Source organism: Lissotriton helveticus, chromosome 2_2 (genome assembly GCF_964261635.1).
Source record: "Lissotriton helveticus chromosome 2_2, aLisHel1.1, whole genome shotgun sequence".
Taxonomy (NCBI): Eukaryota; Metazoa; Chordata; class Amphibia; order Caudata; family Salamandridae; genus Lissotriton; species Lissotriton helveticus.
In genome coordinates, this window is record NC_136060.1 from 99,820,971 (window position 1) to 99,965,149 (window position 144,179).

Sequence of the window (144,179 nt, forward strand, 5' to 3'; positions counted from 1 at the left end):
GGCAAAGTGACCAGGAAACCCACGTCAGGGCATACCCTGCCAACTTAGGGCAAACAAAGCAAACACAAGGACATAATGGAGGGAGCGCTGAAACTTTTTTGACACTCACCCAGAGTCAGAGATCTGGGTTGAATCCATCATCATTCTTTAGCTCACTTCGCCACCTCAGTTCAGATCCAGCTATTTGCAAATCAGTCTTGACCCTGTGCCCCATGGGAAGGGCCAGCCCGAACTGCCAAGTCAGGTCTTCCCTGAACCGGAATCAAGCATCCTGGGACTGGTTTCTGGCCAACACCCTTCACCCGCCAGGCTAGTTTGACTCCAGTGGTAAAGTGAGCAAGGTCACCTTCCTACCCCCAGACGTGCTGACTGGCGAGATTCCGCGAACTTGCGGTTTTGGTGCACGTACCACATGGCTAATAGGCCTAGACAGACATAGTGAATTTTGCAACCCACTGTGATTGTATGCAGTACTTACCGAACAGTCAATATTACTGGTTCAGTATTACACTTTTGGATTTTCCCACGTGGTTTAAATTTTCACGTTATGTCACTTTATTTCTTCAGTAGCTGAATTATCTGACCCTGAAGAAGGCCACACCACTATGTAGGTCCTTCTGGCTAAAACATGTTGGTCTCGTGTCCTACACATTTGTCTTAAATGTCAGCAATTGTTTTATTATCTCCTCACTGTTTTTAATCCTGACACCGGGGAGCTGAATAAAGCTACAATATAGCTAACCCGTTCGCCAATTTTTTCAACTCTCACTTCACAGCACTGCACGATTTTTATACACACGCCAAGCTCACATAGTGGTTTAGTACACCCCGCCTGACTCAACAAAAACATCATTGAGCTCCTCCCTCATAGAGTGGGGGTTGTATCCCACAAGAAAGGCTAGACCTTTCGTATGAGGAGGCACCCCTATGATGAAGCATGACACCTCTGGTGTTATAGGGGAACCGTCCTGAAAATCCCCTGACTCGCATGGCGGAGCCTATCCAAACCATTATCTAACCTCCTCTTAATCCGGACACGTGGCTCTTTTTTGGTGGGTTTTTAGTGAGATCTCATTGACAACTCTCCATCATCAAAGACTCATCATCAGACACAGCCTGCTGCCTTTCCCTGCTGAAAAGCTACTTTTTCAAGACGTTTTTCTAAGTCAAAAGGTAAGTCTAGACTGAGCCCAAACCAGACCTTATTTCCTGCCTGCGCTCCATCGCAGTCAGCCTTAACTTTTGACTTTTGGCCACTAGATTTTACTAAAACCATTAAAAATCATATCTGTGGTTCTACTGGTGAGATTTAGTTTGTTTTGGTGTCTGTTTATTTATTAAAATTCACTCTACTTATTAATTGGGTTGGGATTTTTCTTGTGTTGTGTATTCACTTTCTTACTGCTTATGTACTGCATAAATACTTTACCCATTGTCTCTAAGCTGAAACTGACTGCTTTTGAGGGTTCAGTACAGGTTAATTTAGTGACTTTCTGTGGTTCACCCTTACAAGGATTATGGTTATTATTTCAGTGGGACCTCCCCCCTCTACTAATAACCCAATTTCTTACAGACACCACTGATGACTGTGTCATACCACATTCGGGAGGCTGCAGGTAAAGCAGAGATACCGGCTTCATTTGGATAGTTGACAGCGTTTGCCTCTTATGTCCCAGACTCTGTCCTTCTATGGCTCAGCAAACTAGGCCTAGTACAAACCTTTCCACACATGACCATCGGTAGTAGCAATGGTGAACAGTGGCATGGTTCGTAAGGCTGCTGAACTGCACTAGCGCCTTGCTTGTTCTGGGCATTTTAAAACTGTTCTTAAACCATACCACTGTTTATTTGTAGCTGGGTCACACTTCTTTTGTGTTGCTTGTGCATTGCTGACTCCCCGGTCCACCGCAGCAATTCCATGCTGTTTGTGTGGAGGAAGCATTGTTAACCTATCATAGCAGGGGGATTATTCATACTTCCTGACTCGGCATTAGAGCGGCCATTGAGGCAGGGTGATGCTCTAGTGTCTTGTGCTCCCCAGACTATTTCTCCCCAGCATGGCGCCGACGCTCAGTGGACGTGCCAAAGGCACACCTAAGGCAAGCCCGTCTGCGCCCGCCCAGACCCAGACAGCTGCCAGAGACGCTGCCCGTTTTACCACTGCTCGTAGGCATGTCTATAGCCACTTAGATTTGACCTCTCTTAGGCCCCTTCCTTGTCCGCACCCGCCCATTTTGACACTTGGAGACCCCAAGGTAGAATACACATGTTTACATTGTGGGTATTCCTTAAACACGGCTAGTCTTCGCAGAGATAATTCATTTCGCTCTCTACAACCGATCCCTGCCCCTTTTGAAAGTGACCCTAAAAGCCGGGCTGATAAATTGCACTTCTTCGGTTAAACATGCCTTAGATATTTTCGAGTCTATTACATACAACAACTGGGATCTTTTATTTTTCATGGAGACATGGCTTCGTGATGAATCTAATCCTGCTCTGATTCTAGCTATCCCGGGAAGACAATGTGCAAACAGGCAGAAGGGGAAACAGGGAGGTGATGTGGCCATTATTTAAAAAACAAAATGGGGGATCACAGCATCTCACTTTGAGCTGATTGACTCCATTGAGGGGCTGTCCTTTTGTATCAGGCTCTCAGCGTCAACCTCTTGCTCTGGTATTCTGCTTTATATACCTCCGAACTCCAGTCTTAATCATATTTCTACTCTTGCCGACTACATCGCCCAAGCTAGCATACGCTATGCTAATTTCACAATGTTAGGTGACTTGAATTTACATGTGGATGATATCTCATGCTCGCACAGCTCTAATTTTATTGCCACCTTGGCAGGATGCAGCCTAACACAATATGTCTCCCTTCTATGCCTCACTTCTATTCCTTAAAGAATTTAGAAGGGATTGGAGTAAAATCACTTTGGATTTAGTAACGCAACATATGAAGGACTCCAAGCTTGCCCCCTCCAACGATCTTGAGGTTAGCATCTCGAACTTGAATAAGTGGGTCGGTGGCGCGCTTGATGCCCTGGCTCCTTTGAAAGTAGTAGAATCGCCTAGATCTTCCCCTTCCACTCCGTGGTTCTCGGAGGAGCTTAGACAAAAAAAAGTCAGAATGCAAAACACTTCAACGTAGTTGGAGAATGACGTATTCTGCGGCAAGCAAGTTAGGTTATCGGGCGGCTCTTAAAGAATACTGCAGACAGCTCACAAAAAATAAAAGAGATTTCTTAGCAGACAGAATTGATAATGCTGAAAACGCGCCCAAGGAGATTTTTAAAATTGTTAAATCCTTCACCTATCCACTTGTCCTTACTCACACTCACCCCTCCTCACAGAGCTTATGCAACAAACTTTCTGAGTTCTTTGAGGACAAAATCGCTTTGATTTATGCCTGCTTTCCTGAGCCACGGGAAGAACCCCAGACTTCTGATGATGGCTCCTAGCTCAGTGCTGTCAGAGTTTGCGGAATAGCAGAGGAGGTTTCTCTCCTGGAACTGCAGAAGTGCAAATCTGGTTCCCCGAGCGACTCTTGGCCAGCTAAACAATAAAACGCCCTTGGGGGATTCCTCAATCCTCACTTTAACTCCATCTGGAATCTATCACTCAGATTAGGAATCTACCCGACAGCCTGGAAACATGCCTTTCTCCAGCCTATTCTAAAAAAAGCCAATGTAGATCCAGAAACCCCTTTTAACTATAGACCCATCTCTCTCCTACCCACGAAGGTCTTAGAGAAGCTAGCTTATCAACAACTGGCCGGCTTCATTGAGTCTAACGACCTTCTTCATGATTCTCAATCCGGCTTTCGGTCCGGCTATAGTACGGAATCAGCCCTAATTGAAATGGCGTATTCGATTCGCTGGGCGGTAGATGGAGGCTCAAAGGCGGTGTTAGTGCTGATAGACTTGTCTGCAGCATTTGACACCGTCTCCCATTCTATCCTATTGAACCGACTAAAGTCTATAGGAGTTCAGGGCACAGTATTGACCTGGTTAACATCCTTTTCTCTCCGACCGCAAACAACAGGTCCGGACCCAACCTTTCACGTTTCCTGCTAAACCTCTTAAATGGGGTGTGCCACAGGGCTCTGCCCTGAGACTGCTTCTTTTTAATGTTTACTTAACCCAGCTGGCTGAAATGATCTGTAAAACTGGGATCAAAATTACATCTTATGCTGATGATACTCAGCTATTGTTCCCTTTTAATGCTGTATCTGTCGCCACTTTTGATCCCCTTAAAGTGTGTCTTAAGAACATTGTGGCCTTGATGGACCGCAATTTCTTGAAACTCAATGTAGATAAGACCAAGATCCTATTCTTTAACCAGCCCTCTCCTCTCTCCTCTAATTTGTGGTGGCCTGAGGAACTAAACAACACAAAAGTCCCAAAGGGTCTAAACACAGTGTACATTTGTGGTGCAAATAGACAACTGGCACTTCACTTCTAAATATCTACAAAATAATAGTTATCCAAAGAACCTCAGCAGATGGTCAGGGATACCCATCAGTCACCACTCGGAACCGCCCCTCATCATTTGGGATTCCGTTGGAGACCATACGCTCAGTTGCCTTATACTCAGACAAAGGAGGACCCAGATGGTAAAAGGTCCTTTAAACTGAGATAGGAAACGGTATGGTCTTACCACTCTATTGCAAGGGTAAGCTGTGGTCGTCGGGTGACCAAATTGTGCAGTGCAAAAAGGAAAAATAACTAACTCAAAATGAAAAGGGCGCATTTAAAATTGGATGAGGGGGTAAGGAACAACTTTATTCAGGTAATACCCACTCTATCAATGTTAAAAATAGTCAAGACAGTCTACCAAATAACTGTCTAGGTATGGTACAAGGTTGACATGTTTCAGATGTTTCAGCAATATGGGAAGTATTTGTCCTTGCTTTCTTCAGGACCCAAAACGACTATAGCTACTGCAAAAATTGAATAAGTGAGATATATACAGTGAATTTCTAAGAAAACAGGTATTAAGACAAGCACAGAGATCACCTGAAGATTCTAGGTGCCACGTCTAGTCTTTTCTTGCAAGTCGTGTGATTCACTGATAGAATGAAAAGACAGAAGTTAAATGCCAGTGCCTGTAAAACGCATACAAATGTACAATCATCACTAGGTTCCTGCTCATGAACCTTAGTGTAGCCTCACCAAGAAGCTGACATAGTTACTCATTGAAGTAGCATACTGTTATCTCTACTTTGGATATGTCATTATATTCCAAATGAAGAAAAAAGTAATCTTACCAAACTTGTAAGAAGTGAAGACCTCACCCCAGTGGCTCAGGGGTAGAGTGAAGCACCGCTCTATATAAAGGCAAGTAAACATGGAATGAAAACACGCCCCTCTTTGTCAAAGACCCATCCTAATACCATGCAGAGTTATCAGCTAAAAACTGCATTGAAACGCAGATTAAAAACCAAGAGAAAACCTCTTCTCTCTCTCTCTCGCTACATATAAACCCTTATTTGAAAGGGAGAGAACATGCCATGTGTTGTTATCGTCGGCGTGTACTATAGTATATGCAAGCAAAGGCTATCCATGCGGCTCTGACTTATGTAGCAAAACTGAGCCATGCCGCATTCGGGTGCTTAAATCCCACGCTTTGCAAGTGCAGGCGAAATTACAAAACAGGAATGACTTTAAACAGCGAAACGGCACTTGAAGCGCATTAAAGCTCACCTTTCCGTCGGTACTTCTACGCCGGCATCTGTGCCGACTGGGGAGGTACCGGCAACCTGAACTACAGTGTTTAAAAAGGTTTGCCCCTGTTGGCTAGACATACCATGTGACCCGCCTTCACTGCCCCCCATTGGGCAATTTTACTAAAAGATTGTACCTGTAGCGTCTATTGGGAGATGCTCCGTTCGAGGGTCCAATCACCACGAAGCCTACTAAAAAACAGTGGGAGACCGGGCTCACGCTTTCCGCGGGTTTATGTCAATGCGTCAAAGAGATTGATTGTGTATTGAAAACAAGCATATTGTAAATGCTCCATATGAAAATTATTGGTAAAATACATAAAGAGACAACGATCGCACCTAATCTACATGAAAGGCATTGTGCATCTGGAAAAATGGAGCATAGGTTGGTAAAGCATCACTCTGTCCAAAGATAGCACTTATTATGTTTAATGGCATATGAAATGACAGTAGAGTTATAGCGTCCCCATTTTTGTTCATACCAGACCACACCTATTTAAGGATTAGTTAAAAGAGTAAAGGCGGTGTGTCGTGGGGTGCATAGGTTGGTAAAGCGTTGCTCTATCCAGAGGCAACATTGTTATGTCCAGTAGCATATGAACTGGTAATAAAGTCATATCGCCCCCATATCTACTCAGAAGAGTACTAGACATGGCCCCATTCCCAAGGAAACGGTCAAGAATCTGGGCAATAGATGGAGTAAACATCTATACCTCGCTGTTCAGGTGCAAACAGTCTCTGCCGCCTGTTTTGGAAAAATCAAAACTATTAGAAAATTCATTAACTACCTGCCCAACTCTATTTGAAAAACTGTGGTCCATGCTTTGATAACTTCACATCTGGACTAGGCGAATGGATTATATCTGGGTCTTTTTTAGGATTGCTCCGCAGACTTCAGACGGTACAAAATGCTGCGGCCCGTCTAGTCTGCGGCATTCCACTCAGACAACACATCTCCCCCTATATACACAACTACAATGGCAACCTATCGCTAAACAAATAGAATTTAAGGGTCTGACACTAGCCTTTAGGGCAGGCAAATGTCTAGGGCCAGCCTATCTCAGGAGGAGACTTCATCCATACTGTCAGTCCAGATCCCTACGGTCTAACATTCAATGCTTGCTTGCCACCCCCAGGTTCCAAAAAGCCAGATCAGGAGGTAAATCATTCGAGGTGGGCGCCACTCAATGTTGGAATAAACTACCCCTTCACCTGCGCTTGATTCAGTCAGAACCGGAGATTCGCAAGTCTCTCTAAACCTGGCTATTTAGCCACCAGGACTAGTCACTGCTCCTGCCGTGACCTCGCTCTCTGTCTGCTATGGCGCCGGGACACCTCGTTGGTGTAGCTGTGTGCTCAATAAATGCCTTATTATTATTATTATTATTATTATTATGGTTCTCAGGGGGGATGTGTGAGGGTTCTCCAACTCAGATTGAAACAATCATACAACAACACAATAACTGAATGTCCAGGGAAGGGATTAACTCTATAGGATAAAAAAGTATCTTTATTCACACTAGAATTAAATACAACATGCTACCGAATTTAAGGTAGTGTTTCTGGGCACAATACAGAGAGTGCTATGCCTCTACCACTATGTTCCTAACTTCCCCAGATCCAGGTTTTCTCTCCCCATGAGGTCTTGGGCACCCCTCTATGAGGTATAAGGTATTAGCATAATTATTGTTCAGATGTAGTTTTAATCACTCCCAAACATGTGTAATTAGTTCACATTCTTACTTCTTGCAGTGGATTGTTCTCTGATTGATCAATTGAGTCCTCTGGCTCTACAGTGTGCTCACATCCTCTCAAAAGGTTAGTTTGCATGCCAATTAGCTGTGTCTTCTGGTTCCTTCTTTTTCAGCTGGGCACACACTCATTAGTGTGTCTGGCAGAAGCATAGGCAGCAGTCCTGAATCAACGCAGACAAGTCTGACTAACATTGGGGGCTGGATTCACAGAGGTTAACTTACAATTTTATGAAAGTTTACTATTAGTTTGCAATTCACAAATACTGATGTTAATATGGGATAAGTTGATGCTGAAATAATAAATGATACACTCATTTATTTTAATCAAATTGGCCAGGTAAGCACTGACACCTAGGCCTGAGATTATTGATTAATGGGTCAGAGGTGGGATGGCTCGTAGCCAGCAGACAAACATACGGATAACTAACCTTAGATCGGTCCCACAGAAAGCTGCAGCAATACTACAATGGTCCGGGTAGATTGGTTTCAATAAAGCACATATGGCCATGGGGTGGGATATGTGCGAGCATAAAAACACCATAAAGTCAGATGCAACATGAGTTAGGAACACATAGCCAATCAGGACACATCACACGCAGTGATCATGCACTCCTCATGCCAGACATCTGGACATGCTATCCACTGGCCACATTGTGTACACGTGAGGTTGAGATCCACCTGTAATATCCATTAGATATTTAATTTATGTCTCCAAAGGCAGAAAAGTGCATTACTCACCATACAAGGATCGCTGAAAATGTTTATTACCTATGTTGAACTATATATAAAAAGGCCGCAGATCCATTGTAAATTGAGACAGTCCTCTGATCCTGCACCTGTAACTGTTCTCCTGGCCATCATGTTTAACTAAAAAAACTGTTCCTGTTTTTCCAAATACCGCTTGTTTTTCAAGGCATTCCATGTTAAAGGAACATTTTAGAATGCCACCATCAGAGCTGATTAGTACCTGAAACCTGACAGCAGGCAGAGGAAGAAACTACATCAAACCCTAATTTTAAAGCTTCTGGCATATAGTAAACTAGGGGGACGCATACGAAAATAATACAAGCACCCTGCCACTGACAGAACCTGGCATATTACCTATTTATATGTCCTTGCTGAGTAGTCCTAAAACAGCCTCAGGGGTGATCCAGCGGAGGTCACCATTTTTTGATAGTCAGCAAGCTGCAAAAGGTGAATATTTATTTATTTATGATAGCCCATTATCTGTCCCGGGATGCTATTTTTGTGATACCATGAATCTGTATGGACAGAGAGGAAACATTGGTCTCTTATAGTTAAAAGAATTTCTCAGTGCTATTGGTTTCTTAACACCAATAGTATGTGGAAGGAGTAGGAGGTGGACCACTGGGTGTGACACAGATGGTACACTTGGCTCCTGAGTGTGACATAGAGAGTAATTCAGACTCAAGGGAAGCCTGATCCCTGGATACTGGGTGTCATTTGTGTGTTGCCAAGAGGTGCTGGTGATTCCCATAGAACTTTATTTTGGTACCTTTGTCTAGGAGCCGATAGTGGGAGACTATACAGCTCATATAGGAACGTGTTCCATGCTAGTCCTCTCGCTAGAACTCATGCATTGAACTCTTATGCATTTTTTGACAAAGTAATACTTCTGTAGAACACTGATGAAATATATTATTGTATGTGAATGTTATGCATTGATTGGTATTGAAAACTGTATTGTGTAAAAGTCCTTCTTATTAAGGTTTTTGTTCTAAGTCATTGCAAATGTGCCCTTTGTTACAATACTGCATATGCAGTATTATTTGGATAATTTGCATGCTCATTTGAATTGTTCTTTAAAAATTGCAAGTGCTGAGCTCATAGTATGTAAAATGGGAAGAGTGAACCATGAATGTCTGCCCCCACAATGAGGTCATATTTGTCAGCAAACTTCCAAAGCAGTCATGGATTCTTCATTAAAACAGATGGACACTTGATTCTCCACACAGGTAAATAACCTTAATAAATTTTGCAAGGGATTGCACGAAACTCAAAGGCACACACATTTCCCTAGCCTAAGGAGGGAACATTTGAGGCTAACATAATTGAGCAAACCAAACGCATATAAAAACAAAATATGTAGGTCAAAATAAAGATATGAGAGAGCTCAATTTAGAATTGTGGGCCATCTTTAAGGAGGCCACGAGCGATAGCCCCACAATGCTGTTAGCAAACAAGACAACAGCGCCTCCCCCATCACATGTACGAATTCAGGTGCTCACACCAGCTCCCCCTGCATTGGTATATTTCAACCCAACAATAATAGGAGCCGATGAGCCCACCCGCAGAAAGAAGGGCAGTTAAGCCCAAGAACGAGAAGCCAAAAGCCTGGCGAACCCTACCAAGCCTCTTGGTAGGGTCCCGAAAAGCTTGAACCCCTATCCATCATGCCAGACACACAGGTCCTCATTAGCAAGGAGAACACTCACTCTTATGGGTTCAGGTGAACGTACACGAGTGACTGGGAGATTTTTTGAGGTTCTGAACAGTGACTCAGCGAGTAAGGTGAGGAAGGAAATTCCACTCCTCCGGAATTCATGACGGGCGTATGGATACAGAGGTCGCCAATGTTGCAGAGATGACAACAGGGAGCGAATTTGAGGGCAAGGCATGGCTTAGTAGGACAGAGCATATGTTGGAAAGTGCTTCTATTTGCATGGTCAGCCCCCACTTTTTGCCTGATGCCTGGCAGGATTTTGACATGTAAGTGCACTGGGTCTCTCCGAACCAGGTTCGCAGTGCCATATCTCTTTCACAAAAACTTCAGCCACCCGTATAAGGTCCTAGTAAATTGTACCCCTGAGACCTAGTGCATGGGTACTGCAGCGGGTCCTCTGGGGCTTCAGCACTGATTGTGCTATCCCATGGCCCCCTGACCAAGGCTATTCACTGCCATTTCAGGCTGTAAGTCTTGGTGTAGGAAAATCCGAAGACTTGACATGGCACACAGTCCTGTGTGCCATGCCTCTCATGCACTGCATAAGCTAAAGGTAAGCCACCCCTACTGCAAGCCTTCAGCCGTAAGGCAGTGTGCACTACTTCGTAAGTGTGAGCCTATCTGCATGAGTAGGTAGGCCCCTACAATGTCCAGCCTATTCTTTGATGTTGCAAGTGAACAGGGAACCCATAAAGAGTACATGGCAGCGATGTTCCCTCTAATTTTTTTCCTCTGTGTGCGGCAGTGGAAGGTCTCTGTGTGCTGCAGCCATGGCTATGTGCGCCAGGAACCAGACCGCGCGTGTGCGCAGTGCCAAATGTCACTCCAAACGTATACATAAAAAAGTGAAAAGATGGTGCATTACTTGCAGATACGTTTAAACAAAACACAGAACAAGGGACAGTAGGGCGGCCTAATTAAGGGAGTTCCTCAAATACTAAAACAGATACTTTCATCTCATTTTGCCATACAAAATAGTTAAAGAAATGCATTTCTTCGCCCAAGTAGCGTGGTATTGGCAGACCGCAAACCTTTACTATTTCATCTTTTTCATGTAATTCAGATGCAAATTCATTCTGCCTATATTCTCCAGATGGAACTGAAGTGCTGTTTATAGAAATAAGGCCAAAATACTGAAAAACAATAAAGGAATCTGAACTAATACCGTAGGCTTAAAGGCAGAGACTGCTATACTGCAAGAACTTTCGATTACTCACACAGAAAGATTGCAGAGGTGAATCTCGAATGGGGAGAAATCAATTACTCCCTTCAGTGCATCAGATAGTGTGAAGCAATAACTGCCGAATGATGTTTAGCCAGTGATATTTCTGATTTTTATATATTTCCTGCATCTACATTGCTTTGATTTTGTTCACAGGAAAGTGTCACTCTTAGCCTTTGAATGCTAGTCATCATAAGTACATTGAAATTAAGAAAATGTCACACATAAGCAATCTGAAACCTCGGCAGCTATGCTAGCTTTTCTAAGAAAAGAGTGCAGCAGGGTTAAGAACAGGGCATGTGCCTCAGAATAAATTGTAAGTACAAGCTGTGTTTTTAAACTTGCTGTACTCTTTTGTTAGTAAAGCATGGTGCTGGGCAGATGGTGTGCTTTTCTTTAAGTATTCATGTTTATTGCAGTTCTGATTAACATGAACACTTAAACAAAAGCCCACAATCATCCGCAGCCACGCTTGACTAACTAAAGAGCACAGTAAGTTTAAAAACACAGCGTGTACTTTCAGACAGTACACCCTGGGTTTTTAAACTTGCTCTACTCTTTTGTTAGTAATTGACAGGGTTGCCTTGACTCCTACAAATTCTGAAGGAGCATTTTAATCGGAACTCACACTAGTCCACCTGTTAGCTTCTCTTCTGACCTGCCTTGCTAATTTGTGCTGGAGAATGTTGCTGCATTTTGAAGTCCAACGACAGAGTCCTGGGAGCAGACTGCCTGTGGACAAACAGTTTTGTGGGAAAAAGATAAGCCCAGCATAACAGTGTACCAAAAAAACATGCCCTCACTCTAGCATTGATGTTTTACCACCTAACAAAGCTGGTGTGCTTTAAACATGGGCTAAATAACATGGTCAAGCGAAACCGCTTGCCCTCTGCGCACAGTTGCTATTCCTGATTGGATATTTAACAAATAATTAAATGTACATTTATGTATAAAAAACACACAACAACCATGTGAAGTCAAATCTGTACGTGTTTTTTTACTATCTTCGATACATTATTTTAGGTCATAATGTTCATGATTCTACAATACTCATCATATTGAGGACTCAAATGATTATATCATATTAAGAACCCTATCTTGTCTCACAAATTGCCCTTGCCCAATGCATTTCGGGCCTCGCGGCCCTTCGTCAGGGGCGATACCTGAAAAACATAAACATAATATACTTTTCACTCCATTGAAGGACCTTCAACTGTACAGTTTACAATTTCACCACAGTAATCAACGCGGTGTTACAATTTCTTAAGAAAGATGCTTGCCTTAAACATAAGAATGCTGGATAAACAAAATGAAAAAAGTGAGGAACATATGTCCTATACTTTACATGCTGTGTATCAAAAAATGAAATGTGAACATTTAACTCACTTGTGTTAATGTGAAAAGACGACAGGAGAACGAGATGTAATTGCAGGAATTTCCGGGCGTGAAAGAGCTTGAGGCTTTGGTGTGCTAAAATGTGAACAAGCCAAAAGTGACCAGACGTTCATTGTAAATGTAAAATGTATAACCTGTAACATTAAAGCAAAGAACTCACTTTCAATCGGTGATAAACACTAGCTTGATGAAACGGGAGCAAGTTCCAAATCTTTCCTCTCACAGCACAAAGGACTGAACGCCTCGATGTGCTAAAATGTAAACAAACCGAAAATAACCAAGACATTCGGTATGAATATAAAGCTAATATCGTGAGACATTAAAACTACAAACTCACTTAAGATCAATGGTAAACCAAAGCTCGGTGAAGCGGAAACCAGTTCCGAATCCTTCCCCTCGGGGCGCAATGTGGTTGGTCCTGTTAAACCAAAGATGGAAAAAAATAATAAACCAACACACCCGCAATTAGCAGTGCGTTAGAGAATACATATGGAGAAACCTCACTCAAACAATGTTATCTCATATATCTAACGACAAAAAAACTTTAAATCAGAGTGTAGTGAAAAAGTTGTCAGTCACAAAAAACGCATATTTGAGAAGAAAACCGCGAAGATTTAAAAGGACGCATTTTGCTCGAACCAACCTTGAATTTCTAGCCTACATCCATTCCCTTTGGAAAACCGTTCTTCTCTTACACCAAGCTGAGCCCAAAAATCAATGTAGTGATCTGCAAAGATAAAGCGCAGTCAATATACTATCTAAAGTGAATCAACCAGAGTTGACCCTGTGCTAATGACAATGTCTCGTACCTGCTACCACGAGGACGTTTACATAGTAGACCAAGTCTCCCGTCTTATTCAATCTCCCGGTTCCGAACGCCGAACAGTGCACGCCGGCCATATACATAACTCGTGGGTGTCAACAAAATAAAAAACGGACTCGATAACAACGAGGGGTAGTTGAAACGGGTGTATGCGCGGGCGCCATGTTGTAGGATGTAAGGTACACAGAGATGTAGAATATGTTGAAGTAAAAAACCTGCCTTAGAGAAAAAATAAAATAAAATTGCAATCACAATAAAGATATTGTTCACCAGCATGAAATATATACATAGTATTTCCTACAAAAAACGGACAAAGTTCTGAACTTGTAATAAATTTGATAAACCAGTCCTTCTGCGTGCATGTTTTGTGCAGTGATCACAAGAAACAAGCTAAATCCACTCGGTCATTGATCCCTTTGGGATCTTGTGTGTCTAATCTTTTTATCCAGAACACCTCCCTCTGTAACAGAGTCTTGGTTAAACTTTTTCCGGGTGTGTGGGTGACAACTTCAAGGATCTGGAATCGGACCTGGGCTATAGTGTGTCTGTTATTGTCCCAGTGTACTGCCAAGCTGCTGTTGGTATTTTTATTGCGAATCGTACTCTTGTGTTCTGAGATGCGAGTCTTGATCTTACGTTCTGTTTTCCCTACGTACAACAGGCCGCAGGGACACTTGATCGCATAAATGACATTCATAGTGTTGCAATCCGCATTTATCCTGGTCGGAATAGTTTTTCCTGTGTGAGGATGCTTCACAATATCAGTCACCATGACATTATTACATTGAACACAGTTCTGGCATTTCTTCATTCCTTTGTAGATAGTTGTTCTCGAGCCTGGTCTCGGTTTAAGAAGTTCTTTGATGTTTTGGGATCTTTTGTAAGCAAAAATTGGTTTATTTACAAAGAGTTCTTTAAAATCAGTCTCATGCCTCAACAAATCCCAATGACGATTTATGCTCTTTTTTATCTCATTAGAACTTGTGGAATATTTAGTAACAAATACCTGGCGTTGATCCATCTGTTTCACTTTTTTTGACAACAAAGAGTCCCTGGTTTGCCTTTGTGTTTTGTCTTTTGCCGTTTCCAGAACAGTTTCCGGATACTTTTTTGATGCATATTTGGTAATGATAGTATTGAGATTGGTTTTTTTAAGTTTCCTCTTCGGAACAAATTCTTTTGGCACGCAACATTAATGAGTATGGCAGATTGTTGATTAGATTCTTAGAATGAAAGCTACTGTACATGAGTGCAGTGTTCTTATCTGTTGCCTTGTGATAAACTTCCGTGTGAATCACATCATCCTCCAGTTTCACAAGCATATCTAAAAATGGAATAGCTTTATCATCAATGTTGTGGGTAAATTGGATATTCTCGTCAAACAAGTTCAGTTGAGCTATCTTCTGTTCTAACATATCTTTAGAGTTCTGCCATATTAAAAAAATGTCGTCAATGTAGCGACAATATAAAATTATATTGTCAGTCCAATCTCTATCTGTCACCAGAAACATGTCCTCATATCTAGCCATATAGGTATTGGCATATGCCGGGGCCCCAGAAAAGCCCATTGACGTACCTTTGTTCTGTAAATAAAAATCATTGTTCCATTTAAAATAACTGTGATGTAGGCAAAAATGCAAAAGTTCCAACAAAAAAATCTTATTCACAGGTAACTCATCTTATTTCAAGAGGGCCCATTCCACAGCCTCTATGCCTGCAACATGAGGGATAGAGGTGTATAGGGCCTTGACGTCTAAAGTACACATCAACATTCCTGGTTTTACTGCGATATTCGTCAATCTCTGTAAAAAATGTGTGGTGTCTTTGGTATAAGAGTACCATGATTGTACGAAAGGTTGCAAGAAGTGATCAATGTATTGACGCAGAGGCTCAAAGATAGTGCCACACCCGGTGACAATAGGTCTAAAAGGGGGGTTTGAAAAATCCTTGTGGACTTTTGGTAGCATGTATATTCCTGGCTGTTTAGGAAATGAAACTGTCAAAAATTGTCGAGTTTTGTTGGTGATCCATTCCATATTTTCAGCATGGTCCAGTATACTGTCAAGGGTTGTTTTCAATTCTCTGATAGGATCATGATCCAATTTAAGATATGTATTGATGTCAGATATGTGTTCTTCAACCTTGAACTCATAAAATGACTGGTCCTTGACGACGATAGCGCCGCCTTTGTCTGCTTGTTAAATGTGTATTCTGTCATTATCTGCCAATTCTTTAAGAACACGTCTGTCATGTTTTGAAAAGTTCCAATGGCATTTTCTCTTAGTGTTAATCTTTTTTATGTCATTTATTACAAGATTTTCAAATGCATCCAATATTTTGTGTGATGTGGGTGCCTGAAAGGTTGATTTTGGTCTGAACTCCAAATAATCACTGGGATTTGAATCTGTAGTCTGATGAGGAAGGTTTGAGAAAAAATATTTTAGACGTAATGTCCTCATGAATTTAAAAAATTCAATTTCTGTTTCCAATGTATTGGTGTGATAAGTTGGTACAAAATTCAGTCCTTTATTGAGAACCTTGGCTTCTTGAGTAGTCAGTTCGTATGAGGAAATATTGATCACTAGGTCTGTTTGGTGCTCCTCAAATTTGGTTTTGCCACTTCCTTTGCCTCTCCTGGTTTTCCTTTTGTTTTTCCCGGTGGTTGAGTTATATCCACATCCTGGGCGGAAAAAGACGTTTTAGAAGCGGAAGCACCATCAACAGGTGCCGTGGCACTTGTGCTTGTGGTTTTTTCAACTACTCGTGGTGGCGCTCTGCTGACATTGGTATCTCCCTCTGAAGCAATGCTTTCCTGTGACGATGTTGTGGGAGTTCGCTTGACAAAGGTTCTCCTTTGGGCATACACCTCCGCCCATGTGTAGACTTCATTTAATTTGTAGTCCAATGTATCTCGTTTATATTTCCTAAGTTTCCCTTCCTGAATCTCCTTGGTATATTTATCCATTCTAGTGTTCATCTCTTCTAGGAATTTAGACCAATCTTCCGAGTCCATTCTCGACTGTAAATCTGTTTCTATAGGTGTGTTTTCATCTGTTATTTCTTTGATGACCACTGCTAGCTCTTCAACTAACAGTAGTATTAAATCCAAGGAACATTTATTAAGCACTGCATACCAGTGGTCCATAAAGTCTTTCTTCATATGGAAACGAAATAACATTGGTTTGATTGGCATCCTCAAACCTCTTGGAATTCTCTTTGCCCGGTGGTACTGCACGAGAGTGGACGCATGAAGGCGCTGGTTCAATTGCCTTTTTGTCAAAAATTCCAGTTGCTTTAATTGCTGCGGCAAACTGCTCCCTTGCACGTTGAAGGACCTGATGTCATGGATAAGGGAATATATTTCCGTGGCTTGTTCATTCGTGTAGGCTAAGGTACTAGCCCGGTTATCTGTTAGGCCAGTTATGGCATCAAAAGACATTATTTCAAATGGGTGCTCACTCGCTGTGGACAGGGTATAAAACAAAAATTAGTAGTGGGAGAGGCACACCTCGCTAAATCAACAATACTCAATGAAAGATAATGTATTTACTCTACGCGTGCTGCAGAGGTAGAAGCAATGCCCATATTGCGCCAATCACTTAATAAATAACATGGTCAAGCGAAACCACTTGCCCTCTGCGCACAGTTGCTATTCCTGATTGGATATTTAACAAATAATCAAATGTACATTTATGTATAAAAAACACACAACAACCATGTGAAGTCAAATCTGTACGTGTTTTTTTACTATCTTCGATACATTATTTTAGGTCATAATGTTCATGATTCTACAATACTCATCATATTGAGGACTCAAATGATTATATCATATTAAGAACCCTATCTTGTCTCACAAATTGCCCTTGCCCAATGCATTTCGGGCCTCGCGGCCCTTCGTCAGGGGCAATACCTGAAAAACATAAACATAATATACTTTTCAGTCCATTGAAGGACCTTCAACTGTACAGTTTACAATTTCACCACAGTAATCAACGCGGTGTTACAATTTCTTAAGAAAGATGCTTGCCTTAAACATAAGAATGCTGAATAAACAAAATGAAAAAAGTGAGGAACATATGTCCTATACTTTACATGCTGTGTATCAAAAAATGAAATGTGAACATTTAACTCACTTGTGTTAATGTGAAAAGACGACAGGAGAACGAGATGTAATTGCAGGAATTTCCGGGCGTGAAAGAGCTTGAGGCTTTGGTGTGCTAAAATGTGAACAAGCCGAAAGTGACCAGACGTTCATTGTAAATGTAAAATTTATAACCTGTAACATTAAAGCAAAGAACTCACTTTCAATCGGTGATAAACACTAGCTTGATGAAACGGGAGCAAGTTCCAAATCCTTCCTCTCACAGCACAAAGGACTGAACGCCTCGATGTGCTAAAATGTAAACAAACCGAAAATAACCAAGACATTCGGTATGAATATAAAGCTAATATCGTGGGACATTAAAACTACAAACTCACTTAAGATCAATGGTAAACCAAAGCACGGTGAAGCGGAAACCAGTTCCGAATCCTTCCCCTCGGGGCACAATGTGGTTGGTCCTGTTAAACCAAAGATGGAAAAAAATAATAAACCAACACACCCGCAATTAGCAGTGCGTTAGAGAATACATATGGAGAAACCTCACTCAAACAATGTTATCTCATATATCTAACGACAAAAAAACTTTAAATCAGAGTGTAGTGAAAAAGTTGTCAGTCACAAAAAACGCATATTTGAGAAGAAAACCGCGAAGATTTAAATGGACGCATTTTGCTCGAACCAACCTTGAATTTCTAGCCTACATCCATTCCCTTTGGAAAACCGTTCTTCTCTTACACCAAGCTGAGCCCAAAAATCAATGTAGTGATCTGCAAAGATAAAGCGCAGTCAATACACTATCTAAAGTGAATCAACCAGAGTTGACCCTGTGCTAATGACAATGTCTCGTACCTGCTACCACGAGGACGTTTACATAGTAGACCAAGTCTCCCGTCTTATTCAATCTCCCGGTTCCGAACGCCGAACAGTGCACGCCGGCCATATACATAACTCGTGGGTGTCAACAAAATAAAAAACGGACTCAATAACAACGAGGGGTAGTTGAAACGGGTGTATGCGCGGGCGCCATGTTGTAGGATGTAAGGTACACAGAGATGTAGAATATGTTGAAGTAAAAAACCTGCCTTAGAGAAAAAATAAAATAAAATTGCAATCACAATAACGATATTGTTCACCAGCATGAAATATATACATAGTATTTCCTACAAAAAACGGACAAAGTTCTGAACTTGTAATAAATTTGATAAACCAGTCCTTCTGCGTGCATGTTTCGTGCAGTGATCACAAGAAACAAGCTAAATCCACTCGGTCATTGATCCCTTTGAGATCTTGTGTGTCTAATCTTTTTATCCAGAACACCTCCCTCTGTAACAGAGTCTTGGTTAAAAATTTTCCGGGTGTGGGGGTGACAACTTCAAGGATCTGGAATCGGACCTGGGCTATAGTGTGTCTGGTATTGTCCCAGTGTACTGCCAAGCTGCTGTTGGTATTTTTATTGCGAATCGTACTCTTGTGTTCTGAGATGCGAGTCTTGATCTTACGTTCTGTTTTCCCTACGTACAACAGGCCGCAGGGACACTTGATCGCATAAATGACATTCATAGTGTTGCAATCCGCATTTATCCTGGTCGGAATAGTTTCTCCTGTGTGAGGATGCTTCACAATATCAGTCACCATGACATTATTACATTGAACACAGTTCTGGCATTTCTTCATTCCTTTCTAGATAGTTGTTCTCGAGCCTGGTCTCGGTTTAAGAAGTTCTTTGATGTTTTGGGATCTTTTGTAAGCAAAAATTGGTTTATTTACAAAGAGTTCTTTAAAATCAGTCTCATGCCTCAACAAATCCCAATGACGATTTATGCTCTTTTTTATCTCATTAGAACTTGTGGAATATTTAGTAACAAATACGGAATAAGACGGGAGACTTGGTCTACTATGTAAACGTCCTCGTGGTAGCAGGTACGAGACATTGTCATTAGCACAGGGTCAACTCTGGTTGATTCACTTTAGATAGTATATTGACTGCGCTTTATCTTTGCAGATCACTACATTGATTTTTGGGCTCAGCTTGGTGTAAGAGAAGAACGGTTTTCCAAAGGGAATGGATGTAGGCTAGAAATTCAAGGTTGGTTCGAGCAAAATGCGTCCATTTAAATCTTCGCGGTTTTCTTCTCAAATATGCGTTTTTTGTGACTGACAACTTTTTCACTATACTCTGATTTAAAGTTTTTTTGTCGTTAGATATATGAGATAACATTGTTTGAGTGAGGTTTCTCCATATGTATTCTCTAACGCACTGCTAATTGCGGGTGTGTTGGTTTAATTTTTTTTTCCATCTTTGGTTTAACAGGACCAACCACATTGCGCCCCGAGGGGAAGGATTCGGAACTGGTTTCCGCTTCACCGAGCTTTGGTTTACCATTGATCTTAAGTGAGTTTGTAGTTTTAATGTCTCACGATATTAGCTTTATATTCATACCGAATGTCTTGGTTATTTTCGGTTTGTTTACATTTTAGCACATCGAGGCGTTCAGTCCTTTGTGCTGTGAGAGGAAAGATTTGGAACTTGCTCCCGTTTCATCAAGCTAGTGTTTATCACCGATTGAAAGTGAGTTCTTTGCTTTAATGTTACAGGTTATAAATTTTACATTTACAATGAACGTCTGGTCACTTTCGGCTTGTTCACATTTTAGCACACCAAAGCCTCAAGCTCTTTCACGCCCGGAAATTCCTGCAATTACATCTCGTTCTCCTGTCGTCTTTTCACATTAACACAAGTGAGTTAAATGTTCACATTTAATTTTTTGATACACAGCATGTAAAGTATAGGACATATGTTCCTCACTTTTTTCATTTTGTTTATCCAGCATTCTTATGTTTAAGGCAAGCATCTTTCTTAAGAAATTGTAACACCGCGTTGATTACTGTGGTGAAATTGTAGACTGTACAGGTGAAGGTCCTTCAATGGAGTGAAAAGTATATTATGTTTATGTTTTTCAGGTATCGCCCCTGACGAAGGGCCGCGAGGCCCGAAATGCATTGGGCAAGGGCAATTTGTGAGACAAGATAGGGTTCTTAATATGATATAATCATTTGAGTCCTCAATATGATGAGTATTGTAGAATCATGAACATTATGACCTAAAATAATGTATCGAAGATAGTAAAAAAACACGTACAGATTTGACTTCACATGGTTGTTGTGTGTTTTTTATACATAAATGTACATTTGATTATTTGTTAAATATCCAATCAGGAATAGCAACTGTGCGCAGAGGGCAAGCGGTTTCGCTTGACCATGTTATTTATTAAGTGATTGGCGCAATATCGGCATTGCGTCTAACTCTGCAGCACGCGTAGAGTAAATACATTATCTTTCATTGAGTATTGTTGATTTAGCGAGGTGTGCCTCTCCCACTACTAATTTTTGCTTTAAACATGGGCTGCCAATTGGGTCTCCCATAATAATTGAATGCTTGCATGCACTAGACCTCATCCTGCAATCTCACCAACCATTAGTGCAAAAAGGTAAGAGGTATGTTTGCTCTTGAGGTCACACTAATACTCAGCTGGAACATCTCAGGAATAAAAATAATCCCTAAAACAGATGATCTAGTCTAGCAACCTTTCATCAAGCAGAATATCTGCTGCTTCCAAGGAACGTGGGCTATGTCAGAATTCTCAGTGGATGGGTTTGTGGAACAGTACATCCCAGCAGTTAATCAAAAAATACAGGCCCGGAGAATAATCTTGGTCACCACGTAGCTTTATTACACAGCCCAACAACACATTGTGGCAAACACTCCTTTAAATATCCAGTATGTCAGGCTAACTAGGGTCTCGATACTAGCAGAAGAACTAGATGTACTGAAAATCTATGCCCTTTGAGATGTAATGCATATGACAAGTTCGTATTCGCAACCCTCGAAGATACAGTTCTGGCAATCAGAACTGCAGAATTAAAGCCACCCAGCAAGTGGTACTGTGACCTGAGAGAAACTTGGCAGCATTTCCAGCAACCCCAGATGATTTTTCTTTGCTCTCTAATACTGCTGCTCTCTACTGAAAACGGGCTCAACTCAGAAACACGTGTATAGAGATATACAGCAATGTCTGCACCAACTTTGGTGAAAAACTCCAGCTAATTTTGAAGTAAGTTTGAACTGCGTACTGCATTTACCAGGATGCAAAGGTGCGAACTGTGCTGGGACTGTGAGGCAGTGTGCTCCCAACCCCCATTCTGTTCAAAAGGCTCCCTTGAGCCAGCAAGCTGACGAGCTTTGGAGATGCACCTGTGTGCCTGTGAGTGGTACTGTGACCTGAGAGAAACTTGGCAGCATTTCCAGCAACCCCAGATGATTTTTCTTTGCTCTCTAATACTGCTGCTCTCTACTGAAGACGGGCTCAACCCAGAAACACATGTCTAGAGATATACAGCAATGTCTGCACAAACTTTGGTGAAAAACTCCAGCTAATTTTGAAATACGTTTGAACTGTGTACTGCATTTACCAGGATGCAAAGGGGCGAACTGTGCTGGGACTGTGAAGCAGTGTGCTCCCAACCCCCATTCCACCCAGCATACCGTAGTGGTATGTAGCGACTTAAGTACATCCCTTGCCCAATCAAAGAGATTTTAGAAAATGTAACCACTGAGGAAGAACAATGCTTGGCATCTCGGAGGCTGACAATGAGATGGGGCATGAAAACTAGGCAGGGGAAAGGCTTAAATAGGCTGTTGCCTGTATCTCTTTAATGACAGGACTTGTTTAGATGTTTTAGCCAGCAGAATCTATAAATCAGGAAACACGTCAATTCTGATCAACTATTTTCTGGGCAACATCAAAGTCTAGGCTGGGGTCTTGGACATAGGGTTGTGTCATGCCCAAAATTGACCATGATCCATTAGTGGCCACAATTATGCTGACCCTAATGACACCAAGCCCCTCAAGAGAAAAAGGTCTTGTTTGCCATCCAGCAATTCCCTAGTCAAACAATAAGTCACTTAAATGGAGAATGGTGGACTACATAAAGTGGTTCCATTTTTAATGGCAGAATCAGCTTGAGATTCCAAGAACATTCTTTCTTCTCGGGAAAGAAGAAATGGAATGGGACTGACCTGCTATGACTGAGTGAATACAAAGCTGTCTTCTACTGGTCTACCCTCAAACCCCTTGAGGCAAATCATGATCATTGTAATAACAAGTGATTTGATGAGGAGTGCTGGCAAAGAAAGCAAGAGATCTCTTGCATTGCATCAACACTCAAGCAAGGACAAGATTAACTTTGTCAAACTCAGAACAAAATATGAAAAGCTAACAGTGGCAAAAACATCAAACTCATTACAGAATGTAGGAGGAACTCATGCAGGCAGATAGAGGTACACATTAAAAGATATTCTGGGAACTCATATCCCATTGCGTGAGAGGAAATCTCCAGAGGACACATATAGGTGCACACTAATTAGCCAACAATTTGAAACAGCTACACGCAGTGAGCAGAGGGGAACAAACCCCCCCCACCAAACCCTGCTAAGCAAAATAAGAAGATGGCAGGAGCATCAATTTGATCATCCTACTGCTGGAGGTAGAACTAGCTATTGAGAGTCAGAAGGTGAATACAAATTCAGAGTTTTATTTAGCCCCAGCAATCCTGCATCAAGTAGAACCCACAGTATGGTGATAGCCTGATTAAGGTGTTCAGTGCAGCCCTGGCAACCAGCGCCTTACCATGCTTGTGGCAAAAACGTGCTGTTACTAAAGCCATTTTCCTACTCTTGAGGCTAAGGTTTAAAACACAGCGTGTACTTTCTGAAAGTACACACTGTGTTTTTGAACTTGCTGTGCTCTTTAGTTAGTAAGGCGCGGTGCAGGGCAGATTGTGGGTATTCACAGTCCTGCCAAGTGCCATGCATCAGGATTTAGACTAACGCAATTCAGTGTGGTGCTCCGCATCACCGCATTGACATGCATTGTCACGCATATCCGCATATGGCAACTGCCACTGTGAAGCCTGTGGAAGGAACTAGAGTGTGTGGCATTTGGCAGCTCGCATTCTGTAGCTGCGGCATGGTGCGCTGCTCCTGAAGGCTTGGGGCACTGTTGGCAGGCTCAAAGTGCTACATTGTATCAGCAGGTTTGATTCCGCGGCGCGGCTCTGAGTCAGACAACCTGACTTCAGGGCCGGGCCCTGCCTGGTTGTGATCCAATTAGCCAGTGGCGCCACGTGGTGAGGGCATCATGTCATGCTGCCAGAGTGTGTGGGAAGTTTGTGAAGAAGGCACAGGGGCTCACCGGTTTGCGGGCGGCAAATGGCTCTCAGCGTAGCTCTGTGCTGCCTAGGGCTTGTTGCGTCCTCTCCTGGCCTCCCGCTCTGTGGACCTTATGATGGCCGCTGCCCATGGTAACTAATTCAATATTGCTGAGCCCTGTCTAAGGAGAGTCTAGTTCAGTGGATGTCGTCAGAGTTTCGTGATTTATCACTCGCGACCAATAAGATTCATGCAGCAGCTGCCAAGATACACAGGGCTCACAGCAGAGGCAGTCACCCTGGTGGACTAAAGCGGTCAGCGGCATTCCAAACTCAAATGATTGCTGACGGGATGGCCGGCGGTCACATGCCTCCCTGGCCTGCCCTTACATATACCTCAGTCTCTCACGCACTGACTGGGGCTTAAGCTTCCCACCTCTTGTGCCCCCTTGAGAAGAGGCCACAGGTCCTCACAGTCCCGGGCCGAGGACTCACTCATCTCCGGCCCAGTCACCCCTGTGTGCCTAATGGATCGAAGAGAAGGGAAAAAGTGACAAGGAGAGGTCACAGTAAACCAAAAGGGGCATATGTGAAAAAGTGAGAGGAAAAAGGAGAAATAAAAAATAAAAAATGCCAATTTAATTAAAGCACGGATTGCTGATCAAGCAATCCAGAGCAATATTAATAGCAAAATAATTGGCAATGGCAGCGCAGCAATTGCGTGACTGGGGTTAATTATCCCGTGACTGGATCAGACCCCACTGGCGCTGATGGCAGAGTGAATCTGTGGATGAACTTGGAGACCACCGGAGTGTTGCTCAGCAGCCCAGAACACATGCAGCTGAGCCAGAATAATCCACAAGGTGCAGTGACGGACTGCAAATTGCTTCAAGTAATTGACAAGTTGTGTCTCCTAGGCTAGTTAACTTGCTAATACTAATATATAGTTTCTTGATGCTCACAGGAAGCACCCATTCTTTCCATTTATTGATGTGTATTCACAAACATTTTCCCACTTGTGTGCATAAAGCAACCAAAACAGCCATCATCCAGACTTACTCATGAATTCATCACCCAATTGTTTACGTGTCTCTTGGTATAGTCTGTGTATACGGCTGCATACACATATACTTCTGGTTACGTGTCCAGATGTTTCATACAACATAAGATATTTACTAGAAAGAACTTTTGCACGTGAAATAATTAGCCAACTCTTGTGCCTTTTCCAATGCTTGTTTCTGGGATAAGAAGAGATAATGTGTGTGATGGGTACCGTGTTCATATCCACCCACTTCTTTACAGTACTTTTACTTTGTGTCTGTAAGATATACTATTTTATAGTGTACGGCAAAAAATAATGGGTGTAATTTCTGGTATTTATATGTTTCCCTTGTCTTCATTGCTCGATTTTGCGTGCAATAAAGTGTCACTCAGTTGTTGAAATGTCACTCATAATTACACTGAGATTATAAAATGTCACACATGGCATTCTGAAACCTTGGCAGCTATGTATTCATGTTAATCACAGCCCCTTCACGGGCTGTGATTAACATGAGTACTTAAACAAAAACAGACAATCTTCCCCGCTCCGCGCTTTACTTACTAAAGAGCACAGCAACTTTAAAAACGCAGCGTGGACTTTTTGAAAGTACACGCTGTGTTTTTAAACTTGCTCTACTCTTTTGTTAGTAAAGGGCGGTACGGGGAAGATTGTGGGCTTTTGTTTAAGTATTCATGTTAATCACAGCCCCTTCTCAAGCTGTGATTAACATAAATACTTAAACAAAAGCCCACAAGCTCTCTCGCAGCCATGCTTTACTAGCAAAAAAGTAGAGCAAGTTTAAAAACACAGTTTGTACTTTCAGAAAGTACACGCTGTGTTTTTAAACTTGCTCTACTCTTTTGTTAGTAAAGTGCGGTGCTGGGAAGATTGTGGGCCTTTGGTTAAGTATTCATGTAACTCACAGTTCGTGAAGGGGCTGTGATTAGTATGAATACTTAAACAAAAGCCCACAATCTGCCCCACACTTTACAAGGAGGGCCAACAGCCACAGGTCCCCAAACCCCAAAGCCAGCCTTACCTTCTCTCCCGACTCTCCCTACTCTTCCTCCGGCACACCCCATCCAGGCAGTTCTGATTTTTGCGCAGCTCGCTTTTTTAAAGCAGCGGCGTGACTCTCTCGCTGGATGTTCTGAATGTGTGCGTGCTCCACACACGGCAGTGCGCGGTCACGTTGAGAGAGGTGCGCGCACGCGCGCACCTGAAAGTGAACAGTGCATGGTGGGGATACTCATCAACAGTTTTCTAGCTCCATGATGGCTTCCCTATGACTGCGACGGTCTCTGTCTGATGGTATTTACCACTATTGCTTAAAAACCTGTAAGCATTTGTGTCTTGGTTTCTAAGAATATATATAAAGATACAATTATTTTTCTTCTAATTGGCCTCGGATTTATTCTTCAGTGTGTGTCTCATTCATTGTCTCTGTGTGTGAAAATAGATGCTTAGCACTACCCTCTGAAAAGCCTAACTGCTCGCCCATACTACCACAACATGAGCATTAGAATTATCTGCTTTTACCTCTGCACACCTATTGGGGAACCACTAGACTCTCTGCACAGTGTACATTATTTTAGTGCACTATATAGAGAGCCAGCATCCTACAGCTTAGCCGACACTGAAAGAGACAGGCCAGGCAGGGTGAGGAAGAGGGGCATGAGCTAAGGTCAAAAAGAGAAAGAGCACACACCCAAGAAGTGCACCAGAACTCAGGGTAAAGCGCTCTTCAAATGAGGAAAGCAGGGTAGGAGCAAGACAACGCTCTGGGAAGAATCAGTGGGAGATATAAACGAGAGGCTTTTAACATGGATCAGAGACTCACCACTGGCTCGGCAAAGGCGAGGGGCTGATGAAGGAATAGGAGACTAGGCAGCCTACTACTAATCCAACTGAGACCCAGGAAGAATTTTCAGGTGTCCCATGTCAGCTTATTGTTTTTCCCTATTTTAGCATGAGCATGTGGCAGGTTGCTCTCTGCTTTGCGAACGTTACTATACATGTGACTATGCGATAACATCTGTCAGGTTTCAAAATCGGAAAAAAAGGATTCTTCATAGGAGAAACATAAGGTTCAATTACACCCTGATACTCCAGCTGAGTAAGGACATCTTTAACGGATGCTTTAGAATTGTGTTTAATTGGATATTGAGGCTGCGTTGTTGGGTGGAATATATTGGAATAACATGTAATTCAGAATCCGCATCCCAACCAGCTGGTTGTGTTAAAAGGTAGGGGCCACGCTAGGGCCCAGTCAGAAGCATGAGCATGCTTCATCTGATCATGAACCATATGCGAAAGAGAAGGGAGAAATAAATACATCTTTGCCACGTGGACACGCAAGAACAAATGCGGGAGGCCAAACAACAATAAAATGTCATTAGAAGAAGTCAAATGATCCCAGAAAATAGCATTAATGGTGCGTTTAATATCACCTTCAATCTGAATGTCTAAATGATACATGCGATGAGGGGTTGCAACATAGGTGTCTGTGGTCTCTGCCGTAGCAAAGGTGTCAGTTGCTCTCGACTCCAGAAACTGGTGGAGTGTCTGGCGCACTACAGTGACTTCCACTGTTTTGTCAAGGAGAGTCAGTGCCCAACTTCTGTTCAGAGGATGGGTTCTCACCGTCTGTGGCATATTGCGCAGTTAAACCAGCAACCTTCTTCTTTTGGAAGGGGCTCAATATGGAGGCTGTTCCTCCCTCTTGGCTTTTGTGTTAAAAGAGCGCCGCTTGTCCCTCTTGAGCTTCACAGACTGGCCTTATCTGTGACCTTGATGTCCACATCTGGCGTACTGTTGATCAGATGATTCCTGAAAGGAATGGGGAAACCGAGGATCAGGAACCTGAAAACGCTTCAGAGCCTTAATTTTAGTGCAATCACGCAAATCATATCGTCGTTCAGAAGCGCCCAGAGGCGGTGACCTGCCTTGAGACCTAGACTTCTGTTTTTGTTGCTTAGGTTTATCCCAAGACTTCTTAGGAAAAACCAGATGAGCATCTCCTTCAGGAGGAGGTTTGCCCAGAGAGCGCAGATTGTCTGGACCCCAAACTATTACGACCTAAGAATGTATAAACATCAGAAATATTAACTGTCAACTCACACATCCGATCGACAGCGGCCACTGCGAAAAGTCATTGATGTATAATGGGCAACGACGCTCAACATCCAGTGATTCTGGGCAAATCATTTAATCTCCCTGTACCTAACAAAAAAATCAACAAAAAATTGTATGTGTCTGTCTGTAAAGAAACTTGTGTTCATGTAAAGGCCTCTGATACCTGATATCTTCGGGTCTAGTTCAAGCTATATAAAACTCTAAAAAAAAAAAAAAAATTAAAAGTATGCTGCCTCACCTTTAAAATTAGAAAGAATTGGTACAGAAACTACTGACAAATTACCTAGGAAATGACCTGCTCCATGTTCTTTCTGTACATGTTTGAGAACGTTAGGGATAACGCTCATTGAGAGGCTATTACAAAGTGTATACACTGTAAAAAACATTGTCATCCAGGTGTTGCAGTCAGCCAAGGAGAGGACCAGACCACTTGACAAACACATGGCAAGGGTTCTATGCTTTTCTAGAGGACCTGTAAAAGGAAAAACAGCATCAATTTTTTAAGCAATCCAAAATGGAAAGTCTTCATGGTTAAGGCCAATAACTGAGTTGATAATGATAGGGCTAAAAACAAGCCCCAATCTTGTGGAGCCTGCACTGGAGGCATAGTCTCCATTGGAGCTGGCAGAAAGGCACAGTCAACAAACTGAATTAGGTGACTCTATATATAGCCTACATGAGGATACAACAAATGTACATCTGCCACAGAAGCAGTGGGATAATATGGATACAGAGTAAAACAGGCCATGACAGACACTAAGGCCCTTTCAATACTTAATAGGTCCTTTCAAACAGAAGTGCTCCCAAGCCGTAAGAGAAAGCTCAATGACTGGGCGCTAAGCTAAGCTACAGGAACATTGGCCACGGTATAAGAATGAAAGGTATTATAATTTGCATCTATTTTGGAAAAAGGGGGTGGTGATGGACAGAGTTTCTGAATGATGCAGAATACTCTTACCAAGTCAAGAGATCATGGTTTTAATCCATCACCTGTTTTTAGCTCATTGCACCAACCCAGCTCAGAACCTGGCTATATGCAAATTAGTCTGTTCCTGTCCCAGTGCATGATGGGAACAGGGCAAACCAAACTACCAAGCAAATTCTTATACTGGGAAGGAGACAAGCTTCCGGGGACCGGTTTCTGGAATTATAATTTGCATCAACACAGGGAACGTAACTTAGGAGTATTGTGCAGAGTCATATATCTACATTGTATCATGTTCAGACTCAATTCAGATCAGTTATGCAATGTAGCTAGACATTCCAAACACTTAAGAACGGGGACGTTCCTTGGCATTATCTTAATTCTACTGCTTTTTTCTTACCCTTTTATTTAACAAATAAACAGCAATCAATGGCTATAAAAGACGCTAATAATGCCATTTTACACAAAAAGAAACTTGAACAACTTTCCTTCACTATAGTGGAAACACCTTCAGCAGTCTGGTTAATACACTGCGTTATTTCGTTGCCCATCTCAACCTTTCAGTTCACTGCCTGCATGATGCACTTCCCAGTAGGTAGAAACAAACCACTTGGGAGCAGCTACATTCATGCCTTGTTTTCCTTGCTGTTTATGTATTGTTGTTAACGGGCTGAGAGAGAAGTTTTTCTTAGGGGAGAAATGCAACTCCACTGCTAGTTATTACCTTGTTTGTCAACATGTAAAGATTCATGGGACCTGTAATTTGTCTGCCCCTATTTTGGCTTGTTATTCAAAATGAACTCCTGTTCCCGCAATTATTCCCACTCTCACATTGCTTTCAAACGGAAGCTATCTTGTTCTCAATAATTCTGACTGTTGGGGTCTGCGGGCAGGAATCCCTTATATGGTGTCCGTTTCCCAGTTGGTCATTTGCTGCTACAACGTCCTGTTTTCCACCTCCGCACCGCAGTGTAGCTAGTTCATTATGGCCTTCCATTCCAATTTTGAAAGTAGATTTCAATAAGCTAAGCAGACTCATAGTGTTGTTTCAACATGAAGTGGCTCTCACTTCAGCTCATGAAACCTTCAAATTGCAGGTGGCCAGAACTTCCTGTGAAATACAGTCATTGTTAAACGCAAATCTCCCTCTACATTTCAGTGACTTGATACATCAAATATTTAATGCTTCTAATAACATGGGCTAGCAAGCTTTAAAACTATTGGGCTATTTTTGGAGTAATACCAGCTTTTATACATTCTATTTTTTTCCAGCGTGTTCAATGAGTTCCTGCTGTTGCTCATCTTGATTATGGGCATTATACTGCTTTTCTTGCAGCTGTACCATGAGTGCCTGCTACAACTCTTTGGAATAGTGGCTCTGGATGCCAAGTTTTGTTTAATCTTCCGCCATGCTTACTCACCTGTATGCAACATGTGTTTCAGTGCATCTTGTGCCCCTTTCAATGGGACCTGGATGTCTGTCTGGCTGCGCCATCACAAGCTGCTTGGATTTCGAACCAGCTTTATTGCCATTAGCCAAAAATGATCCCTGTGCAACGGCACAGCGTCTTCTGGATCTCAGTTTAATCTAAATCAACACAGGTTGTCCCATGATGGTTTTATCAACAAATGGCAATGAAGAACATGTTTGTTCCTTCTATCTGCTAAATTTGATTTCTTATTCCAATCATTGTCTTTTCACTTGGCATACTATATTGTGGGCTCAAGCGACATGCTTTGATTGATTACCTTGTTGCACTACAAAAATCTTTTTTTTTATATGGCTTTTGTATGTGATATAATGACTGCACTCTATTTCCAATGCTTTGGTTTTGCTTACCTCCTGGTCCTGTCATCACTTTGGTGCTACGTTCCTGACCAAGGGGAGGGTGTCATACATCCCACGCAGGCCCCTTCTCAGTTTTCCCTATGATAGCATGAGTACATTGCAGGCTGCTCTCTGCTGTGCGAAAGTTACTGTACAAACGTATTTTGCTCTGTGCCACAATGTGCTTTCACACAGAACCTGCTGTTGTTTTTGCATTCTGTTCTTTCCTGTGATGTAGTCTGAACACTGTAGACAAGGTCAAACAATAATGCCTCTTGCTATTCTGTTTTGGTCAGGCTCTAGCACCTAGACAAAACACACAAATGCAGCTGTTGTTTGGGAACACGTAGTCTTTCTCATATACATATGCATAGACATGCAAAGACATACTTGAAGAGGTTTTCAGAGAGGAGATTGTGACTACACCTGAGATGTAGAACTTTCATCTGTGCGTGCTAAGGTACGTGGTCCACTAAAAACACCCAGAGATCTTCTGGTATATAATCGCATAGCTTCTGTAGAAAAGAATGGGGGTTTGTTTACCCTGTCTAATACCATGACAGCTCCTTTTATGATTTATTCATTACATAGTATCCTGACTGTATTTGTGTTAGGCATCTTCATACTTATTGTGGCACGTAAACTGCATACTAGAGCACAATAGTTCAAATACATATTTTAAACTTTTCTCCTGTCTCTGTCAGATCTTATTGGGGACAAGTACAAGTGTGAGATCAAAAGGGTGTGTGATGTCACCGCGATTCCTGAGAGGGTCTGGAGTGTTGTGTTCTGGAGTGTATAATCACTTGTTCCTCTGTGAGTGAATATGAGGGCAAGTGAAACACTATAGCTAGACGGTCCAGGGCTCATAGGTACTAAGATGGTAGGAAGACTCAGTCCCTGCCTAATGAGGTTCTATAGTCCCAAGCATAGTTCTGTGATTTTGCAGAATCCCTGCAACAGAATATGATGGCATTTTGCGCGCATACAAGGGGGGAAGCATTGCGGACCCATGCTGCTCTACTTGAGTGCATGACAAAGACAAGTTAACTCCAAGGGAGATAGTAGCAAGACAGGAAGGTGAGATCTTTGTGCACCCTTTCTGCCATCTATTAGCCTACTAGACTGAGGAAAGCGACCTAATTGATAGACCTTGGTTGAAGGAAGGATCATTTGAACCAGAAGGATTTTGCTATTGTGGAGGACTGCATCCAACATGGAGGAGGACATTCCAAATGGAACTTCCTAACATACAGGGATTACTAAAAAGTTGGGAGTGCCATGTTAAGAAGAAACCATAGAGTCACCTGAAATGAAAATGTATCTGTTATTTCAGAGGGGTACGGCAGGGATGATATATGTGCCATTGTCCCAGATGAATAAAGAAGGGTTGAGAACAAAGTTATCATCATTGCTGGATAAGGCAGGGAAACGGATTTCATGCTTTCAAAATAACACTGCAGGTATAAGTGACATCAAGAGACTGCGAAGTAGCCTGACTGGGGAGCAGACTAACATGGTGTGTACCCAAGATCACATTCCAGCAATTACACTAACACACACACAGCATCACAGGGCCGCATTCAGTTCATACTGCCACCAGATATGGACCGCCTGAGGGATATGTTCCCTGACCGCCCAGATGTTGGAGGGTTAATAACAGAGACCATGAAGCTAGGGAAAAGCATTACCATTTTCTTAGACAGAATGAGGGAACAGTGGGGACAAGAGATAAGACAGCTGTGGACCAATACAGGCCCCCTAGTCACCTTTTTCTTCAACATTCTGAAAAAGTCTGCCATAGAGGGGCCACAATATAGCCACAACCATGCAGAGTGACACCAATCTAAGTGGAAGCTCAACTGCACAACCCACAGGGTTCCAGCCCAACTATGGTGGTAGAGGCCAGGGAGGTAGGCAGCCCCTAAACCCTAGGGAGGTAGGAGGCTACTATTGCCAGAGGCCAGGCCACCTGATACACAGATGCTGGTTAAAGGCATTCCATGAATAGAAAGCAATGAGCCAGGGCAGTCACCACAAAACCCCACGAATGTCCATCCACAAAACTTGCACTCCACACCCATCCACAGAGAGGTCCAATATCCAATGCTCCACTGCAGCAGGGATCAGGTAGTTGAACAAACACATCCCAGCAGCCACCACAGACAGGAAATTCAGCCCAACAGGGACTCGAACCACAACCTGGCAGGAGGGCCAACTGTCTGGGGAGGTAGCGCCTTCATGCAGTCACAGAGCAAAAATACACAGTAAGATAAATCCCAGACACAAGTAAGAATAATTAGCATCCACTCACCCTCTACCCCCAAAAAGTGTACCAAACTAAAAGAAGGATAAATAAGACAACCATGAGACTTCAAACTTTACTTGTGTCCAGGAATTTAGAGCAACTGAGGGCTGCTGTATGTGTTCTTTCAACCGGGTATACTCACTAAAGATCGTCATCAATAGCGACACTGTGGAAGCATGGAATAGCCAGGTTAACTAAGCTGCCTCTGGGAGACAAGGACCCACCCTGCTGCTGATCCCTCAGCGTGAGGGTTGGCTGGCCACACTCTGAGGGGGCAGGGTAGCTCCCGGATATGATCTTTAAAAAACAGACACCAAGTACACTGCTTCCAAAAAGTCATAAAGGACGTGTTCAAACAGCAAATTGAAAAGCTGCCATTTGTGTCCATTCGGCACAGGACCAATGTTTCCTTCATGACGTGTAGACCCAACTGCACCTGCAAAAGCTAGAAGCCTCCACCCAATGGAGGCCCCCTTTTAGCTCTATAGCGAAGGTGTCCTCAGTAGCATCAACCACTATTCCCTTGTGTCAAAGATGATAAAAACCCCAAGGTGACCACACATCTAAGAAATGCTGAGGCAGTACCGGTTGTTCATGAGTGCGCGTCAGACTTTGGCAAATGTTTTGGTCAAGGCCCTTTGAGTTTCTCGTTCTTGTATTCTCAAACCTGTTTTTTTCACGATTTTATTATTTCTGAGGTCTTGCCACCATGCTATACCCTTCCAAAAAATAGCAACAGAAAAAGCATGGCAGTCATTATATCCTAGACCCAAGCTATGGGCAGCAGGCCAAAATGTGCAAGGGACAGCGAGCTGTAGTCCAAGGAAGAGGGAAAAGGGAATCCACAATCTCCAGTGTTGCTTCAGATGAAGGAAGGACACCGGATGCACTCAACTCCGTATCAGGCAAGGCAATTAACAAACACTCCAAGACTTGCATGTATCATCCAAGAAAAAAGTAGGTCCGACCACGTACACCACAAGACGGCATAAGTAGAAGTAAGTTTGGGCAACGGCATTTGTCATGAGGCAGTAGTTCACATGAGACTTAGAAAAAGCACCCTAAACCAAAGAAAGCAGCCCAAAGGTAGCCCAAAAAGAAGTTTCCAGAGAAAGGGAGTAGTCAAGATACCTGGCGCCACAAGGGAGGACCACGTTGCAGACCACATGAAGGGAACTGGGAGATACATACACACGTGATCTTGTGGCATGTTGCAACCACCAACAACACTAAATAGTGACACTCCCCATCGTTGCATAATCATGTGCACATGTAGGCTGAAAAAGGCAACCTACCGACAGCACCCCATGCACACAGCAGGCGAGACATGCTCTTGGAAAGTTAACTGCACCCCTGGAGCCCCTGCTAATCATAACACAATCCATCCCTATACTCATGCGACGCCCCACAATTAGATCTTGCATTAATCTAAGCATCCCATCAGGAAGGAACGGGGGGGGGGGTCACCAGTTCATTAAAGAGGTTAATCTGTCTGGTAAAAAATTGTAGTTTCCAAAATTCCCCAAAACGACCAAAAATATACCTTGACTTGGGACCACCTTCTAGTGCCTCCCTAAAATCTCGATTACTTGAGAGGGAGGCCACACTACTAGAGAAAAATACAGGAACTACGAAAACCATTGATTAAGGAAAACTTCTGACTTAACAAATGAATCAAGTTCTTATCCAAACAGATCAACCGCAGAATCGTCAAGTGCACCACCACCCAGTGGCCATATCAAACACCTCCGCATGGACAAAAAGCATATGAGTCTTTTTGAAGTAACACTGCAAACATTTTGTTTTAACTGATAAGGGAAACCGCAGTCAATGGAGCATCACAGACACCTCTTTAGGGAACCCACACCAAGATCTGCAATATCAAATGAGTGATTACGTATTATACCATTGTTCTGTACCCTCTGTTTACTGTGGGTGATACCACACTTATTCACTGCAGAGGAACTGCCTAGACAAAAGTAGTCTATTAAAAAGTTTTCATAGCGTTTGTGTAGGGATCGCTGCCATGTCACCTACAAATACACTAGGCCAAACACTAGCATCCCACACGCACCACACAGCTCCCTTTTGCACAACACATGACTACACCGGGCTCCCAAACATCAGCAAGGTCATGTTACGTCCCTCTGTTGATTCCGCATGCAGTAGGCACAGACAGACTTTACTTATCCTAAGAGGTATCCCCACCCCAAAAAAAATGCCTTCTCCACCTATATTTGTGCAGGATAAGGGCAAGATCTAACACAACAAGGTAGCACCCCACAGGATAGTGGTGAGTTTGACCCAATACAAAACCAACCAAACGTGTTATACCACTTCAGAGAGTCTAATTTTACAAATATTTGGGCAGTTTTATATAGCACTAACTCAACCCGGAGGTATCAGCGTACTTTACATGTGCACAATTTGCATTACAGAGGACACATTCATTTTGGGCATTGGCAAATTAAGTGATTTTCCCAGAATCACAGGATGTTTGAGCCTCCCACAAGACTCAAACCTTTCACCCCAGCTTCAAATTTGGCCATCCTAGCATTAAGCCACACCCTCTCTCCAATAATATCCAAACTGAGCTGGATAGAATGTGTAGAAGGGGCACCATAGGAGAGGATATTGTTTGGCCTGAGTCCTCACAGAGAAGAGATTCTTGAAGGTAGCAAAACCCCAAACTCAATGCACAAACATGTTCACTCCTGCATCCATTTATGGTCCAAGAGTGGCCCTTGGTGTATCTAAAGCACTCTTCTTTTACCCCTTACATGTAATTCCTGTGGAGGGCCATCCAACTCAAGGATTAAAAAGATAATGAGGCACACAGGGAGGGTTGAATGAAAGCATGACCACCCCATGTTAGGAAATCTGGGACACCGAGGTGGGTGAATACACTTGGCTAGAAGGGCAGGGCCAATGCCTAATTGCACAAAAATGTACACTGTGCTCTATATGTTTCAGAGGTAAAGGAATGCTTCCACTGGGCATGAATATTTATTGTTGATTTATTATGTACATACCAGATATGGAATGGAGCACCGCCACACTGATGGATTAATACTGGCAGTGGGGCGAGTTTGCCTATACTCAGCTCATCCCCGTATGGTGCTGACTCTGCTCCCTGGTCACTGACTCTGCTCCCTGGTCACCATACACACCCCATCCCAGTCACTCTTGGAGAAGAACTGTCAGAGTTGTACCAGCACCCATTGAGGAAGAAGATAACGTTGGTGCATCAAGCTTTTGTTAATAGGGCTGCAGACTTTTTTAGTGGGGCTCAGTACAAAAACATCCCGGAAGAATTCAGACTGTACATGGACACACAAGTATCGGTAGGGGGGTCTATGGCCTTCTTTATTCTCCAGACAAAACCTAATGCTCTCTGGATAAAGATAACCGGGTGGGAGGTGCTTATGATGATGAATAGCACTGAGCTTGGTCTTAATTTAATCAAGGAGTAACTCGGAGCAATCCACCTCGTGGTGATGCAGCACCGATATGTGTTAGACTTAATGAGCGTAATGGAGGGAGAGATTGATGCCCTCTGCTGCACGTTCATACCAGGGAATGATATGGAAAACGGAACACTGACTCTTGCCCATCCAAGCACTGCACCTTTTACAAAGAGACGTGCATTTGGAGAGAGGTGCCCCTGATCAGGAATGTTTCTCAAATTGGTTCTACTGGCTCTCCTGGTGGATCACCGGGCTTTGCGCATCACTATTGGCCGTTTTAATTGTGTTTGTTTTTGAGTGTAGGTCTGTACAATTGGGAATTACCTACTGTAAAAAGATAGTCCTCAAACTTGGAAAAATGCAAGTAACTAGGAAGGTTGTGGTTGTCGAAAGCAAGCACAAAGAACAGCAGGCCCCCAATAAAATGAATGTCAAAAAGTATTGGTTAGGGGGTGTGGCTAGCAGCATGGTGGACTAGACGTGTCCTGCCTGAGCTCTGCAAGCCAGCTAGTGATCCTGCTATTATCCTGAGCTCATATTCACTCCACAAGTATGCACGCCCGCTCGGAGTGTCAGGGTACCTAGTGCGAGAGGAGTTTGGGTCGGTGGGGCCCCGTGTGGCACCGCAGTGGCTGGAGAACTGATGAGAGGAGCAGAGCCCGCATGGAGGACAAGAAGACGGCGGAAGGATCGACATAGTCTGAGGAACTGAAACTACCCTACACCCGAGGGTGAGGAGCTGCACTGTGCCCCTTGGGAAGACACAGAGATGCGGGGGACACCCGGGAGACTGACAGAGCTGTGTCTCTCTTCCCCCCTTCCTGCCGCGTGAATGACTGGTCTGCAGAGTTGGTTGCGGGAGATGGTTGTGGTCCAGATGCAGCCATAGCACACGGAGGGCAGATGGGGCTTTGCCTGCCTTCCCCCCATCCCAATGTTTTGGAAGACTGGCTGCCACGTTGAATGCGTGCAGAGCCGGTGGAGAGGGATAGCACCATTCCAGAGGCAGCTATAACACCCGGCCGGTGTACAAAGCGGGGCCTCCCTTCCCTCCCCCCCGGGCCTCCGCGGTGATTATGTGCGGGGCTGGTGGCAAAGACCTGCAACGGTCTGGAGAAGGCCGTATCAATCAAAGGGTGGACGGAGCTGTGCCTCTCTTTTCCCCCCTCCCACCCTTTTGAGCCACCGGGCCGCCGCGTAGATGGTGTGCAGTGCTGACAACAGGGGAGAGCCGCGACCCGGTGCCGGACATTTGTCAGTAGTACAGGTCAAGCACGAGGGGCATTAGCGGAGAGGACGGCAGGCAGGCAACAAGACTGGTATGCTGCGGTCCAGCTGGCATCTGAAGAGAGGCCACTGAGACACTGGAGGTGAGCGTTCGGGCTCCGCGACAAGAAGGCCAAGAGACGGTGGGCAGGTGCACAGTACTGTGCCTGCCTGAGCTCACGGCGTTGGAAATCGAGTGATAGCGTGACCGACAGTGGAATAGGAGTTACATAGAAGACTCGGCAACTTAGAGGCCAGAGCTACGGGATAGATATTACTGGACGAGTCCCATGCACATAGTCATTCAAGGGCACATACTAAGTAGACCAAGTGACGTGTCTACCCCTACTGCCACGTGAGTTAGCAACATCAGTACTTGTTAGCTCCACCTCGGTTTGAACGGTGGAATTGAAAAGTATACACTCAACTGCCCTGGTCCTGATGAGGCCATCAAATATTTTGGCTGAAACACGCCGACAGATTGATTTAGACACCATATGAATATGAAATAGGAATTTAATTGAATAGAGACCGCCTGATGTAATATAGGTTTTGAATTAATTAAACCTTCAGGTGATCCCAAGGATGGTGATCTAATATAGGAATGCGTTTGTCCTAGATTTTGTAAAGCGCATCATGGTAGAAAATAAGGGCAAAGAGAAGAAACAATTCCTTTAAGTTTATATTTGTTTTTGTGTCATATGTACAAATGCAAATATGTGTATATATATATATGTTGTATTAATGTTGTATTAATGTATTTGTGAATATTTTCATCTTTTCAAAAAATTGTTTAGCATTTATTGAAATATAATACAGATGAATCTGAATTCAATACATTGAGTTGTTCCGTGACTACATATATTTTAAAAGTATAAAATTCATTGAGAGTATTTAATACATAGGAAGAGTCAAATTGATTTTCTCTTTATCTTACTGATTAGTTCTACTATTGGTCCCAACGCATTGTTTTTTTCTGTTTGCGTGAGGTAAGTGGGCATGAAGGAGTTGTAGGGCTGACCCACAATACCAGAAGAGTGCTGCCTAGTGCCTGGTATGGCCAATGTGTAGCACTTCATGCTCGACGCCAAAGGAGAGGTTTGGTTCCATCAGCTTGGCCTGATCCCCTGTGCGAGTGGCGAGAGGCTGAGGGAGTGGGCTGCAGGCACTGTGTTTGGCCTGCAGGCCCTCAAGGGACGGCCGGGACGGTCGGAACGGCTCCCGTGAAGGCAAGACAGCATCCCTTGTGGCTGGGCATCCACTACTTTGCAAGGGGCACCGGCAAGAACACAGTCCTGGCTGAGAACCTATGGTGCAAGAGGTGAATAACTCAACTGGCGTAGGACGGCAGATGAGGCCTGCAGCCATAGAGGGCATTAGTGGAAGGGCATAAAACCATAGAGAGACTAGCAGGCGGAAACTGAGGAAACACGCTGGCTGACCCTGCGGTGTAGCATAGCGCCTCATGAGACTTATTACTAGGAAACAGTGAATCCCTAAACATAGACCAGAGGAAACCCAGCAGTGATGTTACGGAACTCATGCACTGGGGAGAAGTACTACCAATGGCACGAGACAAGGACACTAAAACGCAGAAACAAGGGAAACTAGAAAAATTTGCTAAACTCCTGCTGGGGACAGACCCCCCTGCGGTGACCACTATGGATGCACCGGACAACAACATTCTCCTTCAGGCCATCCGCTCCTCTAGGGACGTGCTGGAGGGTAAAATTGACAGCATCAAGATCGATGTTAACTTGCTCCATCAAGATTTACGGAATGTGTCCGAAAAAGTCATGCAGGCAGAGCACAGAATATTAGAGGTGGAAGACACAACACATACCCTCCGGAAGGAGGTAATATAATTGAAGATAGCCATGAAGGATGTACTGTGGAGGTTGGATGATGCTGAAAATAGGGCTAGAAGGAAGTAGAACAACAACCGCTTTATCAGCTTTCTGGAGAACATTGAGGGGCCGGATGTCGGTGCCTTCCAGAAGCAGTGGATACTAGACTCACTGCCCGGCACACACTGCTCGCCGTGCTTCATCATTGTGAGGGCTCACCGCATCCTGTGTGTTAGGCCTCCAGTAAGCACGACACCAAGACAGCTGATAGTGAAATTCCACAACTACCAAGACCGTGACCTCGTCCTTCAAGGTATCCGAAAGAAAGGGGAAATCAAGCTGAGTAACACCAAAAACATGGTGTTCCCCGATTACTCGCGAGAAGTCCAGAAGGAGCGTAAAATGTTTGATTCTGTCAAAGACAAGTTGAGACAGATGCAAATCACCTACATGCTCCGCTTCCGGGCCAAACTGAAGGTGATATATCAGGCCAAGATGATGTTCTTCATGACACCCGAGGAGGCTTGGCACTGGATTGAGGACCGCCAAGTTCTCCTACCCCGGGGGACCCAGTGATCACCCAATGGGAAGGCCCCGATCAGATGCAGTAACAGGCCCGGACGCAGAGGACTGAATGGAGAGACAGAGAGGGGTGCAAAAGAGTTCTTAACAGGATGACTCCATATGACACCAGAGGGGCCACGGGCAGGACTCCGAGAGCATCGGACTCAGAGAGCACTTCACGAAGAGACATCCATCATGAGAGACTAGTAAGAGATGAAGCAGCTCAACAGAAATCGGCAGACTGTACAGACCAAGATATTACCACAGACTTGGAGGGGGGACATCCCCTTATGCAGAACATTAATATCCCTGAAAACCTGAGAGATTCAGCCATGACAGCTGGCGTGGAAACGCAAACTGGACACAAAGGTGTAATCGAATGATGAGTAGTGTTGGGCTCAGAGAACTGAATGGGCAGGAAGCAGACGAAAGGGCTCTCCCACTTTCGTTGGTGTGCGTTTTTTTATGTTTGGTGTATCTGAGAGTGATTTGATACATTCCCCCTTTTGTGTTTTCCTCTGTTTCCCCTCCCCTCCTCTTCCTTCCCTCACCTCTTTTCAGTTGTGTCTCTCACCCTCTGCTTTTGGTTGATTGTTGGTCTCTTCTTTGCGTTTTCTGTATACTTTGTATTTGAGTTAGTGTGAGTTCTCCCCTTGCTTCCCCCCTTTTTATTTTTTATTATTTGTTGTATTGGTTTGCACTGTTTCAACACCCTCTGCCTTGGAAGTAGTCAGGGACGCCGCAACTGAGTTTTTGGTTGTTTGAGAGTGTGAAGGAGGCGTACAGTCATTTCACAGAGGGGGCGGGGGGAAGGGAGGGGAGTTTGAGGGTTTAACAATTGGGATGGTGGGCGACAGACCTCTCCTGAGCCAAGTGTCGAAGTTGGTTACGTTAACCCGAGGGAGAATCCATTGGGTGTGGGTTGACTTGGGTTGGGGGATGGTTGGGGGAGTTTATTGCAGTTTTTTGGAACAAAATAGGAATGTACCAAGCAGGAATGTATCAGTTGCAGCCACTCAGAGAGGGAGGGAGGGGAGGGGGTGCGGCGCAGGGGGGAGGAGCAGGGGAATAAAAGACTTAGCAAGAATAACAGTAACCCCACACTCAGTTCTATCATGGAATGTCAACGGGATGGGGACTACATCAAACGTGGGATGGTGGTGTCGTATTGTAAAAGACTGAAACCAGATGTGATTCTCTCACAGGAAACACACCTAAAGGACACAAGAATCAATTTTTCGGGCCATATGCCTTACATCACACCGGCACATGAAGGATTCTCCTCTGGGGCATAGGGGGTCACCATACTAATTAGGAAAAACCCACCATTTAGCGTAAAACACACTTGGAGTGACCCTCATGGGATGTATGTGGCAGTACATGGGCTTTGGGACAAGAGACAAATCACACTTATTAGCGTATACGTGCCCCCCAGGTTGAAGAAACAGACAATGGACAAAGTGGTGGCAAATTCTTCTTGAAGCAGGTTCCCAGACCCACATAAAAGGAGAGGACCTCAACAATGTGATGGATCACATATGGGATCGCACGACAGTCCATCAAGGGGGCCCCAGGGAAACCCCACTCAAAAATATTTGCAGACACACTGACACTTACTGACTTGTAATGAAGACACCAACCCCAGATAAAAGCATACTCCTTCTACTCAGGGGCCCATAAGGCCTTCTCGGGACTAGACTACATATTCACACTGACAGGAGAAGCAAGGGAAGTACAAAGGATTGAATACCAAGCAAGGGGTCACCCTTATGGTTAACAATTGGAGCCAGTCACAACACCAAACTAGAGAATGGAAATTGAATTTGTGGGAACTACAAGACCCACAGGTGGCCCAAGACATTAGAGTAGACACGGAGTTATACTTCCGGGAAAATGTAGGGTCAGTGGATTCAGCCATTATTATGTGGGAGGCCTCCGGGACAGGGCCCAAAATATTATCGTGCATAAGAAACGCAAAGAGACTGAGGAGGTTGCGAGAATTGAAGCACAGCTCCTAAAGGCTGAATCGCAAGCCAACACAGGAGATGACGATTCCCTGTTGCAAAATCTGAAACTCCTGTAGCAAGAGTATCCCGCGCTAGCCAAGAGGGATGTGCAACATGGAATACAGGCCATGCAAAGACGACTGTATGACACAAGTGATAAAACAGGTAGACAGCTCTCCTGGCTCAGCCGTAAAGAGATGGGAAACAGATGTGAAGCCTAAATACAGATGGACGATGATCAGGGCCACGTGACACCAGAGGCAATGGTGCATGCCTTTGCTGGATACTACGAGGCCTTCTATGCAAAATGACCCCTAGCAGACACGTACAGATCCACACATATCTACAATCTATACTGCTCCCCCGACTAGAGTCCAGAGAATCACAAGCGATAGAGGTAAAGCTGACGAAAGAAGAAATTGTAGAATCTATAGGCCAGATGATAACAGGAAAGTCCGCGGGTCCTAATTGGCTCCCACCAGAATTTTTTAATCAGCATGTGGCACTTTTTAGCACGCATCTACTGCAGATGTACCTGGAGGCGTGGGAAACGGGTGCACTTCCCGAAGACTTGAGGACAGCTACCATTGTGGTGATACCCAAAGAAGGGAGGCCATCACAGAGATGTAGTTCGTATTGACCCATCTCCCTCATAAATATGGAGACTAAGATCTAGACCAGAATTCTGGCTAATAGATTAACTCGGATTCTTACAGGAATTATCCATAGGGACTCAATCTTAGACGAGTCTCTAACTGGTTGGAGAGGGTGCAATATAGGACTGACCCACATCTCATAATGTCCCTAGATGCTGAGAAGGCATTCAACATGGTCAATTGGCCGTTTCTCAGAGCTGTACTGGATAGGCTGGGATTTGGTCCAGAGTTTAGGAGATGGATAGCCCTTCTGTATGAAGGACCGTTAGCACTGGTTAGAGTCAACGGGGTAACATCCCGCAAATTCCCAATAGAAAGGGGCACTAAACAAGGCTGCCCCTTGTCCCCTCTGCTTTTCACGATAGTTCTGGATCCCTTGGCATGTGTCATTAGTGCACATCAGCACATAACTGGCTTTCAAGTAAATGACAATGACGACCTTGATAAACGCATTTCTCTGTATGCGTGACGTTCCCCAATATCATGGCGAGCTGTGAGGACTATGGCAAGTACGCAGGGTATAGAATTAATTGGGAAAAATTATGTGTTTATTCAGCAGGGCAGGAGGTTGAGAACGCTATTTATCCCAGCCAATTACAGGTAGGTTTCTAGGTATTCACATCACGCTGGATAAGCAGCTGGCGTTGGAGCAGAACCTTTATAAGGTACTAGGGGAATTCTGTTTAGACGGGGATTGATGGGCTTCATTAAACCTGGTGAGGGCATGGGGTGCGGGAACCAATCCAACACTGGAAGAATGGCGGAGAGGGATGGACATGTATATGCTGGGGGAGAAAACAACCTATGAAGCAAGGGGATGACCGAAAACAATTCTGGAAAATATGGAAGCCATGGTTAACGTATTATGGCCTTGCACTTACGTATTTGGAGTAGGCTGGGGGGTAAGGGGGACACTTTGGGGGAGGGGAGATGGGAGATCCTGTTGACAGACACTATTTGATACTATTGATTATCTATGTGATAATAATGTTGGACTCTTCTCTGCTTGTACTAAAAACAGAAATGAGGTGCTTTGTGTATCTGATGTGGTTTCCAAAAAAAAAAGTATTGGTTAGATAGTGTAGTTGAAAAATCAACTAAAGGAGGGAATGCTAATATGAAAAATAATACATTCATTTTGCGATGCAGGGCACGGAACGAGATTCTTTTTATTCATTTAAATATTTACTTACCTGCAATCATCCATAATCCGGTGTTTATCACCCCCCACCCTGCCCCTCCCCCGCCCCGCCTGTCTGCCCCACCGCAACTCCCTCCACGGGCCGCGGCTGCGGATTTGATTAACTGAGTTAAGTCTCTGAGTTCATCCTCTGAGGGGGTCTCAAATGTAGAAAGACTGTTTTTATTTTCACAGCCTACAGTTGTGTACTTGTCCTGAAGGTGCACTGCTTTGTTTGCCACAAACTTGTTATAGATGTTGAGCACTTTCTCTTGGAAGAAACTGGCCAGTCTGTTGCAGAATTCTTGATTTATTCCAGTGTTAGTGGCATTAGTAGGAGTTACCAGTTTCTTGATAACTGAGAAAAGGGTTTTATTAGCGTCAAAGGCCTTTTTTATATGTTCTGAAAAACATGAGGTCTTTGCTTTTAGGATGCTCTCGTTATGCTTTGCTAGTTTGGCACTATCAATAGTCTTCTCTCTTGCATCAAAGTTTTTTCGCCATTTCTGTTCCTGCCTGCGGCAATCCTGCCTTGATAGTCTGATACCATGCATGTACCATGGAGGCTACAAACATTAGCACCATTAAATAGGTAAATGTATAGAATCAGATCTTCACGTGAGTTGGTAGAAGGCTTCCCCTCCATTGACAGATAAAAAGGTTTGGTAACACTGGACTTTCAAACCAAGGCTTGCTATCGCCAGTGACCATGTATTGAACCTGTGGCATGGGCAGTAGTCCTCAGTCTGTCAAATAGGGTGCCTTGCTGCACCCCTCCAGCTCATAAAACTAGTCCTTCACCTACTAATGTCATAGCACAGGTGTAGACCCCAGAGTACTCTCTAGATTAATGTGATGGAAGAAACAAAATCAAAAATCATGCATTTAGGCATGTGGGGCCAGATGTAGGAAGGCCTTTACCGGTCGGTAACGGCCGAAAATCGGTATTTTTGGCCGTTACCGACCGGTATTTAGCTTTCGGGATGTAGGAGACCGAAAATCATCCGAATCGGTAAATTTACCGAATCGGTAAAGTTACCAAATCGGTAAAATACCGAATCGGAAATATTACCGAATCGGTAAATTTACTGAATCGCAAAGGTTTGCGACTCTGTAAATTTACCGATTCGGTAAAATACCGATTCGGTAAATAAGAAGTGGTAAAAATGGGTATTGAGATGAAGGGAAGCTCTGAAATACCGAATTTGCTTGAAATTCGGTATTTAAGAGTCGGTATTTACCATGGATTGGAATCAGGTGGTAAACAGGTGCAACCTATAAAAATGGACCCAAAATGCAATTCTTCTTGCACAATGGCGGCATTTTATGTCATTGCAAGACGGCTACAGCTACAGGAGGAAGGAGAGAGGGAATGGCAGAGAGAGGAGCAGGTCTACAGACAGAGGATAACCCTGTTCATGCTCACAGAGCCAGAGATACTCCAGAGGTACAGGTTGGCCCCAGACACCATCACGGAACTCATCAGGGACCTTCACCCACTGTTGGAGCATACTACCCCAAGGGCACACGCCATTCCTCCCCACGTGCAGGTGCTGTGCAGCCTACACCTGCTTGCGTCTGGGAGTTACCAGAGTGTGGTTGCTGCGGTAGGTGGGGTGACCCAGAGCAGCCTGTCAAGGTTTTTCCACAAATTCCTTAACGCCATGTTACAGAGGATGGAGCATTATATATCTTTTCCTGCAACCCATGCGGAACTGGTCTAAACAAAATCAGACTTCTACCAGATGGCACGTTTCCCCAATATCAATGGCTGCATTGATGGCACGCACATTCCCATTTGTTCCCCTGCTGCCACCGAATATATATACAGGAATAGGAAGTCCACCCACACCATCAATGTGCAGCTGATCTGCAATGCAAAGTTCGCCATTATTGACCTTGTGGCAAAGTTCACTGGGAGTACCCATGACTCCTATATATTTCAAAACAGTGGCATCTATGCACGGCTGACAGCAGGTGAATTTGGTGAAGGATACCTCCTAGGTAAGACACAGTGTGCGACCCCTATAACACCTATTGCAGTAAGCAGTACATTTATGCATGTGAGTAAATCATACCCATTTCCTTTTAGGAGACAGTGCATATTCCCTCCGCTCCTTCATACTCCCCCCCTACCCCAACCCCTCAACACCCAGCCAAAAGAGATATAACCGGGCACACAAGAGCACACGCAATGTTGTTGAGAGAACATTTGGTATCTGGAAAAGCAGGTTCAGATGCTTGCACAAGAGCGGAGGTGCAAGGCAGTATACCCCCATCACCTGCTGTAAGATCATTGCTGCCTGTGCCATGTTGCACCATCTTGCTGTGAAGAGGGGGACTGAGGTGGAGTTGTCAGACTATGAGGATCATGACGACGACATTGCTGTGCCTGAAACACAACCTGCTGGAGTGTCAACACCAAGTGATGGCAGATACAGACGTGAGGAAATAACACGCAACTATTTCTGAGTAAGTGATGACACTGAAACCAAAATTGAAAGCACAAGCTTTTGTTTTATTTAGTATGTTTCCAGGTATGTTAAAGAACAAAAGTGCAACAGTAAGCATTTCACAGCAATGCTCACAGTGAGCAAACACACACAGACAGGTGTTGAATCCACCCACCGTAGTTGTATATTGTCACTAGGCAGGTTTAAATGGCACAAATGTGCAACTAAAACTTTTTGATCTATGATTATAATGTCCAATGGCAGAAGGCCATATTATCAACTGTTTATTGTCGGCCACGCTTTGCACTAGCAGGTGTTTGTGGCTCAAGCTGTTCACTGGGCGTTTGGCCTGTAGCCTCACCCTGTCGCCTGCTGCTCCTCCTTGTCTCTACGACATGGGGGCTTGCCGTGCTGCTCCTACTGGTGCTACCTTCAGTGTCCGGCACGTCAATGGCAGCAGTTTGTGCACTTTGGGCATTGAGTACAGCCTCCAGCGCACCGGTCATTCCGGCTATGCCCCTTGTGAGCTGATTGCTGTTATGAGTCAGGACTTCCTGACTATTTATGCTACGTCTGCATAGCAGGGATGTGGCTGTTGCCAGGCGGTGGGTAGATTTCTCAGTTGTCTCTGCACGCTGCTTCTCCCTGCGCCTTGATGTAATTTCAGAGTCCAGTTTTGTGCACAGTTGCTGCATGGATTGGGACATGTCATGTATGCCTGTTGCCATGCTCTTGTTGACTTCCACCAGCTCCCTGATGCCCTTACCAATTTCCTGTATGTTGATGTTAAGGTTTTGCATTTGTCTTTGACAGGCCATGATGCCCTTGCCCTGCATCCTCTGAATCCTGACCATGGATCCCTCCAGGCCTTGGAAGACACTGGACCCCTCCCCACGTGCATCTACACTCCTTCCTTGTACTGTGCGCCGTCTAGTGGTACTTGGTACAGGCTCTGTGCTGGGCTGCAGTGTGACAGAGATGGCAGCTTCAGCCAAGTTGTGTGACTCTTCACCCACCATTTCACCAGCAGCTGTCTCCATTTCCAGCAGTGGGGAAACAACATGCCTCCTGCTAGGGTGTGCAGCAGGTGTTTCTAACTCAAAGGATGCTGGCATTTTGGGTGATGAAAGCAATAGTGGGGACTGTGTTGGTATTGGGGAGCCCTGCATTTCTTCACTGACGTCAGGTTCTTGGGAAGGTGCCTGCCCACTCGGAACACCTGTGTCCTGTGATGCACTGGGACCTGGCTCATGACTGTTATCCCTCTCGGGTGCCGTGCCTTCTGCCTCCTCAGACTGCCTTCTGGATGTGTGACCTGTGGACATATGAGCACATATCAGCTAGGTGCAAATGTCTCACAGCCACTACAATTAAACATATGTAATAGCACTTAGTACATGCTGCCTGCCCTTCATTATGTCTGCATTCATTTGAATAACTTGGTGGTTACAGTGCTGTGTGACACGCTCTTTCATTAACTGACTACGTGTACCATGATACATTGCTACAGTTTGGCACAGACACCCTGGGACTGGGGTAACTTAGCTGCAAGGGGTGAGGGATGGATGAGGGTGTGAGGGGGATTGCTGTGCATGCATCTTACCTTTTTTAGTTGCAGCTTTCGCCGAGCTGTCCACTTCTCCCAGTCCATGGACACTTTCAGGCTCCAGGGTTGTGGCTACCATCTCCTCCAGGTCGGTGAGGGGGGGGTGCAGTGTTCTTTCCACCACCTGTTTGGAAGGCCTGTTTGTGGTGGTCAGCCAATTTCTTTGTTGTGAGGCTCCTTAGGTCATAGAACCTCTTTTTTAAATCTTCAGTGACTCTGGTGGTCACTCCCACTGCATTTACTTTCTCTAGGATTTCCAGCCAAATCTTCCTTTTTGCTGATTCTGGCACAGTAAGGGACTGCTTTCCAAAAAGTCTGTGGTGAACCTTAACCACCTCCTCAACAAGGACCTGTAGCTCCATGCTGCTGAATTTGAGCTTTCTTTTCCTTTCAGCCTGCTCTGTGTCCTTGATGCTTGCCATGTTTAAATTTGAAAAGAGCACAAACTCTGTCTGCTGCTGCTCCCAGTCTCTCTGCTCCAACTGCCTCTCCAGAACCTTTCAGCTGCCTGTGTAGCCCCTTCCTGGCAGGAAGGGGGAGGGTGGTTGCAACTGATTGGCTGTTGTGTTAAGTTTCACTTTTGCTTGCTGTCCGATTCGGTATTTACCGATTCGGTATTTACCGAATCGGTATTTCCAATGCATTCCTATGGGCCAAAAGGCCCACAGGAATGCATTGGGAATACCGATTCGGTAAATACCGGATGGGTAAATACCGATTCGGTAATTTCCGAATGTCTGATACCGAATTTTACCGAATCGGTAAAAAATACTGATTTTTCCCCTACATCTCAGCGGTAAAATTCGGTATTTAAGAATCGGTAAAATCAGATTACCTACATCTAGCCCTTAGAGCAGGGAAACACGACTGTATGAATTGCAGAGGGCCTTCCTGTCTTAACGGGATACTCCCGCCCTAACAAAGCAGAACTGTGGCTCTTCGTTTCTCATAGAATTCAGCCGCGGAACAAAGGAATGCTATAACAATAAGGAATGGACCATGACTCCAACTTCACATCCCGTAAAAACCCTTTTAAGGATAATTTTAGAAACATACATCTGTAAGACAGCAGTATGAATACATAATTCTCATGAAAGAAATCTTTACATTCTACAAGAAAGTCATATATTTGACATTACTTATTAAACAAGACTTTGGTAACACACTGTGCGGTATTTTTTGCCTTGAAAAATGTGTTATTTGTGGATTAAACACTTGTAGTATGAACATTACTACAACTGCCCATTTGTTGTGCTGTGGACTTGGTCATGTGATTACCAGTATGAATAAAATCCCGAGCATGCAACCTCTAACAATTTACAGGTTCCAAACTTTGCCCAATAGTCATCCACCAGAACGCAACTAAACCAGCCTTTCTTTCTGACTCCTTAAATGCTGCTCAGAAAATACATAGGCCCAGATTTACTAACAGTTCACGTGACACAGCACAACCGGCAAAGATGCTGCGCTGGATTGCGTAAACTGAAGAGAGCTGAACTGGTCCATATAGATAAAGAAATGGTGCAGTTCTGGTCTCTCCATACGCTGGTGAACATTGTGAAACACTGCTCTAATGCAGGCACCGTTGCCTCACAGTGTAAGGGTGTTGATCTTGTGTTCTGCATAGTTTTTGTGCAGGAAGTTGTCCCTTTCTACACAAAAACAATGCTTTAAGACTATTTCTTCTATGTATATGTGCAGAATGCAGTCCATGTGCAAAGAGGAAAACACACAGGGAAATAACAATATTTCTCCTCGTTACCCAGCTACAAGTAATTGTAGGATTCTGGTCTAAATCCAAGTCTACAACTCTTTGTAGATATCGGTGTGTTTACAAAATCCATGAGTGGATGCATAGGAATGCCCATGCACCACCCATGAAACATCACCCTGGCATAATGTTACACAAGGCAGCGCATTGCACTGTTCTGCAAAACGTTGTGTTACAAAACAACGCACTGAAGAGTTTTGTAGAAGAATAAAGCCAAGGGCTGAGTTTCTTAATAAGGTCATGCATTTCTGAGGTGAATTCCAAAACCCATTAAATTATGACAGAGGGTATTTTATTCCTGATACTACATACATGGCCATGCCACTACCTTTCTCCCAAAAGTTTAAATACGTGGGCACTTACAGAAAGAGTATGCCTGCAGATAAATGTAGTAAAGCTGGAATCCATAGCAGCAAATTAAACGCCCCATTATACAGCTAGTACTTTTTTGCTAAAACGTACATGATTTAATGTGAGCAACTTTCGAAAACAATATTCAGAATTGTTGTCTAATGAATTATTGCTATGCTAAAAATAAACATGCCTCCATAAATGTCTTCATTCATTCAATAACTGTTCATTTCATGGAAACTGATCAAAAGAGGTGAACATCTCGTTGTCCGGTAGGCAGCAATTTCATATAGTAAATATCAGATTCAGTGCCTCAGAGATACAACTTACCTTCGCCAAAAAATGTTGTCAATTTAGAAATCTCAATATGGAAACTCATTCATGAGGCACTTGTTTCCGCAGATTCCCCACTCTTAGAGTATGGCGCAATAAAGTGGCAGTAAAGAAACAATACCAAAAAAGATATAGCCAGGCAAATAGCAGCCTCTTTGAAAATACATTGAACTGGCTGATAACAGTGTAAAACGCATAATTAACGTTCTTGGACCTGGTGCCCTGACTTATCATCTTCACATATTCTTCACTTTTCGAACTCAATATTTAAATACACCACAGTAAACGAGATACATTGAACAATAAAGTGACAGTCCAATACCAATTTTAACATTTGGCCAACCATCACTAAAGTGACCTGAGCCAGGCAGGTCTCATAATGCCACTTCGTTGCAGAGTAAATAACCGGAATAAAGTGCCAGTGCAAAACATGAAGCATTTTTAAGCAGTCCAGGGGCCCTTGAGTAGAAACAATAGCTTAGAACCAGCATCCCACAGACAATTAATACTTGCCATTGGCAGCATCAAGTAATTAAGAACCCATCCTGCAGGTAAAGTGCAAATGCAGGAAACATACATATCTAAAATATATAAAGATGTCAGTAAGTCTATACAAGGAATCTATGTCAGTTTTCAATCACACAGCCTTGCACATCTTCCTCAGAATACAGCCCCTAAATTCATTTATAACAATGTAACTTTATCAAACAGGCAAAATACCACGGTTCTCTTATACCAATTCTCCTCATTTTCTTTAACCTTTTCTCAAATGTAGGTTTTGATGGGGACTTCCAGTGACTAGTGATAATAGACAGAGCTAACAAAACAGAGTTATAGATACATTTAGGTCCCTGTTCCTCAACCTATCGGAGAATAGTAAGGCCAAGCAGAATGGAACTGGGTGCGGGTTTGACCTCGTAGCCAACCTTGATGAAAAGTAATTAATTTGAAAAATAATTAGTGCTAGGGTCCTGACCAGGAGGCCAAAGCAGCTTAAACCACTCGGTAGCCCTGACATCACTGCCAATGGACAACTAATATCCACTTTCTCGCCTGCACGTGTGACAGTTCAGATTATTCCAGTCCCCCAAAGCTAAAGGAATGGCTGAGGAGGCAGGTATTAGTATTTCTTATGTGTATTATATTCATAAAAAAACATTGTTCTGCTCATCTCTAAATTAGGTGAGTTGCTGCACCATGTGGCAGAGTGTCAGAGGTGTGGCGATGACAAGTGCTGATGGCGACCACCGGAAACCAATTAAGTGCCGGGGCCCAGCACCTGAAACCACTGGCTCAAATTAAGCACTGGATGAAATGTATGAAAAAATCTGTAGACAAAATTTAGAGATGGTTTTACAGGTCATAAACATATGCCCCCAAGCTCCCATTTCTTTACATCTGGAACACCTTCTTTTGGCTGTATGAAACATTCTATTGGGCCTTTTTAGGGTGTAATATAACATCCAGGCATTCAAAGTCATCATCCTATGGAAATTACCCCCTACAACAGCGTAAATCCATAGTCAAATTTCTTTGACCAGATCTCAGCATCGATCTCAATCTGTGCACATTTTCGCCAGATTTTCAGGGGGAAGTTGTCCAAACAAAGCTCCTTATACCAGAAGCTCAAAGAGTCAATTAAATTCTCTGGCCGGAGAACTTTCCCAACCAGTCTCGCTGAGCAGTACACATTGCACACTGGAGGACTATTGAGGACAGAGACCATCTGTCAATAAGGAAAACTCAAGGAAGCTGCTTGTGTGGAGCTACAGGCACACATTTCAGCCAGCGTCTTTCCTCAGTCCAAGGCCACAATATCCCCGAACTTATAAATATGAAGCCTTGCCCACTTCTTGATGACTGCTGACTTAAAACAGGGAGAAAGATGGGAGTAGCAAGACAAAGGGGTAGCAGCATGAGCTATGGGTATCTCACATTTACAAAATAATCTTAACTTCATGGACCTTAAAATCAGGTGGGTAACACTCAGCAAGCTGGCAGTCTTGCAGCCATCTAACATCTGTATCACCAAGGAGTTATCAAACTGTGGGGCATATTATCAAGGGGGTTTATCTCCGCTTTTTTGGCTTTAAAAGCCAAGAAAGCGGAGATAAAATGATCTCCCTATTACCTAGCTGTCGCTAACACCAGTTAGCGACAGCTAGTAGGAGATAGCGACCATCTTGGGCCCCACTTTGCATGTCAGTGATATTTATCACTAATGACATGCAAAGTGGGCGTGCCAAGATGTTAGCGATTGGAAACAGTCGCTAACACCGCTATCTCCTATTACCAACTTTTGGAGATATTCGCGCTAAGCGCGAATATCTCCAAATGCTAACACCTGCCCTGAGCAGTTCTTAGCCATGTTATCCAATGGGAGGTGGATAACATGGCTAAGAGCATTAGCTTGGTAATGCTTGAATATCGCTGACTTTACAGCGATATTCATGCATTGCGGCCGTTTTTTATCGCATTTGCGATAAACCTTGGTAATACCAAGGTTTATCTGCGGTGAAATCGCCACAGCTCAGCGGTTAAATGTTGTCTCTAACCAAGCAATAGCGTACGCTATTGCTTGGTAATATGCCCCTGTGATCCCTGCATAGAAAACCGCTCCAGCTGTGGGGCAATGGATGCAAGATAACAGGTCCTAAGACAGGGAAGAGCTAAGCCCTCCTCTAAAGCAGTTGGAGTGCTTTCAGGCTAACCCTGAGGGATTTATTGCCCCATATACATGACGAAAAATTACTCTCCAATTTAATAAAGAAGCCTCCTGTTATTTTGCAGGGAACATGCAATAAAGGACACAATAAAAGCGGTAAAACTGTCAATTTTATGAGCGATATCTGCACAATCATAGAGATGGGGAGCGATTTCCAGAGAGCGAACATGGAGCGGACCGCAGGCATCAAGGGCACAAAGTTTAACCTATAACTATCCAAAACAGAATCGGAACAAAATTCTCTAAATACATTTTAAGAGTGTAAATTATAGTTTTGCCTGACATCCGAGGGGTAAAACATCACTAGAGGTATTAATCACCAATGACTTAGTTTTAGTTGCATTGATTTTATATCCCCCCAAACTGGTGTATCTCTGGACTGCTTGCAGGCATGCCTCTATGTTCAATCTTTCTTGACGTAAATATAAAGCCACTTCATCTGCATATAGTTTTATTTTTGCTGAACCCAGAAAAGGGGAATGGATGCCACTGTGTGATCATATATATTGAGCCAGCAAGCAAATAAAGTTGGAGAAAGGGGTTAGTCCTGGCACATCCCCCAACTGAGAACAAAGTCCCCACACCAGAGCCATTTATTATTATTTAGAATGACATTTCTTTATATAATCTGGCTATTGGCTGCAAATGTTGGGATGGAAAATTACATTTCCCCAAAAATTTTGAACAAAAAATCCCAGCTTTTGAAGTCAAAAGCCTTCTTTGCGTCTAGCAGAATAATGGGCGCAGGGATGTTATCGCTGGTAACCAGATGAATATATTCTGAACAAAATAAGTATTGGTTTTAAGGCTAAGTCCTATATTGGAAATGCCCATTTGTGTATTCTGTGTATATTTCTCTGAGCAGAAGAAAGCACGAGTGACTGAGCAAAAGTATGACATTTGTCACCACGGTTCCTGAGAGAGCAGAGTAGACATGTTAAGTGGTTGCCAGAACTGTTTGTTCTCTGTTCAGTGGGGCAAACAGTGGTTCCGGGAGCTAGCTGGTCCAAGGGGCAACATATCCTAAGGAGGTGCAGGGAATAAGTCTGGCACCATCCTAAGTTTATGTCGTCTCCAAACATGTAGCCCCCACTGATTGGTGGAAACTACACAACATCATATAATTAATACATTAAAAAAATGAACAGTCTATTTTTGCCCCACCAGAATGACCAGTCAAAATAGATATTTTATTAAGAAACTATGCTTCAAACATTGTCTTTTTAATAAATATACTTTTGTATTCAGAAGCTATGCTTAAAACTGTGCTATTTTAGACCACAGGTACTTTGCCTATACAAAATATTCACCTTCGCTTCACACACGAAAGACATTCTATACATTACATAGCAAGAGCAGGGGTTAGGCGTATTCAACTAATTTCAAGCTTCATAACACAGAGCTCAATGGACAGAGAACATATCTGGTAGATCATTTCTGTAATTCATAAAGGCCTCACAACAGTTTGTGGCTAGAGCATTGAGCATCAACTTTCATTTACTTAAAGCAGAGTCCAGTTTTAAACTCATCAATATTTCTGTAGAGAATGGCTTCTTGAGCAGGATGAGCCCTGATCTAATGTTCCATTAATTCGAAAGTGACAAATCGTGGATTGCTCGAAAAAGTTCATTCAGAGATTAACATATATTGTGAGAAAGACATCAGATTTCTGTACAATAAAACTTCGCCAAAGTATCAGAATTTGAACTGCAGCTTGAGAAATATCATATGTTTAATGGAAAATCTAATGAATGTCACCAGTTATTACAGCTGCTCTAGTCCACATCAATGCCAGGATTGTGTTTATTATGTTGTAAGGGGGTACCTATAATGTAGGAAAATGTTTTTTTGGCATAATAACCCCCATTTTCTGTGGGCTGATGCTGCTGTTTATTTAAAGGTGTGCACTGGGACTCTGTTAACTACGTCCCAATGCATGTGCTCTGACCCTTAAAACATATTGAAATATGGCGATACTGCTAATTGGCATATTTAACTTATCTATAGGTCCCTAGTATATGGTACACAGTTTACCCATGGCCTGTAAGTTAAATGCCACTAGTATACTGAAGCACCCTTTCTGCCACCCACTACAGTGACAGTCCAAACATAACTGTAGGTCTACCACTGTGACCCATCTGTGCAATTTAAAAAATGCGAACGGAAACTGTCAAAATAACTTGATTATACTTTCCTCCTGCCAAGGGCGAACATTGTGACTACCTTTCAACCTGTGGCATCTCGGTAATGACCACAAGGGCAATTCTGGGGCAAACAGGGGTTGGACTCAATCTAGGTGGGATTTAAACATTCCAGAATTATTTTGCTACACTCATAATCATATTTACAGAGAAATCTGCCCTTTCCTTGGCCAACAAATATTCCACAATATTGATGCCTCAGAGACCTAGCAATACATCATCTAACTCAGGACTAGGTATTTCCAACAGCAACCTCACTAGCCATTGAAGCTAGGAAGGCACATATTATAACTAAAACTTAGAGGCCCCAAGTCCTAACTCCACTAGTGGGGCATAACCTTTCAAATAGCAACCCTTTGTTTGCTTGTGCCCCATATCAGGAAACAAGGATAGAATGCAGATCTTCGAAAATGATCTGTTTGTGTACAACTGGGAATGCAACGAAAACATATATGACGATAGGTAATATTAACATTTTGGATACTACAAAATGACCCTTGAATGACAGAGGAAGCAAGCTGCAAAACATTGATTGTCTAGCTACTGACAACACCCAACCCAGGTTACCATTGACCAAATCGCATTCTTCAAGAAACAAACTCAACTCCCAAATACTAAATTGCTTCAACCCACCATTGCAGTCTAATCGTAGATGATAGTTGAGCTTGTGCATTGGAGAGTTCATGAGTGTAAAAATATACAATTTTTCCCAGAAACTCTCCAATGTATCTAACGAGTCTATCCCTAACCACGGACTGCTTGCAGTGTTGTAGAGGTATATCAGGTTATCATCAGAATTTGAGGATATAATATGCCATCTATCTGCTACCCTTATCCCCCATTACGGGTCCCCAGAGTGTACCAAGCATGCCAATAGTTCCATGTCAAGTGAAAACACTTTTGACAATATTGGGCATCTTGCCTGTTGCCCCTATTTAATGATAGCCCATCCACAATCACTGTACTTGTGCACATTCTTCCCACTGACGCAGTGCATGATAGCCTTATCTACCCAAGGAGTTCAGAACCATTCCTATTCTGCACTGCACATGGGACAAGTAAGGCCAGCTTAGGGTATCAAAATCTTCTCGGGATCCACGGATACCACCCAATGTCCAGCCGCTGTGCTTAGCCCTATCCATGATCATGAACAGCCTCCAAATGTTAAGTAAAACATTCCTACCTGGAATTAAGCCATTCTGAGAAAAATTTAGTATGATTGTGATATAGGTATCTATCGATTATCCAGAAAATCACTGTACACTTTACCATCAATACTGATGAGGGAAAGTGAAAAATAGGAGCCCACCGGCAGAGGGTCTGACTCCAAAAATAAGCTACAACAAATTTAGCGAGTTACGGCAATCCCTATTGTAAAGCGGACTAGCGAAGACAGAAGAGAGCCCCAACTCTCCCCGATGGGGACCGATGAAAAGTGCATGCTGACAGCTGTGGAGCAACAAGACAATGATCCAAGTTAGTAAGCTTATTATGTTCAATGGGATATGGGATCTAGGTGCTCCTGATATCCTTCACAAATTTGCTAATCTGGCATCAATTGCACGACCAATTCTAATCACCCCAGTAAGCAAACATTGAGGACAGAAGGAGGGAGTGGGTAGGCTGTCCACACTATGTTCAGCTTCTCCTCATTCAGCATCCAGAGAGGCTTCTACATTAGCCACCAACCTCAAAGTCCAGGTCTGTCCTCACATGAATACACCACGGGGTGACCTTAGGGTCACACATTCCAAGCTCCTCACTAATGTCACACCCCTGGTCCTCTTTCACCCACTTGAGGAATCAGTCAGCAGACTGGGATAAGTGCTGAGGGAAGCGGCCCACTTCACACCCACACTTGCTCACTTCACCCATTTGTTGCTTCGAACGTTCTGCGCCAGTGCTGAACGTTTGAAGAAACGGGTGCAGCCGCGTCCGCCAACGGACATGCGCAGCACTGGCAAGGTAGTGCTCGTGACGACCGTTGGCCGATGGCAGCACTAAAGGGGTTAAATGTTCCTCCTGTGGTCCGCGCCATCCTTTCCTCAGGCATAGTGTGGTTTCCAGCCAGTGCAGCCACTTTAGCCCAGGCCATTTTGCATGCCGTTAGGCCACAGGGTGCAGGCTCCCACCAATGGAACCACTGTGCCTCCTCCTATATTCCACTGGACTCTGCCACCCAACAAGTGGGGGTCCAAGTCCTCTATCTGTGGGCTTCTGAATGGGCTCTTGCCCATCCAGAATCATCTGCTTTGGTCCACCGTAGTTTTCAATCTCCAGTGGCTGACCTGTTTCACACCATCGGGCATGCCACCAGACCACAGGGCCCAGGCACCTCTCACCGGAGCCATCATGTTTTTTCTTTACTTGTACAGGCCAGGATGGGTCCTCAACATGCCTCCTGCCTCATGGAGCTCCTCCACCTTTGTAGATTGGGGCACAGTTAGTCTCACTGCTGTGCCACGCTCTGTGCAGCCACTACAATTCAGGCCATCCTACTCACCATCAGGTCTCATGTGGCATGAACGCCAACCAGAGGGGCTTCCTCTCCTCAACTCCTCCAAATCACATGCCAGCCATCACTAGGGCGGAGCAGGGGGTCAGTACAGTAATTGAAGGTGCCCGTCAGGCTAAAATTTCATACAGGATCATTCAAAGATAACCATCAGGACAAAGGACTCTACAGTGCGACTTGTTTTGTCGCCATCTCAGCTGTGCCCCCATGGCTGAGCTCCTGTTAAAGTTACAATGATACAACAAGCTACAAAATGCCTTTCCCAGCAACTACCCAGCTAACCCATGGCAGCTAAACCTGGACAGGGCCCTCCTGTTGGCTTCTTTCTACTGCCCTGTGAGTATTTAGTGTGACTTACTTATGGTCCTGGAGGCTTTAAGAATGTACTCCTGCAATGGATTAGACTTAAAGGGCTAAAGTTAGAATTTAAAGTCTTTTTTTAAAATTTTGAGTTTATTAAAGAGTAACAAAGAAAAAGAGATATAACAATATAACCATGTAATGAGACGTTATTTAACATAAAGATAAAAAGGTAAGAATAAGGGTACATAATAATATTTGTATCACATTGTATACAAAGCTAAAATGCATTATGTAAAACAATAAGAAAATGGGGAGAAGATTAAGTAAAAAAGGAATGTAATTAATGAGAAACAATTGAGAAACATACTATAGAAAAATATTTAGCCAAGTAAGCATAACAATAAATAAGATTATGAAACAAACAGAGTAACGGAACAATCAATAATAAAAACTAACTAATCATCTAGATTAAGGGGCAAATGGGAAAATTAAGGTGGTTTTCGTACATCGTCTGAACTATTTTTAGAAGCAGCGTTAAAAGAGGCAGATAGGGATAAATAAGTTGTTAAAGGGAGCCATAAAAGATCCCTTTTAATTGCAAGGGAAATGAGGGAGACATAGTTAGTATCCATCAGGATTTGAAATTGACTTCATCAGACCACCATTAGGTCTGTCTTTTTTCAAGGAGGACAAAGCTATACGAGAGCGCTTACCTTTTCACAAGAATTTTACTAAAATTGAAAAAATATGTTTTTTTAAATAATACTCGGGATGTGAATAGAGATCATGGAGAGGGTATATAAGATAAAAAAGAGATAGCATCATCCTAATTGAATCTAAATAACCCCACCAGGAGAGAAAAGGGAGGTGCCAACGTGTGATAGAATCATTACATATTTTAATAGTATTTTCAAAATTTTATTTCAACGTCTCAGATAATAAAGGAGTAAACCATAAACCGAGATATTTGATTTTTAGAGGTTTCCAAGAAACCCGGAATGAACAAAAAGATGTTTTTGGCACAGAACATTTTAAGGTAAAACTTCACATTTGTTCACATTAAGGCGATAACCCGAAACACTAGATAAGGAGGACACCTGTTGAAGAAAAGGAGGAAGGGAAGATTCAGGATTTAAACAAAATAAAAGAATGTCATCTGCATAAACTGACATTTTAACTTGATGGGGACCAAAATGAAATCCAGTAAGATGGTTATCCTGTCTAATTTTAGTTAAAAAGTGTTCCAAAGCAATACCGAATAGTAAAGAGGATGGGGGCATCCTTGTCGTACTCATCTATGCAATGAAACATAATCAGAAGTCATACCGTTGACAAAATTGAGGCTTGGGGACCAGAGTACAATAAAGAAATCAAAGTATTTTTGAAGAAAAACCGTCCCATTTAAGGCATGGAACAAAAAATCCCAACCAATTCTATTGAATGCCTTTTCAGCATCTAAGGATATCACAGCAAGAGGGTGATCCAAAGAAGAGGCTTTACTTACAACATTGAAGAGAATTGGTGAGTTGTCAGAAGCAAGTCGTCCCTTCACAAAACTTGATTGTTCCGGGCCAATAAGATCAGGAAGAATAGGATCCATAAGAAGGGCCAGAATCTTTGCAAAGATTTTATAATCTGTATTGACCAAGGAAATCGGATGGTAGTTCTTACAAAGGGAATGATCTTCATCCTCTTTAGGAATCAAGCAATTCAGCTCTTCTCGAAAAGTACCTCGAGAAGAACCATTGTCAAGGAAAGATTGACATAAAAATAAAAGAATTGGCAAAAGTATGCTCACAAAAGAATTATAAAATTCAATGGTAAAACCATCTGGGCCAGGAGCTTTACCTCAAAGCAATACCGATACAGCATGGGAAATATCCGCATCAAAGGATTCAAAATCCATGTGGCTTGATGGAGGGGGAGGAATGGATTGGAAGTAAGAAAGAAGGTCAGACTGATCTGGCGTGTTTTCAGGAGTGTATAAATTCTTATAAAAAGAGACAAATTCGTTCACAATATTCTTATCTTTGAAGATAGGGGTACCAGCAGGACCTTGCAAAGATTCTATTTTTGTTCTTTCTTTTTGACTTTTATATAGTTTGCCAATAGTTTCCAAATCTTATTCTGACCCCCATAATAACGGGACTTGCTTTTCAATAGGAAATTAGAGGCAGCATCAGTAGAGAGTCTGTTAAGCATCAATTAGATTTTTCAGGGAGGATTCATCATTTGAGTGATAATATGTGTATTCTAATTGTTTAATTTAATTGAGTAATTGAGAGGATTGGGCTTCTATGTTTTTCCTCTTCTGTGAAACAAAATTAATGATACAACCTCTGGCAGCAGCCTTAAAAGAGCACCAAACCATAAAAAAGGGGAGTCAGGAGTATTGTTAATAGCAAAGAATTCAGAGGCGAAGGAGTTAAACTTTTGGCAAAGATTTGGATCAAGGAGAAGGGAAATATTAAAGCGCCAATGGCCTGGGTTAGGGCAAAAAGGGATAAGGTCAATGTCTACAAGGACAGGGGCGTGGTCTGAAATTAAAATAGAAACGATTTCAGAGTGATTGGCAAGTTGGGCTAGGGATTTACTCAGGAAAAGATAATCAATACGGGATTGGGAATGATGTGGGGCTGAATAAAACATTTATTCTCTAAAATCAGAATGACAAAGTCTCCAAAGTCCACCAAAGCTTTACGACTAATAGTTGAAGTAAACTGTGAATGCATTTTAGATGGACAAATCTTAGTTCTAGAATGTCTATCTAGTATGAGGTTGAGGATTTGGTTACAATCACCGCCAATTATAATGTATTCATCAATATAAGCAAAGTAATTTGTCAGATATATTAGTCCAAAAAACCATATCAACCATATTAGGGGAATATACATTAAAATGGTTAGAGGAAACTTATCTATAAGAGGTTTAACAATAACCCAATGACCTTCAGCATCAATTTCTTGATGAACAATTGAAACTTGCAATTTTTTGTGACATAAAATTCAAAACTCAGTTTTTTTACCCAATGTTGGAGAGTTAAACACGTGTCCCACTCAGCATCTTTTCAGTTTTGAAGCTTCATCTTCAGAAATATGAGACTCTTGGAGTAAAGCATTATCAGTTTTCAACTTAAGTAGGTGAGATAACACCAGTTGCCTTCTGATGGGGTTACTTAGTCCTTTATTGTTTCAAATTGTAACCGGAAATGTAACTCAGTGAGAAATGTGTGAACAAGTTTCATGCTTACAAGAATAAGAATTGAAACTGATTGAATGAGATATAGAGAAAGAAGGAAAGAGAAATAGAACACTTGTTGTAGAAAGGAATACAAAGGAAAAGAAAGGGATAAATAAAGATAAAGAAGCAAAAGAGAAGCTGACAAAGAACCCATGGAAAAAGCAAAAGGGAAAAGGAAAAGGTAGAGAACAAAGAGACAGTAAAACTCATATATGAGACGACTGAAAAACATACCTACAGATACAAACCAAATGGGGCAGGACTACACCAAAGATGACGACGTCAGCAGCGAGACTCCACCGACAATCCTGACGGACTACATCAAAGACTTCAACGTAACAGGAAGAGCAAATACGGAACGCAATCAAAGGAATAATACACCTGTGTATAAAAGAAAGAAAAGTTAATACAAGAAGAAGCAATAACACTGAGAAGAAGATGAAAACAATATATAAAGCAAAACACAATATATTAAAGCATGACGAGAATACAGGAGAAATAACATTCAATATGTAACCAAGACAAGGGAACAAGTACACAGCATGAGGCAAATATAATAATCATGCAGGTTTTGAAGTGTCCATAACATCATCTCCATGAAGATGAAGAAATTCTTGTAGTGTTGCGGGATCTTCAAATGTTGTCGTCTTTTCCATATAAGTAACCTTGAAAAGGCAGGGATGAAAAAGACCAAATTTGGCGTTAATAGCACGTAGTTGAGAACAAAGACCATGAAAATTTCTTCCGATGATGCAGTGACTTTAGTAACATCTAGAGAAAGAAATAGACGATGACCTTCCCAAAAAATGTGTTTTTAGATTTGATGGCTGCAGAACTTGAAGGAGATCTGTGTATTGCAGGAAAAGCATGATGACACCACGCGGTTTCACAGAGGTTTTATTACAGAGTCTATGAGCCCTTTGAATATTAAGATAAGGAGTAGCCGGTAAGTCCAAAAGCTTAGATAAAAATGACTGATAAAAGACAGTTGGGTTGGAGCCCTCAACATTTTCAAGGGAGACCATAAAGCCTGAGATTATTCCTGCCATTTCGGTTCTTCAAATCCTCTGCTTGCTTTTTGAGTAGGGATACTTCAGATTCTAAAGAGGAAATGCAGGAGCAAGAAGCTTGGAGGGATTATGTTGTTTGTTCCACAATGAGCACTTGCGAGTCCAGGGAAGACCATTTGTCATAAAGAAACGGTAGAGTTTTATTAGTGTCCTCTACGAAAGGTTTCAGTGCCCGAACTTCTGCAAGAATTAAATCCCTGGAGGCAAAAGAAGAGTTCACAGGAGAAGGGGGGTCTTTTTTGGACGTTTAGTAGATATTGCAGGTAATTTCCTTGCACGTTGCGTTTTAGACTGGTCAGGTTTGTGAGGCAAGGGATCGTCCATTTCATTAAAATTAGAATTAGAGTCTGAATCTGAACAAGGAGCAACTTTAGTGGAAACAGAGAGCTTAGTGTTCAGCAGTCTCCCCATACAAATATAAAGGAGTTTAGTGAAAAATAAACCAAACTCTTGAGGGACAAGATCCAAAGGTTTGTCATTTGAGAGAGCCTGCTTGAGAGGAAACTAATTTAGCTCACTGAAGCCGGGAAACCGCAAGGGCAAAGGAGGTGATGGTATTTAAAATTTAAAAAAAAGATATTCACCTCATAAAAAAGAACTCAGGGGGAACATTAAATAGTGGGTGCTCATAGAGACGACAAACCAAAATTCACTCATACCATGAAGAACATTGAATGCAGCATTGCTTCAATAGAGAAGAAATCCCGAAGCGTATATACAAAAATGAGAGACAACAGAGTCTTAAGAGTAAAGTACTGACTCAAGAGCAATGATCTTGAAGTACGTTGGGTGATATGGGGAAAACAAAAAACAAAATGGCGGTCATAAATCATATGAACCAAATTGCGTCGTCAGAAGTTCCCAAAAAACAGTAAAGCGGCATTTAAGGGTGTCAATAGGCTCACCGCTATGTGTAGAAAAGATATCCAGCTTGCAATATCAAAAATAGAAAGTATTTCTCTTCATCTGGAAACACGGTGGTCGGAGGGAAGGAAAACAAAATGGCGGCTGTTGTTAAGCAGGGCCGAGTTGCATCATCAAAAATGCAGAGAAGGCGATGTAGACGGCATTTATAGTTGTCAGAAGGCTCATCGCATTGACAAAAGATGATACCTGACGTCTGATAATCAAGAAGTGAAGCGCTTCTCCCTCAGGGCAAAAGACATTGGGTGCCGGTTTACGGAGCTCCTGAGCTACACGGCCATCTTGATTGGTGTGTAAGCCACGCCCCAGAATTTAAAGTCTTTAACCTGGATGAATCTGGCTTGTGTGCCCAACTTGCACTTCAACACAGTCAGCATCAAATTGACTCTAGGACCTGTTCTACAGTGACCATTACTATCAATGCAAAAACAACAGTTTATTTATTTATTTATTGAAGTTTTTTATAGTGATAGCTGGACCCCAGGGTATCAGAGCGCTTCACAGCAAATACAGATATGCACCAAAAAGAAAATGTGGACGATAAACAAGAACAAGGAACACAAGCGGGAAGTAAAAGTCTGCACAACATCAACTTGAGAGCAATACGAGACGGAGATCAAGAGCGAATCATCCGCCTCTGGGATATAAAAGAGGGGAGATAGCGGTCTTTCACAGTTAAACGTGGGTTTCTCGTTACGATCAAGAGTGCTCAAGGAAGAGGGCTTTCAGTAGAATCTTGAATTTCAGGAAGGATGAGGTCATTCTGATATGGGGGGATGGAGTTCCACATCCTGGGAGCATTTCCTGCAAAGGATTTATTTGAGGTTTTGTGTTTCCGTGAATTCAGAGGGATGAGTAGGAGCGTGTTGGAACTTCTGAGGTTCTTAGGCTGACCGGCCCTTTTGAGTTTGGCGGCCAGATATTCTGGTTTGCCTGTGTGCAGGGCTTTGTGTGTGAGGCAGGCTGTACGGAAGCTGGCTCGTTGGCCTATAGGGAGCCATTTCAGTTCCTTGAGTGCTGGTGAGATGTGCTCATATTTCTTTGTTCCTGTGACCATTCTTGCTGCGGCGTTGAGGGTGGTGGTAAGAGGCCCCAGGTGAGATTTGGCTGTTGCAGTCAGAGCTGCGATGCCATAGTCATTTCTGGAGAGCACCAGTGCCTGAGTGGCCTGTTTCAGATCTTTTGGGGGAGGAAGGGTTTTATTTTGTAGAGAAGCTTCAGGTTAAGGAACGCAGTTTTGGCGATTTTAGACATATGTTTTTTTATATCCAGTTTGGGGTCGAGAGTAATCCCCAGGGATTTCACAGAGTCCGTTGGTGCGAGAGTATCATTGAGGGCGTTTAAGGCTTTAAGCCTTTCTAGTATTTGGGGGTTTTCATCCTATTCAAGATGAGGAGCACTTCTGTTTTTTCTTCATTGAGTTTGAGGTGGTTAGATGAGAGCCAGTGTTGGACCTCTATGAGTGTACCGTTCAGTCTGTGAATGTCTGCGATCAATGTGGTTTCCAGATAGAGTTGTGTGTCGTCCGCGTAGAGGTGGAAGGGGATGTTGGAGTTCCTTAGAAGTGAGGTGAAGGGTTCCATGTAGATGTTGAAAAGTTGCGGGGAGAGTACTGACCCTTGTGAAACTCCTCTACTAATGGGGAGGGGATCCGACTCAAAGCTGTTGATTTTTATTCTTTGTGTGCGGTTGTTGAGAAAGGAGGAAAACCATTTTAGAACTGTCCTTTCAATGCCCCCTCTCTCCTGGAGCACTTTGAGTAGCAGGGTATGATCAACTGTATCGAACAAAGCCGAGAGGTCTAAGAGGACGAGAAGGCTACATTGGTTGGAGTCGAGTGACATGTGCAAATCATCTAGGACATTTAGGATTGCGGTTTCAGTGCTGCAGCCCTTTCTGAATCCTGATTGGTGTGGATCTAGTAGATTAGTGTTCTCTAGGTGTTGGGTTAACTGTGACAGCACACATCTTTCAAAAATTTTGGATAAGAGAGGGAGGTTTGATACCGGTCTGAAGTTGTTTATGTCCGTGGTGTCAAGGCCAGGTTTTTTTAAAAGCGGCGTGACTTGTCCTACTTTGAGGCAATCTGGAATGGATCCCTCGCTTAAAGAGCTGTTGATGATCTTGCCCCGAATTGGGGCTAGGGTAAACTTCAGGTCTTTGGTCAGTCTCGAGGGTAGCTGATCGAGGGAGTGGGACGAGGGTTTAGCAGAGGTGATTAGATTGCTTATCGCTTCATCCTGGACGAGCCGGAAGGATGACCAGCGGATACACGAGGTTACTGAGGTGTTGCAGTTTGTTGCTGGAGTCAGGATCTCCGTGTGGGGGGAGGGCTTAGAGCTGAATAATCTATCAATTTTGACAATTTGTTTCATTGAAAAAGCTTGCAAAGTTGTCACAGTGGGTTTTGGACGCCACCATGTTGGCTGTCAATGGATTGGAGGTTTGACTCCTGATGATGTTGAAGAGTTCTTTGGGGCGGTCTTTTGCATTATCTAGAGCAGACAGAAGAAGGTTGACTTTTTGCTCTTGATATGATTATAGTAGTTTTTGCGTGCTGCCTTGAGTTGATCCCAGTGGAGGGAGGAGGGGTTGTTCCTCCAGGTTCTTTCTGGGGATCTGAGGTGTCTTCTTTCCTCATTTATATCTTTGGAGAACCAAGACCTAGAGGGGATGCTTCTGGGTTTTTTAAGTTTCAGAGATTCCAGCTGATCCAGGGTGAGCTCCAAGTTGGACTGGTAGAGCGAGGTGAGTTCTGTGGTTGAGAGGAGCTCTGTCGTGTTAGGGAGGAGTGAGCTTAGTTCTTCTTCTAGCTTATCTCGGGGGACTCTGGATGTGTTCCTGACCCATTTAGGAGAGGCTTGAGTGGGTGGGAGCGATAGGGCCGGATGGTTGATATGAAAAAGAATGATGTGGTGGTCTGACCAGTCCACCGGAATGATGCAGTCAATCGTGACTGCATTTTTGTCCGCAATGATTGCATCCAGGATCGCTCCTCTATGGTGCGTTTCTTCTGAACAGTGTTGGATCATATTGTTGTCTTGCAGGAGGATGTTGAGAGATTGAATGAGCAGGTTTTTTGTTTAGTTCCATCTTAGGTTGAAGTCGCCCAGAATTATTCTGTTGTTGCTGTTGAGTGCGGATTGGGTGATCTGGTCCAACAACTGAGCTTCAAATTCGTTGGAGTTGCCTGGAGGATGGTATAGGAGGTGGCATTGAAGTGAACTATGAGTAGGCAATTTGAAGTTGACCGATAGACATTCGAAGTAGTTATACAGGCAGTTGGGAATTTCTGAGATGGAGAGGTCACTTTTGTGAATAATTGCTATGCCGCCATCTTTGTGTTCGGGGCTCTCTTTGTGGATAATTGAGAAACCGGGCGGCACCAGCATGTCCAGAGTGGGGTAGGACAGGGTGTTTAACCAGGTTTCCGTGATGGAAGCTACATCCAGGTCATGGGAGAGGATGGCTTCTGCTATTTCTGTTGCATGTTTGACGGCGGATCGGCTGTTGATAAGCATACAGTTCACCCCAGTACAGAGATCTGGGCCTAAATCCATCGTTTTTTGCTCACCATGCCATTCCAGTTTGAACCCAGCCATATGCAAATCAGTCTTGACCTGTGCCCCATGGGAACAGTCCAGCCCGAAATGCCAAGCCAGGTTCTCCCTGGACTGGAAACGAGCATCCTAGGACCGGTTTTGGGGTTTCACCACTCTTCAGCCAGGATAGCTTGATCCCAGTGGCATGGAGAGCACGGGACCCACGTCTGGGCATACCCTTCCCACTCAGGGTGACAAATGCAAAAACAACAGTCGATGGACAGAATGTAGAACACTGGCATACATTCACCTCAGTACAGAGATCTGGGCCTAAATCCATCGTTTTTTTGCTCACCATGCCATTCCATTTTGAACCCAGCCATATGCAAATCAGTCTTGACCTGTGCCCCATGGGAACAGTCCAGCCCGAAATGCCAAGCCAGGTTCTCCCTGGACTGGAAACGAGCATCCTAGGACCGGTTTCGGGGTTTCACCACTCTTCAGCCAGGATAGCTTGATCCCAGTGGCATGGAGAGCACGGGACCCACGTCTGGGCATACCCTTCCCACTCAGGGTGACAAATGCAAAAACAACAGTCGATGGACAGAATGTAGAACACTGTCATACATTCACCTCAGTACAGAGATCTGGGCCTAAATCCATCGTTTTTTTGCTCACCATGCCATTCCATTTTGAACCCAGCCATATGCAAATCAGTCTTGACCCTGTGCCTCATGGGAACAGTCCAGCCCGAACTGCCAAGCCAGGTTCTCCGTGGACTGCAAACAAGCATCCTAGGACCGGTTTCGGGGTTTCACCCCTCTTCAGCCAGGATAGCTTGATCCCAGTGGCATGGAGAGCACAGGACCCACGTCTGGCAGAAGACGGCTGATAGCCAGAAACCGGTCCTAGGATGCTTGATTCCAGTTCTGGGAAGACATGGCTTGGCAGTTTCGGACTGGACTGTTCCCATGAGGCACAGGGTCAAGACTGATTTGCATATGGCCATGTCTGAACTGGGGTGGCTTGGTGAGCAAAATAGCGATTGATTAAACCCAGATCTGTGACTGGGGGTGAATGTTTTGCCATTGTGCAACATTCCGTCCATCATCTTGTGTTTTTGATGTTCACCCTATGTGGGAAGGGTATGTCCAGACGTGGGTCCCGTGCTCAATAAGCCACTGGAGTCAAGGTATCCTGGCTGAAGATGGCTGATAGCCATAAACCGGTCCTAGGATGCTTGATTTCGGTCCAGGGAAGACATGGCTTGGCAGTTCAGGCTGGACTGTCCCCATGAGGACCAGGGTCAAGACTGATTTGCATATGGCCATGTATGAACTGGGGTGGCTTGGTGAGCAAAATAACGATTAATTAAACCCAGATCTGTGACTGGGGGTGAATGTTTTGCCATTGTGCAACATTCCGTCCATCATCTTGTGTCTTTGCCATTACTATCAATGGCACTTTGTGCTTCTTGGTGCTATTTCTACTTAAAACTTTAAAATTCATATCTCCAGATCCCCCTATTATATTTTTGTCATTTTGTTTATTAAATGTTAACTCTGGTCTTCATGATTCATTTTGGAAATTTTAATATTTTGCATTTTAACTGTGTTACTGTTTTAGTACTGCATGAATACTTAACACATTGCCTCTAAGTTAAGCCTGTCTGCTCTGCTCTATATCTACCATGCGGTTGAGCTCAGGTTTATTTAATATCTTTAGTGGTTCGCCCTGACAATGTGATCATTATATTGTGATTGGTACTTGTGACCCATTAATTACTAACCCGACTTCTTACAGAACTTCATTGACTCACGTTGTCAGCTGTCTCCATCTTTAAACCAGCGGCATCATTTACAAAGTCATGACGACTAGCACCCCCGCTTATCTTGCAGACAAGCTCTTCATGCTTGGTGATTGTTGTCACACTAGCAGTCAGGACACCATTATGTTGCAAACTAAGAAGTATAAAAGAATAAAAACCATAGCTGCAGGACTCTTCCATCAAAGCGTCCCATGTTTGGAACGGCATCCTTGTATCTATTAGGACTTCCCCAACACTAGTCGTATTTAGGAATAAGTTAAAGACGCACCTCTTTGAAAAATACTCCATCACAACACATTGCCAGTCTACAAACCAGCTACTTTTCCAATCACTGCTTAACTTTATGCTTGTCTTTACCCCTGTGCAGTACTCCCAGACACCAACGTTGCATATGTTTCAGGCATCCCTATCGTTCAAACATGAAATTTGATAATCCCCGAGCTTACAAATAGTCCCGAATTCACGCTTGCTTCACTTTAAATGTTTACAAGTGTTCAGTCATGCTTCTTCAGACATTTATTGTGGTCGAGTTGCAGAATAGCTCCTCAGAACTCCAGTTAAAGTTCTCTGTAAGTGTTTCAGTTTTATTTTGTTTCTGTTAATTGCTGGGAGCTTTACCAATTCATTTTATACATTAAACCTTCTGTAATTATCTCATCAGGAGGCAGGAGACGTCCACTTGTAACAAGTTCATTGGTTTTATTTTAGGCAGGCAACCGTTTTCTCTATTCCAGAATCGTCTTATTCCCTAAGTGTAAGACCGCAGTTTCACAGGAACACCGGCAGGAACTGTTATCCTGTGTTCATATGGGTCAAGGGGAAACTATCACCAATTGCTCTTGGAGCAGCTTTCCAGCTCCCCAGTGCCAGAGATATAGCGCAAAGCAGGGACAACGTTCTCCAAAGGCCTTTATCAGGTAGTCAGGCATTCTTCAGTGCAGCAAGCAAGGGTGTGTTTTCCATTCATATCTTTTCTGAGCGTGGATAAAGCAGGACAAGTTAAACGACAAGACAAGTCAGCAATTAATGATGACACCTAAGAGCATCAAAAAAATTCCCACCTTTCGTCTCCCAGTATGCACAGGAAATTGATAACGTCCTTGTTCGGGATATATGCTTTCAGGCAAGGATGTTTCACAGCCCCTTTCCTGCTTATAACCAAAATGGTGAAATCTTTCTCCTCTTTGCTTTTCTTTCTCCTTGCCTAATATCCTCACAAGGTTGCTGACTTATTTCCAACATTGTACAAATAATACTTTCACCTCCAATTCCACATCTGTATTATTTGCCTCTTAAAGTTTGAGTCTGATTCCCTCACTCAAAAGAATAGTTTTCCGTGGGAGAGGTGTGGCGCCGCGGCCAGGGCGACTGACGCTGGAATCTGGGGATCAGGGTTCGATCCCCGGCTCCGGCGGCAGGTTAGCCCAGCACCATGTGACTCTGGGCAATCGCTTGCTTTATCTTCCCAACGGCCACCAGCGCCTAGAGACCCTAACGGGTGATTGTGCGCTATGCAAATGTGGATTATTATTTTCGATAAAGACTGTTTACTGACAGATGCGACTTGGGGACAGGAAATGAGGGCCTTCACTTCCGGAGTCAATGATGTTCAGTCGGTTTGAGTTCACTTCCACAGGGGACAATAAGTTGTAAGTAAAGGTGTTCAGCTCTGCACGGAAATGGTATTTTGTAAATCCTGCAACTGAGCTACTTGCAAATTACACTTAATACATGCATGAGGCCTTTCAGTTAATCAAACTTTGGGCATGCCAAATACTTGTTCACGTAGGATCAGCTAAACATGCACCCCTCTAATCTTCACAAAGAGCATTGCAATTCAAGTATGAAATTTGTAATCGCTTCTGCTGGCTTCAGAGTATCTGTTCTGATATAAACGCCAGCATTTTTCCTTGTGTTTAACACGGATTATTCAACGGTGCAATTCTGTCTGGTGGAGCTGGCTGACTTCTTCAACTTCCTCAGAGCCCCTGACTATGAATGATTCTACCTTACCCTTATACTTCATCAAAGCCCTCTCAGAAAAAGCCAAATTGTATATATTTGCCTGTTGAAAAGCTAGCTCTATGCTTGGGTTTGTTCCATATTATTTTTCATAAGTGGAGGGTGTTGAAGCAGAATATTGGGTAACACTAATAAACAATACAGTTATTACGACTTCTCTGCAATGAACATTATATTATTAGACATTACCTTAAAAACTCAATTCAGGTCGAATTGTGTCCTGCCAATCAAACTGTCCTGGCTGGAAATTTGCCTATGGCAGCAGGAGAGAAGGAACAGATAAAAAAAAAGTCCAAGGCTGTTTGTAGTAACTGTGCAGACATGAAAGGTAGTTTCATAGTCCTTTACAGGTCTTTAAGTGGTGGGGGGTCTGTGGGGGTCTGAGCACCGGCAGTTATTTATTGGGGGCCTCAAAACGGGTCTCTAAGGGGCTCTATTTTCGGGCCTCGCAAAGGTAGTCCGATGTTTTTCTTTTATTTATTGGACTGCAGTGAGACTGTGAGAGCATGCACATTGCTCACTACTGAAAAGTGGAGACATCATGCCAGGTGAGTTGCATTCTGGGAGAAGGGAGATCCTTTAAAGAGAGACATTTTCTCTCAGGATTTCCCTTCTCTTTTTGCAGTGCAGGAGCAACATTATCGTGGAGTGTTTAGCAGAGACACCACCAGGCGCGCAACACCCATTGCCCCGGACTCCCTGAGACAGCTTCCCGGGCACACACACAGATCCGCATCTAAATACTTCACAGGTCTTTAAAAGACCATTTGCTTGTAAATGAGGCTCTGTTCTTTTTCGCCCCTTTTTAGAGCTGCTAAATCCCCACTCTGCCTATTGCTGAAAGAATTAGCCTCCCTAAATATTTCGCTCTCGTTGCGCCTCTGGAGACGACCACAGGCAGCCAACTCCAGCACGACCCTGCTCTGACCTTTCACAATGTCTTGTTTTAGTGCTACGAAAACACACTCTTTGCCTGACTCACTTACTTCTCACACCCCCTTTTTAAAAAGAAGATAGTAGCTTTGGGATTACCTTTATATTCCTATACTGTGCTTCACATGGAAATATAGAAGTGCAGGTTCTCACCACCCCAAATTAGCTGTCTGGTACGCTCTCTCAAATGTAAGAACTACAGGTATTCAGTATCTGTCCATCACAGCCAGTTTAAAGCAGTGTTCCTATATAAAAATGGACATAATGCTGTTTCCAAACTAACTTCTTACACTGAAAAGCTGCTTTACATTTCTTTTGCTGGATCAACCTTTGTTTAAAACACCACCAGAGAAAGGTGGTGAACTATGATCCACAAAGAGCAACTCAAAGCTTTCCTGTTCTTTATCAGAAACATCTGCCTGTCAATGCTTATCGCCAGCCTTTTTGGCCCCTTAAGAGGCTGGGTGGATGAGTATAATACGCGGTATTTAGGATCGGGGTCAGAGGTTGCACGGAAATAAGGACGGATAGTTGAATAAACGGCGAGTGGATAAATGGCCAGATGGATGAATGGATAGCTAGATGTATGGATGTATAGATGTATGGATGGAAGGAAGGATGAATGGATTCATGGACCAGTACTTAGGATAGACGGGTGGGCTGATAGATGCTTAGGATTGGTTCTGGGACAGATGTATGTATGGATATATGGGCGTATGGTTGGATGGATGTAACAGTGCTTACCATACGCGAGTGGGCTAATAGATGCTTAGGATACGTGCAGGGACAGATGTATGTATGCAGGTAGGAATCTATGAATGAATTGAAAGATGGTTGGATGGTGTAGTGCTTCATATGGATGGATGCAGGGCTTTAAGTGGGCCAGGTACGAGCACCTGCAGTTATTTTCAGGGGGGCCTCGAAACGGGTCTCTATCGGGCTCTATTTTTGGCCCTATCAAAGGTAGTCAGTTTTTTTTATTGAACTGCAGTGAGAGCATGCACATCGATGTGTGCATGCTCATTTTGCTCACTACTGAGAAGTGGAGACATCATGCTAGGTGAGCCACGTTGTAGGAGGAAGGGAAGTCCTTTAAGGAGTGTGTTTTCCGAAGGTAGGATAATTGGAGGGGATTTTCTTTAGCACATAATGCTAGTTATCTTGATTTAGACCACGCCCCTTCTCGGAGCCCACACCCCTTCAAGAGGTTTGCCCCGCCCCTTTTATAGCACCACCAGTTTTTTCCCACTTAAAGCCCTGGTCCTTTATTGCCAATATAAGCTCTTCATGCATTAACCTCCAGCAAGTGTCCAACAGCAGCAGCTGTTTCCTAGAACACAGCTGGGCTAACATTCCAATTACATCATAAGGCTGCTGAGGTAGACCCATAACATAGGACATCACCACACATCTCCCGTTATCATAACAACAAGAAATTTCGATAGAAAAATGAATTCAAACACGAGCAGCACATTTGAATCATAGGGATACAGATTGAATAATAAGATCATGAATGGGTAGCATGGGTGGCATAGGTAGGGCACTTCACAAGCTGCTTTAACTTCAAATTCTTCCATCGTTCAATTGAACAACATGATTATTCACTTTAACCACCTTTTGAGGTTGGGAAAATGTACTTTCCCCTTTTTTTACGTGACCACAATTCCTCACCACCACCCAATCATCACAACTTAAATCCAGCTCCTTGACTCCCTTCCTGTTGTCATAAACCATCTAATTTCGGCTCTGGGACTCCATCCCTTTTGAAGACATATGATCACAATCTACCCACACTTGTTTTTATTTTACACAGCCACACAGGTGATTCCTTCATTGCAGGTTCCCTGCCCTTGAGAGCCACACATGGAGACACTCCCATCACAGAATGTGGTGTTACTCTATGAGCCCAAACCATTTTGTCCAACTCATTCTTCCATGCAAGGTTTTTGGCCGAAGACAACTGGATATTCTCCATTACGATCCTATTGACCCTCTCCACTAATCCATTGGCCTGTGGCCTAAATAATGCCACTCTATCATGTTTAATGCCAAAACTCTCAAGGAAATTCATTATGACTGTGGAAACAAGCTGCACACCATTATCGGAGACTTGTACTTTGGGAATTTATTCCTCCAAGAATACTCCCCTTCAAAAATTCCACCACATTCCAACTTGTGATCTCTCTCATAGGCTTAACCACAAACCACTTGCTATGGTAATGCACAAGAACCTCCAGAAACCTGTCTCTCACACTCAACCTGTCCACAGGACCAACAAAATACAAATCCAATTTCTCCTAAGGACAAGTAGGAAGTTCTATTCACGCCAACGGTGGTTGCCTAACCACCTTGCATTTGTCGCTATTGCCACAGGCAACACAGACACTGACCACTCTCTCAACCTCCTTGTCCATATTTGGCCACCAAAAAGACTGTCTTCCCCTTCTCTTTGTTAAACTTATTCCCAAATGGCCTTCACGAACAATATTCACACTACTCCTCAACATCCTTGGAAGCACGATATGGCTACATCGCAAGATCCTATCACCATGAATACTCAGTTTGTCTCTGACCACTAGATATTGTTTCAAGGACTGATCAAGAATATGCGATTCCTGCCATTACCAATCAAGATCTTCCATCACTTGTATTCATCATCGTTCAGTACAGCATCCTTCCACTCTTCTTGCCCAAAAGCCAATTCTTCATCAACAAGATTGACAACTAAGTTGTCCACAAAAAAAATATACTCTTTTCCAGTCACAGGCAAATGAGGAAGATAAACAGCCCCAACATTTATGTTACCCCTGACAAATTCCATGCTAAAAGTGAGGTGTGCCTCTGACAACAACCACCTGGAAATGTGGGGGGGGTGACACTGCCTTCGAGACCTCTACCACATTTAAACACATGTAGCAATGGCTTGTGATGAGTCTTGAGTATAAAGGGCAAACCCCATAGATAGTACCTGAAATAGTTCATACCTCAACAAGAGGCTCCTTCTCGATGGATAAATATGACAATTCAGTCCATTGCATTCGCTGTGAGGCAAAACTAATAATTATCTCCTCATCATGCACTCCCTGCGTCAAAACAACACCCAAACCCACAATATTGGCATCAGTTGTCATAGTAGTCTTTTTGTGACATCAAAATGGCCTAATGTGGGTGCATCAGCAAAAGACTGGTCAACAGTAGTAAATGCAGCATCAAAAATTGTTCACCACAAAAACTCCACCCCTTCCTTCAGTAAAATCCTTTTAGGTTCGACAACATTGGCGAAATTGGGGATGAATTTGGACCAGTACTCTGCAAGCCCCAGAAAAGACTTCAATTGTTCTCTGTCCTCGGGCTGCGGTCTGTCCACAATAGCTTTCACTATAATTTTCTTAGGTTGAATGCCTTCTGCTGAGATCTCATGGCCCAGATAACATGCCTGTTCCCTTCGTAACTGGCATGTTTCCATGTTTATAGGTAGACCAAGGCTCCCCATTCTCCCTAACACTTCTTTCAACAGCTCATCATGTTCTTCCATGGATTTTCCAACTACCAATATATAGTCCTGAAAGCACAATACATTCTGCATTCCTTGGGATACTTTTTGCATAACTCTCTCGAAAACCGCAGAGGCTGATGCTAAGCTAAACGGCATCCGACCATAACGATATGCACCGAGAAGAGTTACAAAAGACTCTGGATGCAAGTTCACCTGGTGGTAGGCTGCTGACATATCAAGAACACTGAACACCTTCCCACCACCCATAACGCTCAACATCTCTGTGATATTAGGCAAAGGTAGACAATCCCAACCGAAATATTCTTGTTAAAATCATGTAAATCAATGCAAAGGTGAATTTTATTATCCCCTTCTGCCCAGTTAACCGAACAAAGTTTGAATTTTATAGACTCTTACAAGAGTCTTATAGAGAAAATTGGTTCATTCTTCACTATAAGAGATACTAGTGGACCAAGGAAGAAGAACCCACCAAAAAGTGGCACCCCATGGTATACGACAGGATATAGGGAAAAGAGAAGGGCTATAGCAAATGCCATTAGGAGAAAGGACGCTATAGCAGTTAGGACTGCTAGAAGGGAATATAACGATTTCATCAAAAGTGCAAAGAAGGACTAGGAGGAAGAATATTGGCAAAAACTTAAGATCGCTGCCAGTTCGAACAACTCTACCCTGTTTTGGAACATGATAAATAAACTTGACAGGAGATGAGCAGAGCCCCTCCTTAACCATATAACTGAGCAGCAATGGCACTCCCATTTTTCAAATCTGTATTGTGGCGAAGATGAGTTAGGTCAATCATGGAGGGTACAAAATGATTTTAATAATGATGAACTCCCTTTGTAGCTCGGAAAGTTTCTGATGCCATCAGGAGCATAACCCCCTCTAAAGCAGCAGGCCCGGATGGGTTACCGGGCGACTTATACATACAGGACCCTAAGCAGAGGTCTGATTTTATTGCTCCTCTAATGAATATAATCCTTCATGGATACCCTGTCCCTGACTCGTGGAGGGGTGCTGAAGTTGTTACTATCCATAAGAAAGGTGATAGGGAGGACCCTGTCAACTACAGGCCGATTAGTTTAATCGATGCTGTTCAGAAAATAGTTGGCAGGGTCATTATAAATAGAGTAGGTATGAGGTTAGAGGAGGGGAATATACTGTCCCACTTCCAGACGGGCTTCCGCCAGAATGTGGGCACAATGGACCAGGTTTTCAGGTTTTGGGCTATATATTGGAAATCAGTAACCATTATGAAGGGGAGTTTATACCTGACCTTCATAGACCTCAAGAGCGCCTTTGACTTGGTGCCTCGTGATAAACTCTGGAGGGTGTTGCTGGAAATGGGGTTCCCGCGTTACCTCCTGGAGTTTATAGTTAAACTTCACCAAGATAATTATGCTAGAATTAGATGGGGGAATCAGGGACAGCTAACAGGGAGGGTGCCTGTGAATAGGGGGGTACGCCAGGGCTGTGTGATGGCCCCGACATTGTTCTCCCTCTTTATCAATGGGGTGCTAGACCATTTGAGGGAGGACAATGCCGATGCCCCGGTCCTGGTGGGGGACAAAACACCTACCCTCCTCTTCGCAGACGACACCCTCCTGTTGTCCAAAACCCCCTCGGGCTGCAGAAACTACTGGACAGATTCAGATTGTTTTGCAATGAACGTGGGCTGACCATTAATACATCCAAAACCAAGCTAATGGTGCTGCCCCCTTTAAAAAAAGCAAAGAAAATTAATATCATCCTTAATGGGTTGCCTCTTGAGGTGGTGGAGGATTTTGACTACCTGGGAATCAGAATTAACAATAGAATGAAATGGGACTCCCATGTTGCCAAGATGCTGCTAAACCTCAAGAGAGTCTCGGGAGCCATTCTGAGGAGTCAGCGTATGTCAGTCAGCAGGCCTATAGCCCCGGCTCTAGCTGTATATGAAGGGAAGGCGCTGTCCTCGTAGTCTACGGGTCGGAACTGTGGGGCTGCGAAAATGTAACCAATCTGGTCAGAGCCGAGAATAAGTTTATAAGGGACCTAGTTTCCCTTCCTATCTCAACCCCATTGAAGCCCCTTTTTCACGATATGGGCAAACGCTCGATTTTAGACATAGTGCGCCTTCGCCCTGTGCTGTTCTGGGTGCGCCTGAGAAGGACCCCAGAACTAGCAAATTACGCCCTGGTGATGGACGAATTGATAGCCTTGAATAGTGTGAATAAGATACAGTGGCTAAATAAATTGAGGCAAATGGTTATGAAGCTGAGATTGGCTGAATCCTGGACCTCACAGTCCCCTCCTCCAAAGCAAGTTGTTAAGAAAATCTACTGGGAGTGGGTACATACCGAGGAACAGAAGAGCACAAAATGGGGAGCCCTAACCACACAATTTTTGGAGCATAAGCCCACTAGAAGGTTTGAACCATTATTAGATTTCATCCAAATACCAAAAGATAGATACATTTTTCTAAAAAAGAGGTATGGGACACTACCCCTTAATACATTTATTAAGGGATGGAAAGGAATGCGGGTCTCAAATGGCACCTGTCCAAGCTGTCCATGTGAGACCGAATCCCTACCACATTTTCTGTTTGGTTGCAAAGCATACAAGAGGGCGAGATCGAGATTGTTGAAACCAGTATGCAGGGAGTTGGGGGCTAGAGACTTCAGGGTCGCCCTCCGCATCCTCTTAACCGATACAACATCCTTGTTTGTTGTATGTGGAGTTGCAAAGTACCTATCAAGTACCTGGCTTACTTGCACCAGATTGCTAAATATCAATAAAGTATAGATCCTGCATGTACAGAAAGCCCATATGTATATTACTGTTGTTCCACTTTAGTACCGCTATCAGAGTTGTTTTTAAAGTGTAAATAGTATTTTATTGTCTCTTATTTTAAGAATTGGACATTTTTATCATATATGCCATTTTTTTATTAACTTGAATGTATGTACTTTTATGATATGATTATATCGAATAAAGTATTACAACACATTATCCCCTTTTGGAGCAATCACAATAGGAGCAAGTCACTCAGACGATTCTATAGGCTCCATGATCTTTTCTTTCAGCAACTTATCTAGTTCTTGCTGAAGTGGCACTCTCATTAAAAGAGGTATAGGTCAAACTTTGTGAACTGCTGGGACTGCACTCTTTTTTAAGATTATATTATTAGTAAAACCCTCCTACTTTCCCAATTTGTCTGTAAACACAAGTGGAAAAGATTGAACTAATTCCTCATCCCACCCGGTACAAACATCTTGTTTGAGCGACACACTCACATTCACAGGTTCTATGGTCATAACAGGTTCAGCAGCATTTGGGTCCAAAATAATGTGTAAATCATGTTGATGGTGCCACCCCAAGAGATCCGACCCCTCTTCAGTTACATAAACACTTCCATGCACACAATTATCCTTGAAAAATATATCCATCCATTTCACACCAATGATATTGATTCTCTTTTCATCATATCCCACTGCCTTCACATCTGCAGTAACAAATCTTTAAACTCCCCTTTGACAACATCCATGTAAGTCTCTTTGGAAATCAAGGTAAATACGCTTCCTGAATCCGCCAACACTTTAAACTGTGCAGTACCCAAGAAAATGGTGCAATGAAGTTTCTCTGATATTCCTGACTCTCCATTCTCACTCCCCTTGGACTACCACTTTCTTGCACCGTAGAACCCTTAACTTCATTTATAGTTAACAGGATGTTTCTTGGCACTTTCAAGCCATCCCAGCCTTTAAATACAGTTACAACCTTCCCCCCTCAGGACATCAAAACGTATTAGTTGAAAAATGTGCCTGTCCCACAGGGTAGTATGAACTCACAGTTTAAGTTACACCTTTTCTTTAGCACCGTTCAATACCAGATCCAGCGCTTTTCCACCTGTGGAGGTTACTCACTAGTAGCTGCCCCCTGTGCAGCATTGTAAGTTGCTTGTCGCCAAAATCTGTAGTAACTGTGCAGACATGAAGAGTAGTTTCATAGTTCCTTTATTTCTAATACATCCTCTTCATGCAGTAACCTCCAGAAAGTGTTCAACAGCAACTGCTATTTCCTAGAATACAGCTAAGTTAAAATTCCAATTACATCATAAGCTGCCTAGGTAGACCCATTACATAGGACATTGCCACACTGTTCTTTCATCCCAAACTGGATCCAATGTTGCCGTGGTGCCTATTTCAGAATTAAAGAGCATATAATGGGAGTGCAATTAGTTAAAGATTTAATGTATGTGTTAAATGGATATCTTTTTTATGTGCTCCCTATGTCTGGTTGTGTATACAGTGACTGGGGTGGTGTAGGGGGAGTATTTGGGCATTTGTGCCCTGGGATATCATTACCATTAACAAGTGTTTTGCCTCTGGAAACAGCTGACGAGCTGTGGTCCTGAAATCTTCTCCATTTCAAGAGCCTACACACAAGTGTAATGCACAGCAGGAGAGGCGTTACAACACCCACACAATAACATTAGAGCAAGGAGGCAAGTGTCACTTGGCAGGTCTGTCTAACATAAACTTTTAACCTTTGACTTTAATAAAAAAATGGTCACCCTCCCAACTAAAGATCATAAACACCACTGCAAGAGGCTGGTATGAGAGAGCTGTGGAACAGGGGAGCAAAAGAAACAGGAGAGCAAGAAAGGATGGATGAATGGATGGATGGATTGATGGTTGGTTGAACGGATGGATGGATGGATAAATGGATGAACGGATGGTTGGATGGATGAATGAAGGATGATCAAACAGATGGATGATGGAGAGAAGGATTGAGAGACGGATGGATTGATGGAGACAATGATGGATGAAGAGAAGGATGAGTGGTTGGAGATGTGGAGTGATAAAATTAACAAAGCAGTACTGGAAATGGGTAGATGGATGGACTGATGGATGGAGGAATGCATGGATGGATTGACTTAAATATGGATGAAGTCTGAAAGATGCAAAGAGAGAAGGAAAGGATATTAGAAGGAGATAGAAGGAATGATGTTCAGAAGGAAAGAAACTTAAAACAAACGTGAAAAGTAGGATAGGGAAAGAAAAAAGTAGAGTGTTATGGAAAGAAGTGCGAAGAAATGATGAAGAGAATGGGGGACATGAAGTACAAATGATGGAAAGATGAAAATAGAGGGAAATAAATTAAATGAGCGGAGGAAGAAGGAAAGATGGAAAAGACAGCAAGATAAAAGAAAGGAAATGTGGAAAAGGTGTAAAATCTAAGAAAATACGGACAGACCTGAAGATGGAAAGACAGATGAAAGATGAAAGCAAGACATAGTTATGGGGAAAAATAAGGATAAAAGCAATGAAATACAGTTGTAAAAACAAAGAAAGAAGAACAACTTGCCATGGGGAACTTCCCTTTCCCCACAATGACTCTGGACCGCATAAGCTGCGTTTGGCAAATGTGGGCACCTTTAAAACTACTTATTGTTTTGCCCAATTATTTGGAAATAGTTCTGCAAAATAATCCTTGTAGCCCCATAAAAAAAAAAAAATCTTTGGACTGAGTTATCACTTTAACATCTCTGAGGAAGCCATGTCAGTTGTGGTAACACTTGATGAATTTGATTATTTCATGAATACCCTTTCTATAAAACGTAAGTTGTAAAATGCCCCATTTGCCACAACCGTGTAATAATTCTTTTGGTTGTGCCATTTCCCGAACAACTGCCGAGCTTGGTCACACCACCCAGTGCCATTTGGGATATGATTCAAAGTGGGGGTGGTGGGGTGGATGGGGGACCACGTATTTGCTTACTCACAAGCACAGAAGAAACATGAACAAGAAACATGAATATCCTTTTGCAGCAATAATACAACCACATAAGCTGCCCATCTGCACTCTTAACGTTTCTCTTCCTCTTGCGGTCTTTAAGGGTTTATCTCTTCAGACAAATAGTTCGTGGACTACCCGCTATAAACATAACAAATAGTGCAGTTAATATTTTCTCCATGCCTTCAGGCCATTCCAACTTGTTATGTTCAAGCTTCATATGAAAATGACAAGCCAAGCCTTCTATAAGCACCCAACACATAATGTTTTGTCAAAATATTAACCTTTCAGAAATCTCATCACCAAAGTCAATTGTTTTTCAGATAGTTGATAAACAACCACATTCTTATTCGTTTCTGACAATCATTAAAGCTATGAAAGAAATGTAAAGAAACCATCTTCACCATCTAGTGTGCTAGGAGGGTGTGTACACGAAATTGCATTTGGTCTCTTTTCTCTTAGTTACTACCTTGCATCAAAGTCTGCATTCACATTACTTTCAGCTGTAACCCTTTTCTATTGAACAATTCTTTATTAGCATTTTACTTACTCAATAGGTGTCAAACTACAGATACAGCGACGCGAACATTGAGAAGGACTAATCTATAGCCAAGTCTATGGACTGAATATAACACGCCATGAAATAAAAGTACTACAGGGAAGTATGTAGTTCTTAGCATAAAACCATGTCTCAAAGGCACATCCATTTCACTGCATAAATTACAAATAAAACATAATTTCGAAATCCCACTCCAGCTCTCCCAGCGGTTATCAGACAGCATTATCCCTCTAAGTAGCAAGCCGCCTAGTTACAGACAGCGGCGTCGACAATCCCCAGCTTTAGCAGCTAAAGTGGGAGTTGTCACTGGGCACCATGGCCTGGTAAAACGTCCCTCGAAAAACGACATTAGCTTCAATTTTAGATTCTGCAGGCAAAAGCTTCTAATAACGCATTGGTACCAGGTCAGGACTGAGACAAGATGCTCGAGAGCTGGTAAATGAGCCAAGTTCATTTAAGGGGACTGACAAAGAAATAAAGGCAAATGAAGTCAGCAGTAAGTAGAGTGAGAGGGGCAGAAAGATAAGAGGGAAAAAATAAGCTGACTAAAGAACGAAAGATTGGAAGTCGAAAACTGGAAAGGATGTAGGGGAAAACGGAATTTAGAAAGGGTGGAAGTAAGAACATGTTAAACGCAGTTATGAAACACGGAAAGAAGGAAGGGTGAAAGGAGAGCAGGAAACGTAAAAAGAACAAATGCAGAATGGAGTTAAGGAGGGATGAATGCATGTATGGGAGAATAGCTGTAAGAAACAATGGATGGGCTGATTTATGTGTGGATGGCTGAAAACATTGATCCCACTGGGTGAATGAAATTGTGAAAATATGGACGAATGGTTAAAAAGGTTGATAAATGGAATGGCCAACAAATAGTGAAAGGAAGGATGTAAGCGGGAACTATTCAAAAGGTGAAAGAGCATGCAAGAATAGAATGCTCCTGCAAGGACTACTGTTGACCCTATTGTGAACCTTTCCTGTCATGGGTACTAGGCCCAGACACAAAGGTGGGGTGGTGTTTATATAGGGACACCTGGGGGAATTCTGGGTGTTAGGAAGTTTGTGCATCCCTGGACATTCTTGTAGTTTACATCAGCGAAATGCACAAAAAATAGTGTTTTCATTCAACAATATAAATTTGTAGGGTATTCTACATAAGAAAGCGTTCAATGATCCATGCAAGCCACACCTCCATGGACTCTCATTGATGTCTACTTTCCAGAAATGTCTGGGTTTAATGGGTTTCCCTAGATAGTTGGCAAGTCCAGGACCAATTAGTACACCTACCATAGTTAGCATCAGTATCGGTCGGTGGTGGGAGTAGCTGCAGGGCGGTGACGTGGGGAGGGAAAGGGGCGGGGTGGGGTGGGGTGTAGTAATCTATGGATTACAGAGGATTACAGGTAAGTAAACATATAAATAAATAAAACAAATTTTGTTGCGTGCACTGCATCGCATTTGGGGATGCTGTGCGCACAATGAAATTCCGGTGTGCATTTCAGAAATACATAGCTTTCCTTAATACACGCAAAAGTCTAACTTTTCTACTCATAAATGCCCTTTGTGACTACCTAAAGCCATAAAGTTAGACTTTCGTCTCAGTTTACCTTCATGAATCGCCCTCCATTGAGTTTCCATTGGCTTACAGCAGGTTTAGAAAGGCCTAATTTCAACGTGAAGTGTATAGTGGCATGGTCTGAAACCCTGTTGGGGGCTATGCATGTGTCTAATACCCTAGACAGGGGAGTGGTGGTTAAACAAAAGAAGTCAATCCTTGAGTTTGTGATGTGGGGCAGGATAGAAATACTTATTCACTATCTCTCAGGTAAAAGAGGCCCAACAGGTCAAGTAAGGAGAAGACGCAATAGTCCATTATTGCCTCACACCTGAGATGTCATACGGTGCGATTTGTCCATGAGTGGATCTGGTGCAATGTTCCAGTCGCAATGATCACAGCCTTATGATATGTCTTTGCGTTTGCATTGAGTCAGGTTTCTTACTCTCATGACAGTCCCGGCCTCTCCAGTCCTAGCGTAACCTTTGACTCTCCTCATCAGAGAGATGCGTAGCAAGACAACATCGGGCCTCAGCGTGTGGAGATAGGTCAGTACCTTCTTGCACTTAATGTAATGCATGAGCCCATTGACATTAATAAAGATCACTTTGAGCTCTGGTGCCACTGCCATATAGAGCTGCAAGTCTCTTAGGTGTGCTAACGTTGTGTAGCATTCTTGAGGGGTCAGAGGTATGTAGCTAGGGGTGGGAGGCAATAAGCAGTGTATGGGTTCCAATGAAGACAGCAAAAGGTTTCCCTGCATTAAATGACTTTGGATACAATAGCCCTTTCTGAATTACAGTTGGGAGCGGTGGAGAAGCTATTGAGTCGATAAGGGTAGGGTGAATAGAAGTCAGTCACCGTAAAGAAGTATTAGAGTCTTCCCTTGAGATAAAAACCTGGAATGTTGCCTCAGTATACTTTGGGAGTCAATAGCTGAGGGCCTCTGATTGGACTTTAGGAAGGTGACAATCAGACATCCAGCTGCCATAGGGACGAAATATATTTTCTGGAATGTTCGCTGAATTACCCCAGTATGCCAAGACGAAGATAATTCTCCCAAACATCCAGTGTGAAAATGCTGCCCCGGGTAAAACCTCTGTTGTAATCCAATAACGATGGCTAGAGAGCCAGTAACAATTTTTCCGGAAGGGGGAGACAAGTCAGTGGGTGGCCTCTTGCAAGTACGTCCTCTACCAGTCTTCTTTCTATGACTGATGTCTGGGTGGCAGTCTTGGATGTCTGCCTACTGCCTCCCGCTGAAAGGGCATGGTCTTGGCCTCCAGAGTAGCAGTGGAGTTGTATCCTGAACGAGATTTTCCGCACTGCTGTGACAGGTAATTAAGGCAATGGCATCATGGGGGGTAGCTAATGACAGAGAGGTATGCCCCCGAGATAGTTTGGGGAAAGGGGCAGTCGAAGGACTGCTCAGTTTGGCCTGGGTTTCAGCTATGTTGTAGTCCAAGGAGTTTAAAAGCGGCCATCTTACGCTACCAGCCGCCATTTTATGAAGAGTTACCTGGTGGCTGGTTAGCTGAGTCAGAGAGTTTTTAGAGCATTTGGCTGAGTGTGGCCTTGGTATTTAATGACGCAGTGTTTTTTTACCTATTTGGCGAGGAATATTGTCGGTGGAGAAAGTGGAGCAGACGCTGAGGCTCCTGGTGGAAGCAGGAGTCTCGACCTTGTGGTGCAGGATGCGGCTGTGAGAGGCTGTCCAATGAAGAGGGCATCAGCAGGGTTGTCTGTGGCCATAAGCGCATGCTCCTCATCGCGCCAGGCCCCTGCTGCCTGGGTTGCCAAGCTAAGAAAAAGGGGCCCGCTATTGCCTTTATCGAGTGGCCCTGAAAGCATGGGTGTAGGCAGTGGGGCAAGGTCAGAGACCAGGACCTCCCGAGTTACCGGTGCGGACACCGCCAGAGCATTAATAAGGATTGCAGGGAACAGGTGGGTGCCATACATTATACTGCAGAGCAGCGGGATGCGGCAGTTCAGAATGGGGCAGGAAGGCCCAAAGAAGGTGCGGAGTTAGAGTTCAAGGAGCGGGAGCTGAGGAGGCATTGAACTCAGGTGCAGAGCAGGATGGTCCAAACGAGGCCAACACATTCATGGCATGGGACAGGGTTAACACACGAGCTGCATCTGGGAAAGGAAGGGCAATTGGGAGGACAATAGATGTCCGAAGATCCTCTGGCCCTCATGGTACCGGGACAAGCGTAGATATGTCAGGTGAAACAAGCATAGTGTCTGTGAGTGCCAGCTGGGAAGGAAAGAGCAAAGAACACTGGGGTTTATTTCAGAACAGCCGTGGAAACGGTTGTGGTCAGGACAGGGTCCCAAAGCAATGACAGCATAGTAAGGGATTGTGTGAGCAAGGTGGATGTGAGTTTGAGGGAGGGGTGTCACTTGGCCCCAGAGTCCCTTGAAAGAGGGGGTTTACTGGAAAGAGCCCCAGCAGAAGCAAGGGAGCAATTGATGAGGGCACTGTCAGGTGACTTTTCTTTCCCTGCCACTGAGTCAGAGTCAAATACACTTTATTCGATTATTTTAAAATCATAAAAGTATGCTATACTATACATTCATTTTTGATCATACAAACACAAGTAGTTAGACAAACAATTTTAAAACCTATATAAAAAAGGAAAAAAACATGAATTCAATGTACACATCTTCATTTCAGATCAGAGTTGAAAGCAACCATTTTTACAGCTGCAGAAAAAAATGTGCAAATCCTACAAAATTTAATAGATTCTAAGGTTATTACAGTTCTATATACAAAGTGCTAAGTGCAAGGAAAAATGTATAAAGTTTACATAGTTCATAATTAATTTTTACAAATGGTTCAAGGTCATAGTTATCCGCAATCTATTTTGTCTGGATCGAATAGACATAATCAGAAAATTAGCTACCCCATACATAACCAATGGGGATTCCATAAGCTGCAGGAACAATAAGGCTGGTTTAACCTGCATAAACCTTTGGTTTTTCAGTATTGGTATGATGAACTTTTCCCTCCCACTCTTAAAAAGAGGGCAGAAGAACACAAAATGTAATAGGTCCTGGTCAGAAAAGTCATCACATTTGCAGGGAGCATTTTCGTGGGGCTTACACCACTTCTCATATTCTCCTAAGAGAAAGTGAGCTAAATTGAAGCGAAATCTTGTAAGGACCCATCGATGAAAAGGTTTATTTACTATCATCAGGTAAGGTTGAATAGATAGCGATGTAATCGTCATGTAGTGGGACCTTACAGTTGGCTTCAAGATTTCTCTAGCCTCCCTTTCTGCCTCCTTTTTCTTTGTATAGTGGATCTTAACCCAATTCATATCCTCTTTCACCAAGCTCTCTGGTTTAAAATATAGGTCGGGACGGCCCAGGTATACTGCAGATTTTTTAATATATGTTAGCCACCCGATCTCCACCGCATTGTCCCGCCCCATACAATCCCCAATAATCTTGTGGTTTAAAGTTAAAACTGGGTTAAGCCATATCTTAATCCATGAAAATAACGGGGCCAGAGACAGTGAATCTTCGATATACCCCATCCCCAATTCCATATGAACCGAGAATGCTGGGGTAGATTGAGAGAGACCCAGTATAGATCGCAAGAATATATTTTCCTCTCTTTGTATTTGAGCCAGATTTTTATAGCCCCAGATGGATGCCCCATACCTGGCAATAGCCAAGGTTTTGGCTCTATAGATGGACAATATGGCCTCAGCTGGCTTACCACCCAGTCGTTTTGCAAAGCCCAGAATAGCGACAGCCGATCTCTTGACTGCCGCTGTTTTACTTTTAATTTGTGGTGCCCATGTCCCCCTCTCATCGAACACCACACCTAAGTAGGTAAAGACTTTGACCTTGGTAAGCACTGAGCCATTACAGAAGAGAGTTTTAATACTATTCTTACATTTACCTACTGCCATTATGTGGGATTTCTCTATGTTAACTAGTAGGTCCAAATCTTGCATAAATGCCCCAAAGGAGTTTAATAAAAGTTGTAAACCATTTGGGGTTCTTGACAATAAAACCGCGTCGTCGGCATATAATAAAACCGGCAAAGAGGAGCCACCCATACGCGGTACATCAATAGAGGCTGCTTCCAACGTTTTTCCCAGTGAATTGATATAAAGGGAGAAAAGCATAGGGGCCAAAATGCACCCTTGGCGCACCCCCCTACCAGACTTAAAGAAAGCAGTGCAATTTCCCTCTTGATACATGCGAATAGTTGCCCTCAGATCACTGTGTAGCTGCGCCAGGAAATTTACAAGTTCCCTTTCCAGGCCCATTTCCAAAAGAATTGTCCACAGCCTTGACCTATTAACTAGGTCAAAGGCTGTGGACAGGTCCATAAATGCTAAGTACATCATCCCCTTTGATGCTACTGTGTATTTACTCAGTGTGAGATGTAAATTTAGGCATTGGTCCTCTGTGCCTCTTCCTGAGCGAAAGCCGTACTGAGCTTCACACAGAATATTTTTATTTATCGCCCAAGATGAGATTCTTTCTAGGATAACCTTGCCCAGGATTTTAAACGAAGAATCTAACAAGGATATGGGCCTGTAGCATCTTGGGTCCCCCCTTTGGCCCTTCTTAAAAATGGGGATTATGGTGGACTTTGACCATGATTTTGGGGATTTTAACTTATCCAGACTAATCACATTAAAGACATTGGTGAGAACCACTGCCCATATGTCGGGATTAGCTTTAAACATGTCTGCCGGGACGCCATCTGGACCTGGGGCTTTTTTGCCTGCTGTTTCTTCGATGGCTTTCTGTACCTCTTTAATGGTAAAACTGGGTAGGTTCTCCTGTGATTCCAACAGGGTTTGATCTAATGTGTCCAGATCAAGGTTACTTCCATAGATTTTTGGAAATGATCCAACCAATCCTGTTCAGGGATATTTACTTGTAATAAAGCATTATCTTTCCCATTGAATAAGGGGGTATTAACAATTTTCCAAACTTTAGCGCTATCCCTCAGCGTTGCCTTATCATATAAATCATCCCAAGCTTGTCTTTTAATTTCGTTTTTTCGTTTTAGGATATTTGAATTATACTTTTTCCTAAATATGGCCACCTCTTGTTTAGCTCTGGGTATTTTTTTTAATGCTTTATGTAAGTCTCTATGGGATTTGGAGCATTCCTTGTCAAACCACCCCTTTTCCTTTTTCACCTTATTTTTCGATTTACATTTTAAATCATCCGCTACTTGTTTACAAATTATTTAAAATGATAAAATTATATTCCCCTCATACTGTAGTGGGTCCCTACAGATGTTAATTTCTTTGCCCACCTTTTCTCTTAAGGAATATAAGAAATCCTCTGGGATGACTTTGTTCCATTTAACCCGTCTTCCCTGGTCTTTAATACTTAGATCTGTAAATGATTCCACGTTTATTCCTTTGTTAAAAAACAACATGTTATTATCTACCTCTAAAATTACAGGATTATGATCACTAAATGTTGTGTGTACAGCATTATAAAAAATTACATTTTCCAGCATGCCCGGCGAGATAAATATATAATCAATAATAGTATTGCTGTCCCTAGCACTGTAAGTTGGCGCCCTCTCATTAATGTCATAGAACTGTGGTTCATATAAATCATTTTCTAAAAGAAGTTCTTCCAGGGCAGACCCCTTTACAGAGTGCTCAAAGTGTGGATAGGGAAGCATATCAGTATTAATAGTATCTCTAGAGGAGGAGCTTGGCGGGCATCCGAGATGGCCGCGTGAGCACAGCGCTTTCCGGACCCTCGCCGCTCCCGGCATTTTATCCTGGCTGAATCCTGATTTCTTGCAAGAATTCGTGTGGGGGACGTTTGGCTGATTACCCTGGCACTTTTCGGAAATTGATTTGGATCTCGTATTCCTGAGATATGGTGCTCTGACCTTTTGGGCTCCGCCCTTGAGGTGCGCCCGGGACGGGGTGCGGTTCTGTAGCCGTCCTGCAATTGAACAACAACGGCAGGAGATCTGGCCTTGTGGGTCCCCCCTTCCTAAGTTTCGGTTTCGATTCTGTTCCGACTTGGGCCACGGGTGTGGATATCGTGTTGCGGCTGAGACTTTGAGGCAGATCGGCTGTTGGACTTTCATGTGATCTATTTGCTGGCTTGGCGACCTCTACCCGAGTTGTGCCCCCTTTTTAGTGTACTTTTGATCCTGTACTTTGGGTGTCGGGCCCGTCGACCCTGGTGGCTTGTCCTGTGACGCATCTTCAAAATGGCGGGCAGAGGGGACAGAGAGACGCGCAAGACGAAAACACCTCTGCGCGGAGCTCCAGTTCAATCAAATGTCATGGACCGTTATACCCATTCTAAGGGGTCCCCCGGAACTGCCCTGCCTGGTTCCAGTATAGCGTCCGAACGAGTTTTGGAAGAGTCGGCGGAGCCCTCCCTACAGGATATCATGGGCGCCATCTCGGGTGTGAGGGAATCCATCGGCCTACAGTACGAGGCCTTGGCCCATAAACTTGACACCGTGGCTATTGAGGTGAATCTGATTCGTGCTGATCTCGGCAAGACGAATGAGAGGGTACAATCATTGGATATTAAATCGTCTAGCCTTACGAAGGACGTCTCAGAGCTCCAGACAGAGATCGGAAATCTCCGTCGGGGGAACGACTTCATGACCCGTCGCCTGGAGGATTTTGAAAATAGGGCGCGTCGCTGCAATGTTCGCCTGGTTGGTGTACCGGAGAACCCTGAACCCCACTCGGTGGATCTCCTGGTTGAGGATCTGGTCTTGAACCATCTGGCCCCTTCTGGTCTTACAAAATTTTTCACGGTGGAACGCGCACATCGTGTTCCAGGGGGCAAAGTCAAGCCGGGAGCCCCGCCGAGACCCATTGTGGCGAAGCTTTTTCATTATAGAGACCGGGACGCTATCCTGCAGGCCTCGCGGGTGAAGGGCCCGGTGGCCTTTGAGAATGCTACGGTGAACTTTTACCCAGACTTTTCTCAACAGGTTCAGAGACAACGTATGGAGTTTCGTGGTGCCAAGAAACGTCTTCGGGATCGGGGCCTACGTTACGCCATGCTCTTTCCCACCAGACTTCGGGTCGAATACAATGAGCGTACCCTTTTCTTTGATCGGCCAGATGTTGTTAATGACTGGCTGGACTCATTGCCTGATCGTCCTCCTGAGACTGACTCCGCCGCTCACCCGGGTGGTGCCGAAGGTGGTGTGGAGATCTAACTGTTCGGCTCTTATGTCTTATTTTGTATACACTATCAGGAGTGTTGGCCGGCGTCCCTCTACATTGTGATTATTCTGTCTTTCGTTTGTTATTTTTGTTCTTGCTGAGGTCGGGGGGAGGGTGGAACGGAGACCTTTCCTCCTCCGGGGTCTTTGTGTAGAATAGGGGTTCTTGGGCGACAGGCACACTGCAGGTTGGGGTGGCTCTTTAGCTTTTTGCAGGGGTGCAGGGTGGGGGGTGTTTCTCTTCAGTTTGGGGGAGGGGGGTTGGGAAGTTTTTTCTTTTTTGTGTGTTGTTTTCAAGGCGAGTTGCTCCTGTGTTTGCTGCTGTTTCTGATGTCTAGCTCATGGACGAGGGGTCTTGGCTCGGGCGGCTGGGATGGGGGGTAGAGGGTTGAAATTTCTTTCCTGGAACGTTAATGGCCTGGGAGATCGTATTAAGCGCAGTGTTGTCTTAAAATGTATACGACGTTTGTCACCGGACATTGTTTTCATGCAAGAAACCCATTTGATTGGTAATGTTTGTTATGCAATGAATAGATGGGGCTACCGCCTTGTGGCGCACTCGGGGTTTACCTCCGGATCTAGGGGTGTGGGTATTCTTGTTCGAACCTCCCTCCCCCTGGCGATCGATGAGGTGATTCACGATGATCGTGGGAGATATACTGTCTTGGTGGGTAGATATGAAGGCCGCACCCTATCTCTCTTCAATGTTTATGTTCCCCCGGGTTTGCAGGCTTCTACTTTTACTGATTTGGGCCGGGTTTTGTTAGATCTCCCTGATAGTACTCTCTTTCTGGCCGGTGATTTTAACTCGGTGCTTTCCGGCCTTCACGATCGCCATCCCCCTAGAGATACCCCGCAGGCTCAGCAGTGGTTGGGTGGGTTTCTAGAGACCTTTGGCCTTGTGGACTGCTGGCGACTGTTGCATCCTACTCAGCTCCAATACACCTTCCATTCTGGGGCTCATGGCAGTCTGTCTCGGCTGGATTATTTCCTGATGCCCGCGGCCCAATCATCGGCGGTTCGTGAGATTTTACATTTGCCAAGGGGTATTTCTGATCACTCGCCGCTCTGGCTTCGTTTCGAGGTTGGGGTAGAGGCGGCGGGCCGAGTGGCTCCCATTAACCCTTGGTATCTTTCCTCCCCTGAGACTCGTACCCTCTTGCTCAAGTCCGTGGATGCATATTTCCTGGAAAACGAGGGGTCGGTCTCTTCGGCTGTGTCCCTGTGGGAAGCCTTTAAAACTGTGATTCGTGGACAGGCCCTTTCCTTGATTGTTGAAGCTAAGAAGGCTGGGAGGAGGGAGGTGGTGGACCTCGAGGGGGAGATCTCTGCTTTGGAGGACGAGTTAGAGTCTGGTGTCACGCCTGAGAAACTCCATGCCCTGGGTCTAAAACAGTTTGCATATAAATCCTTGGTCACTGACGCTGCGAAGGTGATGTTTCGTGAGCAACAGGGCAGATTGTATGATGTGGGTGACAAGGCGGGCAAACTCCTAGCGTGGTTGGACAAGAAAGAAAGAGTTAATCGTGTGGTGCCCGTGATTCAGTCTGCGAGTGGTGAGAATGTGATTGATCCGACTGCCATTGTTGATCGTTTTGCGGAATATTTCCGTGTGGTATATGCTCCCGTGTCTGTAAGGGATGTTGCCGACTCCCGCCTTCTTCTGCGTGATATCACTTTGCCCTGTGTCACCGACTTGGACGGTATTGCTTTGGACTCCCCTTTTACGAATGATGAGATAGCCACTGCAGTTCGTTCGCTCCGTTCGGGCAAAGCATTGGGCCCGAACGGTTTGCCTATTGAGTTGTACAAGTTGCGCCCCGATAAGGTGGCGCCGTATCTTCGCGCCATGTTTCTAGAATCTCGTGAGCGGAACATACTTCCTTATGATCAGCGTCTGGCGACAATCGTCGTCATCCCCAAAGAGGGTAAACCGCGTGACCTCTGTTCCTCGTATAGGCCCATATCCCTGTTAAATGTTGAACCTAAGGTATTGGCTAAACTTTTGGCGACCCGTCTCCTTTCGGTTCTCGGGGATTTGGTCCATCCGGATCAGTCTGGCTTTATCCCGCATCGAAACACTGCTCTGAATTTACGTCGCCTCCACGGCGTGCTGGCGAGGGCGGGGCTTTTGACTGAACCGGCCATTTTGGCGTCACTGGATGCCTCCATGGCCTTTGACACTGTGGAGTGGCCCTATTTATGGGCGACTCTTGAGAAATTCGGATTCGGGTGCGAGTTTATTAGCTGGGTTAGACTATTGTACGCGGAACCTCTGGCACAAGTTGTAGTGAACGGTAGAGTGTCGGCTCCCTTCTCCTTGGGCAGGGGTACCCGTCAGGGTTGCCCCTTGTCCCCTCTGTTGTTTGCGCTCGCTCTTGCACCGTTGGCGGCCTGGCTCCGTTGGGAACCTTCCCTTAAAGGGATTCGTTGGGCCCCGGACTTCGAAGACCGCGTCTCGCTTTATGCGGACGACATCCTCTTGTATCTTACTTCCCCTCGCAAGTCTTTATCTGTTTTATTTGACGTTCTTGCGTCCTTTGGCGCTAACTCAGGCCTCGTCATCAACTGGTCTAAGTCCTGTGTATACGTTTTATCTGGTATCTTGCCTCCGTTGCCGAGTAGACTTCCTCTTCAGGTGGTCCGGGATGGCTTCAAATACTTGGGGGTTTTTGTTACCTTGGACCCGTCCCTTCGTTTTGATCGTAATCTCCTTCCCCCGTTGCTTAGGCTCCGTTTGGACGTTGCCCGTTGGCGCAAACTTCCCTTGTCTCCCCTGGGTCGGGCGGCCCTGTTTAAGATGATGTCACTACCGCGGTTTCTCTACGCTCTCCAGAATTATTACGATCCTATCCCTAAGGCCTATTTTCGGGAGATTGAGAGCCTTCAGAGGCAACTTATTTGGGATGGGCGGCCGCGCATTGCTCTCGCGAAACTTTCCATCCCGTGGTATGATGGGGGCATGGCGCTCCCCGATGTTAAGAGATACTACTGGGCTTCCCATCTGTCCGCTATTAATCACGCTATGTTCTCGCCAGGTCGTAATCCGGCGTTTTAGATGGACAAACTTCAGCTTCCGGGAGGTGACTTTAACAGAGTGCTCTATTCTCGCTCCGCTGGGCGCCATCTTGTGGGACCTACTTTGATTGCTTTGTCGGTGTGGCGTGCCGCGAATGTGAGCCTGGGCTGGGAGGATCGCTTGACGTTGGCGACGCCGCTTTATGCTTCAGAACGTCTGGGCGGTCTTTGGTCTTCCAAGGGTTTTGACCGTTGGGACTTGATTGGGATCTCTAAGGTGGGGGATGTGTACTCTAAGGGTTCTGTGCGCCCGTTTCAGGCCCTCCAGGCTGACTACGGCCTGAGTAGTCGGGAATTCTTTCGTTATTTACAGGTCAGGCACACTTTGGTTTCGGTATTTGCTCCTGGTGAGATTCCGCCTGACTCTTCCCCCCTTGAAGACCGTATCCTTGACGAACATCTTCCTGATAGCACTATCTCCCTGATCTATAAAAAGTTGATTAACAATCGGACTGACTTATTGGCCCGACTTCGGGAACAGTGGGTGGGAGATGGGTTGGAACTTGATGATGAGGATTGGCAGTCGGCCCTCTCCTCCCCGAAGGAGGTGGCTATCCCGGCTCGACTCCGTCTGGTCCAATTGAAGATCCTTCATCGGGTGTACGTGACGGGACCGCGACTGATGGTGATGGGCTTTTCCTCCGATGGATTGTGTAAGCGTGGATGTGGTTTGCGTGCTACTTTCCTGCATATTCTTTGGGAGTGCCCGATGGTGGCTGCTTATTGGGTGGCTGTGCTTGATCTGTTGACTGTGGTGACAGGGATGTCCTTGCGTCCGGAACCTCGTCGCTGTCTTTTGAATGTTTGGGAGCCAACTGACTATTCGGTGGCACAGACTAGATGGGCCACCCTGGGCTATATGATTGCGAAGCGAGATATTGCGCAACTCTGGGGGGCCTCCAGGCCCCCTGCCCTCTCGCAATGGGAGGATAACATGGATTGGTCCATGTTCCGTGAGAAAACTGTCTATGTGGCCAGGGGCAGACCCAGGGCATGGGTGAAGGTGTGGGGTAAATGGAATGAATACCGTGGCGACATTTGTACTCCTCCCCTTGTGGACACTATCGAGGTTACCCTGTCTCCTTAGGCTAGCGTTCTCGGAATCTTCGCATAGGGACTGAGCTGGTGTTTCCGGCTCCTCCCCCCCCTTCTTCCTGATCTCTGCGCCCCTCCCCCCCCCCCCCTCCGGACTCCTTAGTGCTTAGAATTTTGCAACTGCACTTCCGTTGCTGTCCCCCCCTTGCGTCCCTTGGGCTGACCTTCAGTGATACACTCTCGCCTTTTTGTATGTTTGCTCTTTCATATACATAAAACCTGTTTTTTGCTCTGTATATAATGTGGAGTATTGCATTGTTGATTGACTGTTCCCTCTGCGGGCATATATGATATGTGTCTACTCCTTTTTAGCGGCTGGCCCGTGTGGTTGTAGGCCCATCCTTGTACCTTCTTGCTTGCTCAAATAAAGGTTTTAAAAAAAAATAAATAAAAAAAAAAAAAAAAAATAGTATCTCTAAACTGGCAGTTCTGCTGGCATAAATGTATATTAAAATCCCCCATCAGGAAAAAATATACAAAAGTTGTTTGACTCTCCTTATATTTACATAAAAACTTAGTCAAGGAGTTAATGTTGTCATTTGGTGCTGTACTATGTATGCTATTAAAAAGGTTAATATAGACACATTTATAATTGTTAGGCATAGTAATCTCCACAGCTAAAAAGTTCATGGATAATGTGTTCAAAACCTTTACGGTGCCCCTCACATTCACAGATATCAAAAACAACAAACCCCCCTTATTTCGACCTGAACTCGATAGCTGAGCAGCTAAAAAATGAGAAGTGTATCCATCTAACCAAAAATCACAATCCCTATCCCACGTCTCCTGAAGGGCAACCACATCACATTCTTTTAGCAGACCCAGCCATTTTATATCATCTCTTTTTGAGCGTAAGCCTGCAATGTTCCAACTCATCATTTTCACAGGTGTGGCAAACCCTAACTGGCCTGCTCTTGGATGGCTGCTTTCAATTATATTCCGCTGTGTTATTTCTACTGTTAAGGGTTCCGAAGCGATGCCTATGGGAATAAATGGGCAATTCTCCTGTACTGGCTCACTATCGTTACACTGGCCCAAGCATCTGCACCACTCCAAGGAATCAGTCCCTCCCTCCCCAATTTTGCTGTTGAGAACTTCCATGGTGCTAGCTATCCGAATCGGGGCTTGATATACGAGTCAATCGCAATCATTTAGGTTAGATAGTGCAGCAAATCTGTTTTCTAAGTTAACACCCCAGTCATCTCTTTGGACACTCCCTTCCACACCCCCACCAGTTCTATTTGCCACTGTAGTCCATTTAGTTCTTAAGACACTTGATTTTGCAATAAAGCCTCTTCTACTATAGAAGAAGTCCAGTGTGAGAGGGATGATTTCTGCTGTTCTACGTTGTGGGGGCAAGAGATTAGGTAGGATCTCAGGCAATACTTCTGGCCCCTTAAAATTAAGAACCACGCAGTCGCCTTCAAATCTTTTTGGGCTATTGCCTATCCATTTTACTCTCCTGGCTGTTAGTAGTTCCTCTGCAAGTTTCTGTTTGCCCCAATGGGTAATGTGCATATTATTCGTAAGCCAATGTAAAGCTTTGCTTAGAAGAGCTTGGGAAGACTCTATCTGGCCAGATTTTAGAATTGGAACATTTGCAAGGACCAGGATCAGCGGAGATGCTTCTACGATTAATTCCACTGGGCCTGATTCAGGAAGGAAATCTCCCCCCGACCCGCTAGTTGCTATTGGATCTAGTGCACAATGAGCATTTTCTATTGGAAATGGTATGGAGATAGGTGGATGAGTCTGAACCACCGAATCCCCACTTTCTCCAATTCTCCCTTCTATGAGTTTAATTTGCTCTATTTTGTCCATCACCTGGTTGGGTATTTCTCCCAAATTTTCATTTGTGGACAACAGGAGCCCCTCAAGTTTATGAACTTTATCGGTTAATTGGTCGATCTTGGATATCAATGGTTTAATTATACCCCTCATTTTTTGGTCAAACAGTCCCATAAGTTTCTTAATGTTGGCCTCATCCCACATCATACTGCCCTCATCCTCAGCTACTACGGTGTCTATATTATTTTTCCTAGGTGGGGTTGCTGGTCTTTTTCTACTAGACCGTAATCCAGTACGTCTAGGTTGTCCCTTTGTGACCCCTCTTGTCACCCTAGGTGCAGGAACAGGTATAGATTTAGGGGGGCTTTCCACCACAATTTCTAAATCTAGATCTGAATCATCGTGATCAGCCTCAATTATTTTGCTCAATATGTCTGGTGACAGTACATTATTCACAGGACTATCAGTACCTAACTGGGAGGGCACCCCTTGCTCAATGACATCTTCTGCATCCTGTAAGTTAACTCAAGGGTTACTCTGTGTGAGAGGGAACAATGTATTAAGGGCAGGGCTATCAATTCTAGTCTGGGTAACCACCCCTAGACCATTGGGATTATCTAAATCCTGTGTAATAACTTGAGGGGAGTCAGTTAAAATCATGTTAGGTGTTAGACTCAAACCCAGGGAAGACCGTCTATCATTATTTATCTTAGCAACCACTTGGACTAAATAATTGTCCATTGTGTTTGATGGGGCAATACATTGTTTCTGTTTAGACATGATTGAAAAACAAAAACGCTCAAACAATCAGAATGGCCCCTAAAGATATCAAGTCTGTTTTGCCACGAGTCACTACTAGCGAGTACTGTTTAGCCCTCCGCCGGTAATCTATAATAGTAACAATTGTACTTCAAGAATTATCTTGAAAAGTTAAGGTCACTCACGAAGATGAAAAGTCAATGTTCCTGGCCCAGTCCAGTCGCTGCCAATCGCAGACTGTCCCGCCCTTGTCCCGGGCTTCTCCCGCGCAGCGGGACTACTCAAAGCAATTTATAGATCTATGGGTAAAAGGGGAGGGGCAGGCGGGAGAGCAGCCCAGGTGCAGATGATCCGGCCGGCGGCGCTTCTGGGAAACGTAGTCCCTGGCCGGCGCTAGCACTCTGCTCGCAGCCCTGCTTGACCCTCAGCAGACCCCAGGAGCAACAGGCAAGGGTCCAGGGAGATGAGGTAACAGCCCAGCGAAGCGGAACCCGCACAGCGGGTTCCGCGAGAAGTAGGAAAAAATGCACACGGAGCCTCACAGTCCAGCGTCCTCAGGAGAGCAACCACAGCACAGCTCTAGAATGCAAATCAACGCTCTCAGCAACAGATACTTGGTTCCCCGATGAATTAGCAGCTGCAGTCGCCCTGGTAGTTGATCCTTTAGGCACGGAGCTAGCCGCTGTGTTCTTTGGCCGCACTGAGAAAAATGAAATAGTCCGCTCCGGATTTTGCAATGAGTAGCCCAGGTGCACTCTGGTCCAGAAAGCGGCTCCCTCCTAAGTTGCACTTTTAATTTTAAATAAGTTACCAGGTTTAATGCGATAAGAAACAGAGGTGTAGCTGTTTAGTTTCTCATCCCCAGAGTCTTTGTGGCGTTACAGACCACACTGTCATCGTAGCTGACGAACGGGGGAAAGCTGGAGAGAAAGCGCCGAGCTCCCATCTGGGAAAGGAAGGGCAATTGGGAGGACAATAGATGTCCGAAGATCCTCTGGCCCTCATGGTACCGGGACAAGCGTAGATATGTCAGGTGAAACAAGCATAGTGTCTGTGAGTGCCAGCTGGGAAGGAAAGAGCAAAGAACACTGGGGTTTATTTCAGAACAGCCGTGGAATCGGTTGTGGTCAGGACAGGGTCCCAAAGCAATGACAGCATAGTAAGGGATTGTGTGAGCAAGGTGGATGTGAGTTTGAGGGAGGGGTGTCACTTGGCCCCAGAGTCCCTTGAAAGAGGGGGTTTATTGGAAAGAGCCCCAGCAGAAGCAAGGGAGCAATTGATGAGGGCACTGTCAGGTGACTTTTCTTTCCCTGCCACTGGGCGACTGGGGGAAAGTACAAGGGTGTGTTCGGTGGAGGGGCGTTACAAGACACCACACATGGGGCATCTGCTGCTACTATTTTGGTGTTACAGCAAACAAATGATGGACGGAATGCTGACAATGCAAACATTCTCCCAAGTCAAAAGATCTGGGTTAAATCCATCATTCTTTTGCCCACTATTCCACCTCAGTTTGGACTCAGCCATATGCAAATCAGTCTTGACCCTGTGCCCCATGGGAACAGTCCAGACTGAACTGCCAGGCCAGGTCGTCTCTGGACCGGAAACAAGCATCCTGGGACCGATTTCAGGGTAGGTCACCCTTCTTCAGCCAGCATAGCCTGAATCCAGTGGCACAGTGAGCAAGGGACCCACGTCTGGGCATACCCATACCACTTAGGGCGAAAAGTGTTAGAGCAAACAAATGATGGACGGAATGCTGACAATGCAAATATTCTCCACCAGTCAAAAGATCTGGGTTAAATCCATCGTTCTTTTGCCCACTCTGCCACCCCAATTTGGACCCAGCCATATGCAAATCAGTTGTGAAACCCCAAAACCAGTCCTAGGATGCTTGTTTCCAGTCCAGGGGAGGACCTGGCCTGCAAATCATCTCACTGATTTGTTAGGTAACGCTGCAGAATTCCACGGAGTAAAACTCCATGATCTCCGCCAACCCTTAGTTTTCATGTGCTATGCGCGGGGAGGGAAAGGGGATTGCTGAACTATTTATTCTTTTCACTTGATATTGTTGTTTCTCAGGTTCGGTTTCAGATCCTGAAGTTGCTGGTTCATCATTATGGATAGTTGGACACTTGTTTGTGAAATGGGCCGAAGGGCAAGTGAGGCATAGCAGACATAGTGCCAATTTGGGTTATGACCCCAACAGGTTTCAAGTGCGCTGGCAAGGCAGAGGGGCATGCGATGGAAAGAACTGTTAGCCTGTTTGAATAGGTTGTTAGTAGGGGAAATGTGTCCTGATGTTTTGTTGCTGCATTTAGGTGAGAATAACCTAGGAGTAGAGAAGTGGTTGGTTCTGCTGAGAGCGATGAAGGATGATTTACAGGAGGTGCAAAGGCAGTGGTCCGGTTGCCACGTTACCTAGCGTTACCTAGTAGAGTGTGGTGTGGGGCTAACAAGCCAGTAGCTATAGATAAGGCAAGGAGGAAGACTTAAAAAGAAATTAAGACTTTTTGCAGGGACAAAGGTATCAGTCTCATTGACCATGTGGAATTGCAGTATGATGCGTTGAACTTTTTTCCACAGGGATAGGGTTCATCAGTCATACTATGGGATGGAGCTTTATCGCTTTATCTGTTGCAGGTACAGGATGCACTGGCCAAAGTGTTGAATTTGCCTTAGTTCTGGCGGTGCATGAATGCTGGTGAGGGGGGCAGAAAAAGTCAGGTCAAGGTCTTTTTCTGGGTAGCGGTTGACCGAGGAGTTGGCATAGGTTAGTCAAGTTAATTGTTTTTGACAGCGGCTATCCAGGCTGAAATGGAATGGGTAGACAAGTTCACGCCTGGACGAGGCAGGAAGTTTAAGGTTCATTAAGAAGTTAAGTTAGTTAGAGGTTAATGGTTGCAGTAAAACTGTATGTTTGGCTAAAGGCCTCAATTGCTGAGGATCAACCCAAGAGGAAGGAGAGAATTGCAGGTTTGTGTAATGTGGAGAGGGAGGGATGTTAAGTTATGGGAGGTGTTTAACATAGGTAACATATTTGTAAAGTGAGGTTTTAGTTTTGTAAGGTGGGGGGCCCTGGGTTCATAAATGTGATGTGTACATGTTTCAATAAAGGGGCATTTTTCACACAAATACAGTGTCAATGGTCTGTGTTTCTCCCTATATCCCCCAATGTGCATGCCTCAGTTCTGGCGGTGCATGAATGCTGGTGAGGGGGGCAGAAAAAGTCAGGTCAAGGTCTTTTTCTGGGTAACGGTTGACCGAGGGGTTGGCACAGGTTAGTCAAGTTAATTGTCTTTGACAGTGGCTATCCAGGCTGAAATGGAATGGGTAGACAAGTTCACGCCTGGACGAGGCAGGAAGTTTAAGGTTCATTAAGAAGTTAAGTTAGTTAGAGGTTAATAGTTGCAGTAAAACTGTATGGTTGGCTAAAGGCCTCAATTGCTGAGGATCAGCCCAAGAGGAGGGAGAGAATTGCAGGTTTAAGTAATGTGGAGAGGGGGGGATGTTAAGTTATGGGAGGTGTTTAACATAGGTAACATATTTGTAAAGTGAGGTTTTAGTTTTGTAAGGTGGGGGGCCCTGGGTTCATAAATGTGATGTGTACATGTTTCAATAAAGGGGCATTTTTCACACAAATACAGTGTCAATGGTCTGTGCTGCTCCCTATATTCCCCAATGGGCATGCCTCAGCGAGCAGGACTTGAGTCACAGAAGGGGAATAGGCCTTATAGGTCTCTGCCACAGCACATGGCTGAGGGTATGGGCTATGCATGTCTCTGCAGTGATAGAGCAGAGATTATATCCAACAGTTATATTGATATAATAAATGATTATGACAACTTCTGCATAAACCGTAGCAAATGTTTGCAAAGTTTCACGTTATGAAGAATTACAGAAATGTTCAAGGTAGTCACTGCATTGTGAAAGCATGCAGGAGGAAAGATAGATTTGAGACATAGTATTCAATAAATTAATATAGATGTTATTTTTATTAATGAAATACTATTTTATTCATTCACCTGCTTTAGAAAATGCAGTAGGAAAAATCTCATGTTATGGGTTTTATTGCTAATCACTTAGATATTCATGTATCAGTGAAAAATTAATAAGACTAAAAGGAAAATAATGTGAATTAGTTTGGCTTTCATGTGAAAATTAACTATAATGTTGGTTCATGTAATAACGTGTACCACCAAAAATGACAAAAGAAAAGTAGGTGTTACACAGTTATATTTAAGCGTGCTTTCATGAAACTTCCTAAGCGTGTATTTCACATATGTACTAGTAGAATAATACATAATCAACATAGTTCATGTACATTACTTGTTATGTGTACACGTTAGTAATTACAAACATTTTATGAGTACTCTAGACTGACATGCATTATTTACAACCATATTGAAATGTTTTAATGTATTTGTCGTATTAAAATTCATATGTTAAATTCCCTATTGATTTGTGATTCACTAATTTACATGATCTTGTCATATATTAGCCTAATTTCATGTAGGCCTTAATTCTTTTCCGTGAAGTCATGGACTGATATTTCCAAAACGTATGAGCACTTTTTACTGTATTGCCAGTAGTATTGAAATAATAACTATTTTCTTTGACATCTCCTGTACTGAGCAGTGCACTTGCTACAATATTTGTTACACTCTAGTACTGCTGCCTCGGAAAGTGCGCTTTCGAACTCTTATGCCTTCTTCTTCAATGTCCCATTGTTCAATGTTTTGCATGTTTAAATGATTAAGGAACTGCAAAATGTAGCTGCATATTTTTCTGGATTTCTGTCTCCTTTACTTCCACATCACGGTCATCCTATATGGAATTGACCAATGGACTGAGTGGTCTGACAAATTGAGGTGATGCCATTGAGTGTCACCTCAGAAACTGATTGAGTATAATTGCTCATTTTAGGATAACATGATGTCGACTTGATGATTCTGATGCAGTTCGAACCTTTTCGGTCACGTTGCTCAGATTCTTGCTGTTACACTGCAGACTAAGACAGAGTACTTTTTTGATGAACCGAACTGGCTACGTGGAACTTTGCTTAACTATCCTAAGAGTCTTCGTGGAAGGCTCACCTGGCTACCTAACCATATTGACGCTGTATGTGGTTAGAATCTGCTTTGGCTGAGAAAGTTTGCCCTACTTACTCTCCTTATAATCCCTGAATCCAGAAGCTTTTGTTTATTTCATTAAATCTTTTATTAGATGAATTTTAGATCTGTATGATACATTTATTTGGATGTAAATGTTCCCTACCTTTTCAATTGAATAACAAAACTTTGATATTTAATCTGACTTTTCTGTTCTTTTTCATCATTCCTTGTGAGTGAGCATTAATGCTGGGTTATCCATGCTAAGAGATAAAGGTGAGAGAATAATCAATGATTTTAATTTGTTTGTAGTTACAGTTATCCTACTCCTGGTTATCGCTGAGTAACTGTCTATTCCACAAATATCCAACCCCTGTCAGCACAGAGCAAGATCCATCAGAGGACAATCTGAATGAATGTGTAGTGTAAAGGTAAGTACATTCATTGTGGGCGCAGGAACGCTACAGCTGCAGATTCCTGCAGGCTGTCGCAGATCTTAACAACAATGCCGCCATCTTCTTGGGCGCATAGGTCCTCCCAATCACAGATTTCATATAAGTCACATTTTCAAAACATCATTCCCTGTATTTCACAGCTTTCATAGATTTAATGATTGTAAGAGACAAAATAATATGTAGTTGTTTGATGTTTAGAAAAACTATGAGAAAATTAACCTCTTTGATGTGAGTTCTCAAATGTTAATGTTTGGAAAAATACACATTGATTTGTGGATAAAATGTGCTGATATATTTAGTTGATACATATTGATTCATTCAGTTGTGTGAAAATCAAGGCCAATCAAACAAGAGAGCCTTTTTGTTTGTATTATATGTCACAGGCTCTAGCCTTGTCTTGCTTTAAGGAGCCACCCCCACACTGTATTAAACTAGCTGCAACGCAGCGGGTCTAACACAGCCCATTGCATTTAGATGCAATACTATGAGTCTGAAAAGGCAAAGTCATTTATAAATATATTTCAGAAGAACAGAAATATATTGTAGACTAATTATTAGCATCCTTCTTTCATACTATAATCACTGCTGAAGAACGACTCTTGTAATGCTCACGAAACGTTGTTGTGAAACAGCGAAGGTCTAAGGTTGACTCGGACCTCTATGGAAATATTATGTTTTCAGCATTGTTCATTCTCTTTATACAATGCCATTTCCATCACCAAGGAATATAGACAAGGGATGAAAATACGAGAACAGGTGATTTAATACCTTAATCACTGCTCTTAGAAGCTGGGATTACTTTGGTCTGTTTCCAAGATTTAAAGTGAGCACCAGCGCATAAAAAAGGGCTAATTAAGATGTAATTGCATTTGCAATAATAGGAACTGAGCCGGAGAAACTCTGATTCAAGATTATCACGATCACATTGTTTGGCTGAAAGATTCAAAGTTGACTTGCCATGTCTCAGTTTCAGCAGAAGTGACACAGATCCATATTGCTGTCGGCTTCCTGTGCAGATGGTTAATGGTTTGTCTCTTATGTGGATTCTCTGTTATAATCTCCTATCTTTGTGTAGACAAAATAAACACTTAAGCCGAACAAGTAAAAACATTTTCAATGAGTTCCGTTTAAATTTTCGCTGTACTAAGATAGTCTTTAATAAGATCGTCGACCATTTTGAGAGTGGACTACATCTTCTCTTTTCGCATTTATTGTTTTTTATTCACCATATGTTAAAGCACTGCGGCTCTGTAATGTAATTTATTATAAGCCTGAATTTACATCTAGGCAGTGTATTATCAGGCATTGTAAAACTGGCTGGCAGAGAGGTATTTATGCTGGGAAACCACTCCGCCAGTATATGAGTTTAATATTGTTCCTGCACTATGATTATCTGGTGCAGGAACCCTAACCCAGGTATGGTCAGGTGCGGAACTGCATCTGATTAAACCATGGCAGCATGAGACAGGCTACATGGGCACCTCCTGGCCTCCACCCGACATCCTCCAGAAACTTGGCTGGCAAAGTACACAAGGCTCCCCAACATCATGGGAGCCTGCCTTGCCCCAACTTAGTTTCAATTACTGTGTTGGCCATTGGCCACTGCCCTCCCCGGTCTTGCTTGCCACCTTTGTGGACCAGGTTTGAGAGTCAAAAAAAGAGAGTTGGAAAAGCCTGATACTGTGCCCAGTATAGGGATCCCTCTCGGAATATTGACTCAGTGACTATGGCATTTCTTTTTTATGACCTAAAACATGATAACTGTAGTTTTTTGGAGATGTTGGCTGGAATCGGGAATACGGGTCCCAGTATCTCCTCGTTAAAACTCAATGCCACTTATCATGAGACACTGGATTGTACTGAGGGGCGTAGCATTGCTTAATCAGTGAGATTGGGGGGTAAGCTTCAGATTTGAGTGGAGAAGTGTGGCTCAAATGGTTAGAGCCGCAGACCCTGATGCAGAGGTCTGGCCCGGGACCAGGGTTCAATACCTGCCTTGGCGGGTCTTGGGCTCAATTTCCTCGGACCTGACAATTCTTGCCTCAGTGCCTATTCTAATCATAGGTCCCACTCTGCGACTCTGGGCAATAGCTTGCTTAATCTCCACAACAGTCCCAAAAGCGCTGGGATACCTGGTTTCCCCCTGGGGGGTGCCCAAGAGTGGACACTCACAGGGAAAACCAGAAAGCGTTCCTTAGCGGTATACGGACAGCGCCAGGACACTACCTCAGGGAAGTAGCTGTGCGCTCTATAAATACCGGTACATTTACATTTACATTTTCCAACAATCAAGCTGGCACATAGGGGTCTAGTTACCAAATTCCCATGCAGGGCAGCTGACAAAATGATGTGCTATGCTGCACTGCATGAGAAAGAGAAAGCAGGAGAGCACTATGGGTACAGAGATATCAGACTCTTCTCCCCTCGCCCTAGCACCGGCGCACAATAGCAGTGCGCTAAGTACACATCTTTGCACCATGGTGCAAGGGTGTACTGTGTGAGTCTAGCATAGGTTTTGTACTGGAAGGGAGTTGTGTATCAAGCCTAGGCCTAATATCCTTGATACCCCTTTGCCAGAATCTGATCAGGTGTTGTTTGTAGATGGGTCATGTTTGAGTTATATGGAGGGAAACCTGAAAGCCGCCTATGCTGTGTGTACAGTTTCAGAAGTGATTGAAGCTTCTTGGTTGCAGGCTGTTTACTCTGCACAACTCACTGAGTTGGTTTCCTTGTAACAAGCATGCAATGTATCTGACAAATTGAGAGTTACCATTGTCACCGACAGTCAGTGTGGGTTTGACTTTATAAATGACTTCGAGCAGTTGTGGTCCCAGCGTTTTCTCTTGACTTCGTCAGGATCCCCCATTCGAAATGGGGAAAGCATGAGAAACCTTCTATTGTCATTATAACTGCCTGCCCAAATTGCCCTGGGGAAGTGCAGTGCCCATTGGCAGGGCAATGATTATGGCACAGTCGCAACTGCTATGTGGATGAGAATGTGTTATGGTGCCCTAAATTCGCACACCTTCAATGGAGAACCCCTTCAAGAGAACTCAGTTGTCACTAACTGGAGACCGTAGTCAAATGTAGAAACTTGGGAGGAAGTAAAAGCATTACAGGATGAAGTATCAGATACTGAGAGACAGGAGTTGGTGAGAGCAGGTTGCACACAGAGAAAAGAAGATGAGGTATGGTGCAGCGGCCAGGGCAGCTGACTTTGGAGCACTGGGTTTACGATTCGATCCCCGGCTCAGGCGGCAGCTCAGCTCAGCACCATGTGACTCTGGGCAATAGCTCACTTAATTTCCACAACGGCCCCCAGCGCCTTGAGACCCGTAAGGGTGAGTAGTTTGCGCTGTACAAATAGGGATTTACATTTTTTTTTAGATATGGGTGTAAACAGATGGGAGACCATTGCTAATGGATAGTTTGTTGTCCCCCATGGCATGTCACTACCCTGGTCCTCCACATATTAGAAGGGATGCTGTGATGCGTCTCTTTCGACAAACATACTTTAATAAAACATTTTGTAGCAAGTCAACTATCAATATCAGGAACGACTTTTGTAGCAGTAGCAATAATTTTCCATGATGGTCCTTCCACAACATCTGGACATTACACTGCATATCTAAAATGTGAAAAAGGCTGGACACTTTGTAATGATGCTCTGTTGGTTTATAAACAATGTTTGCCTAGTAAATTACCAAATTCCTACTTAATATTTTTAAAGCCAAGTTTTAGGAACATAATTCGGTCTCTAAAGAATTTATTAATATGTATTAATACGATTACTATTGGACCATTTTAATATAAAGGATTTCAATGATACCATTTGGCCTTGAGGAAAGGTGTTTCTTTGAATTATGGACTTTTTCTTGCAAATTGTCTCGGCGTATAGTTTTAAGCAACAACATTTACAGTGTTTATAAATGTAAGTTATAACATTTTCTTAGCAGTAAGCATTTTATATATGTGTGATTTGTATTATATGGTATTTTATTGAGGATGGATTCTTGTTTTTTTTTAAACAATCTTATTGATTGTTTTTTTTTGCCCGCTGTTATGTGTTGAGTGCGAGTGAAATTCAATATATTCTCAGTGCAGGAAAAAAGACAAAGAAAATAGTTTGTAAAATGTTAAAATTATGCTGTGCTGTAAAAAATATTTTATTATATATTCTAACTATTTATTCTTTTCTTTCACAGATGCTAATTCAAAAATATGCTAGTTACCGCAATTTAGATTATAAACGACAACTGAATAAAATATGTAGCGTTTTTTAATGTCTATTACTGTGAACGTAAGCTTGACTAAGTATTAAAATGCACAATGGCCTGTGTGGAAAGATGCTCTGTGGGCATTTTAAGTTACAGGATAAAGTTAACATGAATACTGACTGTCAATGGGGGCCAACTAACCCACAACATATGTGCAAAAAGCGACATAGAATAGCATTGCAGACAGGTATGCTTAAGAGCACCTCTCTGCAACACACCTGTATGGTATTCAATAGAGAGATATGGTGGGCTAGTTGGGCCCAGGGAATTTCAGGATTACAAGAGACAACATTCATTAACTTAAAACACATCACAGAGTGTGTTTGCACATGTCAGATCAGGCCCCATCCCTTCCCTTCACTAATCTATAAACGTGCCCTATCAGTTTGCCAAAACGTAAGTACTTATAAATGTATCTTGTTCTCTGTTTGCAGTACTGAAATTATTCTACTTATTACTCATATAGTTAAGGATTGCCCTAGCCATTAACCCTAGTACAAATTAATTTCTTTATATACTATGCATGCACATCATACTTATAGCGCAAGACACTCTTTCATATTTACAAAGAGAGGAAAAGGCAGTCTGTGTAACTTTTCTTCTCCATGTAAATACAACCTCATCATACCTACCACTTTGCGTTGAAAGAGCGTTCTATTGGTGTTGCTGTGCGTGTTAGCACAGAACACTCATAGAACAAGAAACATCTCCAGATTTATCAGAAATCATAAATCTGGACATGTGTGTGAATGCTGCACCATCCTCCAATTGGTGTAGCAAGGCACAACAAGGAGATTTGTTTTCATTTCTCCTCATTTTTTCTCTTTCAATATATGCTACAATGCACAGCATACATTGAAGGAGAAAAATGCCATCACAGATAATTTTTGTGCAGGAAGGTGTGTCTTTTTGCACAAAAACAATCTCCACACGACACAGATATCCTTACACCATGGTGAAAGGGTGCCTGTGTCACCACATGGCTGCAGTTTAAGCAGTAGTGCAGAGGGAAGCACAGACTTGCAACATATTGATGTACATATGTTGCATCCCTGTGCTTCGGAAGTACCAAAACACACTGTAGCTAAAGAGTTTAGAGTGTCATGCTGTAGCAATTCCTTATGGTTCTGCAATTATACATTCACCATATACCACAAATGCATTCTTTCAGTCAATTATGCACTACGCATACATTCATCTAAACTTTCACTCACTAGCATACAAATTTAGCTCTTTTTTAACCAGAGTAGATAGTTCTGAAAATAACTTTTTTTTTTTGTTTTATATATTTTTGGAGCAACAGATTGCTCCCCATAGCACAGCAATCTATTGCATTTTATGCAATGGATTTTGGCATTAGCAAGTTGGGGCCCTATGTCCAAATTGGATGTTGAAGTGGACACCCCAGAAATGCTTGCATCTTGCGGTGCTGGTGGTACACTCTGTTGCAGTCTTCTGCATTCTTCTTTAACAAGATTTACAGGATGCAAACTTTGGAGGTGTTTAAGCAGTTCCACAAGAATTTTTCTTGTTGGGGTCTCCTCGAGATAGAACTGCCTTGCAAATTTAGCAGGTTACCTTTGTGGCATTCACTTTTTTAAGTCTCTCTGGATACGTACAAATTTTCCAGACAATAGACTCATATTTTTTAGTACGTGGTGGTTCTGGAACAAACCCCTCTTCATTTGAGTGTTCAGAATCTGAAGATGGTTGTTGTGAAGCCATTTTTCAAAGCACAACCAGGTCTGCAATCCCCAAAAAACAGAAGTTCTTCTCAGCAGAGGTCTTCTCCCAAGGAAGGTCTAAGAAGAGTGATTGAAATGAGTGGGGTCCTTCAATACTTAGAATAGGAAGTGTTATGAACCAATCAAATCTATTTTTTTTTCTGGTCACATGGGATCCGGGTAGGGTGCGCACACGCAGCTCGCACCCAGCGTGACATCGCACAACTGCATTTAAAAGTGATGTAACTTTATTAAATGTAAAAGAATATTATTTTTATGATTAGCTCAGATAATATCTTGCCTTATTATTTATATTAAATATATATATATATATGTTTTTGGCCATAAAAATTTTACACGGGAGTTGCGCACCCACCGCGTCCAACGCGCATATGACATCACGCAGAACCACGCAACCGTCATGTAGCGTAATACGTACATGTCGCATATGCGCCACAAGTCACGTACCAGACGCATAGCAATCGCGTAGGAAAATTTGTACCCTTCACACACCCTACGCGTATCCTACACAACAATCCTCAATGGCGGCTAGGTTCCTCGCAGTGATCGAGAAAGATGAGCTTTGGGTGCGTGTCTCCCAAAAAACAAAAAAAACAATAAAGAAAATAATATAAAAAAATATATACTTTTTTTAAATATATATTTTTATTAAATATGTGTAATATAATTTTAAAAATAAGATATCTAAAAATAAATAGATTGAAGAAATGTAGTAAAACAATGTGAAAAAATATAAAAATAAATACATTTAAAAATGATCATTGAAAAAAATCTTTGAAATTCACTGAAAAAAACATAGGTTTCAGGCCTCTTATAGTTAGTAATTAGCATTCGAAAAACCTTTGAAATTCACAAAAAAAAAAACATAGGTTTCAGACATGTTATAGTTAGGAATTAGCATTTAAAAAACGTTAGAAATTCACTGAAAAAAACATAGGTTTTAGGGGTGTTATAGTTAAGTGGACATTTCACTCGTACAAAACCATTGAAATTCATCCGTTATAGTTGGTTGCACTAACTATAACTCGCGCGCCTGCAATCCACTGCTGATGATGTCACATACTACATCATTCATGACATGGTCAGTGACATCACTGATGACATCACTGATGACATCTCAAATGACATCACTGATGACATCACTGATGACATCATCCATGTGACAATCAGATATACCTCATCATACACTAGTATAACCTTTTATCACTCACTATAAAATATAAACTACCATTTTTGAAACCAAAGACACACCAACACAAGTTTCTAAAAACCCACTCAGTGATTTTTAGATCTACACACACATCTAAACACTTACCTATGCATTCACTCATACATGCTGACAAAGATCAATAGAACAATATTAAACATACTTAAACACCTATATCAACATTACACAGCAGCACATATCCTACTCACTTATGCAGTCATCCTACTCACTTATGCAAATAATTGATCATACTTACATTTACTCAGCTACACACTTATACAAACATAACTTTATTTATTGATAGAGAAAAATAATAATAATAATAATAATAATAAAACCATTTTTAGAGAGCCTGGTTACACTCAAGACGGTGTGTCCCCGCGCTAAAAATTACTGCTGCTCCAAGAGAGGCAGAGATCCAGAAGCGAAAGGCCAAGAAAAGAAGAACACGAAGGCTTTATTTACGTTGATAGAGATGGGTTTTAAGTCTCAATCTGAATCTAGCTTCAGAGGGTTCCATACGCAGGTCCAGTGGAAGTTCATTCCAGTATTTACTTGCTAAAAACCCGAAGGAGCGACCTCCCATCCTGGCTTTGTGAATGCGGTGTAGTTGGAACAGCATCGCTCCGGCAGATCTTAAATTCCTGATGGGGCGATGGATGGTAAAAAGTTTATGCAAGTAACCTGGACCCTTTCCTTGGGCAATGCGGTGTAACTCATACTTAGTGTGTTATAAAATCACTATTACAAGTAAACAGTTTTCCATATAGTTACTCAGACAACCACTGATTCTTATATATACTTATTTATATATACACCAACTGTAGCATACAGTGCCTTTTATATTTCAACATTGTGGGACATGTATAATTGAGAAATATATTTACTCATCAACACACCCATAAAGAGATTCCCTCACCTAAACAACTGTTTCCACATGCAGTCTTAACATCAGATACCTACTAAATCAACTATTTACACATCTTTGGACAGTCACACACCTCCCACCCAACCACATACGCATTCACTCTCCCATACAAATACTCACTTAACTAATTAAAAACGAATATAGAATTGCACATAGGTAGTAACCAACTTATGCAGTTGTTTACACAACAAAAGACATGATATCCACGCAGTTTAATCACTATCCCATATATTTAGTGAGATACTTTAAATTAGGCGCTTACACAGTCAATCACAGTGCTACTAAATTCTCCATCTAGATTGCTCTAAATATAATACTCATTTAAATATGGAACCAAACCACATTCACTGGATGATGTCATCAGTGATGTCATTTGAGATGTCAGTGATGACGTTATAGTAAGTACAACTAACTATAATGGAGGAATTTGAATGGTTTTGTATAAGTGAAATGTCCAGCTAACTATAACACCCCTAAAACCCATGTTTTTTTCAGTGAATTTATATATATATATATTCACTGAAAAAATCATAGATTTCACACCAGTTATAGTTAGGAATTAGCATTTAAAAAACCTATTAAATGCACTGAAAAAAACATAGGTTTCACACCAGTTATAGTTAGGTGGAAATTTTACTCGCATAAAACCATTGAAATTCCCACGTTATAGTTAGTTGGACTCACTATAACTTGCGCGTGCAATGCACTGCTGATGACATCACATATTACATCACTCATGACATGGTCAATGACATCACTCATGACATCACTGATGACATCTCAAATGACATCACTGATGACAACATCCTTGTGTCAAAGTGGCAGACCTCCTATCAGCATAAAATAACCTTTGACACACACATTCAAAAATAGAAACTTTCCCCGGCCAGCTACTGATAGGGAGTTGCTTTAATGCTCTGTCTTTCTAATGCCACATTCGTTTGTCAGTACGTGGACCTGTTTGTATTCGATTTTGTGTTGCTTAGTGCGAGCGGGGCAGGGGAAGTTGCATTCTCCTCCATCTTTTTCCCTTCCTTGGGGTGTAGTTTAGGGGGCGACAGACACGCTGCTAGTGGGGTTGGGTCGTAGCCATCGGCAGGGATGTAGGGTGGGGGGGGGTTTATTTTTCTTTGTTATTTTCTATGACCTTCTATTCCCCTTTCCTCTCTTCACAAGAGCTGTGGCGTACTCTCCTGATTCTTATTTATAGCATATTCGGGTGTCCATGTTTGCTCCGTGTATCCTGTACTTACTCATCATATGTACTCATACACCTATACATCCTGTTACACACTAATACTCATCCATATAGTTACTCACACACAAATTCACACATGCAAATAAACTATCAAAAAAACATTTACTTGATTATACTGCTATATACACACCACTACACATACTTCTACAGAAACGGAAACATATTTACTCTCTTAAACAATCAATTATAAAAACACATACTCACTAACCCACCCATACACACAATCATCCACCCATACAGTCTTGCACACATGCTGTCTTCAAAATACATACAAATAGTGAGTCACTCATTCATGCATCTGTGCTCTAAGTAATATCCCCCACCAAACCATACAGACACTGATACTGATACTCAAAAAAACAACTAATAACCCATATACACACTCATGTAGCTACTCACCAACCCATGCAGCCACTTATACACAAAGTGAGACACAGATACAGATATTTAAATATTTAAACATCACTCGCTAATATATGTATTCACTAAGATACATTTAATAAGTCAGTTAACCAATCAATTTTACACAAAAAAAACATCCATTTAGACATTTATTTACCCATTTATTCTTCCATCAACCTTTAGATATACATATAGAAAAAATATTTATTTTTCAGAAAGATACACATTGACTGGATGATGTCATCAGTGATGTCATTTGAGATGTCATCAGTGATGTCATGAGTGATGTCACTGACCATGTCATGAGTGATGTAATATGTGACGTCATCAGCAGTGCATTGCACGCGCAAGTTATAGTGAGTCCAACTAACTATAACGTGGGAATTTCAATGGTTTTATGCGAGTAAAATTTCCACCTAACTATAACTGGTGTGAAACCTATGGTTTTTTCAGTGAATTTAATAGGTTTTTTAAATGCTAATTCCTAACTATAACTGGTGTGAAACCTATGGTTATTTCAGTGAATATACATATATATATATATATATATATATATATATATATATATATATATATTACCTACTGGCGGTCGCCAGTAGGTATATATAGTTAGGATTTTTTCCCTATGGGATTTTTGAAAATTCTATGTCTAATAACTTTGGCGTTTGTGGACGGAATTGGCTGACATTTTCTGGAAAATGGAACATTTTGTTTCTGAGCAGCCCCTGGAAATTTGGGGGTGTTCGTCCAGGGGGGTCGAGAAAAAAGGGGGGTCCCAAAACGTGTTTTTAACATTGAGTTTTCCATAGGACGGTTGGCCTCACTTTTAGCCCGAACGGCTGAATGGATTTGCACGAAACTTGGCAAAATTGTAGGGACTGGTAGCCCGATGTGCCTTTTGTAGGTCTCAATATATGTGCTCCAGTGGATTTTGAGAAATTAACGTTTAAAAAAAGATATATATCTGTAACAGCGGACCGGGCAGCGCCCCGGTTCGCGGACCTTACGCGTACCGGAACTTCGCGTAGCGAAGCTGATTGGTTCTCCGGTGTCTGTCAACATTCTAAACAGTCCGGAGCGGCCGCCATCTTGTCTCTCGGTAGGATTGAGAGACAAGAGGAGGCCAAAACAAAGGGGGAAATAACCATAAGGGGGCATACTAGATCCTCCCTGACCCCCTAGGTTTAATGTGGAGGTTTTAAAAGGGCCCCGCGGGGCAAAAAAACAACAACATTTTTTTTGTTTTTTTGCGTGGGTAGCGCCCGGTCCGCGAACCGGGAAGCGTTCTGGGCAGCGTACTGCGACATCGCGATACCGTCACTATGTTGATTTCTTACCGGTTCGCGGACCGGGTCGCGGCATCAATTTGAGCTAACGGAAAGCTTTCCGGTTCGCGGACCGGGAGCGAAAAAAAAAAAAATTTAAAAAAAATTATTAATAAACATATAAAATATATTTTTGGATTTAAAGAAGAATACATTTTACAGCTATAGATATTAGCTTTTAAAAAACCAATGAAATTCACTGAAAAAACCATAGGTTATGGACCATATATAGTTAGGAATTAGCATTTACAAAACCTTGAAAATTCACTGAAAAAACCATGGGTTATAGACCATATATAGTTAGGAATTAGCATTTACAAAACCTTATTTTACTCACACAAAACCATTGAAATTCCATATATAGTTAGTTGCACTAACTATATATCGCGCACCCGCAATCCACTGCTGATGATGTCACATATTACATCATTCATGACATGGTCAGTGACATCACTGATGACATCACTGATGACATCTCAAATGACATCACTGATGACATCACTGATGACATCATCCAGTGACTGTGTGTTTCTGTAAAGTTTAAATATGTTTTACATATTGAAGAATGAGTAGATGTAGAAGTGTCTGGATGAAGGATTTAGTAGGTGCGTGACTGACTGTATGAGTGAGTGATTAAATGTGTCTCACTGAGTGCATGGGTTAGTGACTAAACTGTCTTAATTTGTGCATCATTATGTCTGTTGTTCTGTAAACTGCTGCATGTGTTGATCAGTAGCTATATGAGTAACTATATGGGTTATTGATTGATTGTCCAAGTATTTGTATGGGAGACTGAGTGTGTGTGTGGCTGGCTGGGAGATGTGTGACTCTGTGCAGATCAATGTGTTCTTGTATCAATGATTGTATAAGAGAGTAAGAATGTGTTAGTATATGTTTGAAAATGTAAGGTACTCTATGTTTAACTGTATAGATTAGAAAATGGAAGTGTGATTGATTCTTTACAGGACTGACTAGGTGTGTGAGTAACTCCATGGATGAGTGGCAGAGTGTGAGTGTCTGTATAGGTGTATGAGTGCATATGATAGTTTTGTAAAGATGAGTGATTGTATGTATGAATGATTGTATGGGTGAATGAGTGAATGTGTGTGTAGACGTAGGAATCAGTGAGTGCGTATGTAGTAACTAGTATTGGTGTGTCAATGGTTTAAAAAATTATATTCTGTATTTAACACTGGGTGTAACAGAGGTTATATTAAAGTGTGAGGAGATGCATTGTATTGTCACATGAATGATATCATCAGTGATGTGACCATTGATGTCAAATGAGATGTCATCAGTGATGTCATTTGAGATGTCATCAGTGATGTCATCAGTGATGTCATTTGAGATGTTATCAGTGATGTCATTTGAGATGTCATCAGTGATGTCATCAGTGATGTCATTTGAGATGTCATCAGTGATGTCATCAGTGATGTCATTTGAGATGTCATCAGTGATGTCATCAGTGATGTCACTGACCATGTCATGAATGATGTAATATGTGACATCATCAGCAGTGGATTGCGGGTGCGCGATATATAGTTAGTGCAACTAACTATATATGGAATTTCAATGGTTTTGTGTGAGTAAAATAAGGTTTTGTAAATGCTAATTCCTAACTATATATGGTCTATAACCCATGGTTTTTTCAGTGAATATATATATATATATATATATGTTGAAGCTTGTCGCTTAGAAGACAAAATGCTGAGTAAACAGCAACAAAGAGTCGACCCAAAAGTGCTGGTGCGAGGGTGGTTTAATTCAATAAAGCCAGCGCTATATAATTTCTATGGCAAAATGAATCCCCTCATTTTGTTCCTTTTCAAATTAAATGTATTAAGTGTTGCCACTTTATTCCAATCAAGATGACTTCAGGTGTGCCATACTTTTGTCATAAGTAAGACTGTTAGCGTTCTAGTTGTTCTTTAGAACACTCTGGGACATTCTGTCATTGGGCTATAGTTGGGCTACATCTGGCTGATATTTGGGCTACATTTGGTCTCTTTTGTCTCTGGTGGCCATCTTGGGCCATCTTGGGAGACTGCATATCAGAATTTTTTTAATGAAATATAAGAGGATTTGAGAAGTCACTCAAAATGTGCCCTAATTTTTCTTTCTTCAGCACTAATCATAATTTCTATGGCAAAATGAACCCCCTCATCTTGTTCCTTTGAAAATTAAATGTTTTAAGTGTTAACACTTTATTCCAATCAAGATGACTTCAGGTGTGCCATACTTTTGTCATAAGTAAGACTGTTAGCGCTCTAGTTGTTCTTTAGAACACTCTGGGACATTCTGTCATTGGGCTATAGTTGGGCTACATCTGGCTGATATTTGGGCTACATTTGTTTTTTATTGTCTTTGGTGGCCATCTTTGGGCTACATTGGGCTACATTGGGCTACATTGGGCTACATTGGGCTACATTTGGGCTCTAACATATATATAGCCCAATGTAGCCCAATATATATTTTTTCAAAGTTAATTTTCGTAAAAAACACTGGAGCATATATCTTGAGACATAGCAAAGGCACATCGGGGTACCAGTCCCTGCAATTTTGCCAAGTTTGGTGGAAATCCATTCAGCCGTTCGGGCTAAAAGTGAGTCCAACCACCCTATGGAAATTAACATGGGGAAAACATGTTTTGGGACCCCCCTTTTATCTCGGCCCCCGCTTGACGGATCCCCACAAAACCTTCAGGGAAGGAGCGGAGTGCAGCGAGGCAAAGTTAAGGTAAATTACAGGCAGATCCCTCATTCGGCGCCAAAGTTATTCCCAATAGAATGTTGCGGATTTCCTATGGAAAACGATCCTAACTATAACTACCTACTGGCGACCGCCAGTAGGTATATATATATATATATATATATATATATATATATATATATATATATATATATATATATATATATATTCACTGAAAAAACCATAGGTTATAGACCATATATAGTTAGGAATTAGCATTTACAAAACCTTGAAAATTCACTGAAAAAACCATAGGTTATAGACCATATATAGTTAGGAATTAGCATTTACAAAACCTTATTTTACTCACACAAAACCATTGAAATTCCATATATAGTTAGTTGTACTAACTATATATCGCGCACCCGCAATCCACTGCTGATCATGTCACATATTACATCATTCATGACATGGTCAGTGACATCACTGATGACATCACTGATGACATCTCAAATGACATCACTGATGACATCACTGATGACATCTCAAATGACATCACTGATGACATCACGGATGACATCTCAAATGACATCACTGATGACATCACTGATGACATCTCATTTGACATTACTGATCACATCACTGATGACATCTCATTTGACATTACTGATCACATCACTGTTGACATCATTCATGTGATAATACGATGAACCTCTTCAGACTCTAATATAACCTTAGATACACTCAGTGTAAACAGACACTCACAGACTGTCACTCATCCATGGAGTTACTCACACACCTAGTCAGTCATGCAAAGAATCAATCACACCTCCATTTCCTCAACTATACAGTTATACACACCTTACTTATTCAAACATATACTAACACTTCTTTACTCTCTTATACAATCCCTGATACAAGTTCACAATGATCCATACAGCCACTCACACATTCACTGGCTCTTATGCACAGTTATTTATATATGTCAACTCTCACATGTACTGTGTTTTACATATGTACTTACTTTGACATGTAGCACTGAGATATCCATTCACTCACCAATGCACTCAGTCAACCGCCCATACAGGTGTTTCTACATGCACTTTTGAACCCATACATCTAGTGAATCAACTGCTCACACATCTATGCACAGAGTCATACACCTCCCAGCCACCCACACACACACACTCAGTCTCCCATACAAATACTTGGGCAACCAAACAATAACCCATATACTTACTCATATAGCTACTGATCAACACATGCAGCAGTTTACAGAACAACAGACATAATGATGCACAAAGTAAGACAGTTTAGTCACTAACCCATGCACCCAGTGACACACATTTATTCATTCACTCATACAGTCAGTCATGCACCTACTAAATCCTTCATCCAGACACTTATACATCCACTCATTCTTCAATATGTAAGACATATTTTAACTTTACAGAAACATACAGTCACTGGATGTTGTCATCAGTGATCTCATCAGTGATGTCATTTGAGATGTCATCAGTGATGTCATCAGTGATGTCATTTGAGATGTCATCAGTGATGTCATCAGTGATGTCACTGACCATGTCATGAATGATGTAATATGTGACATGATCAGCAGTGGATTGCGGGTGCGCGATATATAGTTAGTACAACTAACTATATATGGAATTTCAATGGTTTTGTGTGAGTAAAATAAGGTTTTGTAAATGCTAATTCCTAACTATATATGGTCTATAACCTATGGTTTTTTCAGTGAATTTTCAAGGTTTTGTAAATGCTAATTCCTAACTATATATGGTCTATAACCTATGGTTTTTTCAGTGAATTTCAATGGTTTTTTAAAAGCTAATATCTATAGCTGTAAAATGTATTCTTCTTTAAATCAAAAAATATATTTTATATGTTTATTAATAATTTTTTTTATTATTTTTTTTTGTTTCGCTCCCGGTCCGCGAACCGGGTCGCTTCCCGTTAGCTCAAAATGGTGCCGGGACCCGGTCCGCGAACCGGTAAACGTTCCGTTTGCGCAACTGCCGCGTTAGAAAACAACATCGTGACGCGTCGCGTCAGCGTGACGTATCGCGTTGTCGCGTGAAACGTCATATGACGCGCCGCGTTAGCGTACCCGGAAGTGAACCGGTACGCGAACGAGGCGCTAAGCGCAGCTTCCCGGAAGCGATCCGGGACACGGCGCAAAGCGCGTAACGTAAACACAACAGGTCATGTGACTTGTTAATAACACTTTTCATTGGTTCATTTCACTTTTGGTTTCCTAATGATGTAAGACTAGGTAATGTGACCTAAAAGTAACACTTTTCATTGGTTTAGAAGTATTGTTTTTCCCAAATGATGAAAACCCCTCCTTCTTTCCTCACTCCGATTTTCATCTTTGTGAGAGGAAGACCCTTTGTGATCACTGAGCAATGGCTTCATTAGTAGCTTCAGCTGGTGCACCCCCACCACCTCCACCACCTTCAAGGAAGAGAGGACCACCTGCTGAAGTTATCATTCAGCAAGAGGAGGAAGAAGAAGAAGAAGAAGAGGAACAGCAGGAAGAGAGGCATTTTTTGCCTGAGGAGCCCAGGAGGTCTCATCTGAAAGAAAACTTTATTTGGCAATTTTTTAAATATCCTCGGGGCCAAAAAAAAGTCAATGCACGGTACGTAACTTGCCTGATCTGTAAGAAGGATTTGTCCAGAGGGACAGATAAGAAGTACAGTTACGGGAATTATACTATGCATCGCCATATGGAGAGGTGGCATCCTATCAACTACAGTGCTGCACAGTTATGTGACCAGCAAGATAATCCCCCTTCTATGGCCAGAAGATCAGTTGTACAGGAAGTGACGGGACCAGAGGCGAGGGAGATGGTCCCAAATATACAGATGAGGTTCGGGGAAGTGAAACAAGTGTGCGTGCGTTGTAACCAATTCATTTGCTACAGAGAAAGTAGCATCACTCTGATCAACAGAGCTATCGACAATCATGATTGTCCGAAACGCCCCAGAGAATAAATTCTTTTTTTTTTGTTGCTCCTGTTGAGCCCTTTATAATGAATCGTTTTCGTTTCCCCCCCAAAAAAAACAAAAAATATATAAAACCGTTCAAAAAATACAAAAAAAGTAAAAAAATGTTCAGAAAAATAATAAAAAAAATATAAAACAACAAAAACAATTAAAAAAAAAGTTCTTATCAGAACTACCTCCCCTTTATAAAAAAATTGGTAGAATATTTAGCAATCTGCCAACATCTATTTCTTTTGGTTCGCTTCCCGGTTCGCTCCCCGGTACGCGAACCGGGAGCGAACCAAAAAAAAATGGGGCATATTACCAAGGGCATTATCGCCGCATTAGCGGGACGTTTTCCCGCTAATGCGGCGAGAATTTTATCGCCCTATTACCAAGCTGTCGCTAACACCAGTTAGCGACAGCTTGTAGGCAATAGCGGGCATTTAGGGGCCCACTTTGCATGTCAGCGATAATTATCGCTAATGACATGCAAAGTGGGCGTGCCAAGATGTTAGCGACTGAAAACAGTCGCTAACATCTCTAACTCCTATTAACAACTTTTGGAAATATTCGCGCTAAGCGCGAATATCTCCAAAAGCTATCGCCTGCTAAAAGCAGTTCTTAGCCATGTTATCCAATGGAAGGTGGATAACATGGCTAAGAGCATTGTCACGATAATGCATGAATATCGCTGATTTTTCAGCGATATTCATGCATTTGGCAGGATTTTTACCGCTTTTGAGATAAACTTTGATAATATCAAGGTATCTCAGCGGTAAAAATCCTCGGTGCTCGGCGATATTTTTTCCCCGGTAACCAAGCAATAGCGATAATTATCGCTATTGCTTGGTAATATGCCCCAATGTTTTAAAAAAAGAAGAGTAAGTATAAGGGAAGGAAACAGTGTAATGTTAAAAGAAAGACAGCTATAGGGACTAAACCAGAGATACTGTTTAATAGATTTATGTACCGAAGAAAAGATGGAAGAGGATATAATTGTGAAAAACAAAATAGATAAGGAAGTGAAAGAAAAAAAGGAGAGTAGAAGAATAACAAAGAAGAGTTTCTTAGAGAATATGAGTGAATGTTCAAAATAAGATTAAAACATGTGGAATAACAGAGAGAAAAAACAGAAAGCAGAAAAGAAGAAGTAACAGAAAAAGAATAATTGAAACAGCAAAGAAATCTAAATAACATAGGGGCATATTATCAACATAGGCAATAAAAGTTTTGCAGCTTTTATCGGCAGAAATGTGTCGCTAAAGCCGCTTTTGCGGCAGAAAACTGCCGCTAAAACCGCTTTTGCAGCAGTTTTCTGCCGATAAAAACAGCAATAATTTTATTGGCTGTGTTCATAATATGCCCCTTATTGTTCTTCAACTACACAGAGAAAGCACAATGAACAAGTAGTGAAAGAGTGATCCGTCAGAGACACTAAGAGTAATAGAGACGGAGTGAGTGAACAAGAGTGAGGAACTATGAGAAGAGAGGGACTGAGAAAAGGAGTGGAAGTAGTAGAGTAAGTAAGTAATAGAGAAAGGAATGAGGGAAGTAGCAAAGGCAGGAAAGTGAGGGTTAAAGAAATGAAGCAGTGGAACTAATAGTAGTTAAATGTGATAGAAATGTAATGAAAAGAGTACAAAACATTTACCTTATAATTGTCGTTAACTTAGTCACTTGTTATTTTTATACTTTCAATCTGTGAAAGAGAGAACAAACATTTGAAAAATATTAAAACATGTATTTAAAAATTAGAAAAGACAAGGGAAAAGATTGAAGGACAAACAGTTTTTCAAAAACTTTGACACTTACAGAAGCTTCTGCTTCTCCAGGCCCCCTACACAGTCCTAAAGATATCCATTTTAAACTAACAGTATCTTGATGCAGATGAAGTGAGGCCTATCTTGGAACATGGTGCATCTTTTGCACTGCTGTTGTCTCACAAAAGTGACGCAATGGCAGCGCAAAAGAGGTGCACAATCATCATAAAACTGTTCCTAACATTTTAAATGATTGTTTCAGGATGGCAATAAAGTGTGTCCTATCCAGACGTTTGTTTCAGGTGAGGCCTACTCAGGGTTGCAGATGAAATTTAGGCTTGTTGAAGAGTACAGAGGAGATAATACATGTGCAGGCCAACCAATAAAGTTCAGACCTCCTCTGTTTCCCTGGACAGGCCTAAACTTCATCTGCACAATGTGATTCGTAATGTTAGGAAACACAGGTAATGTATTTGAAAAACGTGCAATTTCATTTGCTCATTTCACAATCACATCACTTGTGTTTCCTTTGATTAGGTATCTCATTGTGTAGATGTAGTCCAGCATATGAAAGAGTACGCACTGCATGCAACAACTTTGACACTTACTGAAGCCTCAGCTTCTGTATGCCCCCTACACAGTCCTAATTATATACATTTTAAAGTGACGGTATCTTGCTGGAAATGAACTGAGGCCTATCTTGCAACATGGTGCATCTTTTACACAAAAGTGACGGAACAGCGGCGTAAAAGAGGCACACAGCCTTCATAAAACTGCCCTTAACATTTTAAATGATTGTTTCTAGATGCCGATAAAGTGTGGCCTATTCAGAGGTTTGTTTGAGGTAAGTCCTACTCAGGGTTGCAGATGAAATTTAGGCTTGTTGAAGAGTATAGAGGAGATAATACATGTGCAGGCCTAATAACGAAGTGAGTCATGTCCACTGCACTCTTGAACAAATGTCAGACCTCCTCTGTCTCCTGGAACAGGCCTAAACCTCATCTACACAATGTGATGTGTAATGTTAGGAAACACAGGTAATATAATTGAAAAACGTGCAATTTTTTTTGCTCATTCCACAATCACATCACCTGTGTTTCCTTTGCTTAGGTATCTCATTGTGGAAATGTAGTCTATCATATGAAAGACTATGTAGAATGTGAGCACTGTATGCAACAACTTTGACACTTACAGAAGCCTCAGCTTCTCCATGTCTACTACACATTTCTAAATGTAGATCATAAGTACAAAAAGTACAGAATTAATTATACATGTTAAATGGTTTATTTTTGCTGTTCTCAGAATTTATCAAATTTCACTAAAAACAGTGACGTGAAGGTATTCATCATATAACAGCGGAAAAAAAAAAACCACAATCAAAATGATTGTGTTTAAAAAACCCATATAACATAACCAATCAGAAATCAGAACTCCTCAAAAGTAACGTACTTTCCATGACGTCGAAGGATGTCCTATGAACAGCTTACACTCGGTTGTGCTGTTTTTATTTTCAGCCCGCCACTTTCTGAAAGAAAACCTCCATCGTTTTGAAAAATATGTTACATACAATAAATGACTTCTCGCTCTCTACCACACGTTTCCACACGGCCAAATCATGTAAGAGCCATTTATAACTCTTGGAATTCTTGTAAGCAAATCCCGTCATTTTGTATTTCCGCAACTTTCAGAAAGAAAACGTTCAAGATCACTTTCACAATCCTGGACTAGTAATATCTTACCCTTCTTGCTCACTCATGTTCTACATTTCCTATGACACTGATACTGCTTACTATGAAGCAGACTTACACTACCTCTATGACTACTACAATTATTTAATTCTCGACATCACTTTTAATCACAAAGCAATATAAAACAGTAGATAAAATTATATCAACCCCTAGAATCATTATACACCAGTTACCTACCCTAAATTCTCTTTTCTGAAAACAGAAAGTAAGAATATTTTTAAATAAAAAGGCAACATTGTATCGTAGTCAAATGGGAATAATTTCCGAAACAGCAAATTTTTTTACATTTTCAATAAGCTGTGTAATAAGCGGATCTTGTCAAATGACCATCATGCCATATAATAGCTGCAGTTACAAATGTTCTTCCTAAAATCAACGACTGTGTAGCCACAACATTTGTAATTAAAGTTGAAGACTTACTTTCATCAGGTTTATATAGTTGGATTTTTAAAATGACATTATAATCAAAAGTTTGGACCAATAATCTAGACAGCATTGCAGACTTACATTCCCTCTACTCCATGTTTTGATTGGCTGCTTGAATTAGCTTATAAAAAGAAACAGTTTTTCTGAACTCATACAAAGTGCAGTTATTTTTCCATGACGTCAAGTGTTATGGTAAGAACACCGTTTGCTTTGGGAAATACTCTGTTGTCCTTCAACTAATCTCTGCCCACCACTTTCTGTAAGAAAATCTTTTTTTTTCCAGGAACTATTTAAAACTCAAAAATAACTTTTGACTCTGTACTACACTTATCCTCAAGGTCAAATCGTGTAGGAGCCATTAAAACCTCTTGAAATTCCTCAGAGCAAATCCTGAGATTCCTTCCCTAAAATTTTGGTTTTAAAAACACCAGGTAAGAATTTTTAAGGTCAAAAGGCAATTTTTTTTTGAAAGTTAAAACAGAATCATTGCAGAATGACCAGCCATTTCTAGACTTTAAATAAGCTGTGTAATGTCCTGATGTTATTGAAGGACCGTCATGATATATAATTGCTGCAGTTACAAAAGTCCTTCCTGATATTGACAACTGCGAAGCCACAACATTTTTAATTAAAGTTGTCAATTTTGTTCCATCAGGCCTACATCGTTGGAACATTAAAATGACATACTGGCCATATCTTCGTATAAATAATGTTGACAACATTTCAGATTTACATTGGCTACACTCCATGTTGTGATCAGCTGCTTTTACTAGCTTATTAAAGGACACTGATTTACTGTCTGGCAAAGTTAAATATATAAATCTTTCTGAGTCTACACTAGTAGTACTTGATACCCTACAGTTCTCGCAGTCATGCTGCCATTGATAAGAAAGCCCAAACAGGTGATCTACATCTACACCTTCAGCATGCAATACATCAAGCATATACATTAAAAACTCCTGACAATCTTGCTGAATATTTTGAGAGAATTGTGTTTGACCTGAACATCTGTCTAACAGATTTCGAATTTCAGACACACTTTCTATTTTTGTTCTATCAGTGCTACATTTCTCTAACACAGAATTTAACAAACTGCAAAATCTTTGATCAGAATTGACCACAATCTCTTCTTTTACATTTTCTAGAGAAAACAAAACATTAACCACTACATTAGCATAGCAGTTGACACCAGAACTGTTTTCAAATTGAAAACCAACAACATCTTCAACAGAATCCTTTTTCTTTCTGCTTATAATTTCAGGTTCATCGACTTTTCAACCTCCCTACTATTGGTCACATTTCTTCGTTTCCGGCCTACCACACGTTTCTCAAACAAAGGATATTGAGGCAAATGTGGTGCATACTCTCTTCTTAACCTATTGTATTCCTTAACACAATCTAGATGCGCACATTCAGAGTCTTTTCAAAACCTGCAGTTTTAGATATAGTCTTCTCTAATGAATCCAATTTTGTTTTCAAATTCTCAGACAACATAATTGTTGATCCCATATGCTCTACTCTGTCAATAGCTTCCAGTTTCACAATCTCTTGGTTTTCTAAATGCAACATTTTGTTGTTGAAGATGGCACATTCTGCTAGAGTTGGCATCAAACATATTCCAGATTTCTTCTCAGTAATTTTCTGAAAAATATTCTCAGGCACAACGTCTTGTTCTGGATATAAATTTGACAGTAATCGTGCATGTAAAGCTTCTTTCCCATGCTCGGTCACTTTTCCAATTCTAACATCTTGTAGAATATTCTTGTAATCTTCATCCTTCGCCTGACGCATATTTTCATGCAGTTCAGCATAATTGAAGTTTAACCATATATTGACGTTGCCAATGCTCCCTAGGCACTTCCTGGTATCTTCATGCGTGAGCATTTTGAACACAGGTTGTCCTTTCACTGGTGTCAGCTGCAGAAGATCTCCAAAAACAATGATGTGTTTGCCACCAAATAACACATCATACTCTGTTTTAAGAACTTCTTGCATTCTCAAATGCACAAAGGCAAGCATGACATTAGAAACCATGCTTACTTCGTCAATGATAAGAAGTTTCATTTTCCTCAAGACTCTTGAAACTTCACAACAAGCATCTCCAGATAACTTGTGGTATTGTAATTTGTTGTCATGCTCCACTGGCAGCATCAGTAAACGATGTAAAGTAATCCCTTTAATGTTATGTGCTGCCAGTCCAGTTGGAGCGGTGACAACACAAGACAGCGATGACTCTGTCCTTTCCTGCAAATAGCATGAAATTGCTTTAATGAGGAAACTTTTTCCAGTTCCCGCTTCTCCACTCACGTACAGTCGGACAGGCTTCAACGACGTACATGAGCACTCTTTCTTCTCATGACTTAATCCATGATCAATTTGCTTGGTAACTTTGTCATATATTTTCCTCTGCTCAACGTTGAGTTGTCTTTCCAAGTCTTCTAAGTTAACCACATCCTCCTGAGCATGTGCCATAGCTCTTTCCACTTCATTCATGGCAGTGGCAGCTTCATTTTCGATAACAGGTCCTCCTAGTGGATCCTGACTCAATGAAACAGAACTCTGACTGTCCTGAGAACTGTCTCTGGCAATCTCGGCTGCAATCGTTGCTTCCTGCTCGATTTCCGCATTCAACATTTCTAGATATTTGGGAAAAGCAGGACATTCTATGGTCTCCTTGGCGGCAGTGAAAGAGTCTTCGTAACAGAGGAAATCTCCAAGCAGTTCCTCTTCTGCACGCCAAGGCTTGAAAAGTTGCAAAAGTGCTAAATAAAAAAACTCCTTTTTTTCAGGAGATTCGCCACTCAATTTTCGATGGTTTACCAAGTGGCATTTTCTTTGCTTGACCAGACATCCCTCACTTCCAATTACAGCATACACTCCTTTATCAATATCTTCTTTGATGTTCCTCTTGAATATGTAATTTTGTAGAACCTCATACAGACAAACATTCTCGAGGTGACTGCTTCGATTTGGATAATATGTATCCAACATGTTGGTCTTCAAAATATCGGTACTGTTTGGCTCCTTTTCCGCCAAATACTCAATTTCCCGCACAGGTTTCAGAACTCGATTACGCGTTGCAGCAAGACCAAGACTCGCCCAAACGATACTCCTAGATTTGGCATAGAGACTTGCTGAAGACAACCGGTCAGAACATTCGTAAGCTCCGATTTCTCGATGCGACAACATCTTCAGACTGAAACTGTACAACTTCTTACTGAGGCTCTTTTCATGGGAAATGTCCTCCCACATATCCTTCAATTCTGTCTTTTCTTTTTTGGTGATGTAAGATGTCACATACCGAGCCACAGCCATACAGTTATCAGCCACAAACTGTATATCCATGTTAGCATTCCACATGGACAAAATCACTGGGTTGTAGTCGTTGATGTACTTGGACTCTTCGTTCCTTTTCAAATTGTATGTGTTTTTAGGTGATTTCTTCATCACATTATGTCGCAGCGAAGACATCAAACTGTTTACTCTTCCTTTAGAAATCACCGGTCGTGGAAAGCCAAAACGACATTTGGTGTAGAACTTGTCCTTGTTTCTGAATTTACGACGACAGTACTTTCCACAACGATGGCTTTGGAAACGTAGAACTTGTTCTCTTAGGCTTTTCTTCTCCTTTGCGTTTGGAACAGCACACGTAGAATACTGTTGTATGAAACTCATCACTAAGTCTTCTGGATCTGTTCCAAATGTAGGTGCATCCTTGATCCACAGCAGCATATGTATATGAGGAGCACCTCTTGCTTGGTACTCCTTTCTCCAGAAGAAATCCAACACCTCTCCAAGAGGTGGATTCTTCTTATTCATGATGAAAGACATCATAGCTTCAAATCTATGATTGAAGTACCTGCATACATTCACTGGATCCAAAGAGCACAGTTCTCCGGGTGTCTTGAATTCGATATTTTCAATGTTTCCATTTGCCTCTCGTAGAAATTCAAGTAAGTCTTCCCAGCCATACTCGGCACAGCTCAGAGTGAGGAACCATGTGGGAGTTCCTAAGTTCCTCAGCATACATTTTAAATCACCATGACGACGGTACCAGTACTCATTAGTACCACGCTGACACGCCATGAGATTAATCAGGTGACAATCCAAAATACTGTCTTGGACATTGACTTTATCCATAAAGTCACTTGCAGAGATGTTTTGCATCTGTATACCACTTTTCAAGATGTGGTTCACTGCATATGACAGTCCAGACAGATCGCTTTCAAACAGTAGATGAAACAAATAGGGAATGCATTGTCGAAACCTAGCATCTTCTGCATACAATCGTAAAGTCCGGTATTCAGAAGCAGGAATTTGATGAGGTCGCTCATCATATCTTCCTCCTTGACCTGTTGGAAATAGCTGTGGGAAACACCGAGCTTCCAAACTTTCCTCCCAAACACTAATGGGACTCCCTTTGGCTTGTTTCATTTGAAACAACTCAATAGCATTCCCCATGACTTCCTTGGAATGCAAAGGATGAACACTATAATGTTCATATATTTCTTCACTTTTAGAGGGTTCTACTTTCTCAATTTTACCAGCACACAAATCGCTATCCTCTTCCTCACTTACTTCCTCTTCTGCAACATATACATTCTTATAGTACTTATTATTTTTTTTCAAATACAATGTTGCCTTTTTGACTTTCCTAACATCCACTAAATCTTGCCATATTTTCTTATTCTTTGTCGGAACCTCATTAACTAAAATAACCAGAGGTTCCTCTTCCACTTTTTCTACTCCAATTGTGTAAATGTTTTTCTTCAAATCTAGAGGCAAATAAACAACTCTTCCCTTTAATCCTCTCTGTAAATCTGATGGAGGCAATTTCCCTGTCTTTGGCTCCATTCTTACAATAGCCTGAAAGGGATGGATACTTTGAATCAAAATAGATTCATAAGTATTTAAATCCTTCAATTCAGAAGGAATCTCAACCAATTCCAGATTATTATGAACCGCTCTAGCAGGCATCTGGTTTTGATTTAATTTGTTACAACAATAAGTACACACACGTTGTTCCGATCCCAAATCAAAACAATTTTCTACCATCAAGTATGTTGCGAAATCCTTCCATTCACTATTATTTTCCCTTTCACTTTTTGCATATAAATCCACTAACTTAGTCTGATTCTTATAATAAGTGCGTCGACAACACACACAAGTGAAATTAGGCCTCTCACTTGATTTCACCTGAAACGTGGCAATTTCCTTCTGAAAATTATCTGTACTGGAAACCTGTACACTATCTTCCACATTACCCTCTTCTTCTGGGTCAATTTCAACATTCTCCTCTTTACTTCCAAAGTAACAAAACTCAATTTCTTCACAAATATTCTTCACATCTATTTCAGAACCATGCAAAAGAGCAGCGCATAATTGTTTAAGCATAACTGCTGGACTCTTAGCATAATACAACATTCTAACTAATTTCCTCGCTTTATTATGATGCACTGCTAGCATCCTGAAATAATGAAAAACACTCTGGCATACTCTCCTGGAAAGACAAGCCAGTGAATGACCATGCAAACCTGTCACTTCTCTCACTCTGCAAGGATCTAATTCTTGCAACAACTTCATTTTCTGTTTTAAACTTTTCTTATTAAATGTCCGTACAAAATCACAAAGCAAATTGATGGAATCCTGTCGCACACTGCAAATACTACTACACTTCCAGGTGTACACTGGTCCCTTAGGACGTCTCCCTAAAACTTCATCACCTAACACCTCTTCTGCCTCTGTTGTCACAAGTTTTTCTTTTTCAACTGGACAACCATCTTTCACCTCATAAGCTTGACCACTCGTGTCAACTGCATGCACCAAATCATTATCCTGGAAATAACTCTCCTCATTAAAAACAGCCTCACAACTTGAACTATGCATCCATTCTCCGGAAAAAACTTCACAAAAATTACTACGATTAACTATTCTCTTCCATCTACTATTTCTTTTGAAATCATAAATTGCCTTGTTTAGCTTCCTAATTCTATTGATTATCAAAATAAATAACTTTCGTTTAATTTCGAATGCCTGATCAATAACTTTCTCAACTTTTTTTTTTCTCTTATAAAAAACCACTTTGTGTTGACCTTTCTTAATATTTTTTAACAAATTGCCAATTATCCTGTTGTGTAACATTCGTTTACGAATGTCCCTAAACTGTTGTTTCCTTCTACTATCATGCACAGAGTTATCTCTTGCTCTAGCAGTAACATTTTTGATTGGCCTTTCCTTTCCGTTTAAATTGCTTCTCTTTTTCTGGACTAAAACATTTTCTGTAGTACTACTTTTTTTTTACAAATGTTTCTTATGAATGATTTCGTGGTCTTACCCGGTGCTTTCTTGGTGACTTGACGATTTTTTATTGTAGAGGACTGCTGCATTAATTGATGAACCTGCTGTCTTTGACGTTTTGTAGCCTTTCTGATTCTATCCTTAGACGGCATTCTCAAAATTTGAAATGATCTGCAGTTGAATCTGTGGTAAAATATAATAAAAAATGTTATTAACCACTATTACCAAACAGTAAATCAATAACAGTCATCAAAAACTTCACACACTACTTGACATTTTTACATAGAATAATTTTTAGTTCTTTGGCAAATTTAGAATACACAAATAGCAGAAAAGAAATGGAATGCTTCTACATTTTACCTGTGCTGTTTTATATGTGAATCTGATCTAATTTTATGAGCATATTTTAATATTTTATTGAAGACACTACACATAACCTGTTTTTGAAGGTGTGTTTAATTTTAAATGAAACAGTTTACATTTTTACTTTTCATTTCAAGTACATTTTAAAAATAAATGTTTATAGTTCCATAGGCTCGAGCAGGTCAGCTTCCCACCCTATGTCATACAGTTCTGACAAATCGGCATCCTCATCATGTTCTTCATCATCCTCAGGATTTAAATCATCCAAGGGATCTACTTCCACTGATGTTTCAATCACAATTTCAATGATAATATCGAGATCAACAGATTGCTCATTGTCACTCATGCTTGATGTTGTCGTTATCTTTAAAGAAAGAGAACAACAATGAGATGTTGCAGAGTAAGAGACAAATCTCAGAGATTATAATAGTAAAATTGTTTAACAAGAGTAACATTTTGCAGCTATTATTTAGCCATGTCCAGCGATGCTGAAGAGGTGAGGCCTATGTCCAAGTTTTCAGTAAACAGGACTCATCTCTTCTTAACCTTGGATAAACCTCACCGACTCTGTGTCCCCTGCACATACTTAAATGTAAAGGGGCAGATTTATGTTAACTGGCACATCCCCAGGGATGCACCAGTTAACGTGCACCGCTGCTCTGCCACCCATGGTGTGCCGCATTTACAATGTGGAGCACCATTGAGTAAAAACAGCACAGATGCGTCACGCATCTGTGCCGCAAAAGCAGCACATTGCACGAATCACATCGTAAACACGACATGTCTACTGCAATGCACAGGAGGAAGCCACACATTGCATGGTGCTTCACTCCTTATGCCTGTTTCAAACAGCCATAAGGATTTGATTCAGCAATGCTATAAAGCTGACTCAGTGAAATCTTCTAAATTTCACTGTTAGTTTTACAGGGCTTTCATGCAAATGAATGCCCACCCTGCAACAAAACACCTATATGAAACCTGACGCAGGTTTCCTGTGGCACAGGACTTTACAGCATGACACATCTGCCTAGATGCATCAAGTTGTAAATATGTCGCCACATAGCAAATCTTTTGCACCGCCGCTGCGTCACAAAAGTGACGCACAGTCATGATTACATATATAACAGACATAATGATGCACAAATTAAGACAGTTTAGTCACTAACCCATGCACTCAGTGAGACACATTTAATCACTCACTCATACAGTCAGTCATGCACCTACTAAATCCTTCATCCAGACACTTATACATCCACTCATTCTTCAATATGTAAGACATATTTTAACTTTACAGAAACATACAGTCACTGGATGTTGTCATCAGTGATGTCATCAGTGATGTCATTTGAGATGGCATCAGTGATGTCATCAGTGATGTCACTGACCATGTCATGAATGATGTAATATGTGACATGATCAGCAGTGGATTGCGGGTGCGCGATATATAGTTAGTGCAACTAACTATATATGCGAATTTCAATGGTTTTGTGTGAGTAAAATAAGGTTTTGTAAATGCTAATTCCTAACTATATATGGTCTATAACCTATGGTTTTTTCAGTGAATTTTCAAGGTTTTGTAAATGCTAATTCCTAACTATATATGGTCTATAACCTATGGTTTTTTCAGTGAATTTCAATGGTTTTTTAATAGCAAATATCAAAAGCTGTCAAATGTATTCTTCTTTTAAAGGAAAAATATATTTTATATGTATTTAATATAATTTTTTTATGTATATACATTTTTTGAGGGAACGAATTTATCAACTATCATGCTGAAGAAGAGTGTGGGGAAAAAAAACCAAAGAGGAGTACTAAGAGGAAAGAACAATCAGTTCAAAAATACAATTGCTTTAAAGCATTAAGTGCTTTTCCACACATTTACATTTAAATAACCCATATTAGAACATACAAAATATCTACAGAGGAGACGGTGTACATTGAATTTTAGACTCTTCATTGGTACCTACATGTTGGTACTTACATCACCCACACAACACAACAGCTCTATTCAGACCTACCCTACCTCAAAGCACTCTAAAATATTATTTTAATATTTCCCTTGGCTTTCCCCTTGTTACGCTTTCCGGAACGCTACCCGGTGTGCGGACCGGGCGCTAACCGTGCAAATTTTTTTTTTTTACATATATGGGCCTCCTCAGCCACCCTCAGAAAACCTAGGGGGTCAGGATATGTCTCCCGTGCCCCCTTATACCCATTCCCAACATTGTTTATCCTCCATCTTGTGACTAAATTTGTCCGAAACACAAGATGGCGGACTCCCGTTACGCTACTGGTGAGCTACCCGGTTCGCGTACCGGGTAGCGCTTCCACCGCGAAAAATAAAAAAAAAATGTATTTTATTTTTTTGCCCCGCGGGGCCCTTTAATAGCCCCCACATCAATCCTAGGGGGTCAGGAGGGGTCTACCTTGCCCCCTTTCATTCATTTCCCCCTACGTTTATTTCCACCTCTTGTCTCTCGATCCTACCGAGAGACAAGATGGCGGCCGCTCCGGACTGTTTAGAATGTTGACAGTCACCGGAGAGCCAATCCGCTTCTCCTCGCGAAGTTCCGTTACGCGTCTGGTACGCGAACCGGGGCGCTAACCGGGACACTGTCACAGATATATATATTTTTTTGAACGTTAATTTCTCAAAATCCACTGGAGCACATATCTTGAGACCTAGCAAAGGCACATCGGGCAAACAGTCTCTACAATTTTGCCAAGTTTCATAGAAATCCATTCAGCTGTTCAAGCTAAAAGTGAGTCCAACCGCCCTATGGAAAACTCAATGTTAAAAACACGTTTTGGGACCCCCCTTTTTTCTCGGCCCCCGCTTGACGAACCCCCCCCCAAACTTTCAGGGGACGCTCAGAAACGAAATGTGCCATTTTCCTGAAAATTGCAGCCAATTCCGTCCATCAATGCCAAAGTTATTCAACATAGAATTTTCAGAAATCCCTATTCAAAAAAATCCTAATTATATATACCTACTGGCGACCGCCAGTAGGTAATATATATATATATATATATATATATATATATATATATATATATATATATATATATAACATTTCTATGGCAAAATGAAACCCCTCATTTTGTTCCTTTAATTGTATTAAGTGTTACCACTTTATTCCAATCAAGATGACTTCAGGCGTGCCATACTTTTGTCATAAGTAAGACTGTTAGCGTTCTAGTTGTTCTTTAGAACACTCTGGGACATTCTGTCACTGGGCTATAGTTGGGCTACATCTGGCTGATATTTGGGCTACATTTGTTTTTTTTTGTCTCTGGTGGCCATCTTTGGGCTACATTGGGCTACATTGGGCTACATTGGGCTACATTTGGGCTCTAACATATATATAGCCCAATGTAGCCCAATATATATTTTTCAAAGTTAATTTTCGTAAAAACCACTGGAGCATATATCTTGAGACATAGCAAAGGCACATCGGGCTACCAGTCCCTACAATTTTGCCAAGTTTTGTGGAAATCCATTCAGCTAAAAGTGAGTCCAACCGCCCTATGGAAAACTCAATGTTAAAAACACGTTTTGGGACCCCCCTTTTTTCTCGGCCCCCGCTTGACGAAACCCCCCCAAACTTTCAGGGGACGCTCAGAAACAAAATGTGCCATTTTCCTGAACAGTTCAGCCAATTCCGTCCATCAACGCCAAAGGTATTCAACATAGAATTTTCAGAAATCCCTATTCAAAAAAATCCTAACTATATATACCTACTGGCGACTGCCAGTAGGTTATATATATATATATATATATATATATATATATATATATATATATATATATATTCACGCTCCAAGTTTCCTTGGAGCGTGAATATATATATATATATATATATATTACCTACTGGCGGTCGCCAGTAGGTAGTTATTGTTAGGACCTAGTTTCCATAGGAAATCTGCAACATTCTATTTGGAATAACTTTGGCGCCGGCCGGCCGACGAATTTTCGCGAAATTCTCCAAGAAAATGGCCTGTACTATGTACCTTCCCGAGCACGAGCTTTATGCTAATTGGCTGTCAACACTTCGAACTAGGAAGTGTTGGCAGCCATCTTGTGCAGGCACAAGAAAGCAGCAAATGAAACGAGAAAAACACGCAAAGGGGGCAGGGTAGAAACACCCTGACCCCCTAGGTCTGCTCAGGGGGTCCCACAAGGACCCCCAGTGGGACCCTCCAGGCCCAAAAAATATATATATTTTTTTAAATTGCGGGATACACGTAGGTATGCGTACCCCATGAAAAAAATAAACCTGGTCTGCTTTTTTTCAAATTAGCCCCCGGGGAGACCAAATTTCCGGGGGCATAGTGAAAAAAATCTCCCCACACTGCCCCGGGGACCGCCTCCCCTGGGGTAAAGTAATTATATTAAGTAATTATATTAATGAGGGGGCACACGGGCCCCCCGCAGCCCCGGGGACCGCCACCCCCCGGGGCTTGTATGTGTATGCTGGGGGGCCTCTAAGTCCCCACCAGCCCCTGAGACTACCCCCGGGCTTTAGTAAGTAGTATGCGGGGGGCTCACGGCCACCCGCAGCCCCGAGGACCGCCACCCCCCAGGGCTTCGTTTTTAATTATTTTTTTTAAACCTATGTGGGGGGGCACAAGCCCCCCACACGCCCCGGGGACCGCCACCTCCCCGAGACTCTAATATGTAAAATAGGAGGGTCCATGATGGACCCCCAGCCCCGGGGACCACCACCCCCGGGGCTTTTAAAAGGTATGAGGGGGGCCGCGTGGCCCCCCTCCTGAAGCCCTTGATGGCCCTGGTACCGCCACCCCCCAGGGCTGGCTCCTGCAGTGTCCCGGGGTGCCCACACAAGCCGATTCCACATGTGTAACTGTGTCCTGAGTCATAAATGGCAGTGACCCCAAGTCCATAGCACCAAGCACAGCACCACACTCCCTTTGATTTGTGAGGCATATTTCGATATGCAAGCCGGCAACAAGTACACCCACTAACACAAGCCAATCCCACATGTGTAACTGTGTCCTGAGTCCTGAATGGCAATGACCCCAACTTCGTGGCAACAACCACAGCACCAGACTCCCTACGATTAGTGAGGAGTATTTTCATATTGAAGGCTGGCAACAAGTGGTGCCATTGAACATGCACTACGCAGACCTGTGGGGCCACCAACGTATGCACATGGCTGTGGGCCCTTCCTCATCGCTACCTCTGGCCTACACAACGGTCAGCAGAGCTCACAATTCATATAGAATTCCAATTTCACATGACACAGTCCAGTAGGCAAGACACATTGCTCGCAGTGAGGCCATCAACACCCAGCACCACCACAGGCTCATATGGTCTCAATTAGTTATGGGCGAATGTTGCAAATTTCGCGGTCCGCGAATTCACGCGAATTCACAAAAAAACCTGCGAATTCGCTGATTTCCCCGCAAAATCGTGGATTTTTTTGCAATTGCACTATACTCAACTGGAGTACTTTCTACTGGCTAATCAGTAAGTGCTCCTTTGTTGGGTAAATGTATCATGCTTTTCCTACACTACAGCTGCATAAAGGCCCAGAAGAGTTGTCCAGTCACCACTTGTGTCTGTAACTTTGCCACCGCGCCCATTGGCGCCGAGGTCCCTCGAGTGAGCTGTCCATCACAGTGTGGGAAAGGGCGGGAAGAGGTTGCATAGTCTAGTGTGTGTGGGGCCGGGCTTCTGTGCGAGTTCACATGCCTCTTGTCAGTCATCACGTGTGTCTGTAACTTTGCCACCGCGCCCATAGGTGCCGAGGTCCCTCGAATGAGCTGTCCATCACAGTAGTAGGGGAAAGGGCGGGAAGAGGTTGCATAGCCTAGTGTGTGTGGGGCCGGGCTTCTGTGCGAGTTCACATGCCTCTTGTGTGTCACCACGTGTGTCTGTAACTTTGCCACTGCGCCCATAGGCGCCGAGGTCCCTTGAGTGAGCTGTCCATCACAGTGGGGGAAAGGGCGGGAAGAGGTTGCATAGCCTAGTGTGTGTGGGGCCGGGCTTCTGTCCGAGTTCACATGCCTCTTCTCAGTCACCACGTGTGTCTGTAACTTTGCCACCACGCCCATAGGCGCCGAGGTTCCTCGAGTGAGCTGTCCATCACAGTAGGGGAAAGGGCAGGAAGAGGTTGCATAGCCTAGTGTGTGTGGGACCGGGCTTCTGTGCGAGTTCACATGCCTCTTGTCAGTCACCATGTGTGTCTGTAACTTTGCCACCGCGCCCCTAGGCGCCGAGGTCCCTCGAGTGAGCAATCCATCACAGAGGAGGAAAGGGTGGGAAGAGGTTGCATAGCCTAGTGTGTGTGGGGCCCGGCTTCTGTGCGAGTTCACATGCCTCTTGTCAGTCACCACGTGTGTCTGTAACTTTGCCACTGCGCCCATAGGCGCCGAGGTCCCTCGTGTAAGCTGTCCATCACAGTGGGGGAAAGAGCGGAAAGAGGTTGCATAGCCTAGTGTGTGTGGGGCCGGACTTCTGTGTGAGTTCACATGCCTCTTGTCAGTCACCATGTGTGTCTGTAACTTTGCCACTGCGCCCATAGGCGCCGAGGTCCCTCAAGTGAGCTGTCCATCACAGAGGAGGAAAGGGTGGGAAGAGGTTGCATAGCCTAGTGTGTGTGGGGCCCGGCTTCTGTGCGAGTTCACATGCCTCTTGTCAGTAACCACGTGTGTCTGTAACTTTGCCACTGCGCCCATAGGCGCCGAGGTCCCTCGAGTGAGCTGTCCATCACAGTGGGGGAAAGGGCGGGAAGAGGTTGCATAGCCTAGTGTGTGTGGGGCCAGGCTTCTGTGCGAGTTCACATGCCTCTTGTCAGTCACCACGTGTGTCTGTAACTTTGCCACCGCGCCCATAGGCGCCGAGATCCCTCGAGTGAGCTGTCCATCACAGTGGGGGAAAGGGCGGGCAGAGGTTGCATAGCCTAGTGTGATTGGGGCAGGGTTTCTGTGCGAGTTCACATGCCTCTTGTTTATAAAGGGTCAGAGACCGATCAGAGCAGCAGATGAGGAGAAAGCAGCCTCCTGGTCACTGGAAGTACAAGGCGATTGCGCACGAGAAACTTGTGGATGCCTAGAATTTTTTTATATGTAAATCTATTCATGACTAAGATTCTTTTTTGTCCAACCGCACAAGGCCACTTCTGGGCCCAAGAAGGTTGTTGGGGGTATGTTGGTAATGTGCGAAGAGGTTGTGTTACCTGCTAATGTGGGGAGAGGGAGCGTCAAAGGGGTATCTCTCACAGAAAGAACTCCGATATGTTTTCACAAATGCCTCGGACAGATGCCAGCTGACGGACTGAATCACAAATTGATTTTTCAATACGTATGTTGTGTAAGTTATGAACAGTTCACACCCAGGCTCGCAGAGGGAAAGCTGCGGCCCGTCCGCTTGACTCACAGACGCAGTACAACAAGCCTTCTGTGTCATTGTGTCTATCCTTGCCCTGCTCCGTCGTACGCCATGCCTCACCACGTCATGCCACACCACTCCGGTTACGTTCCAACGTTGGCCCCACATAGCTACTTGTCGCAGGCATACTCGCTGTTGGTGTGCAGGTCAGTGGTCTAGTTCTCAACATCCCATGGCCACTCCCTGAGGGCAGGTTTGCACGCACACCACACCCATCAAATAAAATTTGAAAATAGTTTATGGTTTAGATATGTTTACAAAAAATAAAGTTTGACAAAAAAAATTTATTAACCTTTTTGGTTGTTTTCTTAACTGCTGTGTGACTCTTTCTTGTTCTTATTAATGTTATTTGCTGGTATCCATCATGGTGTAACATTTTGGGCACTTATCGCGGGAATACTGGTGATCGCTGCAGTTTGCACCAACTTCTGAATACTGTGTTAGGTTTATCTCAACTTTAGTTGCATTAAAGTGCTGATAATGACATGCAGAGTAGCTGTTCCTATGCAAAAAGACATGAGGTGCACCTTTGCGATTTATTCTAAATACTAAAATCCTGTATTAAATTGCACTGAGGTAGTGCCTGTACTTACAGGGACACACAAAATCAATGAAGAAATCTCATTGTATTTATATTGATTAGGAAAAATGTGTCAGGTGCTGGATCTTGACTGGATACACTGCCCAGTTCGTATATTGTTCTGCACACGAGGAAATCACATCACAACTTTCACAACAACTGCAATGCGAAAGAAATTCCAGCGTTAACTCACGTTACCACCAGGGATTAAACACCTGCTTTCTGCTGGTGTTAAGCAGGATGACTACCTGCAGCATGAAAGGAAACACAGCCAAGAGCCACATTAGAACACCCACAGGTGCCATAGTGTCAATGAGCATGATACAGGGATACCCATGAAGGCCACAAGACTTATAACAACCCCAGCACCGCCAACGCCCCCCAAACCTGCATCTGAGCAAGAGTTTTCTGTGTGGTCATTGTGTTAGCATGATAGGCACGGGTCCTGCAACATCACTGTGTGCTGTCTTTAGCAGACGTTACCATGTCACCTCAGCATTGGCAGTGATGCAGGACATGTAGCTACGCACTCCACGTATCCTCCTGCATGCACAACAGACTTGTGCTGGCCGGCGTACACAGGTCAGTGCAGGGGTGTGCCTATCCGGCAAGGGAAACGGTGTGTCACAGACTTGTCTGTGGTCAGGAAGTGCGGTAAGTGTGTCTCTGTGTTCTGGTGTGGCCTGCCACAAGGGCCGCAGCAGATGATGTTGTAAAGTGGCATGCACCACCACCAAACGGCACTCTCATGGTGTAGTTGGAATGCCGCAGGACATGCCCGAATAGGCATTAGGAGTGCACAGGATATAACAGTGCACCGTAAAAAAGTGCGGGGGCTTGTGGGAGGGAGGAGCAGGTGTTGGGCAACATAACACACAGTGAATCCGCCCATGTGCCACGAGCTGGGCATCTCATACATGATGCCCACGGTCGCAGACATCCCACAACACCCAGGACTGGCCTTTGTACACATCCTGTATGAATGCAGCATAGTTGTCACTTATATGCTCATTCAGTGGTGTGATGTTGGCGGGTTGTGTGACTTATGCTCCTTGTTGGTGTGTTTTATTTTGGCCATTGGTTGTCTATACTTGTGCTGTACTTGATTGTGCATGTGTGCCATTGTGCCCATCTCCCCCGTCCCCTTACTCCCTGCTTCTTCCTCTTCCTGGTGCTGTTGTTACTATCATTTTGTTCCTCCACACATAAATACTTGTAACGAACAAATTAGACTCCTTCCTTCATTCTTTTACATTTCAAAACTTCTCTCTATTAGTTTCTTTATAATTTTCCATATAAACAGTTTTTTTCATATTCAACGACACATAGAAGTCAGCAGTGCAACATATTCTATCAACACTTTCTAGAACATTCTAAAACACGTGCAGGTTAAAAGTTCATCATTTTTTTTTAAACGTAATGATATTTGTTTGCAACATTTTCTCGAACATTTAAAGGCACGTGCAGGTTAAAAGTTCACCGCTGTTTTAAGTTCGAACGGTGCCTTCCAAATGCTAGTATTACAAAAAACAGGGGTCCCTAGTAGTTCAGGGATCTTTCGCAAAAATGATAGACATACGCTCAATAGTATGTATGACCTTTGTCCAGCCGGACAGGAATTTTAATTAAAGTGATAAGCAAGAATAAAGAGGATTTTTTACACAGTGGGTGCAGCCAGCAACCCACAGGGGACAAGACAAAACAAGGGGATGGGGTTAGAACGAACAAGGCAGTCTGTATACTAGTAGTTCAGTGAACAGACAAAAATACATTTTAGAAGCATCATTGTATACAATTTATACTTTTCATTTTACATATGACGCTAAAATGTCGACGACGTTTCGATGCCTATTGTGAAATGAGTGGCATCATCTTCAGGACAGAGAATAAAAAAGCTTGTCTTGAAAATCTTTAGGCAATTTTTGGCCAGATTTAGGTCCAAACATTGTTTATTTCCAGGGGGCGGTGCCCAATATCAAGGGACATATGGTGGGGTACTCAATTATCTGAGAATTTTCCAACCAGGGCAAGAAAGCCTCTTCATAGGAGACCGGACCGATCGTGTCTCATTCCTGGTTGGGTTGCTCGATGGCAATTCTGGGCTCAGATGGGCGGGGATGCTAGTAGCAGGTGTGGTGGAGTTGAGAACATTTTATCCTATAATATGTACTCCACATTCAAACTGCTTTTTCTTAGCCAATCACAAAGATGCTTTTCCACAAAACAAATATGCACCCTACTTTTAAAAAACAATGCTCTTCATCTCCCATTCCGTTATCGTTTTGTATGGCAAAAAAAGAAGTTACCCATATATAGACTTTTCTCTTATTCTACAAAGGAACTGCATGAGCTAGAGACATCTTTCCATACCTTCCAGCTATACCTTCAAAATGCTAGTGTGGATCGTAGGACATAGCTATATTTTCTGGTGCAAGAGGTATGCATCACAGAGATGTATTAACTTAGACCTAGGTTTACAAAATGTGGACATTAAATGGTTTGCACAGAGAAGATTGAAGTGGCACCAATTGTTGCCTTTGGTTAAAACCTGTTTGCATCTCCAAAACCCTGACCGAGATGTATTAACTTAGACCTAGGTTTACAAAATGTGGACATTAAATGGTTTGCACAGAGAAGATTGAAGTGGCACCAATTGTTGCCTTTGGTTAAAACCTGTTTGCATCTCCAAAACCCTGACCACATGATTGTGCACTGTGGTGGAAACGTCCTAGACACATTGACTGGGGTAGGTTTGGAAATGCTTATAAAGGACACCTTTGGACAATTGATGTTACTTTTGCCTCAAACTGTCTTTGTATATTCCAATATATGCTAAAGACAAAAGTGGAAATGGTCAAATCAGTTTTGTCCTCAGATTGAAGAAATCTAGGAAGAAAGTCAACAAAGCTGTGTCTGCATACCTCAGATACCACACAATGGGGTCCATCTACAACAACAACATATGTTTTGATATGGCTGATATCTACAGGAGTTATGGAGTACACTTCACAGATCAGGGAAATTGAGTTTTCCTCTAATTCACCGGATCTAACCTATATATCCACTGATCCGATTATATGGTCAGACCCTTCTATGGTATCTTTTGACCTTTTAAATCCTAGGAAACAGATAGTAACTCCAACAGGATCGTCAGACACTGGCACAAATTATCCCCTATTAAATTTGGTGAAATGCTCACCTGGAATGAGCTGAAATCCGGTCCTGTCACAGTGGACAGCCACTATGGGTCTTTCACAACACGGTGGAAATTACTTTGGATGCGCTAATCCCAGAGAAAACATCTAACACTGTGTCAAGCCGCATTCAGACCACCTGGTGTACATCTGATCTTAGGATGGAGAAGAGAAACTGTAAAAAACTTGAACGTAATTGGCGGCACACCCAGGATTCTGTAAACAAGGAACTATATAAATTGACATTGGTTAAATATCATAAAAACGTCAAATCTGCACGTAAACGCCATATTACTACGCAACTGGAACAATCTGGCAACTCCCCCAAAATGCTTTTTCATATTCTTAATACCTTTGTCAACCCCAAAGCCCTTAACACAGAAGAGGAACCCACCCAACTCCTCTGTGATAAAATTGCAGATTACTTTTTCTCAAAAATAGAGGATATATATATAATAACATAACCTCTTCTGATAATAATAAGTGCGACTTTGGCACTGTCCAATCTTTTTATCGTCTCGTACAGGGAACCATTAAATAATTTCCATTGCTGACAGCTCAGGACACAGAACTTTTATTAAAATCTGCAAAATCCGGCTCTCCAACTGATCTAATTCCTGACAAATTCGCAAAAAAATTAGCTGTTGAATTGGCAGAACCTCTCAGTTCCATTTTCAACCATTCCATTAAAGAAGGCAAACTTCCCAAAGCATGGAAAGTTGCTCAAATTATGCCCATTTGTAAAAACACCAAATTGGCCTCGGACATCATAACTAATTATCGTCCTATTTCTCTGCTACCTCTATACAGTAAACTGCTAGAGAAACATGTTAACACCCATCTTTCAGGTTATCTGGAATCCAACAACTGTCTGGACAATACCCAGTCTGGTTTTTGTCCCAGATATAGTACCGAACTTGCTTTGGTCAAGGTAACGGATGACATTCGAATGCTGGCAGATGGAGGTCAGGCAGTAATTCTTGTGCTGCTTGACCTATCTTCCGCATTCGATACTATCTCTCACCAAATACTATTGGAAAGATTACGCTCTACAGGTGTCCATGACACTGCCTTGAACTGGATACAATATTTCCTGACAGATAGGACACAAATAGTGAACCTAGGCCCTTTTAAATCCAAGATCAGCCATGTCACGAAAGGGCTACCTCAGGGCTCTTGTCTTAGACCGTCTTTATTCAATGTGTATGTCGCCCCCTTAGCACTTCTTAGGAAAAGTGGGTTTTCCCCAATTTCCTATGCGGACGACACTCAATTGATCTTTACATATAATAAATATACCCCCAACATCCAGAACGCATTCTTGGAAGGCATTAAAACGATTACCTCCTCGATGAAGAATAACCTCCTGCAGTTTAACGCAGGAAAAACAGAAATCATGCTCTTTAAGGATGCTGTTACTAGGTGGTCTCCCAGTTGGTGGCCAGAAGAACTAGGTACAGCTCCCACACCTAAGACAGTTGTTAAAAACCTTGGGGTCCTAGTAAACAGAGATCTTAACCCAAGAAGGAGATCAAGACCTTGGGAGTTTGGTTGGAGGAGGATCTGTCCTTTAGAACCCATGCCAGGAAGACCGCGGGGGTGTGCTTTGGTCTGTTGCGATCAGCTCGCAAGGTGCTACCACTGCTCCCGGATCCAGCTAGGAAGCTTTTGATTCGTGGTTTAATCTTGTCGAGGCTTGATTACGGGAATGCGCTGTTTCTTGGTGCTCCTGAAGTGACTTTTAAAATCCTTCAACAGGTACAGAATGCAGCCGCTAGAGTCCTGATGCAGGTCCCCAGAAGACACTCAGCTGCCCCTGCCCTGAAAACCCTTCACTGGCTCCCTGTCAAGGAGCGGGTGAATTTCAAAGCCTTATGCATGGCCCATAAAATTTTGCATGGTAAGGGCCCCTCTATCCTCTCCACTATGGTACGCCCTTACAAGCCCACACGTCCATTGCGTTCTGACCAGGGACATCTTCTACAGTCGGTTAGAGTAAAAAGAGCTCGCTCTGGGGGCAGGCGTTTTTCAGTGCAGGTGGCGGCACTGTGGAACTCCTTGCCCTTCAAGATCCGTTCAGAGCCCAAGATCTTACTCTTTAGGAAACTCCTGAAGACCCATCTGTTTCCAGTGTAGCGATTGAGCTGAGCTTTCCTTTCCTGTTCTGTACTGCGCCGGGATGCCCCTGGGTAACTGAGCGCACTATAAATTTTATATAAAATAAAATAAATAAAAATAACCTGGAAGATCATATAGCAACTATTAAAAATCCTGCTTCTATGCACTGAGTTTGCTTCATAAGATCTTTCATTTCCTTCCAATTAGTACTCAGAAAACACTCAACCATGTCTTAGTTCTTAGTCGCTTGGATTCTAGTAATGCATTGCTGATTTCGGCCAAGGATTCTGATTTACAAAGCTTGCAGGTAGTGCAAAATACTGCTGCACGTCTGGTGACCAGTGCACCCAGACGAGCCCATCTCTTCCCCTACTACATAACTTACACTCGTTTCCTATTCGGAAGAGAATTCATTTTAAAGTGTGCTGCCTTGTGTTCAAAGGCCTCAATCAGATGGCTCCTACCTATTTGGCTGAAAAATTAATCAAATATATCCCATCTAGCACACTTCATTCTGAGGGAAAAGGCCTACTCGTCGTTCCTCGAATTAAGCTATCCAGACTGGGAGGAAAATCCTTCACTTACATAGCCCCCCTGCTATGGAATCAGCTGCCTTTGGATATTTGCCTGAATGCCAACTATTAGGCATTCAGGAAAAAGCTTAAGACTCTACTTTTTTAGCTCCCATTCTTTCCCTGTGTTGTATCGCTTGTTGTCCTCAGTGCGGAGATACCCCATTCGGGGTGAGTCAGGCGCTTTATAAATGTTTTAAATAAATAAATAAACAAATAAAATAACTTGAAGCTGTGCATCCACACTTA